Below are 121,896 nucleotides of genomic sequence, written 5' to 3'. Positions count from 1 at the left end.
GTGTACCAAGAAACTGGCACGTCGATCATTCCTGAAACGCCACGATTTTTTTTCATAGCCTAAATTATTCTAAGTGTGTAAGGGGAGGGTCAAGGTTAGGGGAAGACCTAATTGTGTCTCAGGCCGAAGCCTATACACTCTACCATGCGGGTTTTTAACCATGCAGGACAAGGGCGCGTGCATCGTGTGCTATTGGGGTTTACTGGCCAGCCATGGCTGCGATTGGCGCCATGACTGACGCCCCATTGGTCGCCTAGCTTAAAAGCTAGCTAATGTGACCCAGGTAAAACCTGCATAGACACAGAGAAAACCCTGGGCCGGGTCATGTGGGGATCAATTAACATGCATTAAGCAAGCAGGTAACTACTGGACAAGAGGGAAGAAGGGTCCAGGTAAGAAGAGTTGGAGGGGCTGAAAAATCAACCATGCTGGAGTTGGGTGCTTGGGCCTTGCGGCCCGCATTTAAATGTTGGGTACTCCTGGGTTATTATTAACCAGGGGCGCATGCGCCCCCAGGGGCGGGCGACTTCACTCGTCAGCCCAGCCCAGCTGCCCAGGCAGCCACAGTTAAACCAGATGTGGGCAGACGAGCCAGTAAACCAGCTCGAACTGCGGGTGTACGGGGCGAAAGTCAGCCTGACATTGCACCATCTTCATCTTCCTTCTTCCAGTCAACAGCAAACAACCTTTCAAGCCAGGGTGGGGGTAAGTCGTTCAGGCGAATTAAGCATCTTGCGAGTCGGACCCTCTTGTCCTCCAAAATCCCAGGATGGTTGAAGGTCGCCCGCTCAGGCTACCACTGGCTCCAACAGGGCCCCAACTTAAAGGCGCCGCCATCTCTTCCTTCAGAGTTACGATGCTGTTCAGTTCCGTTGCGCGCGTGGCAGTTCACAGCTCCGCAATTTCCAGCCCACAGTTCGTCTACACTTCGCATCTAGGGCACATCGAGCTCCCCTGCGGTGCCTTCGCCGACGGAACTGCTTTCTGCCACGCGCCGAGCTGCATTCAGGCTACCTTTCACCCCGATAGCCGTAATAACGACTCCACAGGCTGGCCATTGGTCCGCGGACTGCTATAGGTTATTCAGTCACCCCAGAGAGATTGCAACTCTCGAGCTGGGATCCCGTATCCGCCACCCGCGGGACGCGGTCGGTAGCAGTTGGCGTTGCTAGGCCGCCTCCCGTACGCCCACAAATCCCCCACGCAACGCCAGCCAACAGCTCGCGAGAGAGATGCGCGCGCCCCGAGAGACGACCGCCAACTGAAACGCGACCTCGCCACCTGCCCTGCCGAACTGTGGCGGACATAGCCGAAGCAGTCGGCGGAAGAATTCCACCGTCTGCTTCGGCCATGTTCGCTTCAGTTCGGCAAGAAAGCGCTGCCTTCGTAGCTTCTACCACGTGTTTTTACAGCCAATCCCCTCCCTGAATCTTTGTACCATGCCACCCCCCTTTCCGAAAGGAAACTACTGTGGCAGCCTTACTGCTGAAAGCGGTCCTACCAGCGCTTCTAAACCTAGCAACACTTCTAAAACAGCATGTTTTGTGTGTCAACGAGTTCTTTTCTTATAGCACACAGCGCACAGTACTGGGTCCCAAGAAGATAGTGTAAAAAATACATACACCTAACGACACGAGCCAAAGTAAAATACTATTCTGAATAAAATATTTATTTAAAAAATACGTCTGGAAACTGCCTGGGCAAGCACTGCTTGCCTTGCTTGCCCTGACGAGACGCCACTGGCAACACACCATATGCGGAGGGTCAGTTGAGGTGATTACTGGTTTGAGTGAAATAATTGACGGCAAGATCCGGTTGGTGGATTTTATTACGCTCTGTGCGTGTCACTTAATTTTGCGATGCCGCAAACACTGTTTACAAAGTACACAATTATATTCGACACATTGCACTAACACTTTACATTGACACGTTGACGCCTACCGCCGGTGCTCCCAGGGGGGGGGGGGGCACTTCATAGGGTATAGCAAACGCATTTTTCTAGTTGCTATACAGCTTTATCCAACATCTGAGCACAAAAATTATAATCAAAATACCACATTGATTAAATAATTATTACATTTGTTTTAACATTTTATCAAATGTATGGCATAAATTGATATTGTTTAAATGAAAATAATATATTTACTTAAAAGAATATAAACGAGTTTTCGTTGGCACTTTGAACCACTTGTTTATCCATCAACACCATAATTAATGGCGTCGGCGTTGAATTAAGCGATATTAGGTCAATCAAAAATTTCCAAGGAAATTTTGTTTCAATCATGTTGAAATAGTAATCTCGTTAAATAATATCAATGATTTCATGAACTGCTCTATAAATCACTGTTATGAAACATACCTGATTCAGCTACGTGTTAATGACGTGCCTCGGCTTCTGGTCCCTATTTCCCCGTTTACTAGAAATTCCTGTTGTGCCCGTACTGCTCTCGTCGGAAAGGTGTGGGTCCAGGCCAACGTGGCCGGGACCGGGGAATACGGGACCTGGAGGGAGGGTGAGGTGATGAGGAAGAATGATAGGCAGATTTAAAGGACCACTCGATGTAAACAGTTCCACGAGCCCCTTTTATTGTAATCCTGAAAGCCTGCCGCGGCCTGGCGGATCCCTCGCGGGATGAGCGCCCTTCCCACGAAGACCTGGACTCCCGAAGACCGTCTCGTGCAACCAACTCGTCTCGACACGAACTAGAAATCCTCCCATGTAACAAAGTTCCTGATGGCAAATTGCTCCGCAAAGGCGCGTGACACGTGCGCGGTTCTTTACGTAACAGACTCGTAACGGTGGCGAAAGTTCGGCGGTGCGTAACTACGCTTATGCGTCCTATGATGTTCGACTCGTGACGTAACTCGTGACTCGTAACCCGTACGCTCAATCATGTGAGCGGCACAGCGAAGGCAGCTCAGCTGCCGCAAGACCCGTACAGTGGCGCTGTCGCCGGACCGCGAGCTCGGTAGACGCGCCTCGCGATCAGCAAGGAGCGGCGTGCACGTCTGCCGCTGAACGAGTCCTGAGTGACACTGCCCTTCCCCGCCCGCTCGTGGGCCGTCGCGCGCGGGCTGCGGGGGAGGGGAGGAGAAATCGGTCGGCGTGGGAGAGCGCCACCCCTCGCGACGCGGACGAGCGCCAGGCCGCGATTACATATTATCACTGCGAGACATTTGCGAAAATTACAAGATTATTTACACAATAATTAATACATTACGGTTACATTATTTACACACTTATTAAAATTCACGACCATTTGAAAAATATATACAACACAGAATTATTAACACACTAACAGTGGCCCACTGGCATGCTAGGGCGCACGCGGGTGCGTCCCTGGCCGATGCACTACACTGATGGTTCACTGGGGAAACAGACTCCCTCAGGCGCGCGTCGGTGGCCCGGTACGGCCTCTGCATCTGGGAGGGTACGACGACTGTTTTCAGGCTTTTCCCTTAATTGAATTATGGGTTCAAGCCTCCGGGGTTCTGTACCTTTAAATTTCGTTATGTCTATTGGGGTCATGCCCGAGGCGCTCGCCTGACTCAATCCTGCTGGGCAAGGGGCGCGCTCCGAAAACGGGATACGGTACTGGCGGTGTGGAGCATAGGCTTAACGGCCATGGTCGGTACGACGTCATATCTTTTAACACCCCCACCCCCTTCTGTTTATTCTGTATCTTCCACTGTCTAGAAGTAAAAGTAAATTTGTATACAGGTTTAGGTTCCCAAATATTTTCTATAATTTGTTAACGAACGGAATTGCTTTGACAATAGTTTCCAATATTATATATATATATTTTTTCTTACTTGGTAGAAGTCCCTCGCCACTGTGTTTGGATCAACAGTACTGTTACTTGTGAGACCGGAAGAAACTTTGTTACTGGCACTGCTAACTTCAGGCACTGTTACTAACAGACTAACAGGCCTATTTACACCTTTTTTCTCGTAAAATTTTTCATTATGAATGCAGTTGAATTTCAGAACAGCAAAATGCAGATGATCGCGTACTCAGCTATTCAAAATGTTCAGTAAATCAATAAATAGAGCAAGCAGAGAGAAAAGTAACACACGAGCTAGCTACATAAGAATTAACTAACTCCTATTGCCGGTCAGGGGTGGATTCAGAATGACAATCAGGGAAGGGGCAAATCAAATTTTCTACTACAATTTTATTAAATTCAGAATTGAAATACCTAATACATTTTGTTTGTAATTCAAAAACTTCCTATTATCTCCATCACTGCAGTACAATATTACTTAAGTAAGTTTGGTAAAATAAGATAAGGATTTGGGAGCCATACCACTATGGACCTCCCTCTGGATCCACCAGCATTGCTGGTCTCCTACTTAAATGGATCAATTGGCGCACTTGGCGATCTTCTAGAAGATTTGGTTTCTGTAATATTACAGAATCTTTAAACCTATTCAAGATTTCGACTAGGTCTCTCCTCTATTACTTACTTAGTTCACATGACAAATTTTTTGCATAAGTTTTATATGTATAGGCATAAACTTTTGCTAATAAAATATGTTATTTACAGACATTATTCTTGGTATTTTATAGTTCAAAACAAGGCCCTGTCTTAATTAAGGCCCGTCTACAATAGTCCGAACCTGTGCGTGGTCCATGTCCTTATCTGAATGTGAGTGACATCACAATGTCTCACCGAAAACTACCCTGTCCACAATTTCGATGTCCGATGTCCGAATGTATTGATTTCTAAAGTTGCTACCAGAGCGCAGTAAACGTGCCAAACAAAATGTTTTTGTTTATTGTTTTGATGCTTTGTAGTTTGAGATTGAACTTTTGAAAGTTGTGGGAGTTCAATTTTATATATTTATTCAGTAAGGCAAAGTGGCAAATATAAATGCTAAATAATGAACTCATATCACAGCAATCGAACAGCACTAATTTAAATGTTGTCTTGCTCTTCTATAATCACAACACCTTCCATTTCCTTCAATAACAAAAACAAAGATGACGTTTTCAAATGGGAACCGGAAATTCAAATATCGTGATTGTTCTGTTCTTTTTCTGTGTCCGAAGTACACAGGTTGGGACAAAAAGTTCAAATTGACGAATGTCTTCGGACCAGGTAGGTTAAGACCTTCGCCCACTTGACGCATGACGTCAGAGGGTCACGAGGACCAATCAGCGACGAGTGTCCTTCGGACACAGTTTAGGACATTGCTATTGTAGACGGGCCTTTATACACCGTGATGCCGACCGCCAATGCTCCTCTATGTCACATAGACCGCTATGCCTCATCAACGTCTCGCATAGGCGTGTGCACCGAACGCGCTCGTGCGCGCAGCAAAGTGTAGTTCGTGCGACGAGGCGAACGCCATGCAACGAGTGCTACCTCGGCGGAAGGATCCAGCCGGGTGTGGCATATCCCTCTGCCTCACTACAACAAATTAATTTATGTATATTTTTCCACAGGTTTTTATTAAACATTATTTTTCATCAATTAATATTTCAGTCCTTTTAAAATCATGTTTCACTGTGCGCTTTGTCCCGAACCTGGCCGGTTCAGTTTCCCGCGAAATTCACACGTTTTCGCGGGAGGGCTGGTGGGGGAGGGGGGTCGCGCGCGGCGACACCGGCAGTATCCTTCAGGAGCTCGGAGCGGCCGGCAGCCTGCGCGCAACGCGGAACCATCAACCTTTGCTTTCACCGATATGTAGTTTCAATAGTATAACATCTTCTTAATCTTTTATGTACAGTTCCGCGGTCGGCCTCAATCTACCATGAGGTATTTCACTTAATTAAATCAGTGCTCCAAGATGAGTGTTCTACGTAAAACGTAAGTACTGTGGGGAGTCTACGAGACTTTACGTCGGCGCTTCACGCACAACTTAGCTTACCGGCTACTTCGTTTTGGCCCGCATGGGGCAGCCAGAAGGCGACACGTGCCTCCGAACGTACTAAGGAATCAGTCCCTGAGACACATCTAGGTATCACGTAGATTCGCCGGAGACACGGGCCTATGTGCCACTAGCCCAGTATAATAAGTGTTATGTAATATTGAAGTGTTTGCTCGTCAAAGTATAATTTGTCATGTTAGAGTTTAGTTACCACCGCTAAACGGTATCGTGCCACCAAATGTACTAACGAATCAGTCCCTGGGACACATCTAGGTATCACGTAGAGTCGCCGGAGACACGGGCCTACGTGCCACTAGCCCAGTATATTTAGTGTTAGGTAATAGTGAATTGTTTTGTTCGTCAAGGTATAATTCGTCATGTTAGAGTGTATTTTGTAATCGCCGCATCGTGTGTACAAGTCCGCCTCTCACGCGCCTTAAAATCGTGAGCTGCCATTGAGGAAGTGAGCTGCGCATGTGACTAGTTGCGTTACGGCCAGAACGGGCAGCACTATGTATAGGGCTGTGCCGTAATAAATTCATCAACTATTCTCCAGAAACTTTGTGTTCTTCTTCAGGCGTCCCGAGTGGCCATAACAGCTCGGGGGGCCCTACTGCGTTAACCCCTACCTCTAGCCACAAGGCCGTACCCTCCCTGAGATCTCGAACCCAAGCTAAAATCACGTCAAAATAGTAAGAGGTAGCGGGGACGGCGTCAACCTATACTTGAAATTGATGGTACTCCTGGTTCCCTCTATATATGTTTTGAAGCTTAATGTACGATAATTATTTGTTAGCAAATGCCAAACGAATAATAACTACATATTATTATTTTTTGTTTTGTTTTTGCTGACAGGGGAACCTTGACCATCCGCCCCAGCTACTAAATATATGCGCCCTTGGAAGTGGTAGGCACATGTCACCATTGTTAATGGCTACTTTTTGGCGTTTGACATTGGCTTCCATTCCAGCCAAGAGGTACGAGGTCGGTCGTTAATATAGATGAGTAAAAATGTTTTTTTTTTTAAAATCTGTTACTTTCTCAGGAAAAAAAATAAATCAGAACAGTTAAAGTACTTTCACAAGAATAGATAGTGATTATTATTTTTTAAACTTTAAATAGGTATCACACTTTTCTTTTAACGTTTTGGACATTTTTTTTTACCTAATATTGAAAAGAAAAAAAATATATAGATATTTAGAGGCAAATCTATATAATTGTGTATACGCTTATCACTCTTTTCTTTACAACAGTTTTTAATTCTTGTTATTACTATCTTTGAACCGGCACCCGGCACATTTCATATTTCATCAGCCATCTGCCCAGGAACTATCTTTTGCATCTCTGTAGATTGTTCTAGAGGCGAAGAAAGTTTTGTGGTGAATATTGTCATTGTAGCTTTTATATTAAAATGTAAGTGGGATATGATGATGTATTCCTAACGAATTAGTTCTTAATTCATATATCTTATATTTAGATTGCTCTAAGTTTCTGGTGAAATTGAAGAAAAAGGTAGAGTTTGCAGCCATGTGTGTTTTTCCGAAATAATAGCTTACGTTAGAAATATCATACATTTTTAGTATTCGTAATGATTTAGGGGGTGAATTGAGCGTTTTTCGCTTTCGTTATTTAGTTATGCTGTATGTGTAACCTATTTTTCGTACAATGTTAGCTAACCTTGAAGTTCTTTGGTTATGACGCCGGTTTTTGTGGATTTTACACAAGCTAATAGGATGATACACGATGTTTCATGTTTAGATGTACCGTCTGCCAAGTGTTTTGCGCTCTGTGGCGGCATTACACATTTGCCCGGCGAGGCTGTACGCCAAAGATGTACGCTTCGGTCCAGAGGTTCGTGCGTTAATGCTTCAAGGAGTGGACATTTTGGCAGACGCTGTAGCAGTCACAATGGGGCCAAAGGTAAATCTTGTGTATTTTATACTCTCTTATTTACATGATTGTTTAAAGCTGTGTTTGGATCAGTGTCTGTAATTTCAATAAGTTGGTACATGTTCAAAAATAAATTAAAATCCGTACATCCGTGCGCGACCTTTAGGCCGGGCATGTGGCCGGCCGGCCAAGCCCCCTGTACGGGCCTCTTCTGACTGAAATCCACCTATTAAGCGCGCTCGCTAGTTTTGTCCGCTCTTCTTACAATAAAAAACATTTTTACGAGTAATTTTTGATTTTTCAAAGAAAACTTTTGACATGATTATTTTGTACCGTACATGCTACTATTACATTATTATTTAGTGAATCGGCAGCAGCGCACAATTATTATTAGAATTCGCATAGATTTTCTTTGAAAATTTACTGCGATTTCTTAGCTGAGGTGTATTTGGAGAATAAGACCTTTGTACTTCTTGAAATAAACCTGGCTACTTGTCAAAATAAACCTTGGTTTGTAATGGAATAAACCTTTCCTTTGCTGAGTTTTAGTTTTGATTTCAAACAGTCAATATTTATGTAGATTTAAAAACAAAATATTTTTATTTTAACTTACGAATCTGCTCCACAAAGCAGTTAATTTTTTTTTATATTTGAAAACATTTTACATGTATATATAGTTCTTGTTATTTATGAATCTACTGATGGAAATACATATTTCATTTTTTTTAATTATTAGCAAACCATAAGAATAACAAAGAGACTTTGTTTTAAAGCTTTACAGAATACTCTTACTTGCAGAGTACTCGCATCGCTTACATAAATACAAAATAGCCACTTGCTTTCTTTAGCTCTGATATTATTACAAACATATATAAACAAATTATTTACAGTTTAACCATAGCATTTACAGTACACAAAATATTTACATTGTAAACTTTGAATCAGCTCTGCAAAATTAAACAAAGTATTTTTTACTGGAATTTTTAGTCAACATTGAAATCATTACAATTATTGAATGGGCAACACAAATTTCTTTCGCCTTCTTATGCATAGTAAAACAAACAAATTCACACAGTCTTTGCAAAGGAGCCCAAAATTCAAAAAACTATTCAAACATATAATATTAGTTTATCAAAATATTAATTTTTTTATGCATTGGCTTGTGAGGGAACTTTTGAAGCTTAAAAGCCCCACTTGGGTTGTCAAATAGGTATGTGCGGGAACCTTCTTAGTTGTTTAGGCCCCGCTAGGGTAGCCAATTAAATATGTAGAGCTACTTTCGTGCTGCTTAGTAGGCTCCACACACACACTTAAACGTTGGGCTGAATAAAACTGTGTAATAAATTAGATTTCTTAAATTGTGTGACTCTTCACTGGTAATGTTGACATAAGGTAAGTCACAGTTAGGTGTTATTTGATTGATATGGAACATACATAAATACACACTGGAGTAGGTGGAATTACAAATAACACAACACAACACTGTGAATATTAAATATAGAATTATTTTATTTCCAATGTAAAAACGATTTAAAAGATTTCAATCTTATTAATATATTTAATTATTATTCATATCCAAAACAACAACCTAACTTAACGGTGACATCATAGTAATTCAATAAAAGTTCAATTACCAGGAGTTATGTTGCGCACATTTAAATATTTTCAAAAGTCTTAATTCGGGTTCGTTGACACTACACAGTTTTTAATTAATGTTTTTTTTTTTAGGGAACTTAAATCAATTTACCTCGGCTAGATAGGTTCAAAATCATCGGCAGAGCTCAGAGCCTCTCATCTATAGGACCACTGAGTCTGTTAATTAATGTGTAAATTCGTAAAATTTATGTCCAAGTATTATTTAAATCCTCTATAAAGTCAATTTAATTCATGAAATCAATGTTTATAATAAGTTTCGGCGACGATGTGACGTAAAAACGGGAGTTTCGTGATTCGTGCATAAGATTAGGGCACAAAAAATCTGGGCACTTTTATTACTCACGTTAATCACTCCTATGATATTTATCTTTTTAGATAAATCCTATTTAAATGTTCTGAACTCCCTAATGGTTCATAATTATCATCCACTATCCGGGATGCCTGATGCTAGATAGCTAATTTTCAGGATTTAAATTCGCCGACGTCACGAAGTTGCCGCTCATTCAGCTGGCCATTGTAGAACTCTCTTTCTTACTAGTTTCCTCAAAATAACCAGTAAGACTCACTTTTAAATGGTGGCCCGTGATTGGCCAAAAGGACCGTTTCAGTTACCTAATTTCTTACCGAAAACGTAAACTCCGAACGCAACAATTGCGCGGATAACAAAATTTCACTTAAAATTCAAATACATAAATATTAAAATTAATAATTTACATAATAAAATTACGGCGTTAATTTTACCGTTTACAGTTTTCAAGTCCATTAGTCCTTAGAGGGGTATCAACAATACCTCGTTCAAATAGTCCGGTAAAAATCCAAAGAATCACTTTTCCATAGACATACATAACCAAATATTGCCGTTTCTGAAAATAAATGATATTATACATAGAGCAAACAAAAATAAAATAAATCGTAAATAATAATAAATAATTAAACTGTCAAAACAAACATGTTGCAGTACAGGCTTCAGGGAAAATGTTTTTCACCTCGTACATTGCAAAATAGGGAAATTCACAAACTGTTTGCTTGCAGGCTGTACAAAAAAAATTTTGTATGCTTTCTTTTCCCATGTTTCTTCTTGCAAACAATACATGTCACATACTTTGACAGCTGTCCTGGAAGATGAAGTCCAGCAGTCAGCCTCTGTGGAGGATCACTTCGTCTCCCACCCCCACTTGCTCTTCTGTCAAATTTAAACTTTTCAAGAGCTTCTTGGATTAAGCCTAATTGAAAATTTACATATGGCACTTTGACGGAAGACAATTTGTATAGGCAAAATTCATTGAACAGAGACACGTCTATTATATGGAAGAAAAGCTTTCTGTACCATTTGGTGCATTTCCTGGCGCTTTCAACAGTTTTCATGATCATGTCACTTCGGTCAACACTTCCCATTGACTTGTAGTCAATTGCAACCGAAGGTTTGAGACGTTTTGCACCTGTTCTGTAGTCCATTTTAGCAGTCTCTCGCATGTCTGCTGAGTGAAAAGTGGACAGCATATAAACATCTCGCTTGTCACACCATTTCAAAGCTAACATTAGGCCTGAAACAGACCTGAATGTCATTTCTCCTTTTTTGTAATTTTTCTGCCATTTTTGGCATTTCCTTCTGGTTGTGTCGCACTGCCGCAAGCATTAGTTGCGCGATTGTACAGCCAGCAGAAAAGAGTAGGACTTGTATACCAATTATCACAAAATAAGGTAAATATGTATTGTACGGATTAGCGCCAAAAAAAATCGTACAAATATGAAATAACTTTCATTATATGCTCTTTTACGTCCTCTTTACAAAACCGCCTGCGGAGATTAAAAATTCCAATTACTTTTGGAGATATCGCCGTTCTTATTTTGCAATACAAGCCCTATGTAATCATTCAACAGGCGCCATTTTATATTTTGCCGTGTGTGCATGAATGCCTAAATAACAGAAATTTTCCATTAGGTAAGGTTAGTTACATGATAAATACTTCAAAATAAACGGAAATTAAAAATAATATCAATTAATTTTACTGGTATAGTTTTAAGTATTTATAATGTAACTGACCTGACCTAACAAAACTGGACAAAGGTAGATTAGGTCAGGTCAGCTACAGTATAAATACTTTGAAACTGAACGGACATTAAAAATAATAAAAATTAATTTTAATGGTTGTTTAGTTTTAAAGTATTTATAATGTAGCTGACCTGACCTAACAAACCGGGAAAAAGGATGAACAGTAGGAACTCACGTAATTTTCTTTTTACGTGATGTAGTCGGTCAACTACGTCGTGAAAAAAAAAATCATACTTGTAAACAAGCAACAATGGTGAACGCGGGAAGCCTACGATTCACTCATCCTTCTGGACATACCCGAATACTCACGTTGGAGAGTAGAGGTGTAAAAGTAACGAGAAAAAGCGTACCTGATGTATTCGTTATTGTAACAATTAGTACTCGTTACTATCGTATCGTTACTCGTTACTTCTGATACCGCATAACATGCTATGTTATGTTGCAGCAACGAATCGAGTTGTATTGCGTACGCCTACAGTAGGATGTCGCGTAAATAATAATAAATAGAATATAAACAATTAACAATATTTGATAATTAACAGTTTTTGTTAACCAAGAAACAATTTAAGCTCATTAGAGTGGTTTTATTATATTCTCTTTTAAGATAAAAACAAAAAAAACGTGAAAATACGCGATAATAAAAAACAAAAACATACATATTTATAATTTGTAAAAAAATACTTTCTTATAAACAGTAAAAAAAACTTGGACGACGAATTTCCAAATTATACTTTACTTAATAAACAAACATCGTTCTTTGTAACGTAAATTCATCGAATATGTGTAACGAAATCTGCGAGTAACAAAATCCTTCCGTGTGTAACGTTTCGTTACTCGTTACTACATGGCGCACCCGTTTCTCAGTACCGAATACATACGGTTTGCTACAGCTCTATTGGAGAGCCTTCTTTCAACAGACGAGAGGCAAACGCCTGATCGTGCATCTTCGGTTTTTTTTTTTTTTTGTTTATTGTAAATAAATATGCAACTCATGAAAACTAATGGTCAATTAGGTTATGTTAGCTACATTATAAATACTTCAAAACATTGTGGATGGTTGATTTGGTTAGGATAGCTACATTAAAAATACTGTGAAATCATGTAAACGGTTTCCTAGCGCTGGATTAAAAAGTTATTTGCTAAGCAACCATAAAATGATTTTACAGTTTTTTTAATGTAGCTATACTTACCTAATATAACCAACCATCCGCAGTGTTTTAAAGTATTTTTAATTACTTCTTGCTAATTTTAAGAAAAGAAGGCTTGCCAACGTGAGTATTCGGGTATGTCCAGAAGGATGTGTGAATCGTAGGCTTCCCGCTGAACGCCGCATCAGTGCACATCATGAAAATTAAAAAATTCCATATCTCCTAAAGTATTTGGAATTTCTGATCTCCGCCGGGTTTAATGAAAAGAGAAAGTTAAAGAGCACAGAATAAAGGTATTTTCGGATTTAAAAAAATTTTTTTTTAAAAAAATCGCCAAAAAATGAATGTTAAAAAAATTTGATATCTCCAAAAGTAATTGGAATTTTTTATCTCCGCAGGCGGTTCTGAAAAGAGGACGTAAGATAGCATATAATGAAAGTTATTTCATATTTGTACGATTTTTTTTGGTGCTAATCCGTACAAAATAATGTGTTCCCATTCTGTAAGTAGGGCTCTACCAGTGATGCAATAACATCTCCAGAGACACAGAGATTGTGTTTTCAGACCTGCCAACCCTCCCGCTTTAGGCGGGAGACTCCCGATTTTTTACCCTTTCTCCCGCCCTCCCGATTTGTCATTCAAACCTCCCGTTTTTTGGTTCTGTTTCTCTTGAAGTTTTTAATGCAATAAATTTATAGAATTAATATATTTGTACCATTATTCCGTACAATCGTATAGTAACTACGGTTTGTACAATAACGTGTAATTATTTTAATAACCTAAATGCCCACAATTGTCGGCTAAAACGCTTGGTTAAGCGTACTTTTAAGAAAGAAACGTAGTTATTTACGATAATTATGGGAGCTGTTTTGGTACATGTTCATCATTGGTGTTTTATTATCCAACCAGAAAAAGGTTTCATTTGTTTTCCAAGATGGCGTGTTTTGTCAACATTGTAAACTGTATTTTCGGTGGTGTTGGTTTGAAATAAAGACGGAGTGGATTAATAATGAGTTTATGATACCACTGTTTACATTCGTGCCCAAATTCGCTTCGGTTTGTCAGCCGGCTATGTGTGAATTGTTTGTTCGTCCCCGAACAAATTCGCCTTTATTCGCGTCTGTGCTCACAGATGAAGTGTAGAGGTAGCATTATAGTACAGTCTTCGAATTTATTCAACGGTGTATTCATAAAAATATTATTTTGTGGAAGCAGTTGCGTGATGAGTATTTTGTATGCGTTGTTTAGTTGTAGGCCTACTCCGCAATAGGGATTTAACAGAAATGGCGCTAAGTAAGCCTACAGTGAAGTATCTTGCTGTGTACAAGAATACATTTAGTGACGATTATCCCTGTATTTTGCAATCGAGGAAAGGTAAACATGCTGCATTTTGTTCTTTGTGTCGTGATTTTTCTGTTTCGCATGCCGCAAAGGGCGACATTGTGAAGCATATAAATACGAAGAAACATGCCGTCAATGCTATGGCATCAAATCAGAAATTAGACGTTTTTCGTGACAAGTCGGAAAGAAGATATTGTCACAAAAGCAGTGTGTTTGTTAACGTATTTTATTTTAGAACACAATTTGCCCATTGCTTGTGCTAATCATGCTGGTTTACTCTTAAAAACTATTTTCAAAATTTACAAAATAAACAAAATTCCCCCCCCCCCCCTTTTTTTTTTTTTCACTAAAAAACCTCCCGCTTTTTGACTGGCCAAAGTTGGCAGGTATGTGTTTTGTAAGATCAGTGTCAGTTCCACAATAAATGAAAAAGTCCAAAATATAATTTTGCTTGAACATCACAAATCACAAAAAATTTGATTCCGAAACAACTTCGCTTTGCTGGGATATACTGTTTTATTTTTAGACGTCCATTGAACAGGAGTGATTAGTCCACACAAAGATTTTAAAATGAGTACAAATGTGCTCTGAAAACCCTGCGAAAATGCTCCAAAATGGGACGAAGTTTGAATAAATAATACGTAGTTTTCACAGTATTGTTATTAAAGTGTAGGAACCTAAGGATTGACAAGTATCTGTCCTGTGAAAGAAGTTGAGAAAAAATCTGAGTTTCCAGAACCGAATTTTTTGACCAGTACTCCGATAAGGCCAACTTTTTTACCCTGGTCATAATGAGACATAGCAACAAAAATAAAAAATTCATTTGGGGTTAGTTCTGTCCACTTTTTCTTTGTTCTGTCCATCAAATCGTCAGCCCTTTGTGTGAAATATTTGTTTGTTTCCTGGCAAATATGAGCCACAATTTGTTCAGTTGCAAACAAGGAAAACAAACTGAAAAAACTGTTTGTATGAACATCGCTTTTTAGTCCAGAGTCTGCGGAGGAAAACTTATGTTTTTGTGGGGTGAGATTTCTACAAGACCACACAAGTTTCCGTTTTGCTTCTGGACATGTAATTGTTTCTTCATCCCCTTCCTCCCCCTCTGTTACCTCAAGTTGGGTGGTGAGGATGAGATGGTAGTTGGGTAGGAGATGTCCTGAGGGATAGAAGGCAGATGGAGAGAGTGGGTGAGGAAAGGTCTCAAGAGGGATAAGTGATGTCAGGAGTTCCATAAGGGAGTGTGTTGGGGCCCCTGTTCTCGATGATGATGATGATGAATGATATTGGAGAGGGGATAGAGCCCAGGAGCTTATTTGCGGATGATTGCGTAGTGTATGATGTGGTGGGGGAAGGGCTACGTCTGGAAGTTGACTTCAGCAGACTGGAACGGTGGACAGAGCAGAAAGTGATGTCGCTGAATGTTGAAAAGAAGGTGGTTAGATTCACGAGGAAGAGTAAGGTAGCTAGGGATGTGTATATGTGGAATGGGCAGGAGATAGAGGAGGCCGAAGAGTATAAGTACGGGGGGGTGACCGTACAAAATAACCTGGGATGGGCAAAACATGTTCAGCAGGTGGTGAGTAAGAGTACGAGGGTGCTGGGGCTTCTTGGTAGGACCCTGCAGGGGGCAGGGAGGTTGGTAAGGGAGAAGGTATACTCCATATTGATCAGTTCAGTGATGGAGTATGGGGCTGTGATCTACCTAGTGACTGAAGTAAGAAAGCGGGAGAAGGTGCAGCGTAGAGCAGCGAGGTGGGTTGATGGGGAATGTGGGAGGGAAGGGCAAGTGGGGGAAATGCATAGTCTGACCGAGATGATTAAGGAGCTAGGGTGGGAAGCATTACAAGGGAGAAGGGTGGAAAGGTTAGTCAGACTGTATAAGGTGATAGAGAGGGGTGCTGGGAGCAGCTGGAGACTAGGATACACAAAGGTGGGTATAAAGGGTGGAGAGATCATGGGTGTAAGCTCCAGAGGGTGAAAGATGCAAAGGATCTCTGGAGAATGTTAAAGGGGTGGGGGGTGGGAAGTGAGTAAGGGAGGGTCTCCTTGCCATTGGGTGAACGTGCAATTGTGAGCGTAAGTCAATTCAATTTACTACTGAGGACTTGGGATTCTTGGACTACTGTGGTATTTTTATGTCCCAAATAAACTGTAGTTTTAGAAATGTATTTGAACTACTAGTTACTCTCCAAGCTCATTTTTCATTTCTGATTAATGGAAAGAGATGGTGTAGTGGTTATAGACAGTTATTCTCTTAGATTGCAGTACACTGCTTATGGAATGTGCTGTTGCCAAATCTCCAATACATTAAGAATTTCAAGAGATGTTTCTTTGGCTTTCTGATTACACAAGCAGCATTTTAAGAACTCCTGTAGAAATTTATAATATTTTACTATCATGCTTTTTAATTTGTAATAAATCACCACAGTTTTACATTAACTAACTAGAAACAATTCGTACACATTAGTTTATATGAATTCATACAATAATTGTAACATGAACTTGATAAAGAAATTAATATTACATTTTAATCACCATTGCTGACCAGTTGATACCTTTTACATTAGAGGAGCACAGAGTTGGTTAGGGGAATGGGGTTGGGGTGATAAAGATAACTGGAATGAATGGGATGAGGCTAAACTTACGAAAAAGGTTTCCTCGTCCTGAAGTTTGTTAGCTCTCCACAGCTTTTGTGTTTTTTTTTTCTTTTATAGATAATTTTTCTAGTTTTCTTTTGATACGTGGTTATTATTACCTTGTGTTATTAAGGGCTCATTATGCGACTTGTAAATTATGTAGTCTTAAGATTTTACTTGTACCCATACCATTTCATACTTGCCAACTTGTACGATTTACCCTTAAAATGTACGGGAAATCATGCTGTTGTACGATTGTACAGCCATATCTGTTATTTTACTGGTTTTCAGACATTTTTACATTATTAAAATAAAATAATATTTTGGTACTTTATCAGCAACGGGATGTCTCTCTAGGTAAAATAACAAAAAAAGTCACATGGGTCATGTGTTTCTTCATTGGCTGCTACATGCCAATCATCTGCAGTTTTTTGTTTAAATTTTTTTGCTCTGGCTATTGGGCATCTAGTTGTCTTTGGTCTTTTAGTGAATTAGTGTCCAAAATGGCGTGGTTTGTATTACAATCTTGAACTTGTATAATAGATTGTTTTATGTAGTTTGCCTCAAACTTTACAATATGAGTAGGAAAACCAAGCAGTATTTTCAGGCATTCAGAGATTTTTATAAACAAATTTTCCTTATATTATCAAATCTGATAAAGGTAATACCTATGCTTTTTGTACTGTTTGTTGTGACATAAACATTGCACATGGCGGCAAAAATGACATGAAGAATACTTTCTCATTAGTTAATGGCTTAATGGCTTTTTCAACTTGGCGTCAGATGCATAGTCCCACGGCCTCTCTGGCCATTTCTTACCCCATAAACCTGATGTAAAATGCTTCCAGCACTCAGAGGACTAATCTTTTTCTTAACTGATTTTTGTTCGGTCTTTAAGTATCTGGTATCCAACAACCAGGTGGCTCTGGACATCATGAAATCAGTCATACCATTAAATGATTTCAGTGATTTACTTTCATTTGTAATTACTTGTACCAGAGGCATGTGACACAGTGGTGTGTATAAAATCACAATACTGCATCTCTTGTGTTTTCTCTGTGTTTGTCCACATGTGCATGTGTTACTGCAGACCGGTATGTGGGGTGCCAATAAGAGCCCACTCATTAACATCTTACGCTGTGGGTCAGGTCAAAGTATTATTTATGATTGCGCTAAGTCATATCCCCATATGGTGATATCACGCCCTGAGGTTAGTCTCGCTGGGTCCGTGCCCCTCAGTTATGGTGGTGCCCATAAATCGTCCTAGTATCTAATGTATCTAATACATAATCCCCCTACATCATAGTTAATGATGAATTAGCTTGCAAAAAAGCATATTGCTCTTTTTTTTATAATTAGATTGGATTTTGACAATTTGGTAATTGTTGCATAGGAGAGAAGCCTTTTGACCTGAGAATTTAATAGCTGTGTTGTGTTGAACCTCCTGAATATCTGAAGCATTGTTGGGTAATGTTGGAGCACATTGCAGCCTGTGTGAGAGTTGTTAGAATACTGGCAATAATCAGCGCAACTTGTTGAGATTGTTTTGAAATGTAGTACTAGGATGAATCGGTATTTTCTCCTAAGTCGAAAAATTCATATTCGGGAGGTTCTTTCACCATCGGAACGCTGTCACTATCTATCGTAGATCTTTATTTCTCGTGAGTCAAAACTTAAACCATGTGGGAATCTCTATTTTTTATTTTTTTTTTTTTAAATAAAAGGGCTGTGACAGCATTTTCTTAGCTAGTTAAATCACTTTTCACCACAAGCATTATTGTTAGCATTCACATACCACAGTAAATTATAATTTTACTAATTGAAAAATTAAAAATAACTGTTTAGCTATGTATTGATATGTTGTAAATCTTAAAATAATTACGGTTGGAACATGGCAGTTCTCTTAAGGAAGCAATGATAGGGGATGGTTAAATTTTTTGTACTGTACTGGTATGACTAATTAAATTATTTTACTCGTACAATTGTTAAAATCTTTGTTATTTACTTGGTTATAACCAACATAATACTGGCGGTGCCATGTCTTGAGAAAGAGCAGCCGAGGTATGTGGGTGGTTGTCTCTCCCATTACATTTTGTGCTAGTCTTTACTGGTTAGCTAAATGTAATTCAAGACTATGAAATATTACATTTTTTTCAACAATTTCTTCGGGTATGTATTTCTAAGGTGAAAATCATTTCCTAGAATAATAATTTCTTTTTTGACCCATCTGGCTGCAGTTTGCTAGTACATATAATTCTTGATAAATTTTAGTATTCACATTATTTCATTACAAATATTTATAAATTTAAAATTTCATTGACAATGTTAAATTTACATTATTTGTACTACTTTTTGTGACAGTGACATTTCTTGATTAAACACAAGAGACAATTTCAGGGGCGCAAGAAAATGATTCACTCCTGGTAAAGAGAGAAACCATGAAAAATAGTGATCAATCCAGATTACAATTGTTAATAAGGATATTCTTAAATGCAAGACCAGTGTTTTATAACTGCATCATCTTGCTTTGTAGTTCACCTTCCATACAATAATAAAACTGTAAAAACATTGTGTCTGGAAAATATTGGTCAAAAACTGATTGTGGGTGATGTAGGGAGTGTTACAGAATACAATAATATTATTTTTAAAACTTTGTGTGTGTGTTTGAACATGCTTATCTACAAAACTACTGGAAAAATTTTCAAGGTGTTTTCAAAGGTAACTTGAGGTTAGCTTGGGGCAACATATAGGCTTTATTTATTAAAAATTGCTTATGAAAAAATAATCTTAATTTAAAGACAGCTTTATTAGTAAAGGATCTCACAGAAGTTTTAGGATGTTCACCTCAGTGACAATCACCATGCGTAGTACACCTAAGAACCAATAGCTAGCATGGTCAGTTTTTCTACCTCGGTGACAGAAGTATTTTCATAAGTTTACGTCAGTGACAGCATAATTGAGCAAATTAACATTAAATTTACTTGGCTATGATGATATACAGATTTACTTATTTTGCTATGTTTTTTGGATATTTTTAAAACTTAATGAAATTGCTTTGCTTCTTTCAATAGGTTTGATATATATTTGACTTCTTGGCTTGTAGAAACTAATTTATTTTGTTTGCTTTGTGATTTGTTTGCCTACTAATTATATTTTGATAAGAAGTTTTGTCATTTTTTAAGTTAGAAATATGGAAATTGGTGTTTAGGCTTCTGTTTATATATATGTATCAGTTGTATCAGTGTTTTTGGAAAGTCATCAAAAATGAGAATGGGAAATCCTAGTGGGCACATGGCTAGTAATAAATAATTTGCTGCTTCTTAAATGATAGTTTTTGAACCTCTTCAGCCTTCCTGGTATATCTGTAAACTCTATGATTATTAATTTAACAATGTCATAGCTACTAAACTGTTTTACATAGCACTAGTTTATTTTTATAGATAATCTGGTGCTTTAGTGCTAAAAAAAAAGCAGGTTCTTTTTTGTATCTTTTAGCCCTGTGTTTAGTATTTTTTTAAAATATTATTTCTTGGTCTACTTTTTTTTTTTTAAATATCTTGGATTTTCTATTTACTCAAATTTAGGAGAGCCTCGGTTCTTAAAACTAAATAAAAGCATTTCATTATAATGAGTCTGTGTTACTCTTAATTATGCACTTTTTTCGTAACAGGCATGTTGGGAAAAGTTGGTCTCGGTAGTTTGGAAAAAAATACAAATTCTAGGAATTTCAAGGAAACTCAGATGTATTGCAGTGAAATGTGTCTGACCTGAGTTGTGGGGTATTCAGGGCCGGAACGTCATTCTGGAGCAGTCGTGGGGCAGCCCGAAGATCACCAAGGACGGTGTGACCGTGGCGAAAGGTATCGAGCTGAAGGACAAGTTCCAGAACATTGGGGCGAAGCTGGTGCAGGACGTAGCGAACAACACCAACGAGGAGGCAGGGGACGGCACGACGACGGCCACCGTGCTGGCGCGGGCCATCGCCAAGGAGGGCTTCGAGAAGATCAGCAAGGGTGCCAACCCCATCGAGATCAGGAGAGGTGTGTCCCACTCGGTTCTCACTGGGTATTTCGGGATATGGGAGTCATTTTCAATGTAACATACTAATGTTTCTAACAGGAATTGTCAGTTTCGTAGATTTATCAATATCATTAAATTTTGGATGTATAATAAATTATTTAAAAAATTAATAACATAATTTTATATGTTAAATTTAGTATTGTGGTTGGTTGTCACAGTACTGTATAATTATCACATGTTTTCTACAGTAGCCAACTTGTCTTCTTAGATCTTGGCGAGACTAGTGAGCTAGTGACAGCGTGGCCACACTGTGAGTGACCAGTTCCAGCTTGCATACTGGTTCTGAAGGAGGCATCAATTCTTGTTGTTTGATGATGACTCAATGTTTTTTCCATTCTCTTTCCCACTCTCTGCAGCACAAGACAAACATATGGAGCATTTCACCATCTATATTCTTAACTTAGGAGATAACCGATCAAAATTTTTTAATAAATGAGAATGTTTAAAAGGATATTTGGATTAATTTTGTAAAGGATTAATGATTGGATCACAAGACAAGCGCATGTTGTCGCAACACTGGGCAGCACTGACCTGCGCTAAATCAAAAGTTCTTTGTCCAACATTAAGTACAAGAGCATGCACAGTACATAGTAACCAACACTCAGTAATAAATTTATTTGGTTCGTGAGCGATCGGGTGTAACATTACTCCATCGTTAGCGATTGCCTTGCCCGAGTGTGGCCAACCTCATTACCTTCAGTTTGTTTGAAGATTGTTCAGTCGCTGGAGACTGTATCACTCACCAGTCTGGCCTTGTAGTTAATCAGTTGCTTATGGTAGTGCAAGTGAAGGGGAGTAATTATCCATAAGGATTGCGGTACTTTGCTGAAATAATTTTGTAAAGATGTTCTGATACACTATGGCAAAAATTAACATTGGACTTAAATTAATTTAAGAGTACAGTAAACTCTCAATAATCCATGTTAATTGGGACCTAGCGATGCACGAATAATTCATATCCTGAATAATAAAAAAAAAGGTGTTTCATGTTTAAGGGCCACCTTCGATTTTGGGTTGCACCATATATTTGTCTTCAGTATAATTCTGAGCACAAATGGAGTTGTGGGCTGTGTCTGTGTATCGGGGATTAAACAAGCCAGCATTGTGTCACCATGTTGCTTTTCTCCATCTGCTGGAGAGGTGACAGTCACTAGGGCTGTGCGAATGTGACTTTTTTCAATGCAAATCAAATGTGAATCAAATAATTGCAAATATTTGCGAATAGCGAATAATTTGCGAATGTTTTCTAATTAAGTTCTAAGTATAAATCTGAATAATTACAGTCAAAATTTGACATATTATAAATTTTTGTTTTAAAGAGTAATGTTCTTAAGCTTTATATACATTTTTATTACTTAAGTAACATGTAAATTTTTATATCTCTTCTAATGGTTTAGTAATAAAACACAATCAGTGATATAGAAATGTCTTCATCAAAATCCAAGCCTACACCTTGCCATCAACATTACGTAAATTGCAGTGCAAAAAGACCAATTCCTTTACATGTTCTGGATCCAGGCATTGCCTCTTGGAAGTGACAATGTTCCCAGAAGCAGAAAAACGTTCTGAACTTCACTTCTTCTGAAAATTAAAAACGGCAAAAAAAGTTTATGAAAGTAAACAGATCTTCGATGTATCAGTTTTATTTTCCACATTAAATAGTCAAGTGATTACCAATCAATATATCTGAGTTGTTTATTACAACTGCTCGTAAGCATGGTCAATATTCCGTTCTCAGAGTCTTTTGGAATCAAACGTGTCAAGGCAAAATAATTTTTAATGAATTTTGTTTATCGTGTCTTTTTAATTTTATCTAATTATTTACGTAACATTTTCGGTTGTTTAAAAAGCGATTGCGTTGGAGCAATTCTAGCAACACAATTCTCTGGCCATGGGCCACTCTGCTGGCCATAACCACAAACGGACACGTTTTCTTTTTTGCTGTAGCCATGATGGCAGCTGTGTTTACTTTTCTATTGTTAAAAAAAATTCTCTAGATTTGTATTACTAAAATTAATATAATGGTGACCAAAGAGTATGTGTGCATTATTTTTTAAAGGTTATTATTGAAAGCTGATGAGCTGGCATTGTTTTAAATAGTTTTACACTTTTATATGGCACATGGATCGCCCATAAATTGTGCTAAGGTCAACTGGATATAATAAGTTAATTATGCTATACATCACGTAAAGTTTGTATTAAAATCGTAAGCATTTATGATAATTTTCACGCTACATTGGCTTTAACTGTTCTCAGCATGTCCAGTTACCTAACCTAAAATTTGATGTAAGTAAAGGTTCTCTTACAGTTTTTTTTTCTTCCATTAAGTCTCTCGGGAAAATGATTTCTCGAGGTTCGACATATAATTGTACCACACGTTTTGTCAAACAAGTAATATTTTAATACATTCGAAAACTTTTGAATATTTGAAATTATCAAATACCTAATTTGGTTTCGAATGTGAATCGAATCAAGTATTTGATTCGCACGAATATTTGCAATTTCGAGTATTTGCACACCCTTAACAGTCACTCCCTTCTCACCCTCGCCCTTCTATGTACTATTTAATTATTCCACCCATCGGCAGTAAGTTATTTTTTATTCTCCGTTCCTTGATGTTCTTTCATAAAACCAGTATGTATAGAAACTTGTGCCAGGCTGGAGCACTATATAATTAGTGCTTTAACCCTTTGAACTTGTATGTCGAGCAAGGTTGTTGGATCTGGCTCTCCTGTACCTTGGAATCACATTGCTTAGAATATGAGACAAGAAATTGGAGAGCTACACTTGAAAAATAATTGAACAGAATTTTAAATATGGCACCAATTCTCAGAGGCGTGCATTTCACAGGCCTAATGCTAACGTAGGAAAGTTTCCGTAAATCAAAGATGGATGCAGCTCATCTTGTGGAACCATGGCTCCAGTGTTCGTCGTGAAATGTTGCTGTTACATGTGTGGGAAATGCATAGGACGAGAAAACAATATTGTTGGCAAAAATAAAACCTCGGCTTGATAGACATGTGAAGATTGCCTTCATTTATATTGCTGTTCAGTCATTTACAATAGTGGAAGAGGGAAAGTGCAATAAACACTGTTCAAGATTAGATTGTGCAAACAGTGCATACACAAATTCTGACTTTTTTCTCTTGTCTCTAGACGCATCACTCACCAGGAGTTTGCTAGGCATACCATTGACTCTCCGACTGCTTGGTTGGAAGGGGGGGGGGGGTGCTTTGGCCATGTTTTATAACAACAGTTATTTTGATCTTGCAGGGGTGAGGGGTAGAAAGATGTTGACATGACTTGGCTGTGGGACACAAAGCTGGAGTCAGCTTGAAATAATAAATAAATGTTTTCATGTAGGTGAGGGTGTGCGTGCAATTTGTGCTGCTGCAAATTTTGAAATTTCAGAAAGCTCTGATGGTCAAAATTAAAAATTAACATTAAAGTGAACAGTGAAGGTTTTTGGTGCTATTTTCAGAACTGAGATGCTTAATGCAACAGAGATAGTTAAAGTAAGAACTGTTGAAATGCTCCATGTTTGTCTTTTGCTGTAGGAGGGTGGGAAAGACAATGGAAAGAACATTGCTTCCTTCTTAACATTGAGTAATCATCGAAATTAAATATAGATGTGTAAAATTGGTACAAAAATTTTTTTGAAATCAATAGAAAATAAAAAAGCTAATTAATAGTCTGAATTAATAATATATAATTACAATACAAATAGGTAACATTGTAAAAGAAGTATGCAGCCTTATGTGTGATTGACTGTCTCACTCAGTGACTGACTCATCTATACAAAATTTAACTTACTTCCATTGGAGCTAGAAACTCAAAATATCGACTGCCGGTAGATCTCGGCCCTTAACCAAAGGATAAATTCCAAAATGTTGACTAAACTTAAGCTTTCAAAAACTTAACATGATGGTGCATCGTGGCATTATAGCAGAAGCACCATGGCAACACCATTGTTTGAGATGGAAAATCGTTTAAATGATAGCCGTGAATAATTTCCGTAAGCATGTATATTGACTTCAAAACACTACATCCAAATTTTTACGACACCATTTTTCATGCTTGTTTTCATAATCGCTCTTTTTTTTTTAATAGTAAAAATATAGTAAAGATTTTTGTTTCTTTGAACAATGTATCAATTGCTGCTGAAAGATGAGCTTAGAGTATATGGCACCATTGGTTCAAGCCATGGACATATTAGATAGGCCTGGACACTTTCCTTCATTCTCTGTCCACTTCTTGAAACTCAGTAGTTTACAAACAGTACTAGTAGTAGACCCACCCAGTCTTAAAATTGTAATTGAAGTATTGTATATAATTAAAAATTATTTGTAATTCTGTTAAGTTTTTAAAACTTTGACTGCAGATTATGATTTTCCATTTATTTTTGAGCTTTGTATGTGATTAATGCTTGACAATGACTTGTAATTTTTCTACATTTGTCAGTTTAATTTGAAGTAAGAACTCAGAACCCAAACTCACATTTCTCCCATAAGAATCGTGTATTAAAATATCAAATGCGTATTTTTAAACAGGAAGATTTGTCTGTTATACGTTTTGATCTTAAAGGAAGGTTGGTTCTTTAAAATGTTATTTTTTGTGTGATTCAGTAATATCATTTAATGGAAGTCAGCAATACGTCATTTTCTTTACAGACGTAAACTACCTAAACGTCATTTTCTTTACAGACGTAAACTAAACGTCAGTTTTAATGTTCATATTTAAAAACTGACCTATTAATACATATGTTTTAGTAAATTTTATCTGTTAGTAAGGATAATTTTTAAGTGCTTAAGGGGCTTACCTACCTGGATGCACTTGCAGAGCTTCAGAATTTTTATTTTGAAAGGGTGCTCCCATTTGTTAGCATAAATGTAAAATAGCCATGGTAACATGTATCCATAAAAATGGTTAAAAATTTGTTTCCAATCATCAGCCAATATCTCTACTTAATAGTTTTTCCAAAATAAAATAAAAAATTGTCTAAATTTTAAATTTTCATCTCAGTAATAGATTATCTAGTAGTCAACACGGCTTCAGAAGAGGAATGTCAACAGCTACTAACTTATTACATTTCTCAATCCTACATATAATGAAGTATAAATAGAGGACAGGTAGATGCCTGCTATTTCGATTTGGCCAAAGCTTTTGACACTGTTAACCACTCTTTATTACTTGAAAAGTTCTCAAGTTTGGTTTATGTGATAACTACATAAATTGGTTTTCCATTTATTTAATAATAGAAGTTTTTTGTATCTATAAATAATAATAATTCCTCTCTTCAACTGCTAGTTCTGGAGTTGCTTAGGGTGGCACTTTATCTCCTCTTCTTTTTAATATCTTTATTAATGATTTCACCAGTGTTTTAAACTACTCCATCGAGTCCTTTTTGCAGAATATTTGAAAATTTACAGGTAAATTAGTACTCCTAACAACTGCTTATTAGTTCAAAATATATTTTTAAAAAAATTATTGGTGCATACACAATTCAGTTAGAACTAACAAAGATAAAATTAAGATAATGGCCTTTATGAGACTATATTACCCAGTTAAGTAAAACTAAACCATGAAATCTCATATCACCAGAACTACATTAATAAAGGATCTTGGAATCTTCCTAGACTTCAAGTTATTTATCCAAGCATGTTAACTATCTATAATACTACATGAAGATTTAGGCCCTTATAAAATTCATCACTTTTTATGCTACTAATTGAGATTTTTTCTTTGTCTCTATTTTTCTTTAGTTATATCTAAACTATAATATTGCTCTATCATATGGAACATCAAGTTGACTGATAGCAATAAAATTAAAAGCATTAAAAATAAAATAATTGAATTAATTCATCTAAAGGCATTTCATTATTCTATCCTTACACCTCTCTCAGTTCGTAGGAACTACAATGATGCACTCTTTTATTCAAAACTGCTACAACTCTAAAATTCAATGTAAGTTCATCCTTGAAAATTCTGACTTGAGTGTACCACAATTCAATAGTTGTTTAATATCTACTTTTTGCACAATAAAATATCTTATCTATAGACTGATTTCTAATTACAGTAACTTATATTTGTAATTCTATTGGATGAAAAAATTGAATTTTGTAATTTTGCAATCTAGTAAATAGTTAAAACAGTTTTTATTATTATTTTGTTTTGTATGTACTTAATAAAGTTTGTGGTATTATTGTGTTTGTTGTGGTTGTAAGTTTTGTCACCGCTGATATATGGTATTCTTGCCTTTGTGTGTTGGCCTGTGCTGTTCTTACCTGCTATGGTGCTGACAGGGGTGGGATAACCATTGTGGTGATAACCATCCAAGCCTTAAGACTGTCAGTGGGCATGTCACATTTTTAAATAAATAAATATATCAAACTGTCTTAGTGTACTTGAAACCACCAGCATAAAAATTTCAAATTTCAATAGTTGTAAACCTCCTTTAACAATGCACATTAAGTAATAATAACAAGATTATATTTCAGGGTACTACTAGCTGGTAAATTCGGGAATTTTACAGAATTTTAGCTTACAGTCCAGAATTTTTTTTCCTTTGCTATTTGTTTTTCAATGAGTTTTTGCATTTAAATCTTTCTCTGCAGTACAGAAGCCTTGGCACGGTCAACAAGAACTTCGTCAGTTGCTTTATCAGAAGTCCTACTATGCACTGATAATCTTTAGCCTCTAAAGCCTGTCAGTCTGTACTTGGGTCATGGATGTTAGAGGGAAGATTAAGAAGAGTTTGTTGGCGATACTGTGATTTACTTTGCTCTCTGTTTTTCATCCCGTCGGTCATCTCGAGGAATTCACTGTGTTATTTACCTGATCAGTGCTTTGTAGTTGATCAAGTTTTTCTGAAGGATGCATTCTTTTATGTCGCGTGTTTGTTAAAGCAGATTTTAAACGTACCATCATTTTTACTTACTGATTCTTTTACACCTGCCTCGAAGTAATGCTGTTTAATTTGCGCTGATTTGATGTAACGATGCCAATAAATTATGGCATGAATTTAAGTAGCGCAGTCGAAGATTCAGAGTAGCTCTTCTTTTCATTTACGTGAAATTTTATTTCTGTGTGTGCACAATGGCAACGGTGGTATTTGTATAGCATTATTTATTCTCTGCAACAAATTCATAAAGTTACAAACCAACAAACTATAGTTTGCTCATTCCATAATAATGTTATGAAAACAGTGGACTGAGCCGCAACACACGACAGTTATCTGAGCCGCCTGGCGGCCCTGCATGGTAACTGACATGTTTATTATTAGTTTTATCTATAAAATTGCAGTGGCACTAGGTTATTATCATAATTTGTGGTGTTTGTAGAGTCGTGTACTAATTATAATGATATTGTTAGTATAATAATTGTCACAAGGCAGACAATTTTTTAAGGTATTTTCATGTATATGTTTTATTTATGTTACTGTTTAACTATCAGGATATAGCATAAATGTATTTGTTACCACTGAAGAAGTTTTCAAGAAACCTTTTAAGACCAAACTTTCATTTAAAATAGGCATATATATATATATATATATATATATATATATATATATATATATATATATATATATATATATGTGTGTGTGTGTGTGTGTGTGTGTGGATTTTGTTCAACATGCATTATTTTTGGTAGATTTGTTTCAGTCTCTTTGCAATTTAAAAATAAAATTTTTTTCCAATCACGAGGAAAAATAAATTTTCCAGAGATTTTCTGGATTTTTAGGTTATTCTTTATTTGATATGACATAACCTCAAATCAACTTTCGCAGTAGTAAATATGACAGTTATATTACTACAATATATGCACCCCCCCCCCCCTTTTTTTTTTTTTTTTTTTTGCAGTGTGATAATTTTTCTTAATATCTGATGTACATAATTACTATGGATTACCTGAAATACCACAACATTAAAAATTAATCAATGCCTCACTTAATGTTTATAAAAAAAACACATAAAACTACATGAAAAAAGTTTTATCCCAACTACTCATGAGAAGAAACGGTCAAACATGGCAGAAATATGCCAGTTTTGTATTAAGTAATGGCTAAGTTTTCAGTGACACTAATCTTCTTGGTTACAATATTTTAGTCGCTAATATTTTCCACTCGAAAATTTCCTGAATCAAAAAATACTTTCCCGCACAGCACTACTTATGAGTGGTACTGCTGGCTGTTTTGTTCTTGTTTTTATATGTGTGTGACTGGTTTGTGTTTACGTATTTGTTTCTCCTTGTTTTTCATGTGGTCTCTGCTTGTTTTGTCACGACTACTTGAGGGTGGTGCCTACCTGCATGGATTGTTTTTCTTGCAGATTGTCCCAGCCTGTGCGTGGTGCAGACATGCTTGCAGTGCCTAGAGACGTGCAGTGCTAACAATTCTTTGTCTTTTGTGTGTTTGTATGTTCGTGCCCACCATTAAGTTCCAACTATCATTTGGCATGTCACAAGAATAAATAAATAAAAATAAATAAAAGAGGGCAGCTGCACATAGTGTTTGCTAAATTAAAATATAGTTTTAGATTATGTCGAAGTGGTTTCTCTTGAAGCATGGAGATAATGTTGTTACCATAAATTATTGTTTCTATTTTTGCATGTTTAATTCAAGCTGTGTTTATGAAAAACAAATATAAATGTGTTTTTTTTTACTTTTTAATGTGACACTGATAAACTGCTGCACTAGTCTAAATATCCTTTTCAGGGAAGCAGGAATACTAAAGTGTGTGTGCTTTATGCGGCAGGCGTGATGATGGCCGTGGATGCAGTGAAGGATAAACTGAAGGAAATGTCTCGTCCTGTCACCACACCAGAGGCAATTGCTCAAGTTGCAACTCTTTCTGCCAATGGGGACAGAAACATTGGCCAGTTGATTTCTGATGCAATGAAGAGGGTAACAATTAGTTTTAAATGTTTGCATTCTAATGACTTTATGAAATATTCTTTTATTTACTTGATATTGTAAGTTAGAACTAGGGGTGCACGAGTTCTCGAAATGTCTTGCCGACTTTTAAGTACTCATTCGATCCTTATTTAAAAGCTCAAAAAAATTTTAGTAGTTTACTGTTTGATCTAGGAAAATAATACAATACATAATACATAATAAGACATCACTAATATGAACTTAGAGTAATCTAGTAATTGTGAAGCTCGTACAATGCAGTTCAGTAGGGAACATAATTAGTTAATGCAGACTGGTTAAAAAGGTATACTTAACAATTTAAGCACTTCAGCATGCAAAGATTATATTCCCTCGCCTGCCTTTTCGTTTCATTATTATTAATAATGTAGATAATAAGGTATTGAAATTGCTAGTAATGTCAGATTTTACATCACTTCCTACTGTATTTATCATTTAAATTTTCTGTTTGTGTATTTGTGATCATTAAGAGCATCATAATAATTTTATTTGTTAACTATATTACAAAAAATAAAAATATATAACTGTTGTGCAAGCACCATACTAAAATTTTTGTAACATTTGCAGCAGTAACAACTCTTTATTAAAATGGGCTTCAAATATCCTTCTCGACATAAATATGATTTATACCTTGCATCAATGAAAAGAAATAGGTAAACTTACAAAATATATATATATTTTACCGTCCACTTAGCTGAAAATAATAATGGTGAATGTGAAATGTAAACAAATGAACAAGTGATGAAGCACCATAGTTTCTGCACAAAAACCAATAGTTCTCATAAATAAAAGTACCAGTTCTTTAGAAGCACCATAGTTACAGTAAATAACCTGATACAGATTGGGCAATTCAAATGTTATAGTACTGCATCCACCAAGCTTTTGAGATAGTAGCTTTTGTTTGTTTTTAAACCTAATAGTTTTGCTTTATTTGATAGTACTTGCTCATGTTTTGCAGGTTGGCAAGGAGGGTGTGATAACGGTCAAGGACGGCAAGACGTTGCACGACGAGCTGGAAGTAATAGAAGGAATGAAATTTGATAGAGGCTACATTTCACCATATTTCATGAACACCACTAAAGGTAAAATCATTTTGAGGGTCATCACTTTCAGCATTAGTTGGTACATTATGAAATAGTTGTGAAATATGACCTATTTTAGTTAATAAAATTTGTAATCTGGTATTCAATTCCTGTGAAAAATAAAAGTTTGTATAATAAATAGGGATGTGCGGGTACTCGATAATTTCAACTTCGATTCGATTCCTCAACTATTTGAACCCGGAACCGAAACTAAAATTTGGAATCGAAAAATTCTGGCAAATTTTTCAAAAGTAAAAAAATCGAAGAAAGAAATTGACGGTTACCGTTTAACTGATTGCTAGAAATAAATTTATTCGTCAATTATCATTAATGTAACTCGTAAAATTGCCGCGCACTTTCACTCAAGCAAATTTCATAACGTTTTGAAATATAGGTTAGGCCGAATATTAAATTTTTTTCAAAGATCGTGTATGATATAATTTACACGTTCAGAACCACTAACTGTTTCGGCTTGCAAAGATAAATACCTTACGAAACTGCTTGTTTATGAAATAGTTTAACAATCTACTCAAACATTTTTATTTCTGCCTACTTACGGCATATTACTCATGACCATTTATCACGTTGCACGGTAAAAAATATTGTTGGTTTATTTGTTTTGAAAAATAAATAACACATATTAAAAATGAATTTTACAACCCTCAACGCACAATTTTCTGTTAACAGTTTAAATAGTTCCTTGTTCAACCATAGATACATTTACAAAGATCGTCATTCTGTGACAGTCTTCTGTTAACAGAATAACCAACATTAAAACATTCACGACATAAAAATATTTTAGCGGTGCCGGACGTGTAGACCAGTAGACATGCCGGGAAGTCTACAACTCACATAGTTTCGGTTGCCTGCAAGAATTTCCGAAGATTTCCGAAGTTTTTCGTTTTGATATTAACGCCACTTTAGCCGCTAAATCAGAAGTTTCCAATGAAAACAAGCATGTTGTGACTGACCTAACCTAACCTAACCCTTCGATTTTTTTTTATTTCAATTTTTGAGAGAAATCCGAAGTTGCACGTACGTGGTAGGGAACCGAAACTATGTGAGTTGTAGGCTACCGTGACAGGCCACCATTTATCAAAGATCGCGCTTGCCGACACAAAGGAATCGAATCACTGAATCGTAACATTCTGTCAGTATCTAAGTACTGTTTACTGTTTATGCTTTTGCCTTTTACAAAACTTAATTAAAGCTGATCATTGTTGTGTGGTTTAACTTCGTGAAGTTAATAAATTAATCATATTTACGTATTTTTTCCGTTTTTAGGGGAACAGATCTTGTTGAAATAAACAAAGAAAAATATGTTACTTATTGGTTTTAATTTAAATAAACCTACTGGTTAGGCCATGCTGCATACGTAATGTGCAAATGTAGGTTAATTAATAAATTATACTTCTTAGCGCAGCACGCATCGCACTATCTCGGTGACTCCAGTGAGGCAGCTGACTTTACCGTTGGTAACATTTGACATCTTTAAACAGTGGTGAAGTGATTAAATAAAAAAAATAAGTAATGGATGAAAATTGTGGCCAGTTCAAGGGCCGCAGTCATCTTCCAGAAATGTATTTCTTATTCATTTTAGTTAAATACATATAGTTCAAAATAAATGCAATTTTTTTTTTAGTTAGCCCTACCAGACTAATGACTATGTAGATAAAGTTACCCAAAGAATCAAAATCGGAATCGAATTTCAACTCTTGAAGTGAGAATCGAATCGGAATCGAATCGAACTGAAAATCATGGAATCGCACAACCCTAATAATAAAACATTTACTATATTTCGTTATATTTATGACATTTGGTTTCTATTCCAACATCAATTATTAAATTGAAATCAAGACTTTTTTAAGACTCCTTACTACAACTTAACGGTGAAATATAAGTTTGAGGTATGTTAAATTGTAATTGGTTTCATGTAGGGTGTAGTAATATTGATATAAACTGATCATAAGTAAATCATTGAATACTCACTCACACCTGAGTGGTCTTGATGATGAAGACCATTTGCTTTACGATGAATTAACTATCCATACAAACATTAAACTTAGCACTTTTATGTAATGACGCCGTCCCCGCTACCTCTGACTATTTAGACGTGATTTTTGTTCGGTTCGTGATCTCAGGGAAGGTTCGGCCTTGTGGCTAGAGGTAGGGGTCAACGCAGTAGCCCCCCCCGAGCTGTTATGGCCACTCGGGACGCCGGAATAATAACACAAAGCTTCTGAAGATAGTTGGTGAATTTAATACAGCACAGCCCAATACATGGTGCTGCCCGTTCTGGCCGTAACGGTTTGCCCGACGCGACTAGTCACACGCGCAGCTCACTTCCTCAGTGGCGGCTCACGATTTTTATGCGCGTGAGGGGCGGACTCGTACACGTGATGCGATAGTTACAAAAAATACACTCTGACCTGGCACACTATATCTTGACGCACAATACACTACACTATTACCTAGCTCTAAATAAACTGGGCTAGCAGCGCGTAGGCCCGTGTCTCCGGCGACTCTACGTGGTGTCTAGGTGTGTCCCAGGGACTGAATCGTTATTAAGTTTGATTGCACGCGTCGCCTGCTGGCTGCCCTGTGCGGGCCAAAACTATGTAGCCGGTAGGCTAGGTTGGGCGTGAAGCGCCGACGTAACTCCACATAAACTCCCCACAGTACTTACGTATGACGTAGAACACTCATCTTGGAGCACTGATTGAATTAAGTTAAGTACCTCATGGTAGATTTAGGCCGACCGCGGAACTGTACGTAAAAAGGTTGAAAAGAAATTACACTATTGAAAACTACATGTCGGTGAATGCAAAGGTTGAAGGTTCCGCGTTGCGCGCAGGCTGCCGGCCTGGTTGAGCTCTCGGAGGACACTGACGGTGTCGCCGCGCGCGACCCCCCTCCCCCGCCAGCCCTCCCGCGGAAACGTGTGAATTTCGCGGGAAACTGAACCGGCCAGGTTCGGGACAAATCGCACAGTGAAACATGATTTAGCAAAGACTGAATTATTAATTAATGGAAAATAATGTTTAATAAAACCTGTGGAAAACATAATTATAATAATCTGTTGTAGTGCGGCGGAAGGATATGCCACACCCGGCCGGATCCTTCCGCCGGCGCAGCACTCGTTGCATGGCGTTCGCCTCGTCGCACGCACTGCACTTTGCTGCGCGCACGAGCGCTTTCGGTGCACACGTTTTTACGAGACGTTGATGAGGCATAGCGGTCTATGTGACAGAGGAGCATTGGCGGTCGGCGTCAGTAATTAGTTGTGTCCTGCAGTAATCTAATACAGTTTTGTACTGGAAAAGTGTTATTCTAAAATACTGTTAAAAGATTGTTGAGTTTGAACGTGCCCAATGTAAAATCTGCTAATTAACAAGATTGATGTTAATACATTCTAGATACCATATTATTAACACACATTACTATAAATACTTAAAATATAAATACTATTCATGGGTTTTTTGTCATAGAGACTTCATTAATATGCAAGGGTACATGTTTGTACTGAGTTATGCAAAGTGCATAGCTATTTGTATCAACAAGTCTGCAAATAATTTATAAAATATCTTGCTTATTAACCTCAAATCTGGTCTCTATTTTTTGTCTATCTGAAACTCTATTAACCAGTACTCGGTAATTAATATTATCTGCACCCAAGTGAGTGTAGTGGTATGTGTATATGCTGTTATGTTGAAATTGCATGTGATCTATGTTAATGCTCCGGCATATATTGAACATCTGGTCATAGCACAGGCATAGCGGTAGGTGCTACCCCACACGTAATTTATGTGCAAGCAACAACAGCATGAAGCTCAGTACATACATATGTATACTTAGCATATAGTAGTGTGAAACCAATTCTGATTCTGCATATCATTTGTGATGGATACTGTGGGTATAGTACTGGATGGTTGTAACATTTTGAGGTTTTGGCATTCATTCTGAGGTAATATAGATTTTTAACCAATTCAGATTTTTTTATATATGTACATTCATACTGTTATCTTTGGGGGGGAAGGAGGGGACCTGTGGATAAGTACAGAATGTGTGTGTGTATTTTCATTGCTAAGCATTGTCGTTTGTAATTACGATGCTTGCTAAGTGTCATGTAGTTGAATTGTACGTTGAACCCTAGGTCTGTCTTGTCAGGTGCCAAGGTGGAGTACCAGGATGCCCTGCTGCTGCTCAGCGAGAAGAAGATCTCTAGCGTGCAGACAATCATCCCCGCGCTGGAGCTGGCCAACTCCTTGCGCAAGCCGCTGATAATTGTTGCCGAGGACGTGGACGGAGAGGCGCTGAGCACCCTGGTGGTCAACAGGTGAGTCACGCTTTTACCCCATCATAAGTCATTATATTGCTGCTCTATGCTATTCTTCGGTGTGTCCCATTTAGATGAGTATAGTGTTTTCCATTATATAATGCGACCCCAAAATTTTTTACATTTTTTTTTAACCACCAAGCTGCAGTTAGAAAATAATTTTTTTATAACTAGTCTAAAAGCAAACTATGTGGTGATGTGAGTTGGGTGTCAGGGAGGGTGAGAGAGGAGATAAATGAATACCTTCCCCAGAAGTCACTGAAGAGAAGCAGAAACAACCCAGTGACAAACTCCATCATGTATCTCTCATGTCACACCTGTGCATAAGTGATGCAGTTTAAAGGCACTGTGTGTAGTTTTTCAACTAAGTGGAGGTTCAGGAGGTGGTAATTAACTGTGGTCTTAAATGGTATGGTGACACATTTAAGAGGCAGTTTTTTTTTTTTTTTTTTTTTTTCCAAATAAACTGTTCGTAGTTGCAAATACAAGTTTGCAATTATAATGTGACCCCCACTTTGTGTCCACAGTGTTGGTAAAAATTAGTGGTGCACCGATGCGGATACCGATGAAACGTAATCGGCGATTATGGGTACTTACCGATTAATCGTAATCGGCGATTATCTTAACGATTACTTTGCCGATTATCTACGTCCCGGCGTAATTAAGTAGGTTTTTACCGTGTAGTATTTTGTTGCACATTTTAGGACGAAATACTGTAATATTTGTATATACAGTAGAACCCTGTTATAATTAGGGCCTGGAAAATTTCGGTGTTTTCAGTATGCAAAAAGCGGTACTTTCAAATTAGAAAAGCGGTGGTTTAAAGTCGGTATTTTCGTTATGCAATGGAAATTTTACCGGTATTTTAAATGTTGACTAAATTGTGCAGTTATTGAATATAATAGTTTATATATTTAATAAACAATCCATGTATACTAGGAATAGGCTAATATGCATAATAACAGCCAATTAAATCCAAAACAGTTACACAAAACAGACACATTGCTATAGATGTTTGCAACTACAAATTTTCTTTTTTCTTTTTTTTTTTTTGGCTGCCAATGCCACATGCTTAGCCGACTTTAGGTGTTTGTCAATGAAATCTTTTCTATCCCATGAAACTTAACAGTTGCAAAATTTGCACATCACTGTGCTATTGTCAGTACGATAAAACCCATGTTTCTGACTGATATGGAGTGGAGGAACACGGCGTTGCCACTTGAACAAACCCCAGCGCACAAATGAGAAGAAACTTAGTGTGAACTATACCTCAGATCAATTTTGAGCATCAAAACCATACACGAACACGGCTTATGTAAAAATAAGGTAATTATGCTGAAACACAAGACTTGGGTTAAAGGATACTTTAACCTTGTGTGGATCAAGTAGAAAACATTCGGCTATAAACGAAAGAAATAAGAACAATGCTATCCTGAAATGCTGTGACATGTTTTTGGAGTAGATAATCACAACGACAGACCGACAGGATGCGCTCCCGCCCTTGCCGTCAGCGATGTTTATTTTGACAGCTCAAGCAATTATCTTTTCCAGGTCCCTTCGCAGCGTAAAAAAAAAAAAAAAGAGAAAAATAAACACAGACAGTTTCTCACGCAGAAGTTTGAAATAAGGGAGGGAATGTGTTGAAATGTTAGTTGGATAAGGAGGGGGGGGGGGGGGAAATTGTTTTTACATGGTTTGTGGCTCTGGGAGGGATGAGCCTTGAAGAATTAGCAGGGGATGGGAGAGGCAAGCGTCGCGTCACGTCACGTATGACGTCAAGCTGCCGGGCGGGTAAGATAACATGACAGCTGAGACGGCTTTTCGTGCAATATTGGAGGCGCCGAGCTCGTCTAGACTCTGCCTCGTGGCCAGTCTAGAGGGGTGGTATCTATTTTTAGACGTCTTTTGTATGCCTGGCTGCTTACAGTACAGCTCTCGCCAAGATGAACGTGAACACATAGAGCCCAACAAAGTGTAACAGACTTGTTTTTCAGCCGATTTTACTCAAATTTTCGACTTTCTCTGCTCAAATGTTTCATGTTTTCTCAAAAAAGGTCATATAAACGGAATCGACGCATCAGAGGGGGCTCGCATCGGCGGGATTCTACTGTAATGGTACTTTTCGGGGATATATTCGCAGTGTAATATAGAAATGTTGTGGTTTTCGCGAATGTACTTACTTTTCGCGTTTTCATGCGAATTTTTGCAAAATTCGCGATCGCGAAAAATTCCAGGCCCTAGTTATAACAGGGTGTCTACAGGTCCCGAAAGTCACGAAATTGAGGGATTGGTCATGAAAGTCACGAAAAAGTCCGGAAATTAATGTAAAAAGTAGTGGTGCACCGATGCGGATACCGATGAATCGTAATCGGCGATTATGGGTACTTACCGATTAATCGTAATCGGCGATTATCTTAACGATTACTTTGCCGATTATCTACGTCCCGGCGTAATTAAGTAGGTTTTTACCGTGTAATATTTCATTACACATTTTAGGACGAAATACGGTAATATTTGTATATATTACAAAATTCATCTATCTCCGTCATATCAAGATTACAGATATTTCGTTAAGTTTAATTAATCTCATTGCCTCTAACAATAAAAAATACATTTTTTCTACACGTTTATTTACGTTTCGTCTTTTGTTCTGTCTTTTGTTTAGTGGCCTTGTACATTACCTATAGCCAGAGAAGTAAAATAGATGGCACGCAATCAAAATACCACAAGCAGTTGCAGTGTATTCTATGAGAATCGATCTTTTCAAGTCGTAGTAGCGGTTCAAAATCGTGGTCCCGATACCTTTCAGAGTTTATCACTGCGTTTTACAAACTCGTTATGGGCGTCTTTGGTGACATTATCCGTTGTTGTGTTATTTGTATGTGACGTGAAAAGTGAAAAAGTATTTATAATTTTATACATTCATTCAACATTAATAAAATCACATGTGCTAGAATCGGTTTTGAGTCATTTTTATATAATTATAGTGAGATGGCGACTAGGGAGAAAAAAAGTGAAGTGCGGAAACATTTTTATATAAACTCAAGTGAACAAAATATAGCAACATGTTTACATTGTTAAACGGTAATTTCTCGATGCAACCTTATGTGATAGTCGATAATAATGCTAGTTTTCCGCAACAAAAACTTACCCATTGTAAATTACAATTTTAGACTGTAGTTCAAGTTGTTTACAATAACAAATATAAATAGAAGTTAATTTAATTTACTCTTTGCAATGACTTAATAGTGTATTTTATATATTTTTATACTGTTATTATAACTGTATTCTCAATTTTACCTACTCTTGTAATTAAATTCACATGGGAATAAAAAATTTTGTGTGCATTATTACACTTAAAAAGATTATTTCATTATAATCGGTAACTGAATCGGTATCTGCCGATTATTGCTCTCATAATCGGTAATCGAATCAGTAATCGGTAAAGCCATATCGGTGCACCACTAGTAAAAAGTGTAAAAAGTCACGAAATTTTAATAAAACGGACTTTTTTTAAAAATTGTTTTTGTTTATGTCCCGTACAGACAGACAAATTTAATGTACAGGTCTACCAACTATACATTGTATTTGTAGTAGCATTTATGTGGGGTAATACCGTTGGGTAATACTCAGAAAGTGACTTTTTGCTGTTGGTTAATATGAACAATTTCAATTGGCTCTTCGACTTTCTTGGCTGTTCCACTTTGTGCGCTGGCCTTTGCTGTTACAAGATGGCATAGTACATGGCTGTTCATCCGTGTGGGAAATATTAAACATATAATTGATTGTCTCCGTGTACCTGAAAGCTTTATTTTAAACTGTGATACTAAAATACTTTTAATGAGCGAAGTTAGGTTTTTCGTTTGTAAAGTTAGCCAGAACTAAGCGTGTACAACTATTCGAAACAGCATATGCAGAAACAAAGCAGTTTTCCGTTCGTGTTAATAAACTTCAGTGATGTGCCAGTGCGGTATTTGGCTTTAGGACTAAACTTGAGACATATTCCAAAAACAATCTGTGTATTTTAGTGCTGTAGGTGTTACAAATCAAATCACATCACGACGAATAATTTATTATGAAAGGATGTACATACAACGTTATGATTAACACATTTGGCCTCTGCTTTATTATTATTGTTGGTGGCAGAAATTACAATCTGGCTAGGTAAGTTACGTTTGTTGACATTGTTAACGTTTATTTATTCTTTATTATGGTAATTATTTATGCGAAAGTGGAAGCAAGCGTTTAAACTCCGTGAGTTTTAAACTTGTAAACAAACATTTTTTTTTTTTATTTCACGAAACGTGACGTGACCATACATCAACCAATGACATAATTTTCCGAGTTATACCCCTTTTATTTCAGTTTTACACATTAAATTTACCTTGTATTTCACAAACGAATATGTAGTGATATTTCAGTATTTATAATTATATATAGGCCTATATGCATGTGTGTGTGCTACGAAAATATATTTTCCCTCTTTCATCATACATGTTTAGGATAATTAAATCTATTTTATTAAGACATTTTCTATAATATAAACACAAGTAAATTCCCGCCAAATTAGCATTAATCAAGCATTTGTATTGAAAATGTCTTGCATATTGTGTGTAGTATGAAATGTCTCGTGGGTGTTTCTGTGTGTAGTGGTTAAATTGTGATTATAAAAATGCCTGGTAAATGTAGTTTTCGAGACAGCTGGTATGAACTGCCATATGCAGGCACCTGGAAGTTGTGGCTGAGACATGATGAAACTGATACAAATAGAGCATTTTGCTGCATCTGCAGAACAAACTTTGATATTGGTCATGGAGGTGTCAACTCAGTTAAGACACATGAAAAGGGTAAACGTCATCTTCAGTTAGTGAATGACTTGAGTTCAGGCAAACAATCCCTAATAACTAGTAGGGATAAGCTTAAGTCAAATATTTGTAGTGATGTGACAGATACTAGGCCTAAACCTTCATGTTGTGGGCTTGATGCATCTGATTCAAGTAATTCAAAAGTGCACAAACACAAAATCCAGCCTAGTGATTCTGTTTCAGCAAATAGGCCTACACATGAAGCGAACCCAGTTGAAATTATAATTGCAGGCTCCTCTAGTAGTGATACAACAGGCCCCAAATTTGCTAGTAACATTCAAAGGTACATGCTAAGAGATGAAGTGACCACAGCAGAAATTATTTGGGCACTAAACAAAGTTGTGTGCCACAATTCTGCTAGAAGTGCTGGCACTACAAGTGATTTATTTAGTGTGATGTTTCCCGACAGTGCAATTGCACAGAAATTTAAGATGCACAAAGACAAGTTGTCTTATGTTATAACATATGGTCTAGGTCCATTTTTTCAAGAAAGTTTAGCTGAGGATGTCAAATCTTGCCCATTTTTTGCTGTCTCCTTTGACGAGAGTCTGAACACTGTAGCACAGAAAGGCCAGATGGATATTGTAGTACGCTTCTGGGAGGCCAATAGTAGCGACATATCCACACGTTATTTAACATCAGTGTTTTTAGGCAAATCAACAGCAAAAGACCTTATTTCAGCTTTTGTTACGGGAATTACAAATTTGAAATTGTCCCTGCAGAACATAATACAGATTTCTCTGGATGGACCAAATGTCAACTTAAAGTTTCTCAGAGATTTGCAGGAGAGGTTTTTTCAAAGTGAAGATGGTGGAAGTCAGATTTTTGATGTTGGAACCTGCTCCTTACACATTGTACAGGGAGTGTACAAGACAGCTCACAAAGAGGTGGGCTGGAAAATTCACGAGTTCCTCAGAGAGATCTACTACTTGTTCAAAAACTTTCCATCTCGACGGGCAGAGTACACTCGTATTACTACTTCTTCCGTCTTTCCGCTGAAATTTTGTCAAATTCGGTGGGTTGAAAATTCAGTTGTTTTAAAGAGGGCAATTGAAATATTACCATTCCTCAGGAAATATGTCTCTACTGTTGAGAAACATCCTCCAAACACACAAAATTTCACAAAAGTGAAATCTGCTTTGACTGATTCGTGTTTGTTGGCCAAAATGGAATTTTTGTTGTCTGTTGCTTTGCAGTTGGAACATTTTCTGACCACATTTCAGTCCAACAATCCACTGCTACCATTTTTATATGAAGACTTGTACTCATTGCTAAATGAAATAGCAAACCGATTTCTGAAGAAATCAGTTCTTTCTGACAACCGTAGTGGAACCAAACTGATAGCCATTGACCCAAGGGACCAGGCCAATGTAAAGCCTATAGAGCATATTGATGTAGGATTTGGTGCAAAATCTGCTTTAAAACAGTTGAGTCAGTTAAGTTCAAAAATGAATGTAAGAAATTTTTGCAACATTTGTTTGGCAAATTATGTACGAAGTGTCCATTGAAGTTCAAAATTGTTAAAGGAGCATCTTGCTTATCTCCAACTGTACTGACTAGTGAGCATTTGAGAGGTGTAAGGATAAATGTTGCTTTGGAAGCATTTGTAGATAAACAACAAATTGTTCCTTCAGATGCAGATTGTGTCAAAAGAGACTACTTAGCATTTTGTGAGAATCCACAAGTTCAGGCTGCAGTAAGAAAATTTGACAGGAAAACTGACAGACTGGATGCTTTTCTATTGAATCTGCTTTCTGAGTGCAAAATAGAAAACAAAAAGTTTGTAACATTCATCCAAAAAATTCTTGTGATGTATCATGGAAATGCTGCTGTAGAGAGAGGGTTCTATGTGAACAAAGAATGCTTGGTTGAGAACTTAGAAGAGCACTCTCTCATTGCAATGCGGAGCATTTATGGAGCTGTTACTGCTGCTGGAAATGTTGCAAGTGTTCCAATTTCTAAGAAGATGATTTTGGCTGTGAGAAACTCTTCTGCAAAGCGACAAGAAGCACTTGAAGAAAAACGGAAGGAAAAAAACAGCGAAGAAGAAGAAAGGAAAAGAAAACGAAGTGAGGTGAAGGAGTTAGAAATGTGTAAGAAGAGATTACTGGAGCACACAACAGAAGAAGTAAAGAATCTTGAGAAAAAGATACTCCATCTGAAGAAAACAATGTAATCCATAATATCTGAAAAAGGAAACATCACAAATTTATGATGAGACTGTATACCTTATAGAAAAGCCACTTTGTATAATATTCAAACTCCTCATTCAAAAGTGTAAATAAATGTGCAAGACTAATGTAAACATGCAAGATTAATGTAAAAAATGCTAGGTAATGAAGATTTGGGACTAGTGAACTAAGAAAATTGAAATCTTATGTTATGAGTAAGTAGGTAATGTTTTACTTTACTTTATTTCTGCTAGCAGTATTATGTAAGTTATTTTAAACCATTAGCCATTTTGTTTTCTTGTGTTGTGTAACAGATATTTGCCGAAATCCTCATATGATATAATTTAAACAAAAATTGCCGCGTACAGTTTTACGCAAAAAATTACGTTTAGTGGTCACTAAGGTCCTGAAAAAGTCCTGAAATTGGTTTGCCAGATATCTGTAGACACCCTGTATAATGAATCTGAAGGGAGTAGTTTATATGTTCACTATAGAGGGGAAACTTTATATCTGGGAAAACTTTTATATTGGCAATACATACTCAAAAGCATAATCTTAACTACACATAGGCCTAAGCCAAGAAAAGAACGAATGAAAATACTCAAAGCAACAGTTTTATGAGCAAATGCATATATTATTTTTAATGAACTATACATGTACAAACTTTCTATTAATGGTTCTTCGACATCGGCGTATTTTCCTTTTTTCAGGCGTTTAATACTCTGTGACGTATTCGCAGCTTGTGAAAGAAGATTGTTCAGCTTGTTTAATATTGTATTTAATGTGGATGTTGCAATTCCCAGTTCCTTTGATATTAACACATGCGGGACAGTGGGGTTGGAGTCTACCTTTTTAATACTGTACAGTTTATCTCACACAGATAATGCTTAACGTTTTTTAACGCATTTTTCACCCTTTTTTATGTGCGTATTTCTTATTGAAGCACATTTTCAGCTTAATAACACGAAATTCTTTTTACCGTCAAAAGTAAATAAACGAAAAATGAGTCTGGCGCATCAAAGATCACTACGTATCATTTAGTATCGCAGTTGCTAAAGCTGGAACGAAAATTACTTATTTTCTATGGAAAAATTTAGTCCACAGAGTTCTATCTAGTGGTAGTCTTACGAACTTTACTCAATCAAAATGTCAGAAACGTGAACGATAAAAATGAGACGAAAAATATTGAATTTGTTGCTATAATGTACATACGTATTTGTGTGGCGGTAATTTATGTTTAATTTTGATAACTTATTAAATGTACACGCGTTCGCCCATTCTTTAACTATGCAGGGAAAACTATTTTTTATTTTCACCAAACTGAGCACCATTTCTGGCTACACGTAGCATACCAAGGCCACTGGAATACGACTTGTTTATAATATGAACAGTGGACAATCGAGTAGCAAATTGCGGAAAAAAAAACGTTAATGTGATCCAGAATAGACGTTTTGTGAAAAAACTTGTAATTATATGAAAATATTTGAGATAAATGTGCATTATGTCGGCAAAATTTGTTCGTGGTACACGGGAAAACTTATCAACATTGACAAAAGTTGTGCGCTATATCCAATAAATTAATACATAACCTCACATCATTTTGCCGGGACCGAGACGGAAATTCACAATAAACTGGAATTCATTATAGGCGGGTTCACTATAAACGGGTTCTACTGTAATACAAAATTCATCTAACTCCGTCATATCATGATTACAGATATTTCGTTAAGTTTAATAAATCTCATTGCCTCTAACAATAAAAAATACATTTTTCCTACACGTTTATTTACGTTTCGTCTTTTGTACTGTCTTTTGTTTAGTGGCCTTGTACATTACCTATAGCCAGACGTAAAATAGGTGGCACCAGGCCTGCCGTTTCCACGGATTTTATCCGTTTTCACGGATATTTGAAGTTTAAAACGGACTAACGGATAAACGGCGACATTCACGGATATTTACGACGCTTCGCCGATATTTTTATATTTGAATTTCGTTCGTGTAAATATTTACATTCAACTACCTATTTGAAGTTGTCAAACCATACAAGCTTCCAACAGTAAAGCAAACATTCGTATTAGGTGTAGCGCCATGGAACTTCCAATCGTTTAACCACAAACCAAAAACATTTACTCCCACATATCGTTTCATGAAGTACAATATCTATGGTTTCGGGGGAAATGTTTTTTGTTTGTTGAGTTAAACGCTAAGAAGTGTCATGGCGTCAGTAAACATTGGTATTTTTTGCCATTACAATATTTTAGGTGCGGCATTTGTTTACAAACTTCATACGTGATTTAAGTAGTAGTTTTGGTCTTAGCTGATTGTGATGGAGAAAAAATGAAAGGCTTCGCCGGACAGGTCACTTATAAACAGCGTTATCGTAAAGAATGGGAGCAAGAATTGAAATAGTTTAGGCGTGGCAAAACGGAATTTTCCGCCGTTTGTTCGAGTTGCAACTCGGAACTGAATGTGACAAAGGGCGGCTTGAAGACGTACGTTCATGCGAAAAACCAACGAGCTGCTGATCAGAGTTGTTCTTTGACGAGTTTTGTAACCAAACCAAACAAAATAATTGATGCGGAACTGTTATGGGCGAACTTCGTTTGTGAAAACAATTTATCTGTGAAACTCAGTGATAATTTCACGAAACTTGTCCCGCAAATGTTTCCAGATAGTGAAATCGCAAGAAACTTTCATTGTTCTTGCAATAAAACTAGCCAGATAATTATTCAATCTTTGGGTACATCAGCTGCAGATTATGTTACCTATGCAATGAAAACACAATTTGTCACACTGATGATTGATGAATCAACTGTCAGTCACTAGGCAGGTTGTAGTGTTAGGAAGGTTCTTTCCGTCTGAGATTGTTGAAACTCATCTGTACAAAGTAATGGCTTTGAGTGGTGGTGCAACTGGAGAAAATCTGCTGTGGAAAGTGTTTTCAGCAATCTCAAGATGGTTAAAACTGTTCACAGATCGTCAATGGAATCACCAATGTTAAATGCGCTGTTGCATTGCACAATGAGAACATCTGCAGGTCTGGCTTTCAAGTCCACTGACGAGATGCGGAAAAGAGCACAGAACATGAAAAAGTAGCTAGTTAATGATGTGAAATACATTTGTTTTTTTAAACTTGTAAATAACTTCAGTTGTATGGATGTATTTATAGTTTGTAAATAAAAGCACCAAAGCCTATACTGAAGAGAAATTTTTAAATTACTTTTCATTTTATTGTGATACCAACTATTAGTTTTGTAATGTAAGTGGCAAATCTTAAACATTTTTTACATTCATTTGATTTTTTTTAAATTATGTTTTGGAATGCAATGTATATTTAAAATTACTGCGAAAAATAAATTATGTCAATTATGGCTATAAATTTTTACAGGATTTTTAAATGCTGTAAAGAGGGTTTAGGAACCTAATTTGGTGGCAGGCCTGGCATTAAGTGTCACAGTATGAAATTAATGGGAAAACATGTTTTCCACTGCTTTGTAAACTTGCAAAGGCAAGCAATACTTATCCTTCCACACAGCAATGCAGGGATGGAAAGGATATTTAGTAAGCTCAATCTTATCAAGACAGGGCACAGGTCATATCTTGAATTGCCAATGCTAAATGCTTTGTTGTATATCTCTTCTAGGAAGAATATGGCAGAATTCACGTACATTATGATCGAGTAATTTTCATAAAAATTTGCATATTTTTTTGTATTTTTTAATGTACAGGATTTTACAGGATATTTTGTATTGAAAACAAGGATATTACAGGATATTTCACATTTCAATCAAGGATATTGTTTTCAAAGTGGTGGCAGCCCTGGATGGCACGCAATCAAAATACCACAAGCAGTTGTAGTGGATTCTATGACAATCGATCTTTTCGAGTCGTAGTAGCGGTTAAAAATCGTGGTCCCAATACCTTCTAGAGTTTATCACTGCGTTTTACAAACTCGTTATGGGTGTCTTCGGTAACATTATCCGTTGTGTTATTTGTATGCGACGTGAAAAGTGAAAAAGTATTTTTATATATTCAGTCAACATAAATAAAATCACATGTGCTAGAATTGGTTTTGAACCATTTTTATATAATTATAGTGAGATGGCGAGTACTGAGAAAAAAAAGTGAAGTGTGGAAACATTTTTCTATAAACTCAAGTGAACAAAATAAAGCTACAGGTTTACATTGTTAAACTGTAATTTCTCGATGCAACCTTATGTGATAGTTGATAATAATGTTAGTTTTCCGCAACAAAAACTTGCCCATTGTAAATTACAATTATTAGACTGTAGTTCAAGTTGTGTACAATAACAAATATAAATAGAAGTTAATTTAATTTACACTTTGCAATGACTTAATAGTGTATTTTATATATTTTTATACTGTTATTAAAACTGTATTATCAATTTTACCTAAATTCACATGGAAATAAAAAATTTTGTTTGCATTATTACACTTAAAAAAATTTGTTCATTATAATCGGTAACTGAAACGGTATCTGCCGATTACTGCTCTCATCTGTAATCGAATCGGTAATCGGTAGTCATATCGGTGCACCACTAGTAAAAATCATAGCATTATATTTAGGTAAATACTGTAATGGAGAGCTTACGTACCATAAAAGAGAGACAAAATGTCTGCTGAAATGAAAGAGTAACCACCCTGTGCATGATACAGTTGTAATGAAAAATATTTTGTTCTGATGTTCTGCAACTTATTCTTGTTTGCTATGCTGATTTACATGTGCAAATATTCATTATTTGTTAGTGATAGTCGGTTCTACCTTTTTTTAGGTTTCATTTCTTAAAAATCTGTTCTTGGTTAACCTTAACTCGATGTCCAGACACACCACAGATACTATTTACATGTTTACATGAGATTTAGTAAAACAAAAAAAAAACAACCTATAAATACAAATAATGGCAGTAGCAATTTTTTTGATGTGTTGCTAAGCATTTATATAATATGCATTATAATGTGCAAGGGATGTAACCTCCTCAAATTAACAAGTCTGTTATGAGTATTTTAACACTTAATTTTTTTTCAGTTTGAAGTTGTGTAGGGCCGCTAAAGTGGTAGCAAAAACATATCAGTTTTTGAATAGTAGCCAACTATAAATCACTGTTTCTTTTTAGCTCTAGAAAAGTATTTTGATCCTGTGCTATTTTCCAACAGGTTTACTCTTATTACTTTGTCTCTATTGAAAAGATGGGCAAATGAAGGGTCGGGTCTGGGTACAAAGAACTCTTGTTTATCTTCTGATATGTCCTAATAGACTTAGCAGGTTACACTACTGTGATTCATTTGCCACATCCGACTTAAAAGGAAGTGTGGGTCGCCTGCAATGTATGTCCCCCATTGATGTTGTTTTATGGGTTTTACCAGAAGTGTACTTTTTAACTTCAGAAAGGTTGTAAATTTTTTCATGGTACCGAGATCATATTAACTAAAGTGTCTATAACAGCCTGGAAAGTCATGGAAGATCAGGGGAAAGTCAGAAAAGTTATAATAATAGGTCAGGAAAACTTCCCCATTTATATTAATTTTGTGATAGTGAATATTTCACTTTTTTTTGGGTGAATTTTGTGTAAAAATTTGGGATTTCACATAAAACCATATCTTGGCTGTAGCTATAGGTATAGTGAAGGGTATATTTTCTTTCTTTCAGATAGTTGTAACACATGTAAATAAAAATAATTTAAAAAAAAAAATAATATTAGTAGGGATGGTGATTTTTCATTTTCGCGAAATAGATGCGAAAATATGCTAAATTATATTTTTTCCGCTATAAAATGTGAAATCTAGACTATTCCGAGATAAATGTGAAATCAAGGGAAAAAAACGTATATTCGTCTTCACCCTACACAATTTATTTACAGATTGTATTTCGTTTCAGTTCAGTATCAAAAGAAACCATCATTTTATGGCGTATTCAGCACAAGTATCTTATTGTCACGTCATTCACAACACTATTGTTCGTAAATATTGAATGAAAAATGGCTATCCGTGCCTCGCGATTGTAAACAAAGCAAAGAGCAACTAGCTGTTAGAGTGTCCGTCATCTTGCAGAGTACAAGTTTTTAGGCCACCATATTGCGACATCTCTGCTTCGCCGCACTAACAATTCCCATTTTCTGGCTTATTTCACGTGAAAGCCGCGTTCTTGTGTAGTCTGTGGAAGGTGGTGTATTTACAAATACGTGCATACTCGTGAATGTGTTGTATACTGTTATTTCTCGTGGTAAAAATGGGACGAAACGTAATTTCCATTCGCGATAGCATAAATGAATACAAAAGTGAACAGTTCTACGAAAGTGATACGAATATTTTAATGCACAATTTATGTAATCGCCGTCTGGAGTGGGAAAAAAAAATGTACTTGAAAAGCACATTAAATCTGAGGGACATCAGTCTGCAAAAAAAATTTCACCGAGAAATCGGATGAAGAAAAAAAGTCTGTAAAACGGCAAGCACCGGTTTCTGGCATGATCGAAAACCAAAAGAAGGCGAAAATTTAAAAAAAATAAAAAAAAAAATTGAAAAAACGAGTTTCAATAACATTGTTTGTGCACTCTACATCAGCTATGGCCATCAACACGGCTAAAAAATATTTATTATAATTTTAAGTATTCAATTTATTGCACTCATAAGTGCTAAAAAGTTGTTTGGAAACCTGCCAAGATAGGCTATCTTTGTAGTTGTGCTAGATCTTTATTTTTGTGGTTGTTAATAATTAATATGTGTATTATTTAATGCTTTTTAAAAATATACTTTTCTTTGGTAATGTAAATTGAGAGAATTGGTTAAATCTTGTTTTTAAAAATGCTACAAAATGCTAAATTTCAAATTCAAAATGCTAAATGTTATTATTTTAAGTGCCATAAATCACCATGTCTAAATATTAGAAATTTTGGTCTTGTAAAGTCAGGTAAATTTGATTACAGTATTATTTGAATGCTCTCTATTAATGCTTCTTGGTGTCGGTTATTTTGCTGAGAACTAGGACAGATGTGTTGTTGGCAAGACCTGATGGGTGATGGTGTGGGTGCCCGTGCTCTTGTGTCGGGCAGACTGAAGATAGGGCTGCAGGTGGCGGCCGTGAAGGCCCCGGGGTTCGGGGACAACCGCAAGGCGACGCTGCAGGACATCGCCGTGGCGACGGGGGCGATCGTGTTCGGGGACGAGGCCAACCTGGTCAAGCTGGAGGACGTGCAGCAGTCGGACCTGGGACAGGTCGGCGAGGTCGTCATCACCAAGGACGACACGCTGCTGCTCAAGGTCACTGTCTCGTACTGTACTGTACTGTACTGTCCTGTCCTGTCCAGTCTGGAAAACTACAGGAGGCTTATGAGTATGTTTTCAAAACCCCTACTTTTAGTATAAAGTACTTTACACTTTTTCCTTCAAAGTAAACTGCTTGCGTTTATTTTTATCTTTTTGGCCATCCATCCTGATTAAAATAATCAACAATATTGTTTTCCTCGTGCCACGTCAAACGTAAACAAACCTCTCATCCATAGATAACCATAGCTCCGCACTAGTAGAGCGCGTCGAGAGCATGGCTGTGCCAGGCAATATCCTGACCTTCGTAGCAAAACAATTAAAGCGTGTCGGCCATGTTGTGTCACCAAACAGTTCAAAAATTAACCTGCATAAATTAACATTATTGGATTTTATATTTTGTATATAGTTTAAGATATAATTTTTATTCAACGTTTGTATCTGCGGTAATTGAAACTTTTAAAACGTTATCTATAAATAACCAAAAGATGGCACAGCTGAAAACAATTTTCTTGGGGAGGGGCGAGACAGCAATCGATTGTTTAGATCGTGATCCATGGAGGACAAATGGCGCGTTATACTGTACTATGATTCTATGTATCGTTGATACAATGTTTGTTTACGTTATATAATTAACGGTTCTTGAAAGTGATAAACATTAATCGTAATGTACATTTATGTTAGAGAACCCCTGCGCAAAATCAATAACTATTATGTAAAAATTTTCCTGATAACTGGAAAAGAATGGTCATTGTATTGAAAGGTAGGATACATTTTTAATGTTAAAGTGAAATATTTTTACATTGTTTACAATGGTGTTTGGAGCGGGAATTTAAAATTATACGTTGAACTGAAAGATACGTTATTCTGAAGTACGTTGTAACGGAATTTCGCTGTATGTAGAATAACTAGATTATTTATTACACAAAACAAATAATATTTTTCTTTTGAATAAGTATGGGCAATTTTTAGAATTTCTTAACCTAAATAATTTCTCTATTCCATCAGTCTGACGACATCCACCAAGCTGAGGTGCCTGCAGTCATCTTGGATTGTAATGTGTTGGCCATCTTAGATGAAATTTGACCTTGCCACCAAAATGTGCCCAAATCTACTCAAAATGATCCAAAATGACTCAGTTTCGAGTTGTTTTTTTTTTTTTTTTAATTTCAGCTTAAAATCTGATAGATTCTACCCATTTTTTCACCTCAAAAAAACCCGTACCCTGCCATCAATGTCAATTATGACATCACGCCTGCCATTTTGTTTTATAGATCATTCCACCATTTTGAAATATGTCATGTTCGTCATCTTAAAGTTTTATATAAATATGGAAAAAAATTAAATTTTTACAAAAAAATATTTATTTTCATTTTTAATAAAAAAACATTTGCCATGGAGTTTTGGGTTCTCGTTTTAAACTTGGTGAGAAGAAAAAAATATGGTGATGATTCCTTCCTCTGAGGCTACCAGTACACTGACCTCTCACCGTTACTATCAAGGAATAAATATTGGAATATACATTATGCCAACCAGCATGACGTCATGGTGGTCATCTTGGACTTGCCATTTTGTTTTCGTCTTCTAGAGATCACTGCCTCTATTTTAGTTAATTTTTTACCCGTTGCAGTGTATTAGTATTTACCTGCACGTGGGTTGCATATTTTGTGCCAATTTTTAGTTTTAAAAAATTGTAGTGCTACCCTTTAGTAATTGTTTCACTTTCACAGTGCAATAATAATATTGCTTTGTGCAGCTGGATATTTGCATAACTAACTAACCTATGTTGGTTATTATAACTCCGCGAGTAAGTTGAATTCGTTGAATTGAAATATCTCTGCAGTAGTGTGAAGCTCCTTGAGTACCGCAGTTATTCTGTGTCTGTCACCCACTCTGTCGGCACAGGCAAGCAACATGTCTGCTGCGCTAGATTGGCGAGGAGAGGAGGGGAATATCTTAAAATAAACCAGCCTGAGAGCTAGAGAATGTTGCCATGTGTGTGTTTGCATTGCCATGTGGCAGTGTTGATCGTTCTCTCTGCCTCATCATTGTAAATGTCCCATGAACTGGCACCCTTTACAGTTAACGTGTACCTTTATATGTTTATGATGAAACTGTAACCAAACATTGTTTTCGTATGAGATTTATAAAGCTAAAGAATTCAAAGAATTTACTATAATAAACATTTTGTGTTTTGAGGTAAGTTTTATCAAAATGTCATTCATTTCATGTTTGCATTTTGATGTTTGTTGTATTTACAATCTTTGTGGTGTTATTTTGGTTTTATCGCAATTCACCATATAATCTTGTCCCTACTAATATGTATATTTTGTTGTGTAAGAGATTTGTTGTGCTATCCTTTTGAGTGAATAGTAAAATAACTTTGGTGTATGTTTCTAATGCTATATATTAGGGGTGAGCCGATCACCACATTTGCCGATCATGCCGATGCCAGAAATGTGGTACCGATCATGCCGATTTTTTTGACCGATTAGTGCTTTTTTAAGTTGGTTGTAAAATATGCTCCAAATTACTTAAGTTAAATAATTTTACTTGAAACTACTCATTACTGAATACCCTAAACAAATAGGTTACATATATTTATATGACAAACTTTTGATTTAGACACTGATTTTTAGTTGTTCCCATAAACTTATTTGGAAATCGATTAACCCCTTTAACAAAATCTATAACACACTGTTGACCAACTAATCATCATCGTCACACAATTCGTAAATGAATGTGCTCCAAATTACCTAAGTTAAATAATTTTACTTGAAACTACTCATTACTGAATACCCTAAACAAATAGGTTACATATATTTATATGACAAACTTTTGATTTAGACACTGATTTTTAGTTGTTCCCATAAACTTATTTGGAAATCTATTAACCCCTTTAACAAAATCTATAACACACTGTTGACCAACTAATCATCATCGTCACACAATTCGAAAATGAATGTTTGTTTACATTTTTCCGCTTTTTGGCGCGATTTAAAATGCTTTCTGCTTGATATTAAGACGCTGTTCCAACTATATGCCAGCGCCCCCGGCTGGCGTGGTATGTCCACTCACGTAAGGCTGTTCCAAACACCGTTCGCCCAATCATCTGCTTGCTTTTGTATTTATCGGGTGTCGCTGTTCCAAGCTGACGTCAGTGCCCCGAGCGGTGTACGTAGGCTTTAAAACTTCGCCTGTTTGTCTTATCTATCCAAACATTATGCCGGAAAGGAAAATAAGCGCCGTAGTTTTACGGATTTTTACAGTATACTTTTGAGTTTAACATTATAACGTGAGCGTGTGTAAGCTTTTGTTTGCTTTAGTGCATTTATGACTAATGTTCAGTGGCGGCCATGTTGCGGTGTTTGTTTATCAGTGACGAGACAAGTATTTTGCCCAGTATTTAAATTTTACTTAAAACCCTGCGATTTCGCGTTTAAATACTAAATTTCGTGTAAAAACGCTGTGTTATGGCGATTTCGCATAAAAACTGTATTTTACGGTGATTTCGCATTTATTGTCGTTTAATCGCGATCGCGAAAAGAACAGGCCCCTATGCATGACTTATTAAACAATTTGGTGTTCTTTTGTTTACTCTTTTTTAACAAACGTACTTTTCATGAATATGTTTATTTTTTAAGAATAACTTTACTTAATTTTTTTTTCTGCAGAAAAGATTAAAACACGTAACGTAAATGTTACTTTAAAACTTCAAGCAACAGTTTTGAAGCAAAAAATATGTCGGCGCTTTTGTGTTACGTAGAGATTTTTTTTTGTCTTCAGAAAGCGGTAATCGACAAAAAGGATCGGCATGCATGAAGCCGATCATGCAAATGACAAAAATGACCAAAATCGGCCGATCTTAATAATCGGCATCGGCTCACCCCTACTATATATAGTGCTTGTTTGCGATTGTGCATGTGAATATTTTTTTTATGCGGCAAATAATGTGTCTTTGATTGTTTGCTTGTATTGAACTAATTGTAAGTGCAGGGCTTTCTTAAAAAAAAAAATTGTGTTTATAATATATTTGAACATGGAAAAGTATGTATATTTCCAGGATAAAATCTGGAAACTAAAATTGGTAATAGGTCACTAAACGTTTCAGGAGACAAACGTTCCAGTTGCCAGTGTGTGTGGTTTTTTTTTTTTTTTGGTGAAAATCCTTGATTCCGCGCAGCTCTTATTTCCTTGCCATTGGTACAGTCCTAGTTGCAAAATGCATTATATAATATGATGTATTTAATAATTGGTTATGGTGGTAAATTTTAGTAATTTTTTCGTGCTTTGCTTTTTATGCAGGGTAAAGGTTCGAAGACTGACATAGACCGGCGAGCAGACCAGATCCGCGACCAAATAGAAAACACAACCTCCGATTATGAGAAGGAGAAACTGCAGGAGCGGTTAGCCAGGCTGGCCTCCGGCGTCGCAGTCCTCAAAGTCGGTGGATCGAGCGAGGTTAGGCTTGGTCTTTGAGCCGACGTTTGTGCCCATGTTATACAGACACCTGGAAGTGCCTGCCATTGTCTTGGCTTAAGAGGCTTAATTTAGAAGGATGGGTGTAGTTTATGGCTAGATGGAGGCTGCATGGTTTGTGCGTGTGCTTGTAGGTTGAGGTGAATTAAGACAGGGTGAATAATGTGTTCATGTCAGTTATTATATAATATTCTGAAGAATGATGACATTAAAGGCCGAGGAATTGAGAATTCTGCACTGCGTGGTGTGCAAACGCCATGTGGTGTGTTGAGTTCTTTGATCATACCCACGAAGCGATGATATATGACTGACTTCAGAAAAATGTGGTGGTGGTATAGGTAGAAAGCTCTGTGGCTGAATGTGTCCTGATTGTGTGTGTTTGGATGTGTAGGTAGAGGTCAATGAGAAGAAGGACCGGGTGAACGACGCCCTGAATGCAACAAGGGCAGCTGTAGAGGAGGGCATAGTGCCGGGGGGAGGGTGTGCCCTGTTGCGCTGTATCCCCACCCTCGACAACCTAAAGGTCGCCAACGAGGATCACCAGACAGGTATGTGCAAATGTTAATCATAGCTAGACTTCCGAAAAAATAGCACATAGTTTCCTGTTGTCTAATAGCAGATCAAAATTGTAGAGTATAATTAGTTGCAAAAAAAAGTTGATATTGATTAAATAGTGGGAAATAACTTGATGAAAGTTAAACATAAGTGTTTTTGATACTAATTTTTTTTGTAAATGTTTTGATTAAAAATTTCCTTAATGAATATTAAAAAAATTAAAGCTGGAGCGATTGGTAATGAATAGTGGCGTGAAAAAATGATGTAACCATTTTTACACGAAAAAACGCGATAATTGGACTTAAAAACGACATAAAACGAAAATCCGTATTTTAAACTACTAAATCTGAAAAACAATATATATCGTAAATCAGCTATATCGGTGAACATGTTTTGACGTTGTAAAATACTATATATGTATATATATATATACATTCTTTTATTTTTATGAATGCACTAATTTGTTAGCATTTTTAAAATTGATAAATGGTTAAATATCACGTTCACTGAGGTAACAACATAAATATTATTCCGTTCTAACGTTCGCTTTGTTTTAGCAGAATCGCCAACATACGAGAAAACATAACTCCATGAACGCGACTTAAAATTAATTTCAAAAAGTTAAATATTAAGTCCATTTCCAACTAATTTCGCGCGAGTTAATATACGTTTAGTTTCTTCAAAACGTAACACAATTTCATTGTAATTTTATTTTACCAGCACTTATAGATACTGGTATTTTTATTACAATTTTGGCTTGGAAACGTTGGCTACGCGTAAATACTGGCAGTCCTTTGTCACGTACACACGTTACGTTGCTGCTTCAAAACAATGCCGAAATTAAAGCCTACTGCCAAGTCCCGAGCAAAAGAATTTAAATATGAGGGTTTATATGCTTCTAACAAGATTTTATTTTGCAAGTGGTGGAATTGTAGAGTTGACCACGAAAGGCGCGACACTGTTGTAAAACATGTAAACAGTAAACACCACGTTAAAGTTTGGTTAGGAAGTGCAGCTGGTGTCAGCAGCAAACGTTTAGCCACGATGGAAGAAGTGACTACTGTTGCCAAAAAAAATGAGAGAAGACAGAAAAGTTCATCATGAAAACTACACAGGCGTTTTTATCTCTGCAAATATACCACTTGAGAAATTGTTTTTAACAGAGATTAAATGCAAATAGTTGTGAAACTATGTAAATTTATTGACTAGTCATAAAGTTAATAGTCCATTTAAAACAGTTTAAAGTGTTTCCGATAGCATTACAGTGTACATGGTTACAAATTTAAAAATACGTATATTTTTATCCTTATTTTCTGCTGCAAATTCCTATAAAAACACAAAACACCGAAATTGTTGATTTTGGAAACGAAAGTGGCTAAATTATAAAACCATAATTTCACACCCCTAGTAATGAATATTTCATAATTATGGTATGCTCAACCAGAGGTATGGTATGTGCCATACATGGTACACTATGTGAAAGTCAATGTTACAAATGATCATACTCTATACCCTAAATTATGGTATGTGATGGTAAATATTCATACTGTAGCACTGGATTGGCAGTGGGAGGCAGAGATGATAAAATTGTCTCAGACAACTAGTATTGGAAAAATAAAATACATATCACATATTCACAACCAGTTACAGTAAAAACCCCATTGTTTCGACCACATTTATTGCGACAACCATTCTATTGCAATCCCTTTTTGACAGACTGAAAAATTTTTGTTAACAAGTCTAAAATTGGAGGAAATTGGCTAAAAATTAGTTCAAAGCATGTTTGTTTCTCTTGGTGAACACTGGCAAATACAGAGTCGTCGCTGCTCATTCTGCTTTGCAATGGCTTACATTTCATTACAAACTATACAAATGTCATAGCTCCAACAAAATTAATATTTTTATTGAACACAGCTGCCGAGTAAATATGAGAGGTTGACATATTGCATGACAAAGAAGCGTAGTGGTTTACCGGCTGAGCCAGCGACCTTGCGTATTTATTTCGAATGTCCAGAGCGCAGCACCATGACTCGTACGGCATCAGAAGAGCACGGTAACTCGCGGCACACAGATTATGTACTTGTTTACGTTTCGCAAGTTATTTGATGTTATAGTTTGAAATAGTGGTGCACCGATATGACTTTACCAATTACCGATTATGAGAGCAATAATCGGCAGATACCGATTCAGTTACCGATTATAATGAAAAAATTTTTTTAAGTGTAATAATGCACACAAAAAATTTTTATTCCCATGTGAATTTAATTACAAGAGTAGGTAAAATTGAGAATACAGTTATAATAACAGTATAAAAATATATAAAATACACTATTAAGTCATTGCAAAGTGTAAATTAAATTAACTTCTATTTATATTTGTTATTGTAAACAACTTGAACTACAGTCTAAAATTTGTAATTTACAATGGGTAAGTTTTTGTTGCGGAAAACTAGCATTATTATCGACTATCACATAAGGTTGCATCGAGAAATTACCGTTTAACAATGGAAACATGTTGCTATATTTTGTTCACTTGAGTTTATAGAAAAATGTTTCCACACTTCACTTTTTTTTCTCCCTATTCGCCATCTCACTATAATTATATAAAAATGACTCAAAACTAGGGATGGGCCGGTCGAATCCTCGAATCCCACCGAATCTCTAGTATTCGAAAGATTCGAAATTCGAGGGAAAAGATTCGGGATTCGAGGAAAAATATTGATGTAAATGTAGTACTTTAAAAACTTAAATGCTTACAATATTCTTGGCCTGTTAACGTTTTCCTTGGAACACATCCTATTGAGGTACAGTAGAACCTCGTTAATACTTGATGGTCAGGACCGAGATAATCACGGATTACCGAATTTCACGGACTAGCGATTAAAAGCCCGGAAGGTCTTGTCAAGCTTCTCAGACACCGGCGTGCAGCTGGGTTAAGGCCGCTCACTGTAAGGGCCGGCCGTCTTCGAATTAGTTTCTCGGCTTAAAAAAAATACAGCACTGCCTAGCCATTAGTTCACGGTCATTTACAACAGGCGAAGAGAGAAAGATAAGATCGTGCTGACCTTGCACCCTCCCCCCTTCTCATAGTACAGCCAGACACGTCACTCGCCAGGCGCCTGCCATGCGTTGGCAGGTTGGCTTGTAGTGTTTGCCGGCCCACGTGACGTTAATTTTAAGCGCTGACAATTTTTACATCTTTTTTTTCTTCTCTTTTAAATCGTCCCGGATTATCTGATTTCCGAATCAGCGCATCACGGATTAACGAGGTTCTACTGTATTGTACTTTTAATTCGTTATTATATAAAAAAAAATTATGAAGCATGTACTGATTTGGGAAACTTACTTTATATTCATGAACATGGATGCATTGTCGCTACATTGGCATTAAATAAGGCTTAAATCACATTTGTATTCTCAGAATATGCTAAAAAATAAAATAAAGCCCATTTAGGATCTAGACTAAATAAGAATCTTGTTTTTTTTTTTTAAATAACTTTTCTCAGAAATCTGTTACTTAGTAATACAACAATAATGCCAAATTTCATCAAGTTACGGTCGCACATGTAGTAATAACAATGAAATAATGAATGACAAAAATTAATACGTTATACAATTATTATTTTAATCGCAATTCAATTTTAAATATTCCGATACGTTCTATTTAAGAATTTTTTTAGGACCAAGTTTGGTTTGTGTAGACTACCAACGTTAAAATATGTATTATCTGAGAATTCCATGATGGCCAACCAATGAATTTGTTAGCCAATCATTTTTAGCAACATAAAAAATAACTAATATTAATACATATAAAAAAAATTAATTGGTAAACTAGAGAAAACACCCCTTCACTTTTAACTTCGGGCATATTAATCACTATGCTTTAGTGAGGCTTAATTTTAAGACGCACGACAATATTTCTTATGGCCTAAAACCATTGAAGCCAAGATGGTGCTTTTCAGTTTCCATTAAATATTTCAGGAAAACGTTTACCTTCATTTGGGACTTTAAACAAATGTCAAGTTGGTAACTACAAAATATTGTTCCGTCGGATGTTGAATTTCGTTTTCCGATTTCCGTGGATACATGAATCACTGTACTCACAGATAATGCCTGAATGCCTTAAATCCACCAAGTCAGATTCTACAGCAATTGATGAAGTGACCAGATTCTTACGTGATCCTACAGTTAACCCAGAAATAAACATTCTCGAATACTGGAAAACTCAGTCTGCATGTTCACCCAGGCTACATAAACTGTCCAAAAAATATTTGTGTTCACCACCTTTGACAGTGTTCTCTGAACATTTGTTCAGCACTGCAGGAAACATATTGTGACCAAAAACGGAATCGTCTTGATCCAGACCGTGTCAAAATCCTTGTTTTTTTAAATAAAAATTTAAAGGGTTAGATAGTTCTGCATAATGTTTAATTTTTTCTCTTAACTTATAAATTATTTTATAATTAACCCTTGAGAACTGGATTCGGATTCGAGGGGTGGATTCGAGGTACTGTTTGGGATTCGGATTCGAGATTCGGATTCAAGAAAAATGGGATTCGAACCATCACTACTCAAAACCAATTCTAGCACATGTGGTTTTATTAATGTTGACTGAATGTATAAAATTATAAATACTTTTTCACTTTTCACGTCACATACAAATAACACAACAACGGATAATGTTACCAAAGACGCCCATAACGAGTTTGTAAAACGCAGTGATAAACTGTAGAAGGTATCGGGACCACGATTTTTAACCGCTACTACGACTCGAAAAGATCGATTTTCATAGAATCCACTGCAACTGCTTGTGGTATTTTGATTGCGTGCCATCTATTTTACGTCTGGCTATAGGTAATGTACAAGGCCACTAAACAAAAGACGAAACGTAAATAAACGTGTAGGAAACATGTATTTTTTATTGTTAGAGGCAATGAGATTTATTAAACTTAACGAAATATCTGTAATCTTGATATGACGGAGTTAGATGAATTTAGTAATATATACAAATATTACTATATTTCGTCCTAAAATGTGTAACAAAATATTACACGGTAAAAACCTACTTAATTACGCCGGGACGTAGATAATCAGCAAAGTAATCGTTAAGATAATCGCCGATTACGATTAATCGGTAAGTACCCATAATCGCCGATTACGATTCATCGGTATCCGCATCGGTGCACCACTAGTTTGAAATGTTTTCCAAATTTAGGAAAGTAGACCGTGAAAATCGTGTTTTCAAATAAGAGTGGGAACACAAATATTAGTTTATACTTAATGACATGAAACCTCAGTGTTTAGTTTGCCTTCAAGTGGTAGCTGTATTAAAAGAATACAATCTCAAACTACACTTTTTATCAAATCATCAAAACAAATATGAAAATTGTTAAGGCGAGTCAAGAAAACATCTTTTTGAACACCTGAAAAAACAAATTTCTCAGCAAAAGATTGTATTCACCAATATGTCAAGAAAACTATAAGCGTGTCTTTTAGCCTTGTACGTTGTTAGCTACGAGCTAGCGAAAGCGAAAAAACCACTTAGTGATGGGGAATTCATCAAAAACTGTGCAGTAAGAATGGCAGAATCATTTAATGAAGGTAAGGTGGCAAAACAGTTTAATTCTGTATCTCTGTCAAAACAAACTGTTACTAGGAGAGTTGAAGATATTAGCAATCAAATACTGACAAACCTTAAAGGTTCTATTTCTGACTTCGTATTTTTCTTTAGCTCTTGATGAAAGCACAGATGATACCAACTCTAGTCTGTTGTTAATTTTTGTGAGAGTTATCCAAAAATATTTCAGTATTACTGAAGAACTATTAAAAGTATGTTCTTTGCATAACACAACCAAAGGTGTAGATATTTTTAAGGAAGTTAACAGTGCAGTTGAAGAACATGGAGGTTATGTTATGAGAAACTATCTTCAGTTGTCACAGACGGTGCTAAAGCAATGGTTGGAACATCATGTGGCTTTGTTGGACTTTTAAAACAAAAAACAAGCTACCCTGCCCACTCTGCATTGCATTATATATCAGGAGGCATTGTGTGCCAAATCAGTAAGTGTGTCAGGCACATTGGCTACTATTGCAAGATTACCAATTTGTTAAGAGGGGGGAACCGTTCTTTAACTCACATAAAATTTGTCATTTTTAGAAAAATTGAATTGTGCTTATGGTGATTTGTTACTACACACGGAAGTTAGATGGCTTAGTCGAGGAAAGTGCCTAGTCAGATTTTTTGAACTGCGGAATGAAATACTTTCCTTTTTGAATGACAATGTTCCACACTCAACATCTCCAGGAAGCACTGAAGAATGTTGATTTCTTGAAAAATTTAGCTTTTCTCACAGATATCACCCAACATCTGAATATTTTGAATTTGCATTTGCAGGAGAAAGATCAGACTGTTTTTGAGATGATGGGTTTCGAAAAAAAACTTCAAATACCTATTTAAGTTTGCACTGGAACAACCACCAGTAGCTAAAGTGGTGATGTTTATTGCCACTCTTTACTCTATGGGTGCTAGAGAAAAACAAAAGCAAAGATGGCATCTCACATATAACCTCTTGGAAGAATAAACATTTTGTGCAGGTTCCAGAATGATTCAACGTGATTTTTTGTGATAAAAAAGGTTAATTTCGTGCAAATATCGCAATTTCGTCATATTTCGTGGAAAACTACAGATTTCGCGCATCACAGCAAATTTCGTTAAAACGAAATGCAGTATATTAACGTCTTATCACTACCAAGTAAGGTTATTTGTATTACACAACATGTGCAAGTGATGTTTTTTTAAAATTTCGTGATTTCGTCATTAACGAAATTTGACTACCCCTAGCTATGTGGCCCCTGAAGTCAACGAAGTTGGCCATCACTGAATCAGATCAACTGAGTCAGAATTCCTTGAGAGATTCTGTGCAAACTGTATACACTGAAAAATAATTGAAAATTTTCATGACTATTGATTCAATATCATATTTAAGCAAGTTAGTACCATGCTGTAACGTATTATGCAAAATATGTGCTGGGCAACCAACTCCTACAATGTGTCTACCGAACCTAATTTTTAGAAATGAATGCACATTTCGTCCCTCTTTTCTGTTCAGCCCAACAAAGTTAACGTTTGCATTGTCTCCAGAATATGCAACACATTTCGATGCAAGGCCATATTTTTCTAAGGTCATCAAAATATAATTTGTTATAGTATCTGACTGTTCGTTTTCTAGGGCTTGTATTTCAATTACCTTGGTTTTTGTCCCGCCTTCTTTCCATTCAAAATATTGAATAAGAAAGGGAAATATTTAGAGTCTCCAAAAAAATTTTTGTTCAGGCTAGACGTACAATCCATTAATTTAAAAGAATGGTGGTGCTTAATGGTATGAAACGCCAATGCTCCTTCTGCGGCTCTTACATTACTGTTTACTTCATTTACAAAATAATAACTTACTGTTGTAGTTGATGAAGAGCTGCGAACAATTTTTCTGTGTTTCTCACTACTCACGTGGCGTTCCAAGTCTGTAGAACCTTTATTCGCTACCGAAACATAACAGTCGCAAGTCTGTAGAACCTTTATTTGCTACCGAAATGTAACTGTCGCAAGACTGTAGAACCTTTATTCGCTACCGAAACGTAACAGTCTCACAACACACACTTGGCTTCATGTTCAGTTCTTCCACAAACAAAATTTGGGAATTTAGTTTTTAAAGTGTCACTGAATTTACACTTTCTTTTAGACATTGTTTCACACTACTACAAGTTAGCGCCGCATTGATGCATAAAAAATTAAATGATGTGGCTTTTACAAACGCAGAAACGACTTGTGGTTGTTACACCACAGAATTCATAGATTCAACATAAACTATGCATGTGCTGTGTCCTGCGTGTACGCGTTGAGTTGGCCGTTCATAGTTCATCCTCCTGCCATTTACAGTAGAAGCCCTGTCATACACTTTTCAACGGAGGGCAAAAAAATGTTGAATGATGTGGGAAAGTGTATGTAAAGGGAATGGCAATAATAAAAATTTTTTCAATCTAGCATACGATCCCAATGTCAGATTAAACTTCAATACATAATGTGTGAATAATTGCATTACAGTCAAACCTCTATCTATCGAACTCGCATGTATCGATTGTCAGTGTTCATCGTATACCTTCTACGGTCCCGGCAAAATTGCCATACAACTAAGGTTAAAAAAGTCCGCTTGTACCGATGTTCGAATTATCGTTTTGTCCGCATTGATCGTACAAAATATGTGGTCCCGTCACTATAAATTATAATAGATGATTGTTTAACCATAAAGATTTTGCAGAAATAACCATTTCTTAGACAGAAACCGTCATAAAAACAGTAACGATTGTATACAGAAGTAGTAAAAATCACCTTAAATCTGCAGCCAAGTAATGGAGCACGTAAACATGAAGAAAAGACAAATGAACAACAACTTACGAAGAAATATGGATGATGTACCATAACTACAGTACAAACCCAATTGTTATCTTATGATAATTACCGTAAAAAGAACAAAAGATTCTTTGTAGATACCATAATACTACAGAAGCACGATAGCTACCACATTTGCACTATAGTTACCGTAACAACCGAGATGATGTATATTTACCGTGATGGTAATGTATTTATTTATGACATTAAAATTAAAGAACATCATTGAAAGAAAAAAAAGATGTTAAATTTTGATATGTACGGTTGGCACATGTTGCTAAGAAATAATGCGATCTGAAAGAATGCAGTACTACTACGAAAAGTGAAAATGGTACTCGTGGATTTTTAGGTTATAGCAGTCTGTTTCGTTTTTCAGTAATATTGGCCGAAAATTAACAAGCGTATCGGAAGTCGGCAGAAATGCCGATTCAACTAAACATTGGCAAAATCGGCTTCTTCAGTACAGCTCTACATTTGATGACATGAGTAAACATATTTCAGTCTTCAGGATATTGAAAAAGACTAATTTCCATGTAGGTTTATTGTGCGTATGTTTTTTTTTTTTTTTTTTTTGTAGGTGTAAATTGAATTAAGTAAAATGCTTCAATTTGTATTTTTTTTTTTTTCAACCGATTAAACTTTAATGACAAGTAACTGATATATTTCTTACACTAATTTAGAGGTGGAAATATTTTTTTCATATTCTAAGAGTGAAGTGAAGTCCATATCTATTGAATGTCCGCATCTACTGAATTTTTTTGTTGGTCCCCTGAAAAACGATTGATAGAGGTTTGACTGTATATTAATGAAAGATATGAATTCATCATTATATATACATATAATAAAACCACCAAAAATGTAAAATATAGTCCATAATCAAGTAAAGCAGTCCTTTCTTGGAGGGGGGGGGGGGGGGTAGGTAGTCACCAAGCCTAAATTAGAAATTTAAAAAATTAGGCTATTGTAAAAAGAAAATCAGAATTTTTTGCTTGTTTGTTTCATTTTACAAACAACTTTATGCAACAGAACAATTTTCAATAAAATTTTAACTTGAGAAACGTAAAATACAAAACAATCCGATCGTAAGAAAACAATCCGATCGTAAGAAAACAATAAAAACGGGTATATTCAGTTCAAAGATTAATGAATGCACAAAATATGAGATCCGTGCCTTGGTAAAGCGCGGCACCATTTTCATAATCATTGCTAGTTTGCGCCACTAGTCTCGCTTGGTGCTGGCCATAGATGCTACTAGCGAAGTGCACAGTCTTCCTGATACTATCCATTTCTATGGTGCAATAAAGTTATTTTCTTACTTTTGCAAGGGTAAACAAAGAACGTTTTTCAAAATAAAAGCATTAATAAAAACGTAATTTATCAGGAGGAATATATCTAACACAAACAAAATTTGTGAATTTTAGGACTTTTCCGCTTCGTAAAAAGGTATGAAACGGGAAATTAATGATTTTATAAGTGTATGTTCCGGGAAAGAAAACCATTGTAAATATAGTACTTTCGGCGGGACCAAAATTAATTGGCGTATTAAACGGGAACGTATCATCGAGGTTCTACTGTATAATTATTTACAATAAACTTGCAAAACACCACACGTGCTGCATGTGCTGCTACCTGTCAAGCTGTCATAGAACTACTTACTAGTGGGGTGACTCTGCGGACAGCGCATTAGCGCACACCACACGCTTTACTCAGTGTGTAACTGCAGGAATTATCTCACTTTATAAAAAAGCCGGACATTTTGGTGCATTAAGGAAAATCAGGCTGGACGCAAAAAAAAAATACATAAAAAGGACATGTCCTTTTGCCGGACGTCTGGTAACCCTATCTGTGAGTCATCTAGTCCTCCGCGCCAGCTAGCAACCTTAGCAAAGTAGCGTGGCATGCTTCATTTTGCGTGTCCTTAAAAATGTTAACTATCAGTTGAAATATCTATGTAGAAGCTACGTAATGGGAGTGGTGGTGTTAAGTCCTGTCAACTCTCGAGGTTACTTGGTCATAGTCCCGTTCCTGCCTGCCTCCCTCCCTCCCGCCCTAGTACCAGTTGTGACGATACAGCACTTCATTATCTTCAGTCTACACAGCAGAGTTTAACTTGCTCGTGTCGTTTCAGATGGTACAGTATGCCACAAAAGTTTCGCTTTCAGGTGGAAGAGTATTTAAGTATTTTCTGACACATCACCACACATCAATGTAAATAATCATTTGTTTCATAAGTAATCACTTAACAGGTACCACAAAATGTTAGTAAAATTTATTTATGGGGGAAAAAAATTATAAATTTTTTCTTTGGAATTTGTTGCAAAAATCGTGGTGCGCACTATACACGAGTAAATACGGTATATGTTTTACTCTATGATTGTTGAGTACATTTTCAAATAATTTCTAAGGTAGTTTACTGTGATAATGCAGATCATAATCTTTCTTGTATAAACATATCCTAAATTGTACCATTTGTTTAAAATTATTCTATTCGTGAAATATTCTTACAAATCCGATGTTGAATCTAAGATTAGGTCGCCCAATCCCTGACAGGGACACAACATAGTTATCTTGTGTCTGTCTTTGCATTTCAGTTATATACCTTATTTACTTGAGATAGTATCTTTTGATGTACTTAACACAGGTATTTTAAGTCTAACTGCACCGGCATTAAATTTTGGCTTGTGTTTCCTTGCCTAGGTATCAGCATAGTGCGGAAAGCCCTGCGCATGCCATGCATGCAGATAGCAAAAAACGCAGGGGTGGATGCCTCTGTGGTTGTGTCAAAGGTAGAGGACTTGGAGAAGGATCATGGCTACGATGCCCTGAATAATGAGTACACAAACTTGATTGAGAGGGGCATCATTGACCCTACAAAGGTACGTTCTCTACATAGCTTCATTGGCTGTAGGTGCTGTATTGTGTTTCCCAGTAGGACTTCATTAGTTGTGATATGTTGCGTAAAAATTAATAATTCATTTTTTTATTGTAACCCAATCATTAATGATGAGTAGGGACCCCAGAAAATGGTGAACCGCGAAATACACGAAATACCGCGAAATTGGGCACTATTTCACCGTTTTCACGAAATCTGCTATTTTTTCACAAAACACGAAACTTTGCACGAAATCCACGTAATTTCCGTTACCAAGAATGTTTACATTGGTCGGATACTGTAAATAATCTTAATATCGATTGTATTAATATCGCGTAACGAAATTGATTGTAGTTTCAACATGGCGGCAAACGTGTATATTTACGTTGCCGCTCTGTAGCAGCGTTACGAACACAATTTTCGTGTAGTTGGAAATTAGTTCTCAAAAATTCTAGCGCACAGAAGCGAACACAATATTTACGCTTACATAATAGTTTCATTCTGGCCGAACACAATATTTTTTCGTGTGTGTGCCACTACGGCATAAATGTTTTTACGGTGCAGCTTGCAGTAGTGTTTTTTTGTATGACGTCTCGGTTACTCGGTATTAATTTCCAAGCATCTAGTTAGTAGTGCTTATTTTTGTGTTAAGATGCCGAAAATAGTTATGGTTTTCGATCGAGAATGAGAGATGAAGCAGGAAGGTTTTATATATTTCATGTTAAGGATAAGATATGTGTAAGTTTTGCAACGTTCGTGTGGACTGGATGCGTCGAGACACATGCCTAAAACACTTTTCTAACGCAACTCATAAAAAAAAAATTATGTGCGGCATCAACGTCGACTACCGGTACTGCAAAACAGACGTCTATAGAAGCTGCTTTGCAAACTTCTAAAAACATAGTTGTAAACAAACAACAATTTATGATTGACTTTGTTGAAATAATGGTGGGGGCAAACATACCTTTGGAAAAAGCAGACGACCCAACAGACCATACATTATTTTAATTTCCAAACATAGTAATATTACAACACAATTTAAAAAAAAAAAAAACATTTGGTTAGAAACAGATGGAATAGAACAGGCTAGGGGAACACAGGGTGGCTGTAAAGGAGACAAGACCAAGAAGAAAACTAGAAACACTAAAAACCTTTTAGTGTTTGCCAACTGAGTGCATTTTATGTTTAATATTAAAATTTAAAAAAATTTGAAGCAAAACAATCCTCGTTTGCCAATTTCAATTTTAATTTAATGTATCTCACCAGATTTTTACACCGATTTTTAGCACCACTTGCTTATTTTTACACCGATATTTTGCACCGCTTTTGTCATTTTTTTACACCGAAATGAGCCAGTTTTATTTACCATTTTCTGGGGTACCTAATGAGTGATGAAATCCTTTGTTAATTTTTCATGACTATTCTAATTTTTAAGTAAACACTTATAAATACTGGATTTGTGTTTGTGAAAATGTTTTGCTGTCCCATGAACAGTTGTAGTTGTAGCTGTAGAGGAGTGGAGTGTTTATTGATGCTCATGAATGTGGCGTTATGCTGCAGGTGGTGAGAACGGCGCTGACGGACGCGGCGGGAGTGGCTTCCCTCCTGACGACGGCGGAGGCTGTGGTGACCGAGATCCCCAAGGAGGAGGCCCCAGCGGCAGCGGGCATGGGCGGCATGGGTGGGATGGGCGGCATGGGAGGCATGGGTGGCATGATGTAGACTGACACTGCGTGGGCGGTGTAGTAACAAGTTTTTAGAGACAGTACTGTGCGTGCAACCAATTTGGTCACTCGAGTCTTGCCTGTTACTGGATCACAAAATAATCTCATTTGTGCATTGTTTTACTGGAGTGACATTCTAGTGCAGCTGTTGGTGTTTCGAGTCATCGGTGCGCTTCTTAGTCAAGTTGGACATGTACTAGTTTTTTTTTTATTTACTCTTGTTTCAGAATTTATGGTCTAAGATAACAAAAAAAATGTTCATCACCGCAACACTTCACTACTACATTTTCTCCAGTCATTAACTTGTGTTTATTCATTCCATGTGATCAGATGTTAACTATGAAGAAAAACTAGTGACTGTCTGGATGACGAACGCAGGTTTACGGATGTGTTTTTAAGTGAATGTGCAAGTGTAATGTGTATGCTGTTCCAGTTTTGTGTTCGAATGCAGAGTAGTTACTTTTTCATGATTGTTTGTCTTTATAAGTTTTTGTTATAAAATAAACAGCTATATTTACATAAAATACTCCAATAATTCTATTTATTTATTGCATATCCTTTCTGTTTCTGATAACATTCAAAATCTTTTCTATATCAAAACTGGGTGATATGCTGGTTTTTCCCGAAAAACAGGGAACATATATTACCCAAAAGGTCTGACAGTTAAATACTTTCTTTCCATTTCCTGTTTTTATTTTGGTAGTATACATGTCTAACATGCCATACTTGTTATTAATAAACTTACTGTATATACTCGTGTATAGCGCGCCCTTTTTTCCCCCTCAAGTAAAGGAAAAAAATAAGGATGCATGCTATACACGGAAAAAAAAAATGAGGGGGTGAGGCGGGGAGGAGGAGTGGAAGTCGTTAACTGACGGGTGACGTTTCTGGCCAGCCCCCACACATACGCACAAGCAACAAGGCCTCTCTTTCACACACGCACGTGCGCGCGCAAGCTCGCACGTCTCTTGTTTATTTTTAGACCTCCCCCTCTACAGAAAGCCAGCGCAGCTAGTAAAATAAAAGAGAGAGAGAGAGAGAGAGAGAATGTTGTCGCCATTCCCCCTCCCACTTCCTTCGCTTCCTCGTCGCAGCTGCTACCGGTGAGTCATCTAGTCCTCCGTGTCACGTTCCTGCCTCCCTCCCTCCCTCCCTCCAGTCCACTTACCAGTTGTGACGATACAGCGCTTCATTATCTTCCGTCTACACAGCAGAGTTTAAGTATTTTCCTGACGCATCACCACACATCAATTTAAATTATCATTTGTTTCACACGTACAGGTACCACAAAATGTTAGTAAAATTTATTTATGGGGGAAAAAAAATTTTTCTTTGGAATTTGTTGCAAAAATCGTGGTGCTCGCTATACACCAGGGCGCGCTATACACGAGTAAATACGGTATTTCAAATTAAGCACTGCACTTACACCTAATTCAGTACATGGTGGCATAAATAATATTCACAAGCGCTCTATTCAACATTTGAAACAAATAGTAAATACAGTGAAACCCCTTATTTACATTACCGTTATTTACGTTTTCCCGTTATTTGCACTATATTCTTCAGGTCCCGTTTGGTTCCCATTTAATCCAATACAATACTTTCACGCGAATTACGTCTCAAAAATCGAATCCATCCCGCTATTTACGTCACGTAACAACCATAGTAGGCCTAAAAACATTGTGAAAAATGTAACTTTTATAGTCGGCAGTGAACATTTTAAACCGCAAAATAAACATATTTTATAACATTAAAAGTTGCTTTTATTTCTAAACATATAATAATTTAAGCCTAGGCGTGTAAAAGTCCGAGTAATTATAGCAGGAGACAATCTAAAATGCAATCGGGAAAAACGTAAACTCACGAATGTATAAACATTCTGATACTATATTTATGTCACAACTTAGCCGAAATACTGGTACGAGACATAAACTTCACTAGATAAAATGAGCGGAGTCTTGGTAAATGTTTTAAACGTATTTTATAATTTCGGAAATAATGTACAGTTGACGCATATTTTTTTAACTGACCATTTATTTATGAGGATCGTAAATAATTAATTTTTGACATCAAGATGAACGTAAACTTGAACATGTCACGGCAGCGAGAAAACTGGTGCGTATACCAATAAACTGGTACACGGGAGGTGGAGCTTATATTTTTTTCCGCTAAGCTCGCATCTATTGGCTGGCTGCTGATGGAATGTCAGTCTGGGCGGAGCGTTGAGTTATACTGCGCATGCGCAGCTCAGAGAACAGACGCCACACCGTAACAACAGCTGATCGAGTACAATGACCTTTCTTGGCGCACGGCGCGCTATTACGGTAAATTTCCAATTTGCGGCCCTTTTTTAAAGTTTTTTTACTGCAGTGCAATGCGTATGTGTAATGTAGCCCGTATTTGTTATGAACGCTGCAGGATGCGATTGTATTTTAATCAACTTTAACGTATTTCTTACTTTTCCCTTTATTTACACTTTTTTACGTTGTCCCCATGAAAAGTGCAAATAAGGGGTTTTGCTGTAGTTGTTTCACTGTCGCTAAACGAGCTTTGTCCACAGTTGAATATGAGAATATTAAGACATGCTAAACTCATAAGAAACAGTTATTCGTTTCATATCGCATACTGTTGACCATGGACTACATCAACAAAAAACACTAGTGCTGTGGAAAAATTTTTTACATGGACTAGTGATTGATCATCATGTTCTCATTTGTAGCTTTCTTGCTGCATCACAACTCTAAAGCAAAAAAAAATTAGCAAAAATAAGTTTCTGAATCAAGTGGAATTTCACTGTAAATATATTGCTGAATGGGCATGTGGTAATTTTAAATGACTGAATGATAAATGTAAATTTGTAAACATAGCCAATTTTTGTCATTTTGCTAATTAGGCATTGTTTTAATTTTGCAATTAACATTCAGAGAAATAAAATTAGCCTTTTATTGTGTTAAATCACTATCCTTGAAAATAACATGCTGCTTATTGCTGTATAATAACGAGATTTGGGACTACACAAAATAGGCATTTTCCTTTGAAAAAGTATGGAAAGTTTTTAAATTTGTAACCATGTAATTCCACATTCTATCAAATTTCCTATGGAAATCTTTTCCCCACATGAAATTTTCTCGAACCAAAATTCTTTATCACATCCAGCTGTAATTCGTCTATTCAAATGGTAATTACATAAACATTGAAAGATGATACACATTACAGAGATGGAACATTGAAAGAAAACATTTCTAAACTGTTGTCGAAACAAGTCCATGAGCTTACACCCCATCTTTTAAGACATCATATTTAGACACTACTAATAAAAATAAGTGGTCTGAGGGTCTTTCAGTAAAGATTGTTGGGAAATAAAAGGTTTTATGAACTACAATGAAACTTTGTCAATACAAACCTATTTAAATCCCCTGCAACATGAATAGGATGTTCAGTGTCAACTTATTTGTGTATTAAAAATTATTGGATACTACAGTAAAACTCGCTTTAGACGTTCCCGCGTAACACGTTTTCCTGTTTATTAAGCCACAAATGGATGCAATTTGGCCTCGCTGGTTCGTATGTACAACTCGTTCGTGAGGACAAATTTTGGAGAACCGTGAGTGTACGTAGAATCGAGGTTTCACGTACTCTGAAGCGCTTGACAATTTTGTAATGTCAGTTGGAAAATGTGTTAAAAAAAACAATCAGAGCTGACACAATATTTTTCAAAACAGTAATTTTTTTGCTGGTGTTTTAATAAGTTTTTTATTGTGCTTATTACATTTAATTCTGTGTATATAATTGTTTATTGATGTAATTGTATAGTTTTCCAAGTACGCTGATGATAATAGGTGAGTGTAATTTTATAGTTAATACAGTGTGTTATTTGATTAAATTTGGTTTTTATATAGCGACTGAATTTTAACCAATGTATTTTTCCCCATGTAAGAAGTTTTCCCTGTTAAGAAGTTTTTAGTATCCAGTCCCTTGAAAAACGTCTTAACAGAGTTTTACTGTATATAATTTGAAATCACATTGCGGCTCAAAACTAGTTTTCGCAAATATTTAATATCTGAAAATATAAAGTTCGTATTCTCACCATAAAAACATTCAAAACAACTCCAGAAATTGATACTGTTGATTTCATTGTTAAAAAAAGATTTAGTATATAGATGATAGCACAACGATATTTTACGAATTCCACATATGAATTATACAGAAGCAAATTCCATTGAACTACTGTATTTTACCTAGTCAACTTCCAAAATTATATCTCTTGTTGTCATGGTTAGGAAACAAGTTTTGCCATGAAGACCATTCACAAAGAAAAAATCTAATTATGGAAAAAAAAAGATTAAACTAATTACACTTTTAAAACATCTAGGAATCATCTTTCATTTGCAATAACAGATTCATCTATACTAATACAGTAGAACCCCGATTATCTGTGTTAATGAAGGGTACGAGTGAGTCGGATAATCGAAAATCGCGGTTAGGCGAGTCATGCTTGCCTCAAAGGTCATTAGCCCACAGACAGCCATCTGTGGACATTCGTAGATTACATATATACACATGCTTTGTGTGCGTGTGCGTTGTTGACATAGAAGCGGACTGCTTAGTGCTGGGCAGCAGTGGTTTTTAAGTCTTTCGTGTGCGGAGACGTGGGCACGCGAGTCGTTGCACCGAGGTGTGTGACTAGCCGCCCGCCAGTCCGAGGGCCCAATACAGCTGATAGCTGCCAAGGTCACGCATTCTTTTCATCGCGCGTAAGCGACGCTGCCACACTTAGCTTATTGCTCTGTTGTCAGTAACACCATCGGGCTGGTTATTGTTTTACAGAACGACTGCCTTCAAAATTCTTTTCGAGATAAGATTTTTCATACCAGAGCATTGAGACTTGATTTGATGGTTTTGAAACGGTGTCTCTGTCTCGTATAATTCACGGTGTTTTTATCCCCCTTTATTTATATGATGAATTTAAAATGTTAGATTTTTTATTTTTAGCTTGCTGAACGTGGAATTAGTGCAAAAACGGCCTAGACTTAGTGTTGCAGATGGGTCGGAAATTTTATAACGACCCTAATCTCGGGAACCGTGAGGGGTCGTTATATCTATTCTCCGTTCACTCTTAGCTGAGTTTTGAAATAAACAAACACCGTCGTATCACTGCGCCGCGTCAGCAAGTGATAGGCTGAATTTATCTTGCGTGCCAAGCACTAGTTGCAACACACACACTTCAGTACAGTCGGTGCTAATAAAATAACGGAGAAGTAATATAACAGGAAAATGGTTCTTCTGTCAAACCTAGTTTTTTTAAAAAAAAATTACGTCTGCTGTGATAAAATTACGCCACTTAATGCTACACCCTCCGACATTTTCTGTTGAAACCATTCAAACAAACAAGTGTCCAAGCTGCTAAATGTGGATTCGTTCATCGTCTTGCGTTTATTTAATCCACTTGAAGTGTCAGCCTGTGAAGCAAACTGAAGGATTTTTTCGCGATTTTTTATGATGTCGCGCACTGTTGTGTTACCGACATTAAACTCAGTCGCAAGTTTGCAATCGTTTCTTCACTCTGAAATCTTTCTATAATTTTTGTTTTGCTGTCGATGGACAGTACCACTCGCTTTCTTTTCTGTTCATTTGATGACATGATGAAATGTTGCGCTCAACACTTCCGCACAACACAACGGTATAATCCGTTGGAATGCAGATCACTGTTACAATACATAAAATTATCACCACCTTCACGCTTCAACAACGTACACTAATGGAATGGACTGTCTCGTCTCCATGCGCCGGGTAATCTCTGAGGCACGGCGCCGTGCTGCGCGCGGGAGTGTACAGTCCGGTCATGCGGACGTGGAATCGCGCACCAGTGTATAATCTATTCACGTAACATGGAACACAAAAATATTATGTACATACGTATGTATGTACTAGTATTTTTTTTTTAAACTTTCTGTGTATATAAACATAACTGAGTCAAAGTACTTTGACCAACATACATTTTGCAAAGTATTTTAACATTTACATACATTTTGAATCATTGGTTATATGTAACTAAAAAAATTGGACTTGGACAAAAATCGTGGTTAATCCGCGAATCGGATGATCGAGTCGCGGATAATCGGGGTTATACTGTATTATAAAGCTGAAGAGTTTGTTTGAACACGCTATACATCAGTTGTACGTTGCGTGCACGAGTCTGGAAACCATCGGTGCTATTCATTTTCTCTCCGGTACATTATACAGCATTGTAATAAATTTTCACTGAATTTTTTTTATTTACCATTACTGTAAATGGGAGATGTGGCTTAATTTTTTTTCCATTAGTATAGCCGTGCGAAGCTGGGTCGGGCAGGTAGTGTTTAATAACGTAGGTGGTAACAATTGAACTGCCAGCTGCCACCATTTTGATTTGAATATGTAGAGTGGCGTAATCTCCAAAACTTTAAATTTGATTGTGCTACATTTTATTGGTGAGCGTATTTATACATATGTCGCTGAAAACTTGACCTAACATGATTAGGGTCGCATGTTTTGTTTCATAGCCTTTTCCTGGTCTGATTTTTTACAGTATAAGTGCACATTCGGCATATAAACACCGCCAAAAATCAAACCCAAACAATTTAACTTTTTTAAAAAATTAAAGCTAATAAGGGAAGTAAAGTGGAACCTCATAACGAGTATGTGATACTATGAGACCTTTGAAGATATAGAGTTTTGTAATTCACCGACAGTTTGACTACGTAAATCATACTTAATTTGTCTGGTAATTACAAGTGTTTCCTTGTTGGCCCTTCTTAAGTACGAGTGATTTAAATGACATTTTGAAGAAGAAGAAAATGTTCACGCAGTTAACACAAAGACCGCTTAAAGAGTGACGAGGAAGTGAGTGAGTGACTGATGACAAGCAACGTGCCTTGTCTCTCGTTCTGCTTCTTTCCCTAGCAGCGGAAAAGGCAGAAGAGGCCGTGGGCAGGATTGTGGTGATTAACATGCGCTCACTCTCTCTCGCTTGAGACGGTGTCTTCTTCCCCTCCTTTTTTACTCTTCCTTTACTCTTTTTTCCTCATCCCGTTATTCCCCAGCATTATCCCCCCCCTTTCTCCCTCTGTCTCTCTCTCTCTCTTTCTAACCTAGGTTGAAGATTGACATTGGACAAAAGTGCTTTAAAGGGCACCTCTTGCAGAGGGTGAAGTAATTTTTCAGTACTGTAAGTGTGTGTTACGTAAGCCAAGGTTCTCACCTAGTAGTTAGCTGTTGCACTGGCTTTCGACTGTAGAGGGAAATCTAAAAATAAACCAACCTACACATTATTGGAAGCCTGCGCACCTCCATTGTGCAGTCTTCTTCTCGCACTTCTTTTATTTTCCTTTCTCCGCTTCACTTACCTTTCCTACACGACACGACCGTGGTCCCAGTTACTATCTTAGTCGTGTTCCGTTGCTCTCTCATGCGTCACACCAATTCATTCCCGATTAACATGAAAACCATTGCATATACAGTTGAGGCCACATGTGGCGGCCTCAGTCGTCTTGGATATTATTATTTTTATTTTGCGTAAAGTTTATTCTAAGATGATTTAATTTTTTATAACACTATTTATGTCCTTACATTATTTAATGGTGTATTTTAATATTTATTTATTGTAACTTTTTAATAGTATACTTGGTTTATTTTACGTTAAGTACTCTTACTCTGTAGTGGGACGTATGAGAAGTAACGAGAACGATCTAGCGGAGTGAAGGGTGGTAGCAGAGGAGGGAAGTGACGTCAGCTGACATGACGAGAGGGAGGCGGCTGCCAGCGTTTTGCAGGGTGTGTGTTTTTGACCGCTGGACGCGGAACTGCTCGTGAATGTAGGAATCGCATCCCAGCCATGGGGAAGTTGTGTTACGCGAACAAGAATTAACGGCAATATGACGGTAATGCCATGGCACGTTTGGCGAAGCGAAAAACGTGGTGGTACACGAGCGCGCGAAGGTGTGGGGCTAGTGCACGGGCCACAGAAGCATTGCGCTGCTAGAGGCGCAAATAGTGAGTGAGGTTTACGCCCTACCCCGGGAGTCTCCGGCTTCAGAGGTATGCTTCAGCACCAAGTAAGTGTGAGAACTGGATTTTAGTACTTTATTTTCCCGGCTGATACGATGTACAGAAGATGTGTATTGAAAACAGAGTGTGGCGACGGGATTTAGTGGTTGAATTTTATAGGCTGAAGGTCATAATTTCGGTTCCGCCCCCCTCCTTCGTAAGACTTTTTTAGGACTTTGGATTAGAATTAATTATACTGCAAGAGTGTCTGTAAACCAATGTCGTTACACTGTGAATGTAATTATACCAATTTAAATGATACATACCTTGAATTTACCTTTTAAGTCCCTTTGCCTTTTTACGGTATTTAAGTTTGAGCATCTTTGGTTTGGTAATTCATTATTACACCTATCACGATAGAGTTTCCAGGACTGTCGGTAAATTTAGTATGCTAATATATTTTTTTGCGCACTTGCCAAATGTTAGACCAGTCGATGCGCGTCTGTTAAACTTAATTTCTTTACACTCTCATTATCAGTATGTCAGTGGTGACGCGTACATGGGACTGGCGTGGTGAGTGCGGACGTGTGCGACTACCCCGGTATAATGGGAGTTGGCCACACAGTAGAACTTATATCCAACCATGACGGGACCAGGCCATGGAACGGCCAAAAGGTCTAATATCCGTAGGAGCAAAAAAAAACACCTTTCTGAGCTATACAGTATGTACAGTAATATGTACATCTTTTTTTGTAAAAATGTTGTACATATTTCAAACATTTACTGTTGTTAAATTATTAAATTATATTAAATAATTCAGTAATGGATTTTTGTTTCAGGTTTTGTTTCTGTCGAGGTCGGCTCATGATCAGTCTCATCTTCTTGTTTCAATGATGGCCAATTTTTTTTCCAAGCCTTCTGAAGGGTTGTTTGATTAATTTTTTCCCAAGCTGCAGCAATGGTGTAGATAGCGTCTTGATGTTTAAACTTTTCATTTCCTTTAAAAGGTTACATCCTTATTCTGTTTTGTCCAATAGAGAGCTGACATATTTTCTTCTGTATCTTCTCTTTAACCACTCAATGACGCCCTGATCCATGGGTTGTATTATAGGTGTCACATGGGGTGGTAAAAATATAGTCTTAAAGTTTCCTTTCTTTAGTTCACATTCAGAAGGGTGACTGGGAGCGTTATCTAAGAGCAAAACAGCACGAGCAGGTACATTTTTAGACTTTAAAATGTTTTTTTACTGCAGGGACAAATTCATCGAAAAACCACTCCTTAAACAAAGCAGCATCCATCCAAGCAGATTGATTCCGATAATAAACTTGAAGTGTTGCTATGTTTAGATTTTTAAATGTTCTTTCTTGGCTTCTTGGAATTTCCTATGATGAACAACGGAATTTTGTGGCATCCGTTGGCATTGCTACAAGTTGCAATTGTCTGTCTTTAGCAAGCTTTGTTTCTAACACAGGTTCATTTTTAGCAGCATGTGTGGTTTTTGGAAGCATTTTGTAATTTAGGCCCGTTTCGTCTACATTGTAGACTTGTTCAGGTACAAGATTCTGTTCTGTAACCAACTGCTCAAATTTTTGTACAAATTCTTCAGCAGCATCATCAGCAGAGAGTTTTTTCCCCCCTCAATTATAACATGTCGTATGCCATGACGCAACTTCCATTTATGAAGTCACCCTTCGCTAGCACAAAACATTTCTAGATCATCTCCCAAATTTTCATATAATTTTATGGCTTTTTCCTTTACGATGGGGCCTGACAAAGGCATTCCTTTGTGCCTATCCTGATAAAACTAAAGACATAATGCTTCATCCATAAGTTCAACTTTTTTTCTTCTTCAAAATTTTTCTACTTTTTAACGCATGATCTGTCTCAACTGTCATTGAGTACGCTTCCAAATCATTAAGGTTCTTTTTCCAATCTTTTACCGTAGTCACCCCTACACCCTACTCAGAAACTAGCTTACAGGCTCACCAACCACGGAGATTGGGTCGGATATCCAGAGGAGTCGGTTGTGAGAAGGTCGGATATGAGGGGTTCTACTGGACAAAAAAATCATACAGACCTTTTCAATTTGTAATTTAATTTGCTACAACTTTTATTTAATGCGTTTTTCACTAAAGTGCACAGTTTTAGACATTTTTAGAAAGTTCAGAAATCTTAAATTTGACTTCAAATTTTCTGTGTTTGGTTATTATGAGTATTTGTCGTTACGAGAATTTTTCCCGCCATTGTCAGCTCTCGTAACGAGGTTCCACTGTAAACTTAAGCAAAAAAACCAACACCTGTATTGCAAAGGAGTTTTAACGTTCCACTGGAAACACGATTGACTATGAAAAAGATTAAAAAGAGCAATGTTTATGGTTTGGGGAAGGGGTTGTACAAAGGACAAAAATGTATGTGTGGTGAAAAGTATGACTAACTCGAAGTGAAATTGCTAGAATGGTTTAATCATTTGCAGTCCAATAATTTGCCTGTTTCTGTCTGGGCCTAACAAAAGTGTGAACTATGGTTTACAAATGTTACTATGAGCTGATTTAATCACTATTTTGCAAACACAAATATTACAATTTTTCGTGAAATTTATTGGATTTTGTGGAACTGAAGAGGTTAATGATTGGCTGATCAAAGTTTATAATTATTTATTGCAATCAGTACTTTAACCTACAGTATATTTGGTAAAATGAGAGCAATTGTGACTATTTACAACCACAGGGAGATCAGAAAATGCTGCAACTTGTCGATGAGATTTGATAAACACTCAGACGCAGGTTCCTGGCCGCAAACTAATGAACAGCAGCACACACTTCTCACACACACACACACACACAATATCCAGCAAGATCACTATTCAGCTTCCGTTGGGTGGTTCAGTTTCTGCCGCTTCTTGGTCTGTATGTCTGCGAGGGTCTGCTCAATGGAGCGAATGTCTTTCTTGTTTTCGCTCGGCACTGCACACACAACAGAGTTTGGAATTATATATGATTCCTGCAATACTTGTACGTGAATACAGTCTGACAGTTATTTTTAATTATTATTATTATTCCAATGTACCTGCCCCTAAGTAATACTGTTTTATTTCCAGTTTTGAATTAACACCACCTTTGATGACCATGATACGCAAAGGTTTTCAATGGCAATGACTTAAGTAACATTGAACACACTGCAATGAATTATAATACGACATAAAAAAAGAAGGAAAATTTACAACCATGCAACAAAAATTACACATTTTCCTAAGCAAGCAATAAAATTCAAATCTCATTGATGTGAGGTAAACCAATCTTCTGGACAGTGAAAACGTATTTTTTGCAAACATAACATTTTAGTTAAATTTATTAGTCCCAATTTAACCATACTATTACATCAAATACCAGATAATATAACTTTTGTAGCTCTAGCGATAGTGTGGGCTGGTTCCTCCAGTTTTCGGAAAATTAACAGGCACCAAGAACCATAAATATAATGCCGGTACCACAGAAAGCATAAAAGCTAAACGTTCCCTGGTGAAATAAAATAGACTTCCAATAAAACAGCATGATATATTACCGGTGACAAACATGCTAACATCTTTCTAACCTCACTTTAAGCTCCATGTTACAAGTGAGAAGATCCACTATTTTTTATAGTTATTTAATTTTTTTGTTAATTATAAAACAAATAGGATAATGCACCATAAAAATTGTTTGTTAAATCATAGATATGGCACATAGTGTCAAATGTAATGGCACATTAGTCAGCCTGTGAAAATATCAGTTTATTAGTTTGAACAAAATATGAAATCATTGTTTCTTAATTATGCAGCTAACTTAACCCAACCAACCCACCCTTTATTTCAGTTCCTACTCTACATATTGATACAGAAATTTCTGTGAACTTCAAATTACAGTGAAATCCATTGCAATTTATTTTACGAAAAATGTATATCTGTTTTTTTTAAATGCTATATTCCCAAATTAGTGACTGAATTAGCTCATATCTAAACTGTAGTTATTTACATATAAAAATTCACTTAATTACTTACAGTAAAATATAAATATTTTACACATAATACACGAATTCATGTATGCATAGCACAAACAAATAGCATAAATTGGGAAGCAGATTGTAGGTGCATTTTAATCAACAGAAATTAATTGCATCGAGGTGAATGAGGTTAAAATGGGACCAAACTAAAATAGTGTAATTAACTGGAAAACTAATAAATATAGTTTAAAAAACTAAAGAAACATGCTTTTAAAGATTATCAAACTAAAAAGTTAAAAATAATTTTAAAATTTAATTTATGACAATAGCATATAAGCAATACTAGTATAAATGAGAAAAAAGCTTGAGGCGCTTTGTGCCATATTTTTTGTATATTAAGCGCCCCATGCTTTTTTCTCATTTATACTAGTATTGCTTATATACTATTGTCATAAATTAAATTTTAAAATTATTTTTTACTTTTTAGTTTGATAATCTTTAAAAGCATGTTTCTTTAGTTTTTTAAACTATATTTATTTTTAACTTTTTAGTTTGATATTCTTTAAAAGCATGTTTTTTTTTAGTTTTTTAAACTATATTTATGTATAATTATTATAGGGAAATGAGTTACCGACACTACCTATTACCATCTGAGATAACTATTTGGAGTTGCAACGTCACAAAGAAATGGTAAAGTCTCTCCAAATCATTTACAGTTAGATGTATGGATATAATCTTAGAATTTACCGGAAAAAGAAAAGAAAAAAACCATTTTTTTTTCGGCGTGGCCGGGAGTAGAACCCACGATCGCTGAAGTCACAGAAGTCGCGCACCTTAGACCGCTCGGCTAACGAACGTAATGAAATTGGTGGGACATTTTACAGTGATAAGCCACTCACTCTTAGTCGAAAGAGTTACAGACGGACAGACAAACAAACATACAGGTGAAGCTAATATAAAGCATGTAAAATTATATACATATTGGTTTTTGGTGTATCTGGTTTTATTTCTTCATGTCTTAAGTCTTTTAAGATCATCAGTACTTCCTCTTATTTCTTAAACACACTTAACTCCGAATAATTTCTACTATGAACCTTCACACCAGCCACAGACCTGCTCAAGTGCGTAAAACAGCACTAAATTGATGCAAGAACGCACCAAAGCCATATTGCTTGTTGGTGTGAGTCTTTCGGGCGGCCTCCTTCGCTGCCTCTCGCCCAATCAGGTGCTCGTACTTCTCCCTGTAGTTCGATGCAGGAACAAACTGCTCGGGCTTCTTCTTTGTCTCGTCTTCTAGCTCCTTGCGCTCCAGCTCTTGCTGTGGATATTGTATCATGTCGTTACACACACGGATACCCTCATTCACACTTACTTTCAGGACAGAGGAAAAACCTGTAAATAAGGGCACACACTAAATTTCATTATTTAATGTAATACCACCTCCCAAAAACTTTACATGCCTTTCTGAATTACTCTGCAGTCTTTTCGAAATCAGTATTTTTGAAAGCAAAGGAATTTTTTTTTAAGTTAAAGTAATGAATCCTAAAAAAATAAAATAGGGAGTAATTTTTATGTTTATGATACTTAAACCTATGTAGCCATTACATTGCTAAGTAGTTTTCATTATATCTTATTTAAATTAGTTTTACCTTTTGTGATAATTTAGAAGATTTTGAATAGCATGGTTAAATGATTACAACAACCCTAAATATAAACATTCATGTACTGTGGTGATTAATGTTTCAAGTCACATACATTCGGCCCTCGAAGTAACGCTGTTTTATTTACGTGGTTTTGAAGTAATGATGCCAATAAATTACGGCATGTTTTGAAGTAATGTGGTCATACATTCGAAGTAGCGCTTTTTTCTTTTAAAAATGAATAATTATTTACGTGCGCATACAATGGCAATGACACTTGTGAAGCATTAAGTAAATGCAAAATGACGAATCAACAAACTATATTTTTCTCTTTCTTTAATAGCTATTCACTTCCAACGACACCAGTGTGTTCAGCCAACCCCATCCTGCTTATCAGCAGCAGCTCTGGTGAGAAAAGCCAGGAGTTTCAGGGTTAATCAAATCATGGCAGAAATACATTTAGTAAACAGATTCGGGGAATTAAAAAAAAAACAAGTTAAATAATCTTTTTATCGTATTTTCTCGCATAATCGTCGCACATTTTATTCTAAAATCAAGTTTGAAAAGTCGGGGTGCGACGATTATGTGGAAAAAAAAAAAATTTTGTTAGGTAAAGTTATTCATAAAAAAAACCAGTTCATAAAAAGTATGTTTATTTTAAAAAAAAAAAGGTGGAGTATACAAGAGCACGCCAAACAATTTATATTAATAATTCATTAAACAAAAACCTTTCTTCAACTTTAAAAAGAAAACCCAAACTGTAACGCGAACGCAGGCCACTTGAATCTGCGACGCGAACTAACGCGTAACTATTGCCGTAGAACACATTTACCACGAAATAATGCGGGCCATCAAATGTAGTTAACTCAGCACTCGACAGAGAGTGCGCACTGCATGCAATCGGCAAGATATCGATATTCGACTATGTGCGCGCGCTCTATACGGTAAGCAACATAACCAAACATGAATGATGCCAACTAGCGCTGGTTACATGTTCATAAGCGGTACACCGCGGCGACGCAGACGATCAGATAAAGGAAATAACGTTTAAAAAGTCTATAAAAGAAAATTTACACTTCAAACAACTTTGTATTTCCCTTAATTAAATAAGTAAGTGGTAATGTCGGAATAAATATTAGATTTCTATTTTAAAATACATTGTTTTATACGGAAAAGATATCTACACCGGTACACCGCGGCGACGCAGACGATCAGATAATGATAATAACATTTAAAAACGTCTTTAAAAGAAAATTTACACGTCATACAACTTCGTATTTCAGTTAATTAAATAAGTAAGTGGTAATTTCCGAATAAATATTAGATATCTACTTTAAAATACATTGTTTTATACGAAAAAGATACCTACACAAAGCGCTCGGCATCTAATAGCGGGACCAAAAACATCATTTGACGTTTAAGTGAGAAGTTTTTTTATCCCAATTTTGACGGCCAAAAATAAAGGTGCGACGATTACGCACGTGCGACAATTATGCGATAAAAGAGGATAATAATATAAAATGTTAAGTTTATGCTTTTTTAAATCTTATTAGAACTGAAATATATCTTCTTTATTAATAACATTATTTTGTAACTCAGAAATGATGTTAGCACATAGGAATGTTATGCCCAAGCCCTATTATGTAAACTATACAGTATGTGAATTTTTAAATTTAATTTTAGGTTGTTTAGTATCTAAATGTTATTAAACTCTTATTTAAATGTATTTCAAATTTATTTAGACATTTTAGTAATGTAAATTAATTTTAATGGTAGTAGTCCCTTGATTAAAATGGTAGTCAGGAAGCAAATTTACCTGATTGGAAAACAAATTATTTTGATTAACATGCTCTCTTACAGAAAAAAATGTATTTGATTAGCGCTCTGCTTTCCTGGAACGAATTAGGGCGTTACTTCAAGGGTTGAGTGTACTACCCTCTCATAATAGGATGACTACAAATACCTGGTGAACCAATTTAAGAAATTTTAGTATAATTTTTAAATACAATTTTTCTATGAATTTTGTTTTATATTAGTAGGTGATTTTAAAACTTATTCAGATATACAGTAAAACCTTTTTTATTAAATCACACATAATCCTGCATAATACATTTAAATAATAATTATATAAACTTAACCTATTAAAATGTACTCTTATTTTTTGATATATATATTTTTCTCCTTCATTATTTCTAAGTCGGGATTCACAGTAATTTGCACATGATTTAAGTAGACAGACTCAAAATATTTATATTTCAAGTATGACCATAAACTACAGAGATAAGTCAAAACACAAAATTTGAGTTTGTAAAAGGTTGCTGAAAATTAAATGTTCATGATTTCTGACACCATTTATATTTATTTTGTGATTTCTGTTTGTGACCAGCCTCATATTTTCGTGACTCAAGTAACCTGCAGACATCCTATATAAGCACTGCTCATCTCTCCGACATTCAAAACATGCTTAAATACTATGTAGTGCTAAATAGATTGCAGGGTGCAGCAATAGCCATATTTGAGAGATTTTTGTCAGTTTCTATGTTACTAGTTTCTATGTTAATAGTTTACTATGTGATGTGAATCAAGAGAGAGTAATTCCTTAATAATTCCAACATGTGAAATAGTTTAGTTCCTCAATGGCATCTGAAACTTGTTCCTAGTGCACAGCTTCGCATCTCACTACGAAGAGAACCCTGGCACATCGTGAATGTGCCACGTACTTGCAGCGCCAACTGCCGCGCTTTCTCCGGGTCCCAGGCCTCCCCGCGCCGCAGGGCTGCCAACTCGTCCTCGCAAGGGCTGAACTGCTTCTTGCAGACCAGCACGTAGCGGTCCACTCCCTCCTCGCCCAGCGAGAACGCAGGGATCCCGGCCACTTCTGCCACCTCGTGTCTGCGACAGAACCGAGGGGCGGACTCGTTTCACTCGCCCTTATTCCGGGTTGACCCCTCACTACGTATACTTCCAATTGTAAGAATTAAATTTGATGCATAGTTTAATTTTCTGTGTTCGAAAATATCCTATATTTATTATAAATACCAGATATTTATTATATATATCAAGTTTGATATATATCAATTTTGTATGGAAGCCATGTTACTATTTTATTGTATTATTTATAAATAATATTTGCATATGTTACATAAACATACTAAAATTATAAAAAAAACTAAAATGTTTTTAATGTTTTATTTATTTAGGTACTTAAAACTGTTCACACTTATTTAGGAACCTTTTTTTGTGTTCCCATTGCTCCCATTGAACATCTGTGGTGTTCAAGTTTAGAAGTTTCCACCAATCCAGCGGTGGGGTTGTTTGAAACTGAGGCCCAAAAAGATATTGCGGAAAAATTAATGATTGGGTCATTATCGATGTAACCATTGACATAAAGCTTATTTTCAATTCAGCAAATGCTGTGTTCCGTTGTTCAGGGGTCAAGTTTTTGCCTGCAAATCGTTCATCAAGAATATTTGCCAAATAATGTGGGGCACCTAACGCCATATCACATCTTTTGTTGAAAGCAGATTTCACTTGAGCTGGTTGACTTAACAAATCTTTCTCTAAATTGTTCCGAATTTCGACAGCTACTGAAATCGTTGTGCCATCTCATTGGGAGCGATCTAAAGCTTTTGCGATTGGATCCAGTCTTGCCAGCAAATCCAATGAATTGTTAGCAATATGAATATCGTTGACAATTCGGTAAATGTCACTATCAATTGTATCTCGATGATTTTGACAAATCTGCACCACAATTCCGCGATTTTCGACAAATGATCGTACTGTATCCCGAATCAAGTTCCAGCGTACGACAATAGGCATGACCAATTTTTTGCCTTTTGCTTCTTTATACCACGCTGCTGTCAAATGCTTATTTTTGAAATATTTCACAACTTTTATGACGTGTTTAGTGACTCCTTTCACTTCTACATCTTCAGTAAGTAGATTTAACAAATGTGCACTACATCCATATTGGATAATGTCAATGTCTTCTTGCATTTCCAACTCACGTCGCATCTTAGTTACATTTTCAGTATTGTTCATAACAAAACTGCGTACCTTAACTCCGAAATCTACTTCAGTCTTTTTGATTGATTGCTTAGCAACAGTTGTCAAATATTCGGCAGAATGTGAATTGCCAGTATGGACGAGAACGGAATCTCCTTCACCTGTTGTAATGCTACAACAAACAATTGATTCGTTGTGTATATTCGACCAGCCATCTAAGGACATGGAAACGGTTTTGCCACGTAAACATTCTTGATCTTTCTATACAATAGACACGTGTGTTTTATTTAGTAGTGGTCCAGCTAACTAGAATGCGGACGGTGGCTTGTATCCTAGTCTTGGAGCTGTGATCATTTCTTTAAATAGTGAGTGATCTGCATGACTAAATGGTGTATTTGTTGCATAAAAAAATTCTGCAATTTTAGTATCAAGTACTTTTGATAAAGCTGTAGAAGTACATATTATTTTATCTTCAATTGAAGTTTGTTTCTTTTTTTTTATTCAACTTCAACAATACAACTTGTATCAGCAGGACGTGTTCTGGATAAACTTTCTAGAATAGGGTGTGTGGTGGAGTTAGAGCTGCCTGCTCGTATACAGATATCTCGATGTTTCCCCATACGCTCCGGAATACCCTGCAATTCTTTGGCGCAATGTTTACATTTTGCCCACTTGCCCGTGTTATTGGGTTCGTGTTATTTCTAAAAAGGACAAACAATCATTGCAATTAAAACCATGGAAATTTTTAAAAAAATATATTAACTAAAGAACATTAGACAAATAATGACAAAAGTTGTATAGTTATGTTATGTTAATAATATTTTATATTAAACTAGCGGTCCGCCCCGGCTTCGCCCGTGGTACATATATAGCCTATAGCACTCAGGGATCACGTACATATCCAACGGTGAAAGAATTTTTCAAATCGGTCCAGTAGTTCCTGAGATTAGCGCGTTCAAACAAACAAACTCTTCAGCCTTATAATATTAGTATAGATTACCTCAAGAAAAATAATGTTCGACGAAAAATGACCTTTTAATTGGAGTTTCACAAAACTACTCTACTTTTTAAGACCAAATTCGTATACAATTTTTAGCATAGCGAAACCTATTCTCTAATACGAAACAAATAAGAACCTATATATAACCAGCAAATTCAACATTCATTTATCAGTCCGAAATTTTTACATAAAATCTATCAGTCTCGAATCTTCATATAAAGGGGCCGGCTTTTTCAACACATCATAGCCTGCCTCTTTGATAAAGTTTTCTGTTTAAAGGCATAACCTAAAAATTCATCATTTAATAAACAGTTATATTCTATAAATACAAATGTTATTTCATGCTTCTTAAATACTCAATAATGAAGTAAAATCGTTTCTGCACTTTCTCAATTACTTTTTTTGTAAAAAAATAATAGAATAATCAATAAACACAAAAAATAACTTACTCTTTCGTAACGAAATTTTTCTGACACGACTGACGGATTGGCACCTTTAATGCCGGCAGAAGTGTTGCCATTTATGGATTAGAACATACCATTAGGGAGTATGTTTTAACTCTACTCCCACGCCATCTACATTTAGTAAGTAGAAATACAGTAACAAACGCTAAAAATTACTTAATAATATTAATTTTTTAAACCATTTTTGTATTGCAATATATTATATAAAAAAAATTAATATATATCGGATATATATCCATTGATATCCTAGAACCCTGTTAATTTTGTCTATTTAAGCAAACTCATCACTTCACTTTTCCACAGAGTAGGTAAAGAATGTCCTTAGAGACAACATAGCCCAACGTAATAATGAATGTAAGAAAAGTAAGCATGCTCTAGTAGGCATGAGGTAACAAAAGAATGCTGCCATTAAACAGCAACTAGTACATTGAAAAGTCTTTAATCCAGCATTCTATGGTTCCGCACATTATGTGGTACGGCACCAATCAAGTTGCTCGCTTTCTGATTTTTTTCCAGGTAGATTCAGTTGACTTTGGCTGGCAGGTAATTACTGATGGTTTTCATTTCATTACAGTGTTTCCTGTTTTCCAGCAAGTCACATTTCGCAGATATATTTTTCTTTAAAGAAGAATATTCTAGTAAGCATGAGGTACACCAGCCCTGTAAGCTCCTGGCTTTTCTCTCGAGGGCTTCTGCTGACATGTGGGATGGCGTGAGAAACCTCGTCTGAACACAATGGTGTTGTCTGAAATAAATATGTACGACATAAGGGAAGCGAGTAGCTGTTGCGTATGACGACTGTATTTTAAGAGTTTAAAGTAAAGTAGCCCACATTTAGGACAACCAAGGACACAGAACACCAGATGAAGACGTACGCAGTTGTTTGTACTCACATGATGGACCGGTGTATTGCTTCCATGGGCTCGAACTTGTACCTCTGTCTGTTCTCATCCCGCATGAATTTGTTAAGGCTTTCTTCCACCTGAAATACACAGTTCATGCAATTTCTTTAAAAGTAGGACAAAAAAAATGAATGATAAATAGTTAGTTGTTAAATTGCAATAAAATTAAAATAAATTTTTTTGAGATACTTATTTATTTCAAAAACCACTTGCAACTCTTCATTAAAGCAGGTAATGTTTTAAGGTGTGCAAGCGTATTTGCAATCACCCCAAACTTATATTTCCTCCTTTAAAAAACAAAACTCTGATATTATATAATTTATTACTTATTCATTAAAAAAAGTATTTATAATTCATCACAAGTTATATACTACACTAAAAAATCACACTAAAATAATTTGGACATTAAAGTGTAATTTCTTTATTAATGATCTTTCAATTGGAATAGTTTAAATTAAATGAATTAACTTGCAATTTTGTGTTACACATTGTATTGGCGCATATTTCTGTGTTTTTTTGTTTATATTACAACATACCATTATATCCTGTCTTTGCTTGAAAAAAAAAACTCGCAAAACTTTTTTTTACAATTATCTATTTTGATTTTATTATTTCTTCCGAGTAGACATTAACTTCAAGGGACTAAATTAATAATTTAAAAAAAATAATAATAAACTACTAAATATTAAGTTCTGATTTTTTTTTTTTTCAAAATAAAATTAAAGGAAAAACATTTTTAATTAGTTTAACAAAATAAGATTATATATGTAATACCAGTTTTTGGTGGATATTTAATACATTATTTTTTTAAATTAAGGAATGACAAACATGACATGTAACGAATATATTTTTAATTTTTTTACCATCAATTAAGGTTTTAAAAAGGTTATGGTTTTTATGGCAGAACATCAAACACTTCGATAATAAAAAATTTCACAAAATTTAACTTAGTGTGCGCTATGATGTCAGTTACCTTAGCCTTGAAGTGGTTCAACATATCCTTCTCTTGCTTCTGCTTTTTCAGCAGTTCCTCCCTCTGCTCTGCCAACACACCGAACGCATTACACTCAGCTGTAGCAATGATGCACTAACACAGCTAGGCATCAAACAAGCTGTGCTCCTGAACTACTCAGCACTAAACAGTCTTCAGCTCATTACATCGTCACTGATGCGCTGAGGGCAGCTGTGCAGATGGCCAGTTTTTCTAAAAGAAGATGAGGTACTTAAAGGTTTGTGCACAGTGCGGGGGTTGGAGTTGAGGGCGCTCTAGTGGCCGCTCTACAAGTGTGTGTGAACGGCTAATTGCAAAGCATTATAGATAGCAAATATTTCACAGTTCTAAAGATGTAGAAAAGAAATACAAGCTTTGATACCAATATATTGTGTGGGCTTTAACGGACAGAAAATATGTAATAGCAAAAAAAAAAATAAAGACTAATGAAAAGAAAGTTTTCAATCAAAATTCTGAATTGCAACTGTCCCTTAACAGGTACTTGGTATTCTCTAGATCTCTTTTTTTCCTCTCTATCTTTGATGTGATTTGGAGAACATTAAGTTAAATTGTGAGAATGGTCAATTACTTAGGTTAGCTTCAATAAATATATTTAATATTATTGGGGATGGTTGGCTGGGTTAGTATTGGTACATTAAAAATACTGTATAATATTTGCTTAGGAATTACCACTTTACGTTGTAGCTATACTCACTTTAACCAACCATTCGCATGATTTCACAGTATGTTTTATGTAGCTATAATAACCCAACCAACCGTCCACATTGTTTGGAAGGGTAAAAATTCCATATCACTTATCCAAGTCTATACCTTGATTCTAATGGCATGATCCTGAATACATTAATTATGTGGTACATTGCCATTTTAATTTAGTACATTAAAAGATCCTGGATACAACAAGAATTGTAATGTTATTTATAATGAATAATGATCATATTATCAAATCAAATAAAAATCAAATGATGAATTTTTTTTACTTACTAACATTGTTTGTATTGTAATATTTATGTTATGTCCAGGATATTTTGACATACTAAATAAAAACAGCAAGCATCATTTACCACAGGATCAATCATACAGGATCTTGGGATAAATTTGAATATGTGATACAGAACAATTACCTTTGGAATTATTTTTAATGTAGCTAATCTAACGTAATAGAACATATTCACTATTTAACTAAAGTTCTCCAAATCATATATACACACACACAAACCCATACGGAAAAGGAAAAATTTGTGGCGTCTGCGTCAAAGCACAGGTATTGTAATGTTATCTATTAATGGTAATTTCACAATAACCAGTATAAATACAGAAACACTGTTTCCAGGGTAAATATAGGGAAGTCTCAAGTGTCTGAAAAAAGTGATTATCACTTCACAGAAAAGCTGCACTGTAAGATTATTACCAGCCTTTATCATGGGGCACAATTAAAAGTCCTGTAGACCATAGAAGTTACTGACACAGACTGCACATAATTTCAATGCCTGCCGCATAGCGACACAGAAACATGTGATTAATGAGGCAGTGTCCCTACTTAATAGTTTTTAGAGCTCAAGTGCCTAACGGGCAGCCCCTTTAGTTTAACAATCCTTTACGTAAAAGCTGTATTCCAAAAAAAAAACATCCACATCAAAAAATGTAACCTAGGGCATCAACAGCTATCATTTCTTTATGATTGTAAATTTTTTACAATTGTTTTTTACGAAAAAGCTATCCAAAATTAATATTTCAAGTTGTTACTTATAATAAACATGACTAAAAGACCACCATTTTAGATGTAAAAATTCAAATGACTTTTTTGTACGGGTAACTTAAAGTCTGCAACAAATATTCTATACATATTCTAGACAATTTGCGGAAGCTAAATAATAATTCATCCTTTATAACAAGCATTTTACGCATTGTTTAGTTTAAATTGTGCTTTAAAGTTGTAATCAAAACCAGCAACCTAGTTTATTTAATATATAGCTGCAATTGGGTACAAAGTGCCCGGTGGCAAGCATTCTCCCTACTTTCCCCTCACTCTCCTTCTGAACTGGTCCACACTCCCAGCCGCCACACACTCCTCCTCCAACCTATTCCATTCATAATTCATGCCATGACCTACACCAATATATTTTATAAGTATACATAATTATGCACACAATAAATTTCTTTTCCCAACCAATAAGTTTTAAATAATTTTAATAAAATGATATACTTACTTTTGATTAAACTTTTTTGTTTATCACTAACCGAAGGTGGTTTATCCATAGAATTCAAAATCGACCCAAGGATATCCATTTCGTTACAGGTTTTTGTTTTAATTTAACTTAAGATATATAAGTTATCTCACAGTGCACTAAAAGAACAGTAAAGCAGCAGAGCTAAAAACAAAAGTGTACATTCAAAAACGAAAATAAATACAACAATCCATAGAAACACCAAGAATGTAAACATTGGAAGATAACCATTCTCTGACAAACTCCTTCATTACATGGTTTAGCATAGAACGTACTTTAAGCATCAGCATCCCCGCTCGAATTTTCTTTTCTTTCTTTTTTTTAGAAAAAACTTACTATTTAGCTCTATGTTTCCCTATAACTTCCCGCCTTTAACAGTAAGCACAAATTAACATTGACGACAGTCGTCGGACCCTCCCAGATACAGAGGCCGTACCTGGCCACCGACGCGGGCCTGAGGGGGCCTATTTTCCCCCCCAGTGAACCCCAGTGTGTGCGACGGCCAGGGACGCACCCGCGTGCGCCCTAGCATGCCAACGAGTGTTTTTTCTATGTGACTTTATCTTTTATTTCAGTGTGTACATATTTGTAAACGATTAAGGGATTTGAATGTGTGTAATTAACTTATTTTATTTATTATTCATTGTGCAAGTTCGCTGTGTAATTAATGTCTCGTGTATGTCTTTGTAAATAATTCAATAACTTTTTCTGAAGTGTTTCGCCGTAGTATGTAATTGCAGCCTGGCGCGCCGCGGGACGGAGCTCTCTCCCACGCCGGCCGATTTTCCCCTCCCTCCCCGCCACCCGCGGGCGCCGGCCCGCGGGCGAGCGGGGAGAGGCAGTCGCGTCCTGGTCTCGAGCGGAGGCAGACGTGTTCGTTGCTCCGCGAGCCGCGCACGTTGCGCTCGGGATTGAACGTTCGCTCAGTCCGCAGTCGGTCACGGCAGCTGAGCTGCCACCGCGAATCAGCTTAGCATTGTTAACTTACGAGTCATCGGGAGACGTGTCTAGCGGGCAGTTTCTACAACGCGAACGTGGTGCTACGAGTCTCTGAACTTTTCGCCGTCCACGGAACATTACGTAACGGGCCGCGTATGTACAGCGTTCCGTCTTCGGGCCCTTTCTCACTGGGTCAGCCTAGCATTAATAAACTTTACGATTCGCGCCGAAACGTATTTGAGAACCGCCCCGTCATCAGGGAGTCCGTGTCGCCGTGGTAGGGCACTTGTTCCGCGACGGTTCCGCCAGGCTGCGGCAGGACTTTATAAGCGTTAATAAAAGACGGCTCGTGAAATTCGTTAATGCCGTGTTCTGCTTGCGACAACCTACCAACATTCCTCGCAATCACTTCACTCTCCCTCCAGGTCCCGCCTTTCCCGGTCCCGGCCACGTTGGCCTGGACCCACACCTCTCCGACGAGGGCAGTACGGGCATAACAGGACATTTATTTCAACGGGAAAACGGGGACCTGAAGCCGAGGGACGTCATTTGGCGCCCAACTAGTGTGGCCGTAAGCATACGCAAGCGCACGCAAGCGCACGCAAGCGCACGCAAGCGCGCAGGTGCAGGACAGAACGGAAGCAGGTGCGGCTGCGCGGCGTGGGAGCGGCTCGAATTCGAGACGTCGCGCCGGCGCGCCGGCGGGAGATAACGCAGCGCGGGAACGGCGCGAACACGAGACGTTTCGGCGAGAGATAGCGCGTCGTGGGGGACAGAAATACAAGACGGCGGTGCAGCGGTATCCCGGACTGAAGATAACGCGCTGGGGAGGATCGTATTGTATTACTGGGGGAGATTGTGTTCACGATCCGCGGATCAGTAGCACAGGAGGACAGGATGGCGTGGAAACAGGCGGGACAAGAAAGATACGATCTAATGAGTTTCGAAACGGACTTGTGTGAGGAGGGAGACTCCGCGAAAATGGACGTAAAGAACGAGGTTTGCGGGTCCGGCGGCGCGGCCGAGGGCGCAAACAGCACGGACAGCACAGTTGAGGACAGTAAACGGGAACAGGGGGACAGGCACGCGGACGCAGATGGGCCGGTAGTGCGGTACGTGAGCACGCAGTTTGAGTTGCCAGAGTTTGCGGGGAGAGACAACGAGGACCCGCGGGAGTTTTTGCGGGAGTGTGAACACCTCCTAAAACTGTACGAAGTGCGACGGGCGGAGTGGACGCCGCGAGTGGCGGGACAGCTCCGCGGCGAGGCAAGGAACTGGTGGTCAATGGCCGGGAGTTTTGATACCGAGTGGGGACATTTTGTGCGCCAAGTCAAAACTAGGTTTGATAACGATCAGGCGCGGGCAATGTGTTTGCGGACATTTTATTGCCGAAACCAGGAGGAGGACGAGAGTGCAGAGCAGTTCATTTACGAGAAGTTACGCATGTTCCGCCGATTGGGGACAAGTGGGGACGTGAGTGCGGCGTTGCCAACCATTGTCGAACAATTGCTGCCAGAGTTTCGCCCCTTCATGAGGACGGCTGCTGGTCGTGACACGGAGGAGTTCGTGGCCCTCGCCCGCGTGATCGAACGTGACATGTCGCAGTGGAGGACGGCACTCAGGGGCGCGAGAGCTCCCCGTGCTCGCTCGGGGCCGCGAGGGGTCACCGTCACAGAGGTCACGGACAGTGACTTGACCGTGGTGAGCTACGCCGGCGGCGCGGGGCCGCGCAGGACAACAGACCGCGGTGGCACCAGGGAACGCCCGGAACCAGCTGCGACAGGAGGAGGACGTCACGAGCGGACAGATACGAGAGAGAGGGACGAACGTCCGCCGCGATGCCGTTTTTGCCCGGACGCGTACCATTGGCATCGCCTCTGCCCCACCAGAGCCGCGTGGGAGGAGGCGCGCGAAGGCAACACGTCGCAGGCGGGAAACGCAGGACCGGGGGCGGAGGGACAACTGGGTGCCGCTCCCCGGCCCGCCAGCCACCGGCAGTCCCAGTAACTGACAGAACACGTCGACCACCACCGGCGCCTACCGCACTAACGTCCTGTATGCCGCCGGGAAGCAGGGGACAACGGGACTACTCCTCATCAGCTGTCCCCATGCCGAGGCAACTGCGGGGACAGCTGACTGCCGGCGCCACCACCGCGGCCCTGAGGCCGGGTATACCAGGGCCGGACCAGCCGCCTCGTCGACACGCCGTCGACGGGGTGGACAACCAGAGCGTCAGCGCAGGCATCCCGCCGGCCATCTCCGTGCAGGGACAGCTGACTGCCGGCGCCACCACCGCGGCCCTGAGGCCGGTTATACCAGGGCCGGACCAGCCGCCTCGTCGACACGCCGTCGACGGGGTGGACAATCAGAGCATCAACGCAGGCGTCCCGCCGGCCATCTCCGGGCAGGGACAGCTGACTGCCGGCGCCACCACCGCGGCCCTGAGGCCGGGTGTACCAGGGCCGGACCAGCCGCCTCGTCGACACGCCGTCGACGGGGTGGACAATCAGAGCATCAGCGCAGGCATCCCGCCGACCATCTCCGGGCAGGGACAGCTGACTGCCGGCGCCACCACCGCGGCCCTGAGGCCGGGTATACCAGGGCCGGACCAGCCGCCTCGTCGATACGCCGTCGACGGGGCGGACAACCAGAGCATCAGCGCAGGCATCCCGCCGGCCATCTCCGTGCAGGGACAGCTGACTGCCGGCGCCACCGCCGCGGCCCTGAGGCCGGTTATACCAGGGCCGGACCAGCCGCCTCGTCGACCTGTCGTCGACGAGGTGGACCACCGGAACGTCAACACGTCGGCGCCGGAGCGAGCCGCGGACCTCGCCGCGAGTTCCCCACGCCCGGACGGCCAGGTGGCCGGGGGCGGTGGGGGACAGACGACTGCACAGCTGGGGCAGGTCGGCCCCGAGGAGCCGGAGCTGCTGCGAATTCCTGTCCGCGCTAACGGGCGGGAGATGCTGGCCCTGGTGGACACCGCCGCCAGCCGAACCTACATCGCGGCCCACCTGGTGGGAGCGGAGGCAGTGACACCACGGAGGGAGCTGGTGCAGCTGGCCACCAGGGATGCCGTCGTTGCAGCAGGGGGCATCACTCAGGTAACAATGAGCATCGTTGGTCACGTTAGCCACGTCGAGGCCTGGGTGGTCCCCGAGCTCCGCGAGGGGCTGATTCTGGGGGTCCCATGGCTGCACGAGGTCGACGCCACCGTGGAAGTACGAGCTGGCCGGATGCACTTCGGCACCCAGGGGCGCTGGACGGTGTACGGCGTGCACCAGGTTCCCCCCAGTCCCCCTCAGTCAGTCATTCGCCTAGAAGACCTTCAGCACGGTGTTCCAGAGGAGTACGTCGATGTCATCAACCATGTCCTCACCTCTCAGGCACAGGTATTTGCGGCCGCGGACCGGCTACGACGGACAAACGTGACGGAGCACCGGATACCGATGGTACCGCACCGCCCTCCCTTTGAGAAGGTATACGGATTTGGCATCCGGGAACGGGAGGCCATACAGACTCAAATTGACGAGATGTTACGTGACGGGGTAGTGGAACCCAGCACCTCCCCGTATAACTCACGGGTGGTGCTGGCCACCAAGAAAGACGGAAGTCTACGCTTTTGCGTAAACTTCAAGGCGATAAACAAACTGACCATTCCCGCCCCGCCCCCGCAGATCAATATCACAGACGCACTGGCAGGACTGGGGGACGCCACTATTTTCACGACACTAGACTTAAAATCAGGCTACTGGCAGGTGCCGGTATGTCTGGAGGACCGCCCTAAGACGGCATTTACGGCACCAGACGGTCGACGTTACCAGTTCTGCGCCATGCCGTTTGGTCTCATGGACGCCCCTGCCACGTTCCAGGCCCTGATGGTACGTGTTCTGGATGGGTACATTGGTGAGTTCGCCAGTGCCTATCTGGACGACGTTATCATCTGGTCCAGGACGTGGGAGGAACACGCGCACCATCTGGCATTGGTGCTAGAACGTATGGCCAGACACGGACTGACGTGCGCCCCAAAGAAATGCCACATTGGGGCCACGGAAATAGAGTTCCTAGGACACATAGTGACGGCGGAGGGGTGCCGCCCCCGACCTGAGCAGTTGGAGCTAATAGAGGGAAAGGGGGCACCGAAGACCAGGAAGCAGCTCCAGAAGCTGCTGGGGCTGCTCAACTGGCTGCGGTCCTTCGTCCCCGACTTCGCCACGGTGACGGCCCCGATGACGGACCTACTGTCGCCGAAGACTAAGTTCCGGTGGACCCCCGCCGCGGACGAGGCCTTGCGACAGGTGAAGCGCCGGTTCAGGAACTGTCACACGCTCTCACGCCTGGTGCCCAGCCGCCCCATCTTCATCCAGACGGATGCGAGTCAGGAGGGGATGGGGGCGGTGTTGTACCAGATGGATGACCGGGGCGAGAGGCGCGTGATCGAGTACGCCAGCGCCAAGTTTGGGCAGGCTGAGCGGAAGTATCACGTGAATGAGCAAGAGTGCCTTGCGGTGGTCTGGGCCCTACAGAGGTACCGTCACCACGTCGAGGGCCGCTCATTCACGCTGAGAACCGACAGCCAATGCCTCCGCTGGTTGGACTCCGCTCAGGGCCGGAAGTCTAAGTTCACTCGGTGGGCCATGCTGATCCAGGAATTCTCGTTCACGGTCGAGCACATTCCTGGACGTGAAAATCAGTTGGCCGACGAGTTGTCCCGGAATCCGGACCCTGAGAATGAGTTCCACGACGACCAGGGCTGGGAGGGAGTGCTCCTCCCTGAGCGTGAGCGCGGGGTAGAGGACTCGGTGCCGCGACCGTGCGCGTTGTACGCGCTGACAAGCCCCACTGCTCCTGCACCTGACGCGCGACCCGAGACTATGACTGACCTGCTGGCGTGGGTCCACGCGGCGCAACTCCGGGACCCCGACACCCGGACCCGACTGACAGAGTGTGGGGAGGGGGTGATACCGGGCTGCCGGAGCCTGAACGGGGTGCTCCAGACCAGGGGGGCTCACAGGTCGAGCGGGTGGCGGACCCACGTGCCGCCCGAGGCCAGGCGCTGGGTCCTGAGCTACCTGCATGACCACCCCCTGGCGGGACACCCGGGCGCGGAGCAGACGCTGCGTGAGGTCAGACGGACGTTCCGCTGGCCTGGCGACGCGGCAGAAGTAAGACGCTACGTGCGGGCCTGCCTGCGTTGCCAGGAGCGGAAGTCCAGGCGACCCGACGGCAGGGAGCAGCAGGTCCCACGACGGCCCCGGAATCCCTTCCACACTGTGGCGGTGGATATTATGGGGCCGTATCCTCGCACGTCCCGTGGTCGGCGATTCATTGTTGTGGTCACGGATGTCTTCACCCGCTGGGCGGAGGCGTTCGCAGTACCAAACGTGAAGGCCGGCACCGTGATTGCCCTGCTCGAGCGCGAGTTCTTCCCGCGATACGGGTACCCCGCGGTCCTGCTGACGGACAACGGGGTGCAGTTCACGGGGAGAAGCTGGCGAGTGTCCTGCGCGGGTTGGGGGGTGGAGCATCACACGACGCCCACCTACCATCCGCGCGCGAATCCGACCGAAAGGCGGAATCAGGACATTAAAACTCAGCTGCGCATCCGGTTGGACGAGGACCACACCAAGTGGGACCTGCACCTGCCGACGCTGCTGTTTTGCCTGCGCCGTCGGACGAACGCGGTCACGGGCCATTCCCCCGCTGAACTGGTGCAGGGCCGGAACCTCGCCCTGCCCGGGGAAGCGCGCGCAACCCCCGACTTGCACAACATGACCACGGACGATCTGCGCGAAGACGCCCGACGTCGCCAAGCTGACTACCTGACTAGACGTACGCCGCAGACGCACCAGCCCCCAGCACGACTAGAGCCTGGCCAGCAGGTGTTTGTTAAGTGTCATCACCTGTCGGCTGGCGAGCGGGGCTTTTGCGCCAGTCTGGCTCCTAAGTGGGCGGGGCCACAGGAGATCGTAGACAGACTGGGCACCACCTCGTACCTCGTGCGTCGCGCCGACGGACGGACAACTAAGGTGCACAGGGACGACATTCGACTGATAGGCGACCCGCACGACGAGTACGACCACGACGACAGCGGACCAGTGGACGGTGACGAGGCCGAGGATGACGTCACCGAAGGTGTACTGGCCGACCTCGGCGCCCCTGTGGTGGTACCGCCGGAGCCGGACCTGGGACGTCGACGGGGACACGCCCACCCCAGGTCACTGCGGGGGGTTGGCAGGGACGTTGACAGGGACGACGACACACGGGACGGGACCGATGACAACGTCGCAGTAGGAGTCCTGGTCGACCTCGATGACCCCGTGGTGACGCCACCGGAACCGGATCAGGGACGTCGACGGGGACACGCCTACCCCGGGTCACGGCGAGTGGCAGGCGAGAACGCTGACAGGGACGACGACACACGGGACGGGACCGATGACAACGTCGCAGTAGGAGTCCTGGTCGACCTCGATGACCCCGTGGTGACGCCACCGGAACCGGATCAGGGACGTCGACGGGGACACGCCTACCCCGGGTCACGGCGAGTGGCAGGCGAGAACGCTGACGGGGACGGTGACACACGGGACAGGACCGATGACAACGTCGCAGTAGGAGTCCTGGTCGACCTCGGTGACCCCGTGGTGACGCCACCGGAGCCGGATCAGGGACGTCGACGAGGACACGCCCACCCCAAGTCACTGCGGGGGGTTGGCAGGAACGTTGACAGGGACGACGACACCTGGGGCACGACACATGGACGGGCCCCCACGACGACACCGACTCAGCCTCCTACGGGGGGACAGCAAAAGGGGAACGGTGGTTGGCAACTGGCAAGAGGGGGCGGGGAACGGACGCCCGTCAGAAGGGGCGGAAGGGGTCCGCGTGGCGCAAGCATGGCAGAGCTGGAGCGCTTCGTGGACCGGGTGCTCCCGCCTGATGACGTCAGCGCCTACGCCAACGACACTGATGGACCACTCATCGAGGACGTAACACATGACAACACTGCTCAGGGCGACCTGGTCGACCTGAGTGAACCAGTGGTGACGTTGCCGGAGCCTACCCAGAGACGTGGACGGAGGTACGTCCACTCCTGGGAACGGCGGGTGACGGGGACGGACGTGAGCAAGGACGTGACAGACGGGGTAACGGTCCGGCTCCTCAGTGGGGAGGGCGATGTCGACAGGGCCCAGCAGGTGGTCCTGGACTTGCCTTCCGGGGAGCCGAGGATGACCGCTCACGCGGGGAGGGGACCGGCGTTGCGCCGGTCCACGCGTGAGAAGACGGCCCCCCACTACCTCCGGGACTACGAGTGGGGGAGTCAGCGCAAACCCCGCGACGTAAGACAAACGACCGACGGGGGGTTACGCTGCAGCGTGATGCAGCTCCTGCCCCAGTTTGCCCGACCCGGACGGAATGACGTGACGAGCTCCGACGACCAGACAAGTGGCCGGACGCGGACGCAGCTGCCGGTCTAGGTCGGCGTCGGGGGCCAGGACGGCCTCGGGAGAGGGGGGGCATATGACGACAGTCGTCGGACCCTCCCAGATACAGAGGCCGTACCTGGCCACCGACGCGGGCCTGAGGGGGCCTATTTTCCCCCCCAGTGAACCCCAGTGTGTGCGACGGCCAGGGACGCACCCGCGTGCGCCCTAGCATGCCAACGAGTGTTTTTTCTATGTGACTTTATCTTTTATTTCAGTGTGTACATATTTGTAAACGATTAAGGGATTTGAATGTGTGTAATTAACTTATTTTATTTATTATTCATTGTGCAAGTTCGCTGTGTAATTAATGTCTCGTGTATGTCTTTGTAAATAATTCAATAACTTTTTCTGAAGTGTTTCGCCGTAGTATGTAATTGCAGCCTGGCGCGCCGCGGGACGGAGCTCTCTCCCACGCCGGCCGATTTTCCCCTCCCTCCCCGCCACCCGCGGGCGCCGGCCCGCGGGCGAGCGGGGAGAGGCAGTCGCGTCCTGGTCTCGAGCGGAGGCAGACGTGTTCGTTGCTCCGCGAGCCGCGCACGTTGCGCTCGGGATTGAACGTTCGCTCAGTCCGCAGTCGGTCACGGCAGCTGAGCTGCCACCGCGAATCAGCTTAGCATTGTTAACTTACGAGTCATCGGGAGACGTGTCTAGCGGGCAGTTTCTACAACGCGAACGTGGTGCTACGAGTCTCTGAACTTTTCGCCGTCCACGGAACATTACGTAACGGGCCGCGTATGTACAGCGTTCCGTCTTCGGGCCCTTTCTCACTGGGTCAGCCTAGCATTAATAAACTTTACGATTCGCGCCGAAACGTATTTGAGAACCGCCCCGTCATCAGGGAGTCCGTGTCGCCGTGGTAGGGCACTTGTTCCGCGACGGTTCCGCCAGGCTGCGGCAGGACTTTATAAGCGTTAATAAAAGACGGCTCGTGAAATTCGTTAATGCCGTGTTCTGCTTGCGACAACCTACCAACATTCCTCGCAATCACTTCACTCTCCCTCCAGGTCCCGCCTTTCCCGGTCCCGGCCACGTTGGCCTGGACCCACACCTCTCCGACGAGGGCAGTACGGGCATAACAGGACATTTATTTCAACGGGAAAACGGGGACCTGAAGCCGAGGGACGTCAACATCTCTGAAAAAATCATGGAGGTAATGAAATCAGTGTTTGTTCTGAATTTGAAGACAAATGGATAGGAAATGAACACCAAACAGATGGTAGTTAAATGAAAAATTATTTAGGTACTATAAATTAGTTTGATAACTTGAAAAATAATTGCTTGGAAACTTCATAAAACTTTCATTATGTAGTAAATATTACAAAACAAACACAGTAATGACAAGGTCCCGTCTTTGCAGAAGTACCTACTGCTATAATAGGACCCAGCTCGGATCGTATCCGCGTAATTGCATGTCCCGACATATTTATGTGTGTGTATTCATGGTGTTTCCGAATAGAGCCGTGAAGCAATATAATCCCAGTTTTTTTTTTTTTTTCTTGCGAGTAAGCCTACGAAGTATGGAACGAGAAGAATAACTTCACTGAAACATAACGTCCGTGATGTAAAACACTGTAAACAAAAATTGAACGAATGACTGATGTTACGTTTAAACTGGCACACTGTGGAAAGGATGCGCGGGAAACTACGAAGCACGAATGTTGGCAGCTTGTCTTGTAACACGAACAGTTATGAACAGCTTTTAATCAAAGTATGCACAAGAATCAATTTGCACGAAAAAGGGGCAGTTCCTGAAGTTAAGTATGCAGAAAGAGCCCCTGCAAAAACGTTTCTCACACGAACAATAAATGGCCTATCATAGATTCTCATGTAGAATAAGCTAGTTAGAGAAAGATTGCACATTTGGTCTAGAGATGTCCCAGTGAGGGCGAAGTTAGAAAAGTTCACGAGAAGTTCACCCCACCCGACGATGGTATAAGAGTGTGGACAATGAACTACGAAAGTAAAAATAAAAGAACTTCTAAACAAAATGACACAGAAAGAAACGTTTCAGTTATGTGGTGTGCTCTTTTTAACTGCACCACAAAGTGTCGGCCCCGGAACCGATAAAAAAAATAGAAGAAATCATAGGGTTGGTATTAATATTACAGTAAAGTGGCAAGATTATGTATACTTTGTGGTGCATGGATGCACCCGACCCTGGTGCCATGTAAACAACGACTGACTTGGCCTCGGCAATTTCGTGTCACCAAGGCGTTTCTTCCCGTGAGAAAGTCTGCAGAGTACTGTAAATACTTATGGCCGGTTTCACCAATGTCCCCTAACTTTTAAGAGCTGCTTAAGGCATGTGTAAGGGCTGCCTAGCACATTGAATCGTTTCACCAACAGTTAAGGAACTCTTAAGTAATCTTAAGCATCTCTTAGTTTAAGTGGTGGAAATCGGGCCCCTAACTATTTAAGCGGCACTTACTGTCACAAAACAAGAAAAATAAAATGGATGCCGTGGAGGAATACGAAGAACTAACCGAAGGTGTACATTTTATTTTTGATATAAATGTTATTGCTGAAGTTGTGGAACATTTTTAAGGTGAACTTAATGTGAAATCCTTTATTATAAATACTTTCGAGAATGTTCGCATACTCCACTTTTATTTAAGAACTCATTTAATAAGGAAGTAATTAAAGTTTTTTCTTTTGAAAAGTCTTAAAAGAACATTTATTACAAGGAATTTTGTATGTTCTAAAGGAAAAAAACTGATATATATTTTTTTTTTATCTGCTATTAAAACTTAGTTTAAACTTAGACAAAATTAAAATAGCGATAAATTCTCCCATGCTGCGTCCTTTTCTTTGCTCGAAACAGCATCCGTACTCTTATTTTCTATTATATTTTTATTAGAGGTGGGTTGTTACAGCAATTTTCGGTATCTGTTACAACCTAATACTGATACAGCATTGTACCATGTTACAAGTCTCTGATACTTCTGTATCAGACGGTCCCAGGAGGCAACAAAGCTCCGCATACGCAGACCGTGCGACCGGAAGGAGAATCTGATACATTATTTATCACGCCTGGTAATTCTCTACCTCTGATACTCTCATGCCCGCCTGATACAACCAGTATCAATCAGTTCAACATTCACTGCAGTTCGTCCTGGCCGTGTATCACCATGTTGCGGGCTGTCATGCTTTGTAGTTAGTATCTTTATAGTGAAATAAGGAATGGATAAGTGCACGAAAAAGACTTCATTTGTGTGGAATTTTTTCACGGAAAATAATGAGTTTGCTAATTGTAATTTGTGTAAACAAAAACTGAGTTATAAATCATCGACTAATCTGAAGAAACATTTGAAAAAACATTGATATAGTATGCTCACTAATGTACCTATCTGTTTTTTTATTTTTTATTTTTGATAAAATCGTAATCTTTTAATGTATAAAAACACTAGTTACTAATTCTTTTCGAAAAAAGAAAGTCCATATGTTGATTACATCTGTTATTAGTGTCAACTGAGAATTTATTTGCATTTTCATAGCTGTTAGGTGCACAAATATAAATATTATATCTTGTATTAATGTACTTTTTAATATTAAAATTTCATTAGTTTTATTATTGAACGAGACGGTGCACGCACTGCGCACTGAGCGTACTTTGAAGTAGGACAATAAACAAAACGACTTGTAACCAGGGCTGCCACTCTGATATTCATGAAAAACCTAGATAACCTACAAAAAAACCCAGACACATGGGTAAAAAACCCAGATGCATCTAAAATGCTATCGTTGAAAATGTTTGCGTACTAATTCAAAAATATAAACATAACTGGTTTTAATATAAAACAATTAATTACCTTACAAGACTGAAAACGGTTAAATACAACCATAACAAGAAAATTACACTGCAGCAAAATGGCTGTATAAGTAATTCTTGGACCAGCACATATCATAAAAAAACCTACAAATATATACATGACAAAACAAACACCATCACTGCATTCTTTAAACCGGTAATTGTTTTTATAAAACTGCATCATGTACGTTAGTCTTTATTCGGAGTCTGATTCTACAAGATTGGTTTGAAGGTTAATTGTTGCATTGGTTTTGTGTTCTGCAAGCCTCTTTGAAGAATGTGTCTAATTAAATATTCGACTTAGCTTCTTGAAAACTAGTTTTGTGTTTATATGTACTTTTGTGTGTGAAACACATAGACTTGTTTGCATTTATCAAACAGATATTGCAACAGATACAGTAGCTACTACCTTTATTATTGTTTTAGGTATAAAAATAATTAAAATTATAAAAAACCTAGAATTGTTGGAATTCATTATTTAAAAACCCAGAAACCCAAACACCATTGGAAAAACCCAGATCTGGGTGGAAAAACCCATGAGTGGCAGCCCTGCTTGTAACAATATCGCTTTGCGCCTCTCCTTCAAGGCTTCAACGCCTTCTCCTGCGCTTCCTCCCCTACATTCTTTCCCTTCTTTATCCCTTATTCGTCGTTCCTGCTCCCTCCCCTTTCACAAGCTCCGCCCAAGTGACCGTCATCTGCGATCGGGTACTGCGCTCATTGGCCGTGGTGTTGTTCCAGGTGAATTCTGAACTGATACTAAAGTCTCTGATCCTTTTCAAGTGTACTCGTTTGCCGTTCCTGATACAGGCGCGTATCAGTGACAAAGTTCCAGGTTGATACTTTTCGAACCACCTCTAATTTTTATGCCTCTCAACTAGGCTCAACACCTTCATTTTCTCATCAGAAGAAAAGTTTTGCGTTTTCATTCTCTTTGTTTCAAACATTTTCATACTACTTTGCAACGACCATATAGCTACTACTTTCTGTGAAAATACACTAACATCGTAACATCCAATTACCGCGAAATTAATAAACATTCAGATATTTGTTTACTGTTTAGTTTAGTTAAAATATTTGATTGGCTTATGTATGTCACGTGACAAAAAGTTCGAAGTACCAACCTGAAAACTATTAGTACTTATATCTGTACGAACCCTCGCTCTATGGCAAGACAGTCCCTAACTGAGCAACCCCTACATAAGTGAATGTGACGATGGTGAAAACCAATTTCGTGAGAATTGACTTTAAGGAACGCCTAAACTTAAGCAGTCCTTTGCTGAGGGTGTGTTTAGGAGGCGTTGGTGAAAACGGCCCTTAGGCTTTGATTTGCGACGTGATTACACAATAAGCCATTTAAATAAATGAATTAAAATAAATGGCAATTTATAAGGTTATTTTTGTTAACAAGAGTAATTTAATAAATTAATGATATTGTATGAGAACTGTGGCTGGCAGATGAATATTGAAATCGTACGGCCGAAGGCCACCCCAAAGCCCGACCTGCACCCGCCAGTACTCGGCTCCGCTAACGGAAAGCGCCCCTAGCCATGGCCCGCCCGAGTCAAGTGAGCGGACCGCAGCCCCAAGGTAGAGAATAGCGAACCATTTCTAATTACGCATGCAATGCACTCACCGTGCCTACAAAATTCCCCACGCAATTATAACGTAATCAAAAACAAACAAAAGCCCCTAATTAATAAAGTGCGACGTAGGAGTGCCCGGCTCACTCACGTGTGGTTTTCCGCTAAAACAGCTGTGAGTGCAACCCTTGCGGCCTTCAGCCTAATTTCAGTAGGGAAACGTGTGACGTAATTCAAACCACCCCCAAATTAGCATTATCGTTCGCCACTGGAGTAGTTTGCAAGAAACAGACAGTCTCCAGCTTGACTCTAATATTTAAACTTATTTTAGACAAAATTCTTAAATGTCATTTCTCTAACATATATAGATATTAGATTAATCATTATGTTTTATTATGTGAATTTAGAGCCACTTAAAATTAGTTAATTATATAGATTTTTACGAATAACGGAACTTTAGAAACTCTGGCGCGACAGGGAGCTCACCCCTCCCCTCGCGCCAGGGCTGCACGCCAGTACAGTGCGACTCGCGGACCGGGACGGACGCACGTCCCACGGGGAGCCAGCACCTCTTTGTTTCACCAAACGTCCATCTGGTAATCATAGTCACAACCAAAACCTCTTTTTAATACTCCCCGTGTGCGCCCCGTCCTTTTACGGTGTAGGGCCTAACCCAGCCGCATCAATTTAACACGCCCCACACAAGGCATTACGTGGGGCCGTGCAGTATTCGGTACGGGCCGTCTCCCGCCATCCCAGAACTTTATTTAATCGCCTAGTGCACAGGCACAGGCTACCTTCAAGATTAAACGTGTTTTAATTTAAATAGTGAGCCGCGGTCCGCACAGGTGGGCCCGCGCGTCGCCAATTACAGATTAGGAAATTAGACGATGCTAATTGAACGCTCTCCCTCGACTGCAACTGGCGTGAGGACTTAAGTAAACGCACGTAGAGGCCCGCAGGTGCCCCTCTCAAATAACATGTGTAGTGTAATTGTAATCAGAGTGTAATAAAAACTTCTACGTGTTCCGACGCCCCATTGGCAGTCATGTACCGCCGAGTAAACCTCGCGCCCAATGTAATGAACCAGTGTCAATCGTGAACAATAAAAAGTCCACCCCGCACCCCCCGTGCGCGACGTGCGACCCGTAGAAAACCCAAACAGTGTATGTTAATTAATTTAAACAACCCAATCAGGAAACAAAATTCACCACCGCCGACGGTTCTAGCGGACCACGCTGGGGCAATGAACCCACGACCATCACACGGTTAGACACCGAGCTAGCCTGGCGCCCTCCCGGAGCAGAAAACGCTAAAAAAGCCAGCCAACCCGCTAGGACCTGCGCCCGATCTCGAACACGAGACCGCGGCTGACGGCAATATCTTGACATCGTAACTCCTTGCCTCTTAATTAAAGACCAAATTCCAGCCCTGTCCACAGTGTGCTGCAACTTCGTTCATTATGTCACTTCGTTCAGTTGCGTGCTGGAGTGGCAGCCAGGCATACTGGTGTCCAGTCCTGTGCGAGTCGCCGTTGAGGTCAGACTCGGTCATGAGACACTCAATAATCACTTTGTTTTTCTTCTTAGTGTTATTTCTGTTAGTTTGTTCCTTTCATTAATCGTTAGTGTTTATGTATCTGGCTTTGTGTCGAGCAGGTAGTGACCTGCAAACTACCATTATGTCAGTGTATTGTGTACTGGTTTTGTACCTGCAATAATTTGTAATATGTACAGCACCTCTGAACTGTTTGATGGGGAAAGTTTAAGTATGTAATATTAAGTGGAATAGTCCAATCTTCAGCTTGACTCTAGGAGCCAATAATTATTCATAACATAAATAATCACGTAAATCATAAAACCAGTTAAATTTGCCGTCAGCCGTGGTCACGGGATCGAGATCTGGAGCGGTCCTAGTGGTTCCCAGTGGCTCTAAAGGAAATCTCCAGCGGGCGACAGAGGTTAATATGAGAATTAACCAAGGTGGTTGTGCGTTGTTGCCCCTGCGTGTTCTAGTAGGATCGAAGGCTGTTGATGTTGGGAGGGAGTCCCTACTTCTAACAAGCACTGGCCCTAGACAGTATAGAGGGCTGTTTCCTAATTGCTCAGGAGGCATTTGCGAAATAAAGAATCGGTATTAAGATGCTAGTTTTTTTAACCTCGCATCTCACCTGGTGTGGATGGAGGCACAAGTTACACAATTACACTGGACAAAAAATATGTTGGCACTTCATACACTCTCAAAGCTGTGTGCCACGAACACGTTGCAAAGAGTGCAAAGATTGTGAGTGCACCGAACGACACGCAGCTAGCACCACTATCGGCCACATCGGCGGAAGCACTCCGCCTGGTGTGGCAATGTGCTTCCACCGGACTATAGCATTCAAGGGCACATGTTTTCTCCCACAGACATAAACTATATAATGTATAATTCGTCAAACGTTTTTACTTATTAATGCAATTGTTCAATGTGCGAATATGTCCTAAACTTATGGCCGCATCTGTTCCCTGCGCGCTGCGCTTCTGGCATGCAATCAGCAGGCCTGCTGTAGTGCCGCACTACACGAAGTCCCTAATATCCACCGGGAGCTCGGAGAGGCTGGTCGTCTTCGCGCAACGTTGAGAGGTCAACTTCGCGCCAATTCCGCAGCCTCTTGTAGAGAGTGAGTTAAGACCCCCAACGGCCGTGCATCACCGCACAGGACTTGTCAGCCGTCGCGCGCCTAGCAACATAACAGCAGCAATGTCCGCCACGTATTGTTATCATCAAACTCCCCCTCTCACCATTATAAGCGGGGTCATCACAAAACAGCCGTACACGCGCAGAGCTCACTAACCCCGAACAGTCGCGGCCAGTTTGAAAAGGAATAAAAAACGCACTTCACGTAGCGGAGTGTATCATTTGTAGTGTAAGGCATCTTGGGTATCCTAAACAGCCCAAGGATCACCTCTATGGACATGGACCTGACTCCCGCCACTTGGCCGAACCAAAACACCGAGACCCATTCCTCAAAAAATTTGATAGCTTTGACGGGGAGGCAGCCGGACCGGGGTCAGAATGTTGAAACATTGATCTTATCAATTGAACATGGCTAATAATTTCCTAATTATAAAAAATAGGGCATTTGTAAGTGTTATTTCAGTGCAAGTTGACGTCGTCCCGACCATGGCCTCTAAGCCTGTGCTCTGCACCACTAGTATACGATCCCATTTTTGGAGCGCACCCAAAGGCCAGCGGGAATGAGTCAGGCGAGCGCCTCGGGCGTGACCCCAATAGACTCAAAGAAACTTAAGGGCACGGAACCCAGGGGGCTCGAACACATAAAACAATTAAGGGAAAATACATTAGGACAAAATTACTAATTCCCAGTGTACTTAGATAAGTGACAGAATCAGTGTGTGTTGGGCTCCACTCTTCTGTGATGTGATTGGCCACAAGTTGTGGAACCACTTTTCTGTAGTGGTACTACTGCTGCTCTGCTAAATACACAGATAGCGTATAGTATTGCTAAGTAACAACAATATATACTTGTCATTTAGATGTTGAAGTTTAAATAATAAATAATTATCTATGGATGGTTATGGCTCTGGAAAATAAATATATTTTTTAATTAATTTTTAAAAATTCAAATATGGGCGCCACCCTTATGCACTACGTAAATTACTTAATAGTTTAGAGATCATGTAGTATTACACACAAGGGAAATATTAAATATTCTCTCACTATAAAACAACTTCGCAAGACATGGGAATAAACATCAAATCCATTAGAATTATGAAGGACACATACACATGCACTGCAAAATAACAACATAAAAACATACGATTAATATAAATATTCTTTAATCAAATAAAAGTATGTTTTATTTCTAATCAATCCAGTGGTATGTTATTTTATATTTGATAAAATTACAGGAGTTAGGTTGCACACATGGTAACATGAAACAAAAGTTCATATGGTCCAAAATAAAAGATGTTTGTTGCAAATCTCGATTGATAATAAATTATTTACGTGAGAAAATAATATTTATTTAAAATGTTCGTTATTAAAATTTAGTTTTTATTTTCCGCGGCTGAAACTCATTGAATATTTGCGGTAGAGCATCTCGAGACATCTGTCTCAGTTCACCTCTGGGTGATCGAACAAATGTCAAGTATGTAAAACAGGATGCGTGATTGTTTTAATAAAAAAAATGTTTATCTCCATATGATTTTATAATAGCTCAAAAATGAAACGTAATATTTGAAAGTCCGTCGGCAAAAATCACGATGTATGTATGTAGTGAACATTCAAATTAGCATGGCATCATGAGTCGCTGGTTACTCACGGTAAAACACACCTCAGTACACGTCAGTTATGACGTGCCCTAGTTAAATAACATATACTTAAGATGTAAACGACGTTTTAAAACATCCTGATCGTCGGATGACCTATCCAGCTATTCATCTTCATTGGTTTTTAAGGGAATTTCAACCCGGCCTATGCAGCCATCATCGCCGTTAATTTCAGACTCTTTTCGTTAATTCTGTAGTGACGCTTATCTTAAGTAACAACGTCGCTGATTGGCTGAATCACTAAGATTGTTGACTTAATTACAGTTCAAAATCACTCACAGACAATTAGCAAAACAAATTAATACATCACAATTCCTTAAATTTAAAATAGAATTTTACAACAATGGAAAATCTCTTATGTAATTATTAAATAAAAAGTTCAATTTGCCGTTTTTAGGTCTAATGTTCCCTAGAGGGGTCTTGTCAATTGAGCTTCGGCGTCACTTATATTACACCATAGAGAATGGTAGTTGCAGATACGTCCAAAGACGTGAACACAGAACAAAAACATAAAATGTCAATAAATAATAATAACAATAATTAAAAAGTGTTATTTAAATAAAAGAAAACACTTTCTGTGCGTATGACAGTCAGTTTCAGCACACCAGACATTGAACAAGTGCATCGTAGCCACTCCGTGCATGAGGTGCGCGCATGGAGCAGACAACGAACTTCATTATCATTCACCGCAGCCACTGGCCTTAATTAAAGTGCCCGTGACAATGATCAAGTCGGATTAGGAGAAATCCCACTAATGCAATTCACAGGGAGACATTATGTTAATAAATTTACAGTCGGCAACTTGATGCCACAATTTAAATAATTAAATACTCTAAAACAATTGTTAAGCCTTAAGCACCCAATTACCAGGTGCTATCTTTTAATTGGGCACCTGGATCGTGTTTTTAGCTTATAACAGAGCAAATTAAGTTAATGTTAGTTTTTGGTGCCGGCTCACAAAGGAGGTAAAAGTTTCCCTCCCTTGCGAGGCGGCCATGTTCGGCAGTCTCCAACCACTCCGCGCCAGGTCAAGACGTGTGTCGGTGAACAGCCCTCCACTTTGTTTCACCGATCGTTCATTCTGTAGTCACTTTAATATCTAAACCTTTTCTTTTACTTCATAGCTGCTCACGTCGACTCGGCGTGTATTTTGCGGTCCCGGGCTTATCCCGACAGTTTTCGTTAGTGGTTCTGCATCGCATCGCGTACCACGCCACTTACGGCACTGGCCAACTCCAGCCAACACTCTTTCGCTAGACCACTGCGCATATGCCTGCCGGCTGCAACTACAATTAAGTGTAAGGTGTAATTTAAGGTCACTCTCACTGAGCCACCCTAAGACAGTTAACTTTCGGTACTGGTCGTCTCCAGAACACTCGTAACCGTGCCCCGCGAGACTGCAGCGGCAAATTCATTTTGTTATACTTGTGTCAGGTTTGTTCTGTAATCAGTGTGTGTAAATGTAACTGTACAACGGCTCAGACGCCGTATAGCGCATTCCCATAGTGTTTGTAGCGGTTCTTCCACCGCGTAGAGTACGCATAGGGAGTACCGAGTACCCAAGCGTACCACCGGAGAAGTCCGTTAATTAAACATAAATCAACATAACCGGTATCGCTTACGATTATTTCGCGTCACCCCGTACTCCACACAGCCGAAAGGCCTCAGGGAAGTTCAGGTTAGATTTCAAGCCAAGTACCTGGCTGGGCACGCGGGAGCAGAGTATCCACGACCCATCACCAATGACCTAGTGTTCCACTAGCCTGGTGCCCCCGGACAACAGCAGCACTGTGATGCCCGTAGTGCCCGTAAAGTACTTCCAGGGCCTTCTACAGAGGCCAGGTGACGGCAAAGTTAACACTTTTAATTCCATCACACTACAAAGAAAAATTAATTTTAATATATAATGCTTAACTCACAAAAATAATTCTCAAGCGATAATATGAAATTAAATCCCTATGTGTGTGCTTATAATATACATAAGTGTTGACTGTAATTAATTCTGATCTAAATTTTTGGAAAACTTTTATAAAAATATGTTAACTTAATAGTAAATGTTATTAAATCAAAAATCTCGAAAAACATAGAACCACATTAAATTACATTCAATAAATTGTAATAAATATAGATAATATACACAAATTAATTTAGGGACGTATTCCAAGGTGTTGAATATGTAATACCTGTACCCTATCCATATTCCAAGTGCACGATAGGACACAGCCAAGCCCTTATTTTTAGGGCACTGATTTTTGGTGTCCTATCTGTTGCCGATTTGATCCATTACTGTATATATATATATATATATATATATATATATATATATATATATATATATTCTTTTGAATGAACTTTAACGGAACTATTACGATTACAATTTCCCCCCCCCCTCTTAATATATTAAAAAACAGCAAAAAATTCAACGTTTATTCTTGTACAACAAAAATTAAATATTTTATTTCACATTATAATTCCATAGTTTTAAAAAAATAAGCTAAAATTACGATGGATTCGACGAAATACAACTCACAAACTAACAAGTTACAACCCACAAGTCCTTATTTATTAAAACGGCTGCCGATGTGATACCTTACAGGGGTTCAGGACACGTTTTGGAATATGACCCGAGAGTTATGGTACGGCAGTTGCCCAACAAGGCAGTGCATATTCGTTAATGTACTCAAACGTCTTGGAATACCGCCCTAAGTATGTTTCATTTTTTAAAGTGTATTGATTAATGTCATTTTGTTGTATTTGTAAATTTTGTTAATTTTTCATTATTTTCAAGTCATTTATATTTATAGATTGCGAAAAATTACTTGGTTTATGAATTTGCTGTTTTCATACATTTGAAAGAAGTGAAAATTCTTTACTCTGGGAAAACAATATATCAAACGATGAGTGAAAACCGGTGCCGAGATCGTCCATTGAAATCCCAATAAATACGGTTGTCTTTGTCGTTCTACAGGACAAGCCGCTATGATCGCTGCATTCGCATATCCTTGTCTGGTGTTAACGTTTGTACTGTTATTAATTGTGTAATTTTTACATCCCGTTCCGGTGAAGCGTTAGTTGCAAGGTATGGATTTATCTGAATAAGTAATTATTTATATCCAGAAATATATGAATTATCAGTTATATTTATTATAGTGGTAATATATTATTCTTTTACATGTATACAATTTTGATGGTTTGTTATAATTTCCTGTTTTTTAATTTGTCACTTAAAGTTTTTGCAGACATGCAGAAGTATGTCCTGTATCATTAATTAACCCTTTCCTGCCTAGAAATGTAAAAAAATTGAATTTTGTAATTTTTATTTCATTTTTATATTTAAGTAGGCATAAAAGGAGGCCATAATTTTTTCCAAATTTTTTTATTTATATTTAATATATTTTTTAATGATGGGACTTTTAAGTCCTGACAGGCATTCATCATATGTCCAGCTCAACAAACAAAAAAAAAAAAGGCGCTCCAGACTGGTGCAGTGCTGTCGTTTTAGTGCTGCAACCTCTTGGCTGTCAATCGAACTTCTTCGACAACTGGCAGAGCGGAGCTATACAGGGACACAGAGGTCCCGACAGGCAGCATGTGGTTTCAAACATGCACACTTTCTATGGGGCTTCAAACATTGTGGGACTCACAAGTACCGCCAGGCAGGAAAGGGTTAAGCTGCTGTTATTTATTCGTGTTTTTGTTCAAGACATTTTTTTTTGTTTAGTTTGTGTAATTCAATTTATTCCTGTAATGGCGTATTTTTGTGATTGTTATAGTCCTTAAATTTCGACCAGAATTCCCTGCTTACAAGATGGGCAGGGAGGACAAGACAACGTGGAAGAGTAACTATTTTACCAAGCTAGTGGTGAGTACATTTGTTAGATGTTGTTCAGGTTATTCCTTGAAAACGATATAGTTAACCCAAAATATAGAATTTTGGTGATAAACAATTGGTATTGTCGAATGGTAAGATTGCATTAGCTTTTGACACTTTCGACGTTTTTAAGTTGGTCAAAATTGCCACGACGAACACGAAACAACTCCTATAAACCCTCATGCAATGTTCCAGGATGACATTTTATAGTGTAGGGTCACAATACCATGGCAATGTTAATCTGAAAATTTCTGATTTTGCTTTTGGCAAATCGTTCCAAACCAAATTTCATAAAATGCAGTAAAGAATTCATGTAAAACTGCGTAGAAGAGAGAAAGAACGTGCTATTTAAGCCCATACATTTTCTTGTATTGGCAGGTTTCTGTAGTGCATGTCATGCAGAATTCCATGAGTACGAAATTTATTAATTAGGTATTTAAATTTTTCATTGAACTAAAGGCTGTGAAATTTTTATGGAAAATAGTCTTGGCCCTGGCCATAACATTCTGTTATTGAACAACCCTTTTTTCGAATGCCTCAGCTGTGCTACTTTTGTAAGGAGTTAATATGCATTGAGGGTCTTTTATGTAAAGTAAAAATAAAATTCTGAACATACTTTTTTCAAACACTAGAGGTGTACTCTAATTATCCTGAAAATGGTTTCTGAGAAACCACAGTTTATAGCTTATGTTACACTGTTTATTCATTGACATGTCTGCTGTGACTTTTTTCCTTTTCGGTATGTTTGTTTTGGAGAAATTTAGTAAACAGGGGTATTGTTTTGATAATCAAAGGAGTTAATTTGACAACTATTGCAATTATAAGGGACATTTTAAAGGTTGTATTTTCTGTTTTTTTTTTGTAAATAGCTAATTGCATTACGGAATTTTTCTTTCTGACGTTTGTATTTAAAGTAGTATTTTGAGTCACATAACATGTTACACAATTGAAGCGAAAAAAATATATTTAAAATTATGAGAATGGTTGATTACATTATGTTAGCTACATTAAAAATGCTTCAAAACCTTGTGGACAGTTGGTTGGTTTAGTATAGCTACATTACAAATACTGTAAAATATTTTTAATGATTGCTTAGGAATTACCAATTTAATATGCAGCCCACCTGACCTAAACAACCGTCCACATGATTCAAAGTATTTTAGCTATGATAACCCAACCAACCATCCACATTGTTTTGAAGTATTTTTTATGTTTCTAACTTAAAATGTAATTGACCATTTTCACAAATTAACTCAATTTCTCCTAATTATATACACTTTACCTTGCACCGGCCCTGATAGTGTAATCTCTGTCTGTCCTGTGCCGATCTGGTGTTGTGGACCGTGGAAATGTGTCTTGTTCTGTAGCAATTGCTGGATGACTATCCCAAGTGCTTCATCGTGGGTGCGGACAATGTCGGCTCGAAGCAGATGCAGCAGATACGCATGTCTCTGCGCGGCGCGGCAGTTGTGCTCATGGGCAAGAACACGATGATGCGCAAGGCAATCCGTGGCCACATCGAGCGCAACCCAGCCCTCGAGAAGTGAGTTCATTTTTTTATCTGGAACTATATTTTTCTGATTAGCTTTTGTTGCTTTTTTGGCTTAATTTTTATAAACTAACTGTGCACTGTGGTTTAACAGTGAATTTAACTAAAATAAACCTAGTCTGACTTGCGCACCAAGGGTTCTGTACCACCACACTATGCGACGCTTGGCTGGAGTCCGATTCAGCGATTTGTACTTCGCCTAATCTTATTGTGTATTGTTATACTATCACACTAATATTGACAAATGCATGTATTACCATTTTTAAGGGAGAGCAAATAAAAGGTTTTAAAAAAAAAATTCATTTATAAAATCACTTTTTTGGAAGACATTTCTTATTCACTGTCAAGAGATAATATTAGTAGTATTTTATTGTATGAAGAAGTAGGAGTATTAACATATAAGATGTTAAAATGTACTTAGTACTTATTCCTACAGAAATGTTACATTCTGATAGTTGTTCAAGCCCTCATTTTAGTAGAAACAAAAATAAATCTGCTATGTTTCAGTTACGTATCACAAACTGTAAGGTAAAAAAAAGTATGGTAAGGAGTGGTGCATTATGAGTTAGGAAACTTTATTAATTAAAAAAATATGTTTTGTATGCATCAGTTTTAATAACATTTGGAATAAAAAACATTAATTTAAAAAAAATGGGATTTTAAAAAATAAAGGTATAGTATAATTTTGTTAAAATTCTGTTTTATTTCATGAATTGACAATATCATTGATTAAATGATGTTTAATTTTTTATTTTGGCGTTTGGTGGGACAATTGACAGTTTTCATTGTATATTTCATCGCTATTGGACAGTTCTGTTTTGGGTCAGGTATTTTAAAGTAACAGGAAAATCTGGAAACCGCACAGGGTCTAGTTAGACAATGACTTAGGTTATTTTGTGATGAAGATCATGCTTGGTACAATGTGGCAGCAGTGATGTTGCATTGTAGCTTAATGACACGCCTCTTTTGATTCATCCACGTTTACGTGCTCCTTATGGCCGTGAACGTCAGCGAAAAAGAGGAGAGCATTTCCTTTTCACACTGAAAGCTTCAAGCATGCGGTTTGTTGCAGTTTGTGAGGAGGAGACACACTGTAAATATGGTAGATTGCAGACTTGCAAGACTAAAAAATAATGTTTACCAATGAATAAATTTTAATGCTATGGTAAGTAAACACTTACTTTGTCACAACATTTTAATGACTTCAAAAATTTTTGTACTGTGTGAAGCTCGCACATTTGGACGTAGTTTTGCAAAAAGGAACCAACCCACAATTTTGTTATATTTTACTTTAAAATAAATTAAAATAGTACAAGGTTGATCGTACCGTCGTTGCTATTATTATATCAGTATTTATACTAGACCATTAAAATTATACCCACATTATGTTATCAATACGAGAATTACAATTTATAATTAATTTTAACTTCAGAAAACTCAGAATAGGTTTCATGTGGGTTGGTTCTTTTTTTGCATAACTACGTCCATTTTAAGTTAAGATGTGTAAAAAAAAAAAATTTTAAGTAATAAAATAGCATGATACATAGCTGTGTACATTGGTTCCTACCATATAGGTGATTGAAGTTGATGTGTACAGTTTTCCCGTTTTGGAAGGACAACTAGGTTGTGTTCCGGCATCCATGTCGGTCTGTGCTGTGGAAAGCCAGCGAGAGTTCAAAGGCAGTAGGTTGTCTTCTGGCATCCATGTAGGTCTGTGCCGTGGAAAGCCAGTGAGAGTTCAAAGGCAGTAGGTTGTCTTCCGGCATCCATGTCGGTCTGTGCTGTGGAAAGCCAGCGAGAGTTCAAAGGCAGTAGGTTGTCTTCGAGCATCCGTGTCGGTCTGTGCCGTGGAAAGCCAGCGAGAGTTCAAAGGCAGTAGGTTGTCTTCTGGCATCCGTGTTGGTCTGTGCCGTGGAAAGCCAGCGAGAGTTCAAAGGCAGTAGGTTGTCTTCGAGCATCCGTGTCGGTCTGTGCCGTGGAAAGCCAGCGAGAGTTCAAAGGCAGTAGGTTGTCTTCTGGCATCCATGTAGGTCTGTGCCGTGGAAAGCCAGCGAGAGTTCAAAGGCAGTAGGTTTTCTTCGAGCATCCGTGTCGGTCTGTGCCGTGGAAAGCCAGTGAGAGTTCAAAGGCAGTAGGTTGTCTTCGAGCATCCGTGTCGGTCTGTGCCGTGGAAAGCCAGCGAGAGTCGTGCGCGGTTGCAGGCTGCTGCCGCACATCCGCGGCAACGTGGGGTTCGTGTTCACGCGCGGCGACCTGGTGGAGGTGCGGGACAAGCTGCTGGAGAACAAGGTGCGGGCCCCGGCCCGGGCGGGCGCCATCGCCCCCTGCCCCGTCGTCATCCCCGCCCAGAACACGGGCCTGTCTCCGGAGAAGACCTCCTTCTTCCAGGCGCTGTCCATCCCCACCAAGATCTCCAAGGGAACCATCGAAATCATCGTGAGTCACAGTCTGAATGTCCGGTGAAATTTCTTTTCAAAATTAGTCGTGTTTCGTGGCAAACCATCGGAAATTTTTTTAGAGAAAACAATAAAATCCCCAAAATGAATAGCGTGAAGTTTAATTATTGAGCGTTACTGCACGAGTGTATGGTCACCACAGCTTCGTTCGCCATTGCAAACAAATTACTTTTTTTTTTTTGTGCCACGTGCTATTGTACACCATACGGCCATGAACCAAACGTATGGTGACATGAACGTGAAAATTAATAAGTACTTTTCTTAGCGTTCCCCTTTAATCTTAAATGTATTATGCATGAATGTTAGGAGAGTGGCCACAGTCATTCCCATCAAGACTGCAGCTTTGTGCGAGAGAGTTCACGGGAACTGCGTTTGAGCTTGATATTCCTGCCTGAAAGGATGCCAGTATGAGCTTTTCCCCGAGCCAATCCGTGGTTCATGTCGGGCCCTGAATGTTCAACCTACTCAAATATGTTCAACTCTTAAAATGGAAATAATTTTGATATTAAGCATCCGAGTATATATTTTTCTTTTTGGTAAAAAAATTTACTTTTCAGTGAGTACTTGAATTTTTATTTTCATTTTACTTGAAACGTATATTACAGAATTTTAAAGATAATTTAAAGATGCCATTTAATTAGCATAGGTTTTTAGATAAAGATCTAACATTATAGATTTTTGTCAGAAGTGGGTCAGATGCAATTTTTCTCAAATCCAAATCTTTAATTTCATGATCAGATATAAAATAATTTATTACTAAAATACAGACATAATAAGTTTTAAATCAACATCCATTACATTATTTAAATTTCTTAAAATTAATGATTTATTTTAGTGGTGCACCGATATGACTTTACCGATTACCGATTCGATTACCGATTATGAGAGCAATAATCGGCAGATACCGATTCAGTTACCGATTATAATGAAGACATTTTTTTAAGTGTAATAATAATAATGCACACAAAATTTTTATTCCCATGTGAATTTAATAACAAGATTAGGTAAAATTGAGAATACAGTTATAACCGTATAAAAATATATAAAATACACTATTAAGTCATTGTAAAGTGTAAATTAAATTAACTTCTATTTATATTTGTTATAGTAAACAACTTTAACTACAGTCTAATAATTGTAATTTACAATGGGTAAGTTTTTGTTGCGAAAAACTAGCATTATTATCGACTATCACATAAGGTTGCATCAAGAAATTACTGTTTAACAATGTAAACATGCTGCTTTATTTTGTTCACTTGAGTTTATAGAAAAAATGTTTCCACACTTCACTTTTTTTCTCCCTACTCGCCATCTCACTATAATTATATAAAAATGACTAAAAAACAATTCTAGCACATGTGATTTTATTTATGTTCACTGAATATATACAATTATCAATACTTTTTCACTTTTCACGTCACATACAAATAACAAACGGATAATGTTACCAAAGACGCCCATAACGAGTTTGTAAAACACAGTGATAAAAACTAGAAGATATCGGGACCACGATTTTGAACTGCTACTATGACTCGAAAAGATCGATTGTCATAGAATCCACTGCAACTGTTTGTGGTATTTTGATTGCGTGCCATCTATTTTACGTCTCTGGCTATAGGTAATTTACAAGGCCACTAAACAGACGAAACGTAAATAAACCGGACTTCTCTAATCTCTGAAATATACGTGTAGGAAAAATGAATTTTTTATTGTTCAAGGCAATGAGATTTATTAAACTTAACGAAATATCTGTAATTATGATATGACGGAGTTAGATGAATTTTGTAATATATACAAATATTACCGTATTTCGTCCTAAAATGTGTAACAAAATATTACAAGGTAAAAACCTACTTAATTACGCCGGGATGTAAATAATCGGCAAAGTAATCGTTACGATAATCATCGATTACGATTAATCGGTAAGTACCCATAATCGCCGATTACGATTCATCGGTATCCGCATCGGTGCACCACTAATTTATTTTTAAAAATATAAAATAAAAAATAAGAAAATATGCCTGAAAGGTTTTCTGAAGTACTACTGACACAAATTCAGAGCTTTGTACATGGTGGCTGATGCAAACATTTCTTGTAGGAATAAATAACATAGTCCTTGTTAACCACACGGGTGCTAGCATTTCTTTCCTGGATTTTCCTTACACAAATATTTGTATTTAAACATTATTCTTGTATACCAAAATTATTTTTTGATGAGAGTATTTGGCTGGCTCATCCTTAGTTTTTGGGAGCTGTGCCTGAGGCGTCGGCGTGGGGTGTGCTTGCAGAACGACGTGCACATCCTGAAGGAGGGGGACAAGGTGGGGGCGAGCGACGCCACGCTGCTCAACATGCTCAACATCTCCCCCTTCTCGTACGGCTTGGTGGTGCAGATGGTGTACGACTCGGGGACCATCTTCGAGCCGGCCATCCTCGACATCAAGCCGGAGGACCTGCGCGTCAAGTTCCTCGAGGTGATGCACGATCAGAACAAGTTAAAACTATATTATCCAAGCAAGACAACTCCAGCAAGAAACCCGTAACTTTTACTGTTTTGTAAAATACTGTATCAGGGTGGTTGTTTGTTTTAAGACATTTCCAGACGAACACTTCACAAAATTATGATTGTCCACTGTTGAGTTCTGACATTTGGTGGGGGGGGGGTTTTACAATTTAGTGGACATTTACTAAAAAATTTAAGGGTGCTTCCCATGCTGGATTTTGTTTTGGGATTTTTCTGTTGAAACAGTGGTGCCCCCAAAGAACATATTGTCGAAGAAATCAGCTTCTAATACAGTAGAACTTTGTACATATTTCACTATACTGTGGAACCTCGGTATTACGCGAGCTGACAATGGTAGGGAAAATCCTCTTAACTACGAATATTGGTAATAACCGAACATAGAAAATTGAAGTCAAAGTTAAGGTTCCTGAACATTCTAAACATGTCAATTACACACCATAACTCTAAAACGGTGCACTTTGGTGAAAAAGGTATTGAATTAAAGTTGTGGGAAATTAAATTACAAATGAAAAGGTCTCTATGATTTTTTTGTATCTGCAATGGTGTTCATTTAAATTGGGAATTAATTGGTCTGACGCATGAGGGAGCAACGGAACACAGCTAAGTTAGCAGCTGGGCCCACGGTCGCATCGTGAAGGAGGGGAGGTAAATATAGTGGAGAAAGGAAAATAAAAGAAGTGCGAGAAGGCTGTGCGAAGGGAGGGGCATAGGCTTCACATCCTGTGTAGGATGGTTTATTTTTAGATTTTCCCCTATAGTTGAAAGCCCGCACAGCAGCTAACTACTAGGGCAGAACCTTGAACTTTTTTCAAAATGCCATTTAAATCACTTGAGTTTACGGAAGGGCCAACAAGGAAACACTCGTAATTACCAGACAAATTAAGTATGATTTACGTAGTCAAACTGACGGTGCATTATATAACTCGTATCTTCGAAGGTCCCGTAGTAACTAGGATCCACTGTCTGAGATACTTACGTTTTTAGTTAACTATATAATTTCATTATCTTGCGTGGTGCGAAAAATAAATCCATCCAATTTTGCAGTAATAAACACTTGTATAAGTTGGACATGAAAATTTTTGGTTCTTGAGTAACTCAAAAATGTCCAATTTTCGTGGTGGGATTATCTTAATCAATTAATTTTTGTACTTGTGTATAATCAGGTGTTAATGTAGTGTTTTTATGGGAAATGTTTTTGCGTGTGCAGGGAGTGGCTCGCTTGGCAGCCGTGTGCCTGTCCATCAGCTACCCGACCATCGCCTCGGTGCCCCACAGCATCGTGAATGGCTTCAAGAACCTGCTGTGTGTGGCAGCGGCCACCGACGTCCACTTCAAGGAGGCCCAGCACGTCAAGGAGTTCCTCAAGGTGGGTGTACGATCCTCTGCTGTGATGGACTAATGGCCGGGGACCCCGAGAAATGGTGCAGTGCAAAATTTGTGAAGTAATACAAAATCATAACATTTTTTTTTTGGCAAAATCAACTAAACTATTCAGCGTTAAGAAAAGGGGCTAAGGAAGTAACACTGCATAGGGCATGTGTTAATGAGTTATCGTATGTTAAATAATCAATTGGTTTCATGGCCAATTGCAGTCTTTTTCCAGTTGCATACTTTGTTGTAAGACATTGTCTTAATGATGGTAAAATATTAATTTTTAAATTTTTTTGTCTGATTGTAAAAAAAAATCTACCATATAAACCCGAACAGAGGCTGAGGTATTTATTCACAAATTGTGCCCCAAATTGCTTAACGGCACAGTTCATGATGCTTATATACGCTGCTGAGATATTTTAATTAAACAGTTTATATTTACTCATGACATACAGTAAAAATCGCTAAAGACAATCCCGCGTAACACGTTTTCCCGTTTATTAAGTTCAAAAAATTATTCCCTTGATCACTTCCATATATCTCTATGTTAATTTTTCCCTTTCATAACGTTTGTGTTTATATATGCTACCCGCATATAACGTTCCGCATTTGTAGAAAAAAAAATAATAACATTAACTGTAAGCATTTGAACAATTTTTAAAGTTAATTAAAAAAATTTACTGATGTATTTACAAATGATGAGTTAATTTGAACAGCACAAGACCGTCGAAACCTGCGCCACATGCCACTCGCTGTTACAGACACGCTGTTCTATCTGTGCGCCATTTCCCCACTCTAGTAATAACTGGTGACGAATGATAAACGCACACGATCGTCGAAACCTGCCCCACACGCTGCGCGCTGTTACGAGTGTATTTTACGTCCAATCATTTGCTTGACTGAGACGCTGTTCCATCTACACACCATTTTCTAACACGTGACTAAAGCCGGAGTTACAATAGCCTGTCGCCTCCATCCGTCAATCACGTGACCTGCAGCAAATAAGAGAGCTCGAAACTTTTCGTCCGTCTGTCCGTCCGTCCGTCAAATGCTTGGCAAACTTATACTTTTGATGGACGAACGGATGAAATATCTATGGTTGGTCGCGCCAGTCAATTGTTCTCCAAATACAAGTCAGTGGAGTTGTTTTTGTTAGTTCAACTGTTCACAACTTGATGTAAGTTTTTGGACATACGCCATTGCTAAGAAAAGTTCTTAGCAATGGTGTATGTCCAAAAACTTACATCAAGTCATGCGCTCCCATTGCACAAATCTTTTAAAGATAACATCAACTGTTCACAGTTTGGTTAA

General features: G+C 38.6%; 3 protein-coding genes across 7 annotated transcripts in view; 2 read left to right on the top strand and 1 right to left on the bottom strand.

Annotated features, from left to right (window-relative positions):
- The first annotated feature begins 7,146 nt into the window (after positions 1–7,146).
- On the top strand, positions 7,147–67,940 carry LOC134531856 (heat shock protein 60A-like). 3 transcript variants are annotated; one of them, XM_063367850.1, is made up of 11 exons: positions 7,147–7,253; positions 7,633–7,794; positions 20,386–20,638; positions 29,432–29,580; positions 30,566–30,689; positions 34,857–35,025; positions 49,132–49,339; positions 53,648–53,803; positions 54,213–54,369; positions 65,516–65,694; positions 67,251–67,940. In XM_063367850.1, exons 2-11 carry the CDS (start codon positions 7,633–7,635, stop codon positions 67,410–67,412), a joined length of 1,719 nt encoding a protein of 572 aa, XP_063223920.1. In that variant the 5' UTR covers positions 7,147–7,253; the 3' UTR covers positions 67,413–67,940. The 3 variants fall into 3 exon arrangements, with proteins under 3 accessions (XP_063223920.1, XP_063223917.1, XP_063223919.1); XM_063367847.1 differs by having other exon boundaries at positions 7,178–7,287; XM_063367849.1 differs by lacking the exon at positions 7,147–7,253 and adding an exon at positions 7,330–7,386.
- A 10,137-nt stretch (positions 67,941–78,077) lies between these two features.
- LOC134531855 (sperm-associated antigen 7) lies at positions 78,078–90,911 on the bottom strand. 2 transcript variants are annotated; one of them, XM_063367845.1, is made up of 6 exons: positions 90,649–90,911; positions 88,403–88,470; positions 87,421–87,509; positions 83,779–83,950; positions 80,577–80,736; positions 78,078–78,403 (listed from the first exon to the last, which is right to left on the bottom strand). In XM_063367845.1, exons 1-6 carry the CDS (start codon positions 90,725–90,727, stop codon positions 78,300–78,302), a joined length of 672 nt encoding a protein of 223 aa, XP_063223915.1. In that variant the 5' UTR covers positions 90,728–90,911; the 3' UTR covers positions 78,078–78,299. The 2 variants fall into 2 exon arrangements, with proteins under 2 accessions (XP_063223915.1, XP_063223916.1); XM_063367846.1 differs by having other exon boundaries at positions 78,298–78,403; positions 80,532–80,736; positions 90,649–90,855.
- Positions 90,912–111,770: 20,859 nt separating this feature from the next.
- The window catches only part of LOC134531853 (large ribosomal subunit protein uL10), a 17,731-nt gene continuing 7,605 nt past the window's right edge, over positions 111,771–121,896 (top strand). The window contains exons 1-6 of one of the 2 annotated variants that reach the window (XM_063367844.1): positions 111,771–111,893; positions 112,588–112,676; positions 114,053–114,228; positions 116,436–116,670; positions 118,979–119,164; positions 120,422–120,580. In XM_063367844.1, coding sequence (XP_063223914.1) covers positions 112,623–112,676; positions 114,053–114,228; positions 116,436–116,670; positions 118,979–119,164; positions 120,422–120,580 — 810 coding nt within the window. In that variant the 5' untranslated portion in view covers positions 111,771–111,893; positions 112,588–112,622. Of the gene's footprint in view, positions 111,967–112,587; positions 112,677–114,052; positions 114,229–116,435; positions 116,671–118,978; positions 119,165–120,421; positions 120,581–121,896 lie in introns of both variants that reach the window. The other variant, XM_063367843.1, reaches the window with a different exon arrangement.

The sequence above is a fragment of the Bacillus rossius genome, chromosome 5, assembly GCF_032445375.1.
Source record: "Bacillus rossius redtenbacheri isolate Brsri chromosome 5, Brsri_v3, whole genome shotgun sequence".
In the NCBI taxonomy this organism is placed as follows: Eukaryota; Metazoa; Arthropoda; class Insecta; order Phasmatodea; family Bacillidae; genus Bacillus; species Bacillus rossius.
The sequence above is the reverse complement of the archived record's forward strand: the minus strand, read 5'-3'. Positions and strand labels throughout refer to the sequence as shown.

Coding starts and splice junctions, on each gene's coding strand:
- LOC134531856 (XM_063367850.1), top strand. CDS start 7,633: ATGTACCGTCTGCCAAGTGTTTTGCGCTCTGTGGCGGCATTACACATT. Junction 30,690..34,856: donor TTTCATGAACACCACTAAAG/GTAAAATCATTT, acceptor CTGTCTTGTCAG/GTGCCAAGGTGGAGTACCAG. Junction 54,370..65,515: donor CAACGAGGATCACCAGACAG/GTATGTGCAAAT, acceptor TTCCTTGCCTAG/GTATCAGCATAGTGCGGAAA.
- LOC134531855 (XM_063367845.1), bottom strand. CDS start 90,727: ATGGATATCCTTGGGTCGATTTTGAATTCTATGGATAAACCACCTTCG. Junction 87,510..88,402: donor TGAACCACTTCAAGGCTAAG/GTAACTGACATC, acceptor TGTGTATTTCAG/GTGGAAGAAAGCCTTAACAA. Junction 83,951..87,420: donor GCAATACACCGGTCCATCAT/GTGAGTACAAAC, acceptor GTTCTGTCGCAG/ACACGAGGTGGCAGAAGTGG.